This window comes from Podarcis gaigeae (assembly GCF_964106915.1).
Source record: "Podarcis gaigeae genome assembly, chromosome: 7".
Lineage (NCBI taxonomy): Eukaryota > Metazoa > Chordata > Lepidosauria > Squamata > Lacertidae > Podarcis > Podarcis gaigeae.
The window spans coordinates 48839750-48980981 of record NC_139683.1 but is presented as its reverse complement, the minus strand read 5'-3'; the positions used below and the strand labels follow the sequence as shown (position 1 = coordinate 48980981).

Here is a 141232-nt window from a genome sequence, read left to right as displayed (position 1 = left end):
GTGGCCTCACCTTGCTTCATGGGTGGGCCAGCCCTAAAATTAATAATGGCTTGCCTTCAAGTAGTGCCCATTAAAAAGAATATGTACTCTACTATATTGCTGAAAAAGTCATTGTATCTCTGCCCTCTCCAAGATAAGGTTGACTCAGTTCTAGGTCTCACCTAGAGCTGTTGTGAGTTTTGTCACATACTTAGGCTGTGGTAATGAACAGGAGTTCTGTCTTTCTTTTCATCTGGTCATGCAACATGCAGTTTATCTCCTGTCCCTATTCCATAATTTCCACACCATGCTCTGGCACCACCATTATTTAATGGGTGCTACTATGCAGCATCTGGCTGCGGGTGGCTGTTACTTGCAGCGAAGAATCATCTCATCATATGCCATGTATAAAATGTGGTGCTTACCACCATTATCAGTTGTTACTGTTAAAAGCTGCTTGTATACATATCCCGTTTCTGGAATTTAAATCCATTGCAATTCATCCTGTTTTTTCTCTGATTCCTCTGAAAACCACATGAATTCCAAAAAAACTTTACAGCAGTTAGAGGGGCCTTGTCACTCAGCTGGCACCAGCAGGGTGTACTTTGACAGTTACTGGCATGGATATATGCTTCTACTTTTTAATTTAGAAAAAGTGTAGACTATCAAGACCAGAATTTAGCTAATAATAATAATAATAATAATAATAATAATAATAATAATAATTTATTATTTATACCGCGCCCATCTGGCTGGGTTTCCCCAGCCACTCTGGGCAGCTTGCAACAGAATATTAAAATACAATAACCTATTAAACATTAAAAGCTTTCCTAAACAAGGCTGCCTTCAGATGTCTTCTAAAAGTCTGGTAGTTGTTTTTCTTTTTGACATCTGGTGGGAGGGCATTCCACAGGGCAAGTACCACTACCGAAAAGGCCCCTGCCTGCTTCCCTGTAACTTGGCTTCTTGCAGCAAGGGAACCGCCAGAAGGCCCTTGGCACTGGACCTCAGTGTCCGGGCAGAATGATGGGGGTGGAGACGCTCCTTCAGGTATACTGGACCGAGGCCGTTTAGGGCTTTAAAGGTCAGCACCAACACTTTGAATTGTGCTCGGAAACGTACTAGGAGCCAGTGTAGGTCTTTCAAGACCGGTGTTATATGGTTTCGGTGGCCGCTCCCAGTCACCAGTCTAGCTGCCACATTCTGGATTAGTTGTAGTTTCCGGATCACCTTCAAAGGTAGCCTCACATAGAGCGCATTGCAGTAGTCCAAGCGAGAGATAACTAGAGCATGCACCACTCTGGCGAGACAGTCTGCGGGCAGTTAGGGTCTCAGCCTGCATACCAGATGGAGCTGATAAACAGCTGCCCTGGACACAGAATTGACCTGCGCCTCCATGGACAGCTGTGAGTCCAAAATGACTCCCAGGCTGCGTACCTGGTCCTTCAGGGGCACAGTTACCCCATTCAGCACCAGGGAGCCCTCCACACCCGCCCGCCTCCTGTCCCCCCAAAACAGTACAGTGGTACCTCGGGTTAAGAACTTAATTCGTTCCGGAGGTCCGTTCTTAACCTGAAACTGTTCTTAACCTGAAGAACCACTTCAACTAATGGGGCCTCCTGCTGCCGCCGTGCCACCAGAGCACTATTTCTGTTCTCATCCTGAAGCAAAGTTCTTAACCCAAGGTACTATTTCTGGGTTAGCGGAGTTTGTAACCTGAAGCATATGTAACCTGAAGTGTATGTAACCTGAGGTATCATTGTACTTCTTTCTGTCTTGTCAGGATTCAACCTCAATCTGTTAGCTGCCATCTATCCTCCAACCGCCTCCAGACACTCACACAGGACCTTCACTGCCTTCACTGGTTCTGATTTGAAAGAGAGGTAGAGCTGGGTAACATCCCCATACTGATGAACACCCAGCCCAAACCATATAGATCACATGATTTCCCCATTGCCGAAAGAGACAGTGACATTGGAGTGACAGAGGCAAAGGCATTAAGAGGTGTGAAACACAGGTTGTAAATCCACTTACAAGAATAACAAACAAAGCTCCTCTGTGACCCAAGTAACCGATCAAGTACATCAGCTTTTTTGTGGGAATTAACTAAACCTGAGTTTCCCACTGTCCCTTCATGAACAGATAAGAAAAATTCCAGCAGCATCATGTATCCTCTAATAGAAGATTAAAATGGTTTTCTATTTTCTGATGGAGGAGGAGTGCTTTGTTCTAGGTCCGGAAAACATTCAAAATAGTGCTGTTACTTGCTGCCACCTCCTGGATATATAAAAGATTTCTCTTACTCTCTTACAGCATACATGATTAATTCTCCATACAGTCCTGTGCATAGAGTTCTGACAATAAATCCTTGAGCATCAGAGATTCAAATACTCACTCATATATTTGTATAGATTTTGATCACATATTTTAGTATATGAGCTGCTGAAGCGAGCACGATTTTGATCACATATTCAGATATTTGTTTAAATTTGTGTGCACAGACCATGGAGGGTAGTGTCCTAAAAACTAGATGGCAATCACAAATTAGGGAGAGATAAAATGCACAAATCTTTAATAAAAACCGTCCCCTAATAGTGTAACACCTAGCTGCTAAGTGATGTCCCATTACAGAAGAGTCTCAGTGCAAATATTTTGGTACTGTCTAAGGGGAAAGGGATTATATTTTAGGGGCAGGCACAAGGAATGCCTCTCTACATTCAAAAAGACTATAGAGACACCATTATTAAGAACTTAGAGAAGGTGCTCTTTAAGAGGCTTTCGCCTATTTTTAACATGCTAAATGCAAAGCATTCTTTTCTCTACTAATATGCCAATGAACTCATTGACATCCATAGGGAAGATCCAATACCTGGCAAGATAGTGGAGGACATTTTGAGTGGCTTCTTAAATACATGCGAAATATCTTTTCACTATCTTGCCAGGTATGAGCAAAATGGATCCGCAGTTGCTTTTACCTATGCCTGTGACTAACAGTACGTATTAAACACTGCTCAAATTTCTAATAATAGTATCAAATGGGTGCAATTTTCTTTTCCATCTCCCTGCACAAGTCATCACCAGGGCTACAAGCAAAGCCTGTATATCACAAAGGAGTGTCGAGTCCTTTAAGATGTACTGGAAGAAAACACAGGTTGCACTTGTAAAGGCCAACATTGTTCATCTGGAATAGCTATAAGAAGCAGAGTGAAGACATTTCAAATGATTGTATGGATCTTCCCAATGTTCATTGACCTTTAAATGCTTACAAGGCGGACATGACAGCCTAGCAGGAGGGATTTAGCAAGCTTATTTTTGATGTGTGCACCCTTTCATTATCAGTTAAAGTTCATTCTAGCTGTGTATTATTAAGCCCTTTACCTACTGGTATATGTTGTATGTTGCAAAAAATATGTTTTAAAGCATTTTAGAATTTGGCTTAAGTTGGGAAGAAGAACCCTGTTAAGCTGAACATTAACACTCAACTACTGTATGTCTATTTTATATTTGTTATTATTAAGAAGCAATCATATTCCGTTTTTAAACATTTTGTTCCAACATCTCTCCCAAGTTAAAATAGCCATGCAACTAAATATTTTTGCAAGTAGATGACCAGTATGCTTCATCCCAAGTGAACAGGTTTTATCATCAGGTTTAAATCCCATGTGATACTAGGTTATTTCTTTTGAATCTTCCACTAAGGCATAACACTGGCATCTCTGAGTACAAAAAGGAGGTATACACTTTATTTCTGTTAACTTCATATATTGCTTGAAAATAATATGAACCAACCAGGACAAGGTGATCATGATGAGACCCTTCTTTGTGTGCCTTCCCCTGGAGGGGGTAGCACAAGAATGGGCCTTTTTGCAGTGACCTCCCAGTTGTGGAATGCTCTCCCCTGGGAAGTTTGCCTGGTGCCTTCATTACGTATCTTTAAGTGCTAGGCAAAAACGTTTTTCTATAATCAGGCCTTTGATTGATTAACATTCTATGGCTTTCTAAATGTGTTTGTGAAGGGTGGGTATTGTTTTGTGGGGTTTTTTTGTTTTGTTTATTGTGTATTTTGTATTCTCATTTTGTATTTTTGTGTTGTGAACTGCCCTGAGATCTTTATAGGTCAAAACCAGCACTTTGAATTGGGTCCAGAAGCATGCCGACAGCCAATGTAGTTGTAACAGAATTGGTGTCCTAATCTGTTCACCTGAAACTTGCCAGTTTCACCTGAAACTGAAGCTTCTGAACCATTTTCAATATGGGAGTAAGAAAATGGAAAGGAAAATTCTAGACATGACAATTCTAAATTAAATGTTTGAACTGCAAGATGGTTATTGTCTATGATTGAGGAATATGCCACTAAAGGCTCAATAAATACTAAATGATGCTCAATAAACTAATAGAGCCCTGTAAATTTCTCTATGAAAAAAGTGGAGGAAAGCAAAACAGTCAATGAGCCATGATTTCCCCCAGCACTTGTGAACTGGAACCCTTGCCTTCCCATCTGGTTATGTTCTTCCTAGAAAGGCACTTGCTGTTGGGAAAGAAACTGCAATCATCATGGATAATGTTGAAGAAATGAAAACTGAACCTGCAGACTCTGCTGATTCACCGTCTTCTTTTGACTTGAGTTCATCTTGCCCTTCACTGCTTATTGCCTTCACCACAAAATTGACTTCCAAATCCCCCTCCTACTACTTCATCAATTCTTTGTGCTGCACAACCTGGCTTGACTTGTTTTTCATGCTTCTTTGGTTGGTTTGTTTATTATGTAGTGTAATGATGTCAATCATTTTATTATTTCAAGCTAATGCAGTGGAATTTTCCCAGTAGATATGGAAATTGTGTTACAAATACACACACACACACACACACACTCTCACTCACTGTCTTTAACACAACACAACATAAATTTAATATTATTTGTCATCTTTTCTATATATATATTTAACTTCAGGAAATGTTTTTTTCCGGGTAAATATATTGCAAAGTAGCATTAAGATAATGTTTAGGTTTTTTTAAAACAACAACAACAGTTGGGGTGAGCATGTTCTGATTCAGGAATACACCGGAAGTTTCCCCCACAATAATTGTTCAGATTGGCTTACAAACTGTTTTTCAGTAAAGGATTAGGCTCATATAACAGCACCTTGGTGCATAGGATTGTGATATAAATCATCTATACCAGGGGCACACATGGCTGTGTGCAGTGTATACACACAGTGAAAAAGGCAGGCATCTCACACATTACATCACCATTCTTCAGAACTCTGTTCATGTTTCACTGCATTCTAGTCAGTACCAGTAGGTGGCAGTGTTGTAGCCACTTGCTAAATAAACCTAAGAACAGTGGTAAAGGTAAAGGTAAAGGTAAAGGTAAAGGTACCCCTGCCCGCGGGCCAGTCTTGACAGACTCTGGGGTTGTGCGCCCATCTCACTCAAGAGGCCAGGGGCCAGCGCTGTCCGGAGACACTTCCGGGTCACGTGGCCAGCGTGACATCGCTGCTCTGGCGAGCCAGCACAGCACACGGAAACGCCGTTTACCTTCCCGCTGGTAAGCGGTCCCTATTTATCTACTTGCACCTGGGGGTGCTTTCGAACTGCTAGGTTGGCAGGCGCTGGGACCGAGCAGCGGGAGCGCACCCCGCCGCAGGGATTCGAACCGCCGACCTTTCGATCGGCAAGTCCTAGGCACTGAGGCTTTAACCCACAGCGCCACCTGCGTCCCTAAGAACAGTGGTACCTCGGGTTAAGTACTTAATTCGTTCCAGAGGTCCGTACTTAACCTGAAGCTGTTCTTAACCTGAAGCACCACTTTAGCGAATGGGGCCTCCTGCTGCTGCCGCGCCACCGGAGCACGATTTCTGTTCTCATCCTGAAGCAAAGTTCTTAACCTGAAGCACTATTTCTGGGTTAGCGGAGTCTGTAACCTGAAGCGTATGCAACCTGAAGCATATGGAACCTGAGGTACCACTGTATAATCTTTACCCTTCAACCTTCCCTGCAGTCAGAAGAGGGTTTATGAAAGTTGAGTAATATGAAAGCAATATTTTCTTGAAACATGTACTAGGCAAACACATCCCTTGGTGATGGGGAATCACAACTGCTGTTAAGTGCATCAATAAATATGAATGTGCAGGCTTGTGGGCTGTGCCCTAAATTAGTTGGTCTGTGCTTGTAAATTTGTGTTGGTTTACTTCAAAACTTTTTTAAGTGACTGGCGGAGCAGTCCTATATACATGTTCTCAGGAACACATCCTGCTGAGTTCAGTCAGAACTTACTCCTAAGTGTGTATGAGGATCGCAGCCTGGATCTCCTTTTATAGGACAGTAATGCACGCGGGTGGCGCTGTGGGTTAAACCACAGAGCCTAAGACTTGCCGATCAGAACGTCGGCGGTTCGAATCCCCGCAATGGGGTGAGCTCCCGTTGCTCAGTCCCTGCTCCTGCCAACCTAGCAGTTCGAAAGCACGTCAAAGCGCAAGTAGATAAATAGGTACGGCTCTGGCAGGAAGGTACCAGTGCATTGCTCTGGTTCGCCAGAAGCAGCTTAGTAATGCTGGCCACATGACCCAGCCAATAAAGCAACCCCAGAGTCAGTCATGACTGGACCTAATGGGGTCCCTTTACCTTTACCTAATCCACTAAACTACCTACTTCCATTTGCTTAGTGTAGTTATCGGTTCTTTTTTCTACACAGATGCTACATACATATGTGGCATCCATCTAGGGTGTGCATTCCTCAAGTCTTCCAGAGCAACTCCAGATGCACCACACGGATTTGCACAATTTTCATTTTTTCAAGGTAGTTCATAGGTTCATTCATTTGCCTCATTCCAAGGCACCACATGGAAATAACTGTCTCAGCAACTGCAGTGGCTAGCTATGTGCAGACATGCCTCAAGATCCATCTTTTGCCCCCTTCCTCACCCTTTAGCTCTGGGTAAAGACCAGAGCTACCGTCTCTCCATCTTTAGAGCAGTGCCTTCTTTTTGCAACAAAGGAAGAAACAATTCTCTGCTCAGGGTTGAATGTGTGGTATAAATTCGGTGTTAAACTATCATGGAGAGCAGTAGAATGGTGAGCCTTTATTCATAATGTTCCGAATCTGGATTGGTGACCTACAGAAAGCCTGCGTTTCATATCGCTGCTTTTTTATGTGGCACGAGGCAGGGAAACAATAGAAACAGGGATGATTAGCAACGCCAAGAGATTGCACACGGATTCCAGGTGCACATTCTGCTGAAACACCGGTCCACTAGCAAAATTAATTAGATCAGGGGTTAACCATTCAGCTGAGACATGATAATTTTTAATTTAATTGGTAAGTTCACTTGCACACATGGCTAGGGAGATTCATTAGGCACTGGAGCATATGCAAAGCTGAGCAGTACAAATGAAGAGCCTGTCTGTTACATTTGCATAACTACACATCTTATTTTTTCCTGAATGGTTCAAAGGCGTTCATATTCTTTGTAATTGTCAAGAAATCCTCCTCCCATTTGATTTTGTTGAGGTTTCATGTGCGTGACTTACAGATTGTTGGGTACGGATGCTGGCTCAGGGGGAGAGCACATGCCACAGACACCACAGGATGAACCCCCTGGCATTTCCAGTTAAAAGGTTCAAGTAGCAGGTGATGTGGGAAACTTCTGCCTGTGACCCCAGAGAGAGGCTGCCACTGTCAAATTAGAGAGTACTGGTCTAGATGGAGAAATTCAACCTGGTATAAGTCAGCATCCTACGTTCCCTAATTGTTTAGTGTACCCATATCCGGTGCTTTTTTTCCTGGTGGTACTCACTGGATCACAGTACCGGCACCCACTCCCAAATCTTGGCTTCTAAAGTGAGCATGTGGGGGTGGGGTGCTCCTTTTCTCCCACGTCCATGGCGGTGTGTCCCTCGGCACTGCCAGTCCCAGTAGCAGCGCTTTCTCCTTCTCCTTGTCCTGTGGCGACACAGCTGCAGGAAGCTGCCGGGCTGCTGCTGCACATCCCGCCACTCGGTCAGCTCCGAGGCTGGAGGAAGATGCTCGGTGGGCAGCATCAAGAAGACTCTGGGTTCCTCAAAGACCTCATGATTGGCACACAGGTGGAAGGCCACATTTCCTAGCAGCAGTTAGCGCAGCACCAGGCACTCAATGGGCACCCACCCCACACTGAGCCCAGCCCTCAGTGTGCCAGTCAGCCAAGAACTGTACTTCATGGTGAGACAAAAGGCGCTGCCCATATACAATGGTATAAGACAGCTTCCAATGTTCTCTAGTTTTTTTTTACTGTTGATGTTTCTCCCGCTTTTTGCCAAGTCTTTGAGATGGAGGTTAAATTCAAATGCCGGTGTTTGCCACATGCCAACTCAGAATTAAGAAATCCCCAAATCCTAAGAATGCTGCAGTTCTAGAAGAGAAAGTAAGAGGAGAAGGGGAAAGAATGTGAGGTGGACCAAAGTGAAATGAAATGTGACAAGACTGCACCTGAACTTCACCTGCTGACTCCAGTGTAGTAAAGAGAAGTGAAGGAAGAACTGCTAATGAACTTCACATCTAAAAAATCAGGGACAGTGTGATAGAGGGACCTACTTCGCTATTCATGCAGATTCCAAGATACAGTACATGCTTAGATTAGATTGGGGCTTGGTCACACTGCAAAACCAACGTGGAGACTAAAGTCTTGTGCTACCTACACAATTGTTGTTGTTGTTGTTTGTATACCACCCTTCATCTGAGGATCCCAGAGCAGTTCACAACAGAAAAATACAAATGAGAATACAGTACATACATGCTAAACAACAACAACAACAACAACAACTCCTCAATAACCCCCTACCCTACAAACACATGTAAAAATACATAGAAAGTTAATCAGCTGAATGCCTGGTGCAAGAGAAATGTTTTTGCCTAGTATGTAACAAAGTTTGTAAGCATTAAATAGTTCTCCAACTTCGCACCCATCAAAAACTACTTGTAAGGAATAAATTGGCAGGTTGCATGTTAAAAACAATAAGTTTACCAATCTGAACTGTATTAACATAAAGGAAAAAGTCGGTTGCAACAAGGTCAGTTTTCAAATCACGCTGCTGTGAATAGTGCTGTAGCTAGAGAGAGAGCATTCCAAGAAAAATCTCAGCTGCACTCACATTTCAGAAATACTCTGTTTAGGTTCTTAAGTTAGCAATGCAATTGCTTTCTTCCTCAGTAGTGTTTTGTTTTTGTTTTACTGCAGTGGCTTTTCAAATTCAGACTATCCAAATCTTGTTGCTATGGCAGCATTAGAAATCCATAGTTAAAGTCCACTTAAAAGGGGTAAATGTTCTATTTATTTTCCTTCCGTTTCCCAAACTAATATGTGACCAAAGTATATCTTGCAAGGTTATAGGTAATCACTTTTTAAAGAAGGAACACACACAGTCAAAAGGATTAGACTGAGGAAAAGGCCAGTGATTCACAACAATCTAAGTATACAGAGTTGGTCTTCATCTTCAGGATGTCTCAGGCAGGACCCCATCTCCTTGTCCTCTTCCCTCCATTCTCACTAAAAGTGCTTTCCAAACCTGGAGTTTTCACACTGCCTCATGTTACCCAAGTTGTGGCTTCCATTACTTTCCCCAAGCACCAGGACAACAAGGAGGGGAAATGTATGCTTAGAACATGTATCATGTGAGCTGCAATTGCCTCCAAGTTAAATAAACAAAACAAAAAAATTGCACAGAAATGCAATTTCACACATACTTGTAAAAGTGCTTGTGAGCCTTTGAAAGGGTTTCTGCATAAGAGGTTCACTCAGGCTTCAAGTATACTTGCACCAACCAGGTAACACCTTTCTGTAAGAAAAAACAGGCCTTTCAGTTCTGCAAGTTAGGGGAAAGGGTCATGGGGGGAAACAGCTTGTCCAATCCACTCCAGCCACTAGTTTCAGGCAATACAGGCATATGTTGTGCATGAATTTATCATTCCTTCTGTCTGTGTAAGATCAGGACAGATCCTTATGAGCCCATTCTGTTAGCATTTGCTGCCTGAGGCGGCTGCCCGATAGCAGGTCAGCCTGGCATGTAAAATATGTTAATGTTGTCCTCCAATTAGAAGATTTCAAGTTGAAATTTAGATTTTAATTTGAGTTCGGTGTTATTTTGTATTCATTATTAAATTATGTTGTGAGCCACTTTGGGGGCTATGCAAAGCCCTATTAGACGGAACAGAAATTTAATAAATAAACAAATAAATAAAGGAGCAAAACATATTTAAATCAAATACCATGGTATTGCTCATGTTGTATTGGGATGTGCTCTGTGGAAAACTGTTGTGTTTGAAATTATGTCAGGGGATAGGAGGGCTCTGGCAGGGGCTTATTTGTGACTGTGCTTCACACATGCAAGTGACAACTTGATGTTGCACTCATCGGTGGCAAACATTCAAATGAACATCTCAAATGAAGGAAAGCATTCAGTACACCAGCATAATAAGATAAGGGAAAACTTATTCTGCCAAAAAAAAAAAAAAAAAAAAAAAAGGAAAAGGAAAAAGGAAGAATATACCAGCTGCCTTGTTATTCTTTCCTGGCTCACAGAACCTTTTTGCAGTCCAAAAATCAACTCGGTTCCTTTACAGCAGTGGTGACCAAACTCGGCCCTCCAGATGTTTTGGGACTACAACTCCCATCATCCCTAGCTAACAGAACCAGTGGTCAGGGATGATGGGAATTGTAGTTCCAAAACATCTGGAGGGCTGAGTTTGGCCACGACTGCTATACGGTATTGGGTTTCTCACCTGGTATAAAAAGAACTTGTATAGGTACGTATCTAATATATTTATAATATGGCAAACAGATAATTCTTATATTATTGCAAGGATCCCCTGTGTACCATTACGCTATTCTCTATCCATGAAGTACATCTATTTTAAATAAGCCATTTCTGCCTAGAAGGTGCATTAGTGGCACCAACTTCATTGATCTCAAGTGAGGAAATTCTTACTTTCCATTTCCTTTGTTTTGACCATGGGAAGATTGATAGAAACCCTGTTTATAGCCTGAATTAATTCTGAATTCATTCCTTATTAATAAGCACTAGATGAGCTTGGAAATGTTCCAACATCATCTGTGTCTTGCTTGCTGATATGTTGGAATCTGAAAACCCCCCTAAATGAGTGCTTTTGAAGTGGAACAGAGGCACTTTAAACTCACTATTATTCATTATTAACATGTTGCCAACAGTGTTAAGGATGCACAACAGGCAGCTCTGAGAACAATATTCACAGAGAGGCTTGGAAATGCAGTCTCTTAGAGTAATGGTGTTGCTCCGAATAATCTCCACCTCCCTTCTCTCCTCATTTGTCAACAGCACCATCTACCTTACGGTGGCTGTTTAGAGCCATTTGTCTCTAAGCCCTTGGCTCTCCTACTTTCAATGCTCGCTGGGTTCTGGGAGAAGGGGGGTGGGTTCTGGAATGCTTTCTAGTGATAATGTGTCAGCCAGCTGTTCTGGATCTGCTTCCTCTTCCTCCTCTTCCTCCTCTTCCTCCTCCTCTCTCATTATTTTCCCAACTTTGTCTCCACCATTCCTTCTCTGTCCAGTCCCTGACATTATCCTTTCAAGAAACATGATGACATCCACATATTAAAAAACAACAACAGAGACTAGCACTGACCAGACATGCACCTGCACAGTTTCAGCCAAGTAGCTGCATCATTTGCTATCATCTGCCCACAACATCAGTGTATTGCCACTGCAATGCTGGTGCAATTGCATGGTTTGGGATGTTGCACAGGTGAGGTAGGAGATACTTTTTATCTGAAGCAAAGTCATCACATGGTGGCAGTTGAGGAGCAAGTTATTGGTATAGCACCTCTGAAATGACTTAACTGCAACAATAATGCAGAAAGTCTATAAGGCTTGATGAAAAATAATGCTGACCAAACACCCAAATGAAGCCTCCTCTTTCACTTCATAGATCTGATTTCAAGATCAAAGAGAAATCACTTGGAGGAAACATATTTCCCTTTCTTCCCTGTAGACATTTAATGTGATGAGTGGTTTCAATCTACAGTTGCACTTTAATCTGTTTCACTAGGAATATTGAAAAAACAACAACCAAATTATTTCTCTTTGTCAGATCCATCATTCATAGATGATGACATATTTTGTTGCAATAGCCAATGCCTTTGAGCCAGATTCTGTCCGTGTTTACATCTATTGCATTGTGGGAGAATAGCATGTGTATAATTGGAGGAAGACTTTTAAATATTTACATAGAGATGTCTGCACGATGCTAGAAATCTTCCAATAGCAAGTTATACAATCTTTTTAAATCATATCAGAAAATGATACTGCTTAAACATTCTATGAAAGCTAGGCTGAATGCCACAAATTATCACTGAATTAGTTACTAAAGAGCTGATTTATCCTTCACAGAAGGATGATTTTCTATAGTATTATCAGCTACAAGCACACCAGCTGTCTATGGGAAACCCACACGCAATAGCCCTCTCCTGCTGTTGCCCCTCTCTGGAGAGCCACTGCTTGTCAGGCCACTTGCCTGTTTTATTTTCCTCTAAATATTTATGTGTAGTCTTTCTGTTTATAATAATTTATAATAATAATAATAATTTATTATTTATACCGTGCCCATCTGGCTGGGCCTCTCCAGCCACTCTGGGCAGCTTCCAACAAAATATTTGTTTGTTTGTTTGCTCCTTTATTGTCGGAAATGAAAATAATTAAAATGAACTTTAAAAAGAAACATCAATATTCCAAGCAGCTACATTTTTTATCAATGTTCTCATATTTCTCATATTGCGGGATGACCCAAATACTTGGCAGTTCATTTATTTGCTGAAATAGCACAATGTAACCAGACTTACTCTTAGGTAACTTCACTGAGCTGCAACTAAGCCACGCTGAATTCAGTAGGCTTTACTTCTGAGTAGACATGATTAGGCTTGCAAGACTTACCTGGCAGAAGACTCATTTGCATGGTATTCAGCTATGTTTTACTCAGAGTAGATCCATAGAAATGAATGGCCATAGCTAAGTGAGGTCAGTTATTTTCATTGGGTCTGCTCTGGGCAAAACATAACTGAATACTACTCACTGAACATACATCTGAATATATATGCATAAGATTGCCCATTAAATGTTCTAAAACATTTTCAAGAACCCACCTATGAAATACTTGTTTATCTGGTGTATGCATTCTCTTTTCAGGGAGTGTATTAATCTTTTGAATTTTGCCAGCAAATTTGCATTCATATTTACAGTATTTTCTACATGTAGCCCAGGAGATGGGAAACACACCTGCTGCAGTTTGACGCAGGAGTGAAAAAGCATGTTGCCTGCTGAATAGCCAATTAAATCAAGCACTGCCTTAATATGCTGCAGTGAAGAGTTTATGGTACTGCAGTCTGAAACCCGCCCCCGATAATAAGACGTAAGTTAATATTGAGAAAAGCAAATGTGATGGTGAAAAATCTTTTCTCTTCCCTTTCTTTTATGAAACAGCAATAGAAGCATTCCCCTTTGCTCTAGAAGTGTGTGAAAAGTGAATATGCCTGAAATATAAGGACCAACAAACAGTAAAGCTGTCCTATTAACATCCTGCCTTATATACCTTATAAGAATAACTATGAAACTTATGGGGTTCAAAAGACGGTACTGTATATACCGGTAAATGTTTCCATACATAATAAATGAATACATTTCTTCCCAAGTTGCCAAATAGTCCAATTTCCATCCAAGTGTTTGTTAGTTTTTTAGTGGAAATAACCAAACCTGCAAGTTCTTGATTTTATTTAAATGGTTCCACTGTGATGAGACCAGAGGCATACCTAGGGCCCCTTGTGTCCTTGGCAAGGAGATGTATTGGCACTCACCCAGGAAAAAATCACTTTATGCCTTTGTGCCATGGTTCGAGAAGGACAGGAAGTTTCTCACATGTTTGATCTCACTGCGACAGCAGTGGTGCATTGCCACACACATAGACATCATACACTCCATATTCTGATGGGTGATTTTTGTGTCCCTGGCAGGGGCTGGTTTCAACAACCCCAGATACATCTCTGGATGAAGCCATTTCATCCTCTTGAAATGTATGTATGAAATACATTTCTAGAAATAGGGCCCACTACTTAAAATGCAATAGTTCCTACTAGGCATTCATGAGGGGATAATTCCAGCTCCTGAAAATGAATTTAGCTACTTGAGAACACTGGAAATACTGCCTCATCTAAAAATGTCAAATATATAATTGCACACATTTTTAAAATTCCTTTTTTAGTGACCGGTTTTAAAATCAGAAGCTGTGGCATGAGCAAGTTCCAAGTATAAAATACCAAATGGTGTAGCAAAAGTCAAGGGAAAAGGCTTAGAATGAAGGTCTGATATAGAACATCTACAGTTTCCAGTTTACAGATATGGACCTTGACTCTTTTGAGACCTAGTGCTGGTAGCTGCTCCCATATTAGCTCTTTTGTCCATCCTGTGCTGTCATCTCATGTTTTTCATGTGGCCATTTTAACAAAGGTTTAAAGCACATTGTGTCTGGTGGACTGCAGTGTACTGTGGACCAATAGCAGAGATCTGTTGAGGATCTTCAAGAGACCTGCACCTTTAATCAAAGCTTCTGGACTGCAAGTTCAACTCTTTTTTTGGCTGTGTGTTCCACAACTTGTCCTCTCAGCCCCTGCTCATCCTGGCTTGTTCATGCGAGTCATACAGGGAATGGGCTAACTGGGTAACTAATGCATCCTTGCATGAAGGAGTGGTCCACACCAACTTGAAGGAGACAGTGTACCTGCTCCTGGGGAAAAAAGACTCCCTGGGCCCTCAGGAATTGACAGCTATTGCCCTGTTGCTGATACATCTTTTTAAGCAAGGTTCTCAAGAGGGTGGTGATGATTCAGCTACAGGCACTTTTGGAGGAAACAGATTATCTGGACCTATTTCAGTCTGGGGTCAGGCTTGGTTTGGCACAGAATCAGCTCTGGTTGCCCTGATTGGTGACCTTAAGCGGAAAGACAAGAGGAGTGCAACACTCTTGCTCCTGTTGCAGCTCTCATTGTTTTTGGTGCCATTCACCATGGTATCCTCCTGGACTATTTCCATATGTTGGGAATTTGAAGTACTATTTCATGGCGCTTCCGTTCTTACCTGCATGGTCAGTCTCAGAGAACACCATTGTGGGACTATGTGTCTACAATCTGGCAACTTAGTTGAAGTGTGTTACAAGGCACTATTTTGTTGCCAGTGCTGTTTCGCACTCACATGAAGATGTTGGCTCAGTCATCAGGAAGGCTGGGGCACCCATTCTATTTCTCCATTAAATTTGAGTCAGGAAAAGCTGTGCACAAGCTGAATCAGTGTCTGGATAGAGTGGTGGACTGAATCCTGCTAAGACAAAGAGAATATGGGTGAGTGTCTCCGAAATCTTAGAATTGTGAACTTTGCCTGTTGTAGACATAGTTACACTTCCACTGAAAAAAACAGGTACACAGTTTAAGGGTGTTAAAGGAATCATCTTTGTCCAAAATGGCCTCCATGGTGAAGAGCACCTATTACCAGATTTGGCTGGGGCATCAGCTGCCCCCTTTTCTGGGCAGGGATCACTTGGCCACTTTGATTCATGAACTGGTAACCTCATGTCTGGAAAATTGTAATGTGCTCTATGTGAGGCTTCCCTCATGGCTAGTTTGGAGGGGAAGCTACAACAGGTGCAGATTGCTGCAGCCCCAATGGTGAGTGGTGCTTGTCATTGGGCACATATTATGCCAGTGTGAAGGGATCTGTACTGGCTGCCTACTAACCACTGAATCAGTTTTAAGGTCCTGCTACTTACATCCAAACCATAAACTCTGAACCAGCTGATCTGAAAGACTTCCCTCCACTATGCAATAAGGACATGAATGGAATCTGGCTAGTTTTGCCATGGCCTGGTGATTTCCAACATATGGTGTATAGAGGCAGCTTTTTCCACTAGTGGAGCCAGTGTTGTGGAATGCTGTCCTTGCTGAAATAGGACAGGCTCCATCCGCATTGGCATTCCACTGGCTCTTGAAGCACAGCTGTTCAGACAAGCATTCCTCTGATCTCCTGACCTGGACCTCCTGTTATAATCATGTTTTTAAAACTGTCTTAATTGCTGTGCTGTTTTAATGGGCTTATTTTATTGCATATTTCAATTGTGGGTGCTTATTGTAATGGTTGAGGAAACTGTTTTATTGTGTATTTTAATTGTGTTTAAATTTGTTGTAATTGGTTCTATACTTGTAAACCTGAAAGAAGCCATTTTGGCAATGAAGCGGTATATAATTAATTAATTAATAAATACATAATGCATGCGTTTCTAATTATTTCCCAGGTTTTCTTGCACTTGCCTACTGCCTTTGGCTCTCTAGACTCCTAGGAGATAGCCATGTCCAACAGATTCTTTAGGAAGCATCACTTTCTCCCCAGGTTTTAAATGAATAAACTGACACAGTATACCAAGGAGACCTGTGAGTTTAAAAGACACTGTTTAAAACAAGTACTTATGGGTCTTTCCTCTGCTCCGCTGAAAGGTTATCTCCAAGATTAGGATGACTGCCAATTATCTTGTCTAAACTGCTGGCACAGCAGTTCAGATCCCTTCAAAGCTGGCTATTATGGCAGGTAGCGACATTTCCAATTCGATTGTCAGCACTTGGATGGTTTCCTCTGGACCATTAGACATGAAGCCTCTTAATGCTCAAGGACTCGGCAGGCTTGAGCTGTCATCAGTACTGACTTAGAAAAGGAGGGAGCCAAGAAGTAAATATGGTGAATGGTAACAATAACTTCAGATCTGCCTATCATATAGAGAAGGTGAACCCATGGGCTGGAGCAAGCCCCCCCAGCCCCTCATCTTCCTCTTTAATGTAGGCTGGGCTTTGGGGAGGACAAACATTGCTTCTGCTTTCCAGAGACCAGAGTTTGAAGAATAAAGAGAGCTATTATTCTCCCCATATTTTTCTGTCCTACAGAAAGTCTAATCTCCTGTATTCAGATGCACAGTTCGTACTGCTGACCTCATATGTGATTCTATCTTGCTTGTATATATCTTCATCCTTTTAATTCCTTTTCACTCTCTGCACAAGGCTAATCCAGGGCACTAAGGTGCACAAGGATATCATAACAAGAAGACAAGAACATAACATAGTGGTACATATTTTCAGTCAGTCCTCCCGTTTTTCGCAGCTTGTCAGATTTGGGGCACTGCTCTGATATTTTGCTTTGCCGTGAGCCTTTAAATCATAACTACATCTTTTTCGTCAGTTTAAAGTGATAGCCTGTGAAAGAGATATAATTTCTCCCTATGTTCTGTGGCAGCTGTAAAGCTAAAAAGAGGCACATTTAAACAAATGCATATTTTGAATTTTTTTTTCTTTGCCTGCTTGGCATGATGTAGCGCCTGTCACTGACGTTCTTGATATGCCTAACAGCATACACCACAATACGCTGCTCTCTTCAAGAAAACACCTCCTTGTTGATTCTGTGCCTGACTTAAAGGAGTATACTAGCAGGGTGACTCTTCCGCTGATGTGACATGTTTTTGGAAAATGTTGCATGGAAATTCTACCATAAAAGAATCCTTCCTCTTATCCTTCAGAAGATGGAAAAGCTCTATTAAAGATACAGACTGTGTACACACCATACCTTTCAGGCACATCAACCACCCCTGCCCTCTGTTTTACAAGTTACCAAATTCACCATTCCACAATCCAGTTTCAGACTGTGGACCAAGCAATGATCTACAAGAGTCAAGTGCAAGTTCACTTCATCCCAATATATAGCAGTGGTGGAAGAGGGTGAGCTTCAGATGAAATATCTCTCCTGCTTATTTCTAGACCTCTTCTGGCACTATTCCAATCCACCACTCTTCCCATGTAACCAATTGGCAGGCTGTCTTGCTAAAAGTGGGGAGATAGGGGAAGGGTACCCTCTAGAGGAGTGAATTGCAAAAAGAAACAAAAATATTTACAAAATGCTGGGGGATTTCTGCAAAGGATGATAAAGCCTAGGCAGTGCATGTCTGCCTGCCTGTCTGCCTGCCTGCGTGCCTATCATATGTCTATCTGAGAGTATGTGAGCACTTGTGTACTGGAATGTTACAGTATGAAGTGCACAGCCACTAAACCCAAAGATAAAAAATGTGTTTTTTAAAGGAAAAAACAAAAACAAAATGTCACAAATAAGGGGTGACATGGGCACTAGCCAGCATGTTCCAACGACACAACATTCCAATAACAACACACATATTAACTGGGAGAAGGAGGTTAACACAGTAGCTAGTAAAATGTGAATTCCTGCAACATTTGGCTATTCCACAACAACAATGCCACACCTGTACATTCATTGCTAAATAAAATTATCCTATTTTTATTTGTGGGGGGAAAATGAAGGATTTATAATAAGAGAAAATCCCGTTTTTCACTGATTTAAACATTGGGACTACTGCACACAAACAGCTCCTCACATGAAGAGGAGTTGGTCAGGCATTCTGCTCCATGCAGACTTTACCACTGCTGGTAAGAAAAGGTGTGAATCTCCTGACCTTGTAACGGCACTAACCTATAATCAGGGAGATCAAATGTTGACCTTCTGCTGCCAAGGAAGCAGCTATTAACATCCTGTATTAATTCAGACGGATTAACTCCTACAAAGGTGATTTATTGCCAGCTGGCAAAGAGCCATTTGAACTTCTTTGGGCTAAAATAGTTCCTTTGTGTGTCTGTCTGGTGAATAGCTTTCATCGAGGTCACAGTGTCATTGGAAAATACTTACCATTTTCTGTTTTTGCTCAGTGATTGGTCTGTGAAGACAGTTGTCATAGGCGCCTCTGGACCATAATGTTGTTTTGTCTCTGTAGTAGTGAGGTAAAAGGCAGGAAGTAGATAAAAGCAGCTACAACTCTAAGACAGGTGCAAAAATTAGTGCATAGACTTGCAAATATGTTCTCAGTGATGCCATTTACTTTTTAACATAATAACAGTTTGGTTCTGTTGTCACCTTCATACAGTACTTTGGTTCACTCACATATGTCTGTCATACATATAATTTGGATATATATATCAATAACAATGAAGCCTATTTTTTTGGGGTGGGGAACAGTTGCAGGTGCCAGGTAAAGTCTCTTCGGGTACATGTGTGCCTGTGAGCACCATATTGGCAATGCCTGCTCTACAGTATTCCACTTGAGGGAAGGAAAGCCAGAAAACAAAATATCTGACTTATTTAGAATTACAAAAACCCTCATCTACTAGTAGTTATTAGTGATGTTAGTTACCTGCAATGACAAGCAGTTGTGTAAAGGACTCTCGTCTTTAGAATGAAGAAGTTCGGGGTTAGAAAATATGAAGTTGAAGATTTGTGAGACAGAGAAAGAGCTCATCTGTTCACCATTAAGAGCAAATTTTCTTCTGCCAAATGCTCCAATTAATGTCCCATCCCCCAATGGGTAGGACTGGAGCTCTTTCTCCTGACAGACATTTAAACATATAATTAAGTAAGAGAAAACAGATGTTGGAGTACACATCAGTAACTGATTTTTGTGTGTGTGTGTTTTTAAATACTATTTAAATATTGCTTTGATGTGGAGGTTGATGACAAAGAGCTTCAAGACTGTGGCATGGTAAAGGACAATTGATGAATGTATGGCTTGAGCTATAGCAGCCTAGTAAATAGCTGCTCTGGGAACCGAACACAGAAGACCCACCTCCTGTTTTCCTTGCCTGCTATGCCTCTTTCTCCCAGTCATCATGCTTCTTTTTGTTCTCCTGCTGTGGAGCCATTCCTGCCTGGGCCAGGAGCAGGTAGGTACAAATCCACAGGTGCAGCCTTGACTAACCAAAGTTTTCCTTTTCTAGCTTGTTATTTCTGGGTACTTCCAGATGGGAGTTTATTGTGGAATTGTGGACTGCTCATGCAAGCAATTTTTTTGTAGCATCCACGTAACATAGTTTTCATCAAAATGTCAGACCATACTTCTTCTTCTTTTACATTTAATCTGGATTTCCCCTTACAGCAGAACACTAAATAAGTAAAAACAACAGGGTGGGGCCTCTTTAGTGCATTTATGTAATTTTTTGTGGGTGGTTTGTCACTTCTGAGGTGACATTTTGGTGGATGACCTTTATTATCACAACCTATCTCAGTTTGCTCCACATCTGAGGGCAACCTATCCATTTTATTTCTGGCAGTGCCACAATACTAAATTAAAACCACCTATTTCCACAAATTGCTGTATGCTGAAGGCACATCCAGATTTCAACAACCTGGTTCAGAGGACCTGTTCTCTCAAGATCTCCACATGATAATTGTGGGAAATTACCTCACAAATTGTTGCAGTTCAAACAAAAGTCTTTTAAAATAATAATAATAATAATAATAATAATAATAATAATAATAATAATAATAATTTTGTCATGATTTCAGTATTTCATAGCTGCTGTGGTGTTGCTGTTTTGTAGGGGATGCTGTTAACAATGATGCTCACTCCGGTCAAATGAAGCAATAGGTTGATATAGCTAAATGTCTGTGTTGTGCCAGACCTTGATATTAAATGTTTTCTTTAAAACCAAATGCAAGGTGGTGATTGGGTCACCTTCCTGGTAAATCACACACTGAACTATAATTCTTTGAAAAGTCAGAAATGTGGTTCTACAGTTGCCTACACTTGTGGAGATTTTTCCTTTTTTTTAAGTCAGACTTTCTGGAGTCTACAAAAGACACAGAATAAATGTAGGGAAAATATAGTGAGTCAATGATTTGATAACAACACCATATGTTTACTCTTGAAAATAACACTGTTAATTTGCTTTTGCATTCTGTAATATTGCAAGTTTCATTACCACCAGATGGCACTATTTCTTCCTAATGAGAAACTACCATGTTAGTTTGGTTTTACAAAAACCCCATTAAAAGGATTCACATAAGAATGTGGGAACAACAGCAAGAGGTTTGGGCTGATCTTATACCTGAAGACACATCTGGCAACTAAGTCTGCTGAACTACACATCATGGAAATGATATATTTTCCTATTTGAACTTGTTTCTACATTTCTGCTTGCCCGGAAACTTACAGACCGTCTTTCAAAATGCTTGGAAAGTATCTGTGTCATCTCCATAGAGGCAATGATGACAGGAAGCAATCAACTGAATTCTGGATGAACAGAGGCAGACAGCTCAGAATGATCTTTCGAACTCACTGGAGGTATTAATCATGGATATGTAATTCAGGCTGATGAGAGATGCCCCTTGCCTGAAGGAAATGCTTCAATACAAAACCTTTGCCAGAGCAGACCTCTCTTCCTTCACCAGCCTTTAAAGACAGGGTAGTACCAATGCATTTTTGTATGTTATTTTCACTAATATGTGCATTTTGAAGCATTTATATGCAAACTTCACCTCAGCACATACATTTATGCACACATTACTAGACTTTAAAACTGCACTGCAAAATTCAGAGAAGTATGAATTTCCAAGGATAGGTGTGTTTTGCTTAACATACTGTTTAGAAAAGTGGGAATTAGGTAAATTTGTCTTTAAACGCAATCCAAATGGAATTTCTCCCCCATTCTGGCTTAGGCCAGAAAGCCCCTTATGGTTTGGGAAAGGAGGTCATGTGTTTTGTTATGTGTGGGGACATGATGGAACAGAAGCACTGGAGATGAGGATGGAGGTAAGCTTGTGATATTTGACAGAACATAAACGTAGGCCTCATCCACACACTCCACATCTCAGAACTGGTTCCACATTTTTAGGGTAGTCTAAGGGAGGGCACTGTGGCAGAAAAGTTTGTTTTTGCTAGGGCAGGTTGGGTCGCCAAGTATTTTCTTTTTCTTTTCCCCAAAAGGGTTAATGTGCAGCAGCCTCTGATTGGGGTTCCAGGAGGGGGAGCTTAAAAGCAGAGGATTTGGAGAGACGTGAGTTTGGGAGGAGTTTTTGGAGTAGGTTGGGAGGATAGGTAGGAAAAGAGGGAATGAGAGTTGTCTCTGGGTAGAAGCATCCACTCTGAGGAAAATATCACAAGCTAGAGAACGGAGTCTCTGAGCTTAGTGTGAAGGGCAGTGTGTGGTGTCCTGTAAGAGTAATTAGGCCAGAATTAACTGGGAGGCTGAGAAAGGAGAAGTAAAAGCTGTAAAGAGATAGTCTACTTTGGCTCATTCCAGTCAGGAGGGGAGAGATTCTTCTAGTAAGAGAAGACTCCCAAACCAGTGAAATCTTGGGCCTATTACTTGGAGTAGGGTTGTCTAAGGTGTTGTCTATGTAACTGACAGTACCACCTTGTTAAGAACCCAAGTATTAAGTGTGAAATAACTGAGAAAACTTTGAAGTGAAATAACATTGTAAACTGAAGTATCCTAAGTTTTATCCACTCGTGTCATAAACTTCCTTGTTAAATAAAATTGTTATTGTTTATTTGAAGAAATCCTGCCTGAGACTTCTAATTATTAAGTTTTACCTCATGCAAGTCCCCCACAAGATAATCTGAGGTAGTCTGTGGGAATCCGTGGGATTGGTGTTCTGTGAGTTGGGTGCGCTATATTTTAAGTGAGAGGACGGGCCCAAGGGTGCCAGGGGAAAAAGGGCTGTTGCGCCCGTCCCACTACACTGTTAAAGTTAAGCAACCCTCAGCATAAAACCCTCTTTGGAAGCCCCTTGGAAACTACCCTGTGCAGGTATAATAATTATTTAATTGAATAATTGAATAGGCTTGTAGAAAATAATTACAAAAATAAAACAACTTGCGTACAAGGGGAGTGTGTAAATCCTTCTGTAACTGCAGGCATTTATTTATTTCTAAAAAAACTTTTTTAAAAAATGTTTCTAAACAGGAACTGTGGAGATGTCTGTTTGATTTTCTTTTGTTTGCCCTAATTTGCATCTCTTGAACCAATACATGATTTAATATACAGCCATCATTCAAAAGATGTACTTATCTGAATTTTGCAATGAATTTCTCCAATTTAAAAATGCATACAAAAATATGTATATTACAGGAAAATGCACACAAAAATGCATATATTCATGAAAATAATGTGCAAAAATGCCTTATACTAGGGATATTATTTGCAAAAATGCATATCTTTGGGAATGTTGTTTTAAAATGCATTTATTAGGGAACATGTGTGCAAAAATGCACATGACTTTCCTTGTGGACTTTCAGTGTCCCCCCCCCCCCCACAGACTAATGTGGAAAGTGGGCAAAGTGCACTTTAGACTAGAAAAATGAAAAGCGAAGATAAATCAAAATTGACAGATTTATCCATCACTACTTCTGAGTAAGCACTTATGTATATACCAATACCCCAAGTGGGAATAAAAAGGAAGTAGGATTGATTCATTTCAGATTAAACCAGACTTCTATGACATCTGTTGAAAAGAAGTGAGATTGTATTTCACCCCATTTTGAACACAGGTGTACATGCAGGTGTGTGTGTGTGTGTGTGTGTGTGTGCGCACACACACACACACACACACACTCTTACCAGTCACAGCAGTTACATTGCCATAGTCACCACACAGCCAGAATGAGAGATGGCCACAAGAAAACAAGTGCTTCTTTCTTAGAAAGAGCGAGTAAGTAATGTTGTTGCTAGAATATGAATTATTTGGCTCACTCAGTAGCTGTTAGATAATCAGCATGGTTCACTGCCGATCTGGGATGACAGCAACCACAACATATCTTTTCAATAAAAAACATGGATATTTCATGAAATGAGAAAAAAGGAAAGATTTTTAAATCACTGAAGCACATCAAATTAAACAGCATTTTCAGGTTGAAAATGACACAGTTCCCAACTCCCCATCTCCAATCTCTGCTTCACAAAAGAGACCTGCAAAAATATATCAGTGATGAATGAGGCAAGGCACAGACCAGTTATAATAGGATAAAATATGGGCAAACAGTGGTAACTGGCTAATAGGAAGCCAATGACTCAGACAGCTGAATATCTCCCTGGGATCACTAGGTTTGACTCACTGGAAATATTCCAGGGCTGTACTTTGCCAAATGTGTTTACGTGAATGCAGAGATTAATGCGAAGAAAATGCTACAGGAACTAAAGAAAACCCTCCCAGGATACTGGATTAATGATGCTGACTCAGTCTCAAAATAGAATGAAATTAAGCAGCAGGCAGTGAAATATATTGGCTCAGTGCATAAGTCCCCTAGATGCATTCAGAAGCAAAATGCCTCATGTAGTAAGCTCAAACAATAGTTCTAGAAATTTATTTGAGAAAATGATAGATCAGTTGGGAGGGAGTATCTTACTTTCTCAAGACCTTAACTTACCAGCATAAACAGGCATATACCTAATTACTTACTTGAAAGAAGCCGGCCTCTGGCAGGAGAAAACTTTTGAACTGAATATTTCTTCTACCATGCTGCTATTGATACTGAGCTTCCCATCTTTCCTTCTATTTATGACACTTAGACCAACCATAAAAAGGGAATTAAAACTGTTGATTCCCAGAGTCCTACTTCATTGGATCATATTCTGGGGCATATTTAGATTTGATGAGGTCCTAAGCTACTGAAAGTAATGGGGCCCTTTATATGTCCAGTTGTCCTTTGTCGACAACAAATAGTTGCTGTTTTTTGTGTTGAATATATGCTATATGGTAATTTATGGACCTAATAGGTATCTAAAGCCATTTGCACATGCAGAATGTAGGCACACTATATATAGAAATGAGGAAACCAGTGATATTTTAGGGAGCAGGCTAGCAGGCCCATTAGTTACATAATAGGAGCCTACACAACTCAAAACACTGTTGCTGTATGTAGGATTTATTTTATTTGTTTTTTATCTTATATTTTGGAAATGTACATCCAGGTTTTTTTCTTTAATTTTTGGGGGGCTCCCAAGAGAGTGGGACCCTAAGCTATAGCTTGTTTAGCTTATACGTAAATCTGGCACTGGTTGTATCGGTGCTGGAACAGGTTCTAAGGTGGGATCTTTTAATCCTACAGCTCTGTGCATGTTTTCTTGTAAGAAAGTCCCACTGTGTTCAGTGGAGCTTACTCTAAAATAAGTGTACATAGGGTTGTAGCCATAATCAATTAGATCACTAACGCAAGTTTAATGTTTATCCAACTGCTTCTAAAGTACTTGCTTGAGCACAAAGGTCTCCAGGGAGGCTCTAACCATGTTCATCTAAACATAGTTAGAATCCTCCTTAGATCAGGAATCTTAACTATGCAGAGTTACATATTGTGGGAAAGATTCTCCCCATTTCAAGAATCTCCCTGAGGATCTTCATATTCAACACATGAACGTTGGGAAGAAGAGGGATATATATGGTTTGGTATAACCTGTGCTCTATGTAAGCAAACAATGTAAAAATTACAGACTGAAACAAAATACAGCAGAATGATCACAAGTATATATATATATAGTTTTGTCATGTATTTCAATTGTACTAAAATGAAGCAGGAAATGGTGCACCAAATACACAGACATCTAAGCTCTGAACAAGGATAGGTACATTGTTTCTTTTAAAGTACAAAGCAGATAACGTAGAATGAAACAATTCTAAAATGGATTCAATTGTATGAAAGAGAAACTAGCAGGGGTCAGCAAACCTTTTCGGCAGGCAGCCAGTCCACTGTCCCTCAGACCTTGTGGGGACCTTGTGGGGGGCCGGACTATATTTCTTTGGGGGAAATGAACGAATTCCTATGCCCCACAAATAACCCAGAGATGCATTTTAAAGAAAAGCACACCTTCTACTCATGTAAAAGCACACTAATTCCTGGACCATCCGCGGGCCAGATTTATAAGGCGATTGGGCTGAATCCAGCCCCCAGGCCTTAGTTTGCCTACCCATGAACTAGAGCATACAGAAAAATTAAGTTGCAGATTGCAGGCCAGACTGCACCCGCTGATCTGTTAACTGTTAATAAACAAAAACCTCATGCACTAACTGCCGCTCTGTTCATTACATTCAAGAGATGGGAGTTACAAAGCCCTTTCAAAGTGATGGAGTTTAGGTGGAAAGGATGGACTTTCCAACTTAAAAAAAAACCTTTTTTACTTTCAGCAAGACAATAACTGCTGTGGTTTTTGTTGGACATGGGGTAGCAATATCTCCAGGATGGAAACTTTCTCTTTTTTTTTTTAAACATTTTTTTATTGCTTTTTTAAAAGTACAGAAATACAGAAAAAAGAATAAAGAGTGGTTATAAGAAAGAGAGATATAAATAACAAATTTCCATATTCTTTTTCCATCTAACCTATAGGACTTCCCCACATCCTCCGAACCCTGCGTTCTCTGTCTTGTAAAGCATCAGCAATTTGTTAACTTATTTCAAAACTTATTGTAACTTCCATTTTATCATGTTCCCTATTTTCAATTTTACTGTCGCTCAATTCTTATATGTTTTATATTAAACACAATAAAGTTATTTCATTATTTTACCTCTGAATTCTTGTGTCTTAATTTTCATTCCAATAACTTACATTTGCTGAAGCTAGAATTTCCTGAAAGGTGCATTTTTTTTAACATTCATACAACTTATAGTGTTTTTTCAAATAGTCCTTAAACTTTTCCCAATCCTCCTCAGTTGTTTCTTCTCCCGCGTCTCGGATTCTGCCAGTCATTTCAGCCAGTTCCATATAGTCCATCAACTGCGATTGCCATTCCTCCAGCGTGGGTAAATCTTGTGTCTTCCAGTATTTTGCAATCAGGATCCTTGCTGCTGTGGTAGCATACATAAAAAAGGTTCTGTCCTTCTTAAGCACTCTCTGATCCACCATGCCCAGAAGGAAGGCCTCTGGTTTTTTAGGTAAGGTAAATCTCAATACCTTTTTTAGTTCATTATGGATCATTTCCCAGAAGGCCTTCACTTTCGGGCAGGTCCACCAGAGATGAAAGAATGTCCCTTCCGCCTCTCCACATTTCCAACATTTGTTGTCAGACAGATGATATATCTTGGCTAACTTGACTGGGGTCATGTACCACCGGTATACCATTTTCATAATATTTTCCTTCAAGGCAGTACATGCCGTGAATTTCAAACCGGTGTTCCATAACCTTTCCCAGTCTGCAAACATAATGTTATGCCCCACATCCTGAGCCCATTTTATCATAGCGGATTTGACTGTCTCATCCTGTGTATTCCACTTAAGCAGCAAGTTATACATTCTCGAAAGTAGTTTACTTTTTGGCTCTAACAATTCAGTCTCTAGTTTCGATTTTTCCACCTGGAATCCAACTTTTTTATCTATTTTAAATACCTCTTGAATTTGCGCATAGTGCAACCAATCTCGTACCTTAGTTTTCAATTTCTCCAAACTTAGCAACCTCCAATTGTCTCCAGTTTTTTCAATTATTTCCCAATATTTAGGCCAGTGGGCCTCCATGTTGGGTCTCTTACGTGCCTTGGCCTCCACCGGTGAGAGCCACCTCGGAGTTTTACTCTCCAATAAGTCTTTGTATTTTATCCAGACCCTCCAAATTGCTCTTCTGACAATATGGTTTTTAAACAATTTGTGCACTTTGGCCTTGTCATACCACAAATATGCATGCCACCCAAACGCATTGTCAAACCCTTCCAGATCCAGGACATCAGTGTTCTCCAATAAAATCCAATCTTTCAACCAGCAGAAGGCTGCAGATTCATAATATAGCCTCAAGTCTGGCAGGGCAAATCCCCCTCTTTCTTTCGCATCAGTTAATATTTTAAACTTTATTCGGGGCTTTTTGCCCTGCCAAACAAACTTAGAAATATCCTTCTGCCACTTTCCAAAACATTCCACCTTGTCCACGATCTGTAGGGCCTGAAACAAAAATAACATTTTCGGCAATACATTCATCTTTACAGCAGCTATTCGGCCTAACAAGGAAAGTTTCAGTCTTGACCATATATCCAAGTCTCTTTTGATTTCTGACCAGCATTTCTCATAATTATCTTTAAGCAAATTCAAATTTTTGGAGGTCAAGTACACCCCTAGGTATTTTACTTTTTTAACCACATTCAGCTCCGTTTCTTTGGAGAACTCATCTGTTTCTGTAGCTGTCAAATTTTTTGCTAAAACCTTGGTTTTTTGCTTATTTAACTTAAACCCCGCCACCCGACCAAAATCAGAAATTAATTCTAACACTCTTTTAGTGCTGGAGACTGGTTCCTGAAGTGTTAATACCAAGTCATCTGCAAATGCTTTCAATTTATATTGTTTCACTCCGACCTCAATTCCCTGGACCAACCGGTCCTTTCTAATCATATTTAGCAACACCTCCAGGACTGAAATAAACAATAGGGGGGATAGAGGGCACCCCTGGCGTGTCCCTTTTTCAATTTTAAACTCCTCTGTCACCACATTGTTTACTATCAATTTAGCTTTTTGTTCTGTGTAGATTGCTTCTATACCATTTTCGAACCCCCGCCCCACTCCCATCCCTTCCAAATTTTTCTTCATAAACATCCAAGAAATATTATCAAAGGCCTTCTCTGCATCAACAAAAATCAAAACCGCTCTGGTATTCAGATTTGTTTGTAGAAGTTCCAAAATGTCAATAATGTTTCTTGTGTTGTCAAACAAATGCCTACCAGGGAGAAAGCCAGCCTGGTCTTTGTGAATCACTTCATTTAGTACTTTTTTAAGTCTATTTGCCAAAATATCTGCAAAAATTTTATAATCCACATTTAGGAGTGAGATGGGGCGGTAGTTCTTAAGTTGGGTCTTTTCAGTCTCTGATTTAGGTACCAATGTGATGAAAGCTTCTTTCCACGTTTCCGGTGCCCTCCCTCCCTCCATTATCTGGTTGCAAACCTCCATCAAAGATTGTATCAAATAGTCCTTTAAAACTTTATAATATTTGGAGGTTAAGCCGTCCGGGCCTGGGGACTTGCCAAGTTGAAGATTTTGAATGGCACTTTCAATTTCTTGCTGTGTAATATTACAGTTCAGGTTTGTTCTCATTTCCAGGGGTATTTTTTGTAATCCATTAGTTTTTAGAAATTGATCCACCTCTGAGGCTTTTTGCGGCCCTTGTGTATAAAGTTCTTTGAAGTACCTCTGGAAGCACTTTCTGATTTCCTCGGGTTTCTGAACCATTCTCCCTTCGATCTCTAGATTTGTAACCGTATTAAGCTTTTGTCTCTTTTTCAACTGCCAAGCTAGCAGTTTCCCACACTTATTCGCCGATTCGAAGGATCTTTGTTTCATTTGTTTAATTTTCCATTCCACCTCTTGGTTTATCAGTTTTGAATATTGCGCCTGGAAGAATTTCACTTCTCTTAACACGTCCTTCGACTTAGGCCTACATCTTAATTTTTTCTCACCTTCTCTTATTCTCTCCAATATCTTCTCCTTCTTTTCATTCCAGAGCCTTTTCTTAATCGTGTTTTGTTGTATTAGAAACCCTCTCATGACTGCCTTACTTGCGTCCCAGATTGTTCTTTTTTCCACAGTAGTATTCAAATTTATCTCAAAATAGTCCTTTAGAGTTTTTTGGGCCTTCTTAACAATCTCCTGATCTCTTAGAATAGTGTCATTCATTTTCCATCTAAAGGATCCGGTTGTATTTAGTCTCAATTCCACTTTCAAAGCATTATGGTCGGAGCAGGTTTTTGGGCAGATTTCCACTTTTCTAGTCTTAGGTGCCAGTCCTCTAGTTGTCCAGATTTGGTCGATTCGTGTCCATGTCAGATGAGCTTCAGAAAAGAAAGTCCCTTCTTTCCCTAGAGGGTTCTTAACCCTCCAAATGTCTACTAAGTCCATATTGTCTGTCATTTCAAAAAAAGTTTTGGGTAGTCTGCCGTCTTTCGATATGTTGGCACTTTGTGACTTATCCATATTTACAGACACAACCCCATTCATATCACCCAGCATAATGATGTTACTATAGTCCAAATAATCCAGCATAGTCTCATGTAGCTTCCTGAAGAATTCCGACTTTCCCTCATTTGGAGCATATATTCCTAATATCAAATTTTTTTCTCCTTGCGTCTGTATTTCAATCGCCAAAATTCGGCCATATTCATCTTTGAATAAAAATTTCGGTGACAGGCTCTCCTCAGGATGGAAACTTTCTCAAAGAGGACAGAATGAACTTTAGTGAGATTATATTAGTTTTAAAGCACTGAACATCCAGGTCCTGAGAGAGAAAGAGAGCACACGCAGAAACACATACTGTAAATTTATTTTATATAGATCTGTAATAAGATTCTGTTTATGCCATTTCTCCTTATTGTGGTGTCCATGTGAATCTTCTGGATTACACAGAAAATGTCTATGCCAACAACATAGATATTTTTGGAAGATATCTAATACTTGATTAAGAAAAGCTCCATGTGATCAGCTGGAGTGATAAGAGCCACCATAGGGGCCTCTCCCACCAAGGGGACAACATGTAGACTGGCTCTGATTAGTCCCAAGAGATCAGTGGCATGGCTTAACACTGTTTACTGTACCATTCCCTCTGTTTCTAGTGTTCGGGCTGTGGGTGCTGTTGTTTATGTCATCAAAGTGCACACATACCCCACACGCAAGCAGTGGTGGAGCTTCATGCTCCGGCACTGGTGTGTGTGTGTGTGTGGATGGGGAGCAGGTGAGGTGGGGCTGGTGTGTGTCCTGGGGGCGTGACACGCCAGTGCGGGTGGGTGGCAGCTGCGATGGCCCCCTACTGGGATCACGCTGCCTGGGGCAGTGCGCTCCTCCTGCACTCCTCTTCCTCCGCCAGTGCACACAAGAGGGAGGTATTATCATGCTTGGGGAGCCCGCAATGTTTACAGAAGGACCCCTAAAAATTAATTAAATTTCTATGCAGCCATTCATCCGAGGATCACAGGGCAACTTACAATATAAAAACACTAAGATGCATAACATAGTAATAAACTAAAACAATACCTCCCCCAATTAAAAAGTCATAGATTGTTTAAGTAGCCAAAGCCCAGGGAGAAGGCATGGCTGGCTGCAGGGGTGCCAACTTGAATAAAATATGGGGGGGGCAGGTATGCCCTGCCTCCCATAATTGATCACATGATACAGCACACATACACCATTTGAATGGCAAAGCCCATCAACTTCGGGGGGACTCGGTCCCCTCAAATATTTATTGGGGGGGGGGTCGAAGGGACCTCGGCCCCAAGGATTTGGCTCCTATGGCTGGCTGGAACAATAAAAAGCAGCACATCACAATGCAGCATATTGCTTCAGATGCCACTTGTTCTTTCTACTGTTTTGTTAAAAAAGGAGAAGCAGAGTAACTATCCCACTTACTCCTTTTAGTTTATCAACATCATGCAACAAAGCTGGAAGTATACATATGGCTTTAAATGGCTTACTGCCAATCCACTGGTGTTATCATTGACACCAGCAAATATTACTCACTATAGTAAGGCAGCATGGTTTGTAATGTTAATCTTTTGATGGCTGTTTAATTAACAAAGGCCAACTGGATGAGTATGTTGGAGGAAACACCATGCCCCCATCAAATGTTGAAGGAGACAAGACCAAACATTACAAACATACATCCAAATTGTGTATAATTCAGCAGAAGCACTTCTTTTTAATGTAAACAAAATTAGCTCAAGTTGCAGGGCATATTTTAATGGCTTGCGAAAGCATATATAAACATATGCTCTAATCAAGATTTACTCTACAAACAGAAGAGAGCAGTGAGGCCTTTTTGAAACTGGAAACATGAATCAACTGACAAAGGATGGAGCAGCAAAGTAGAAACAGAGTTTGCTGAGCTCGTTTCCACATTAAACAAATCCCTGATTTGTTGTGATCAGTTGTTCTCAGTTACCACTAGGTCTTCAGTGCATATCTAGAGGTGGAACAGAAAACCTCAGTAGTCCCAAAGTAGACAAGCATGTTTTCTAAATAAATCCTAGTTTAATTTAAAATCACCCCTGCATTTTGTTTTCACCAAGCCTTTAACAGGCTTCTTTAGCACAATCTTAATATAACAAAAGTGGGCCACAAACAAACAGAATAAATGATAAAACTAAGATGCAAACAGCATCAATAGGTCCATTTGTTACATTGGTTGATGCTCCTTTTAATATATAATACAAGTTATTAATCCTATCATCTACTGCCCTTTTAGAAAGGAACAATAAGGTGGCATCTGCTAGACTGTCCATTGTCCTGGGTATGCGCATGGAAAAGGCAAAAGGTACCATAATCATTTGTGCCACAATGGAACTAAATTGGAATGGGACTTGCTGTTGTTATGGTGATTCTTCCTGCAAACACTCCCTTCTTTTATACCAAAGATCCTGATTCTTTTGAGGATGTCCATCTGGCTATTATACTCCTATGTCTTTGAAATTAGCTTGACTGCTCATTTGTCACTTTGAGGTGCAGTAGCTCAAAACATGTGTGGGACGGACAGGGCAGTGCAGGCAGATGGTACTTAAGAATAAACATGGACAGATGCATTAAATAGGCATCAGATTGCTGGGATAAAATAGTGTCTGGGAGATGATGAATTAGATTTGCCAATTATATTGTGCAAAAAGGCCTGTATCTTGAAGAGCTGCATAGCTTTTTAATACCCTCTTTGCAAAACTCAAAACAAGTTAATTAGAAAAAGAGCAATCAATTATTTAGAAAAGAATGTATATATTCCTGAAAACTATATATTTTCCCTTCAGGGATAGGCATACTTTACAGAATACACTGCATGTGTATTGCACATTCTTTCTTATCAGCTCTTGCAGTTTATTTGCTTTGAATACAGCTTTAGATTTTGGCATTACATTGAAATGGAAGGAGCCCAACTTTGAGTTGTAAGAGAGAATACAAATACTATTAAAGGGCATTATTTCACTTACAGAGTTGTATATTTGTATTACTATGATATTATTGACACATCCTGCTGTATCTAGATTTTCTAAAGATGCTCAGTGCCAGTTCTACTAAAAGCCAATTGACATTCTGAGAAGCACAGATTTAATGAGATGAGAATGTGATTTCCAGGATCTCCCTAATAAAGAGACACCTTTAAAGAGAATTGAAATTTATGGCATATGATCTGCTTGCTGGAAAACACACAGAATCAATTATAAACAGCAATATAAGCAATAGGCAAGTTGGATGAACTAGTGTGCACATTATGTTCTCAAGATCCTTTCTACAGATTAGTTTAAACCAGACATTCCCTCCCTTTTTTAAAAGAGTAAAGCGTTGTAAAAAAAAGTGTTACAGAACAGATGCAGAGTGGATTTTATTTTCCATGTTTAGCAACTGCATTATTTGCAATTACTTATGTAATATAACATTATCCTGAGACTGATTAATGTTCAGCTGAATGCTAAGGTCACAGCAGCTGATCCCAAAAAGAACATTTCCTTGATGAAAGGTCCAGGATTCTAAGTTTAAAAAACAAGAAGCAAAGTAGATTTTCCAGGATTTCATGGGGGGGGGGGAATCTAATGAGAAAGGATTCAAATATTAAGGACAATTCAAGTAGATTACAGATATGCATAAGACCAGTTTAGCAAGTTGACAATGATCAATCATCATTAAGAGGGAAAGTCCTAGTTGGCTAGCTTCATAAAGATTTTGCTGGGATTGCCTTATGCCTGCCAATTTTTAGATCATTCTTTATGCCATTGGTCTCATGGCTTGGTTTATAAGAAAACCTCATGTTGCTCTTCTGAGTGCTACTGACCAAACTAGGTGACAGCACCCATCACCATACTAAAAAGACTATTCCAGAGAACAGGTAGGATATGTGATTGTTTTACTGGTGGTGACACAACCATCATTCTTTATGATTATCTGAGATGATCAATAAATGAACAGTAAAACTATTTTGCAAGAGACTGTTACGTTTATTTTCTTTTTTTATGTTTCTGCCAGCAGAAAGTGGAGAATATTTCCAAATATCCAGTTTATAGCTAAGATGGATTTATCAAGTAACCAAAATAATAATCATATGTGAGATCCATTGTGCACCCTTTATTCATATTGGGTTATTGGGAGGAGTCTCATATAATTCAGTAGGATTTACATCTGGGCTGGGTGGCTGTACAACAATGCTGCTTGCACCTAGTCTGGAGTAAACCTCATGCAATTGGACTGCAAGGCTGTATTCCAGTGCTGACCTTATCTACCTCAGAGTAAGCCCCATGCAACTTATTGGGAGCTACTTCCAAGCAAAAGTGACAAGGATCAGTTATTAAAGTTACGGTCTGATGCTGCCCTCTTTCCAGGGACCTCATCACAGATTAAATGATCACTGCTGCTTTGCTCACCCACCTCCATTTCTGTGAAAACAACATAAAATGGGCAAATGGGGGGAGCGATTTTTAATTTTATTGTGGATCCAGTTTTTGCAGAACAGCTGTATTAAAAATAAGAATAAAACAAACTGTCTGTTTCCTGGCCAAGACAGCATGAGGCGAGATAGGAAATGCCATCTTTCTCTCCACTCCTACCTTTCCTTCCCAGCATCTGTCACTTCCTGGTTATATCCTGAAGGGCCAAATTCATTATTTATTTTTAATATAGCAGATTTGTGCAAAGGAAACATTGCAAACAACTCTGTTTAAAAGCCTATATGTGCACCACGAATGCTCCTTCTGGGACAACTGGTGGAAAGAGGCATGCTGCATCCTTTGGGCTGATGGGAACAAAATGAGGAGGTTGTGCTCAGGCAAGGGGCAAAGGGAAACAGTGTGCAGTGACATAATGCAACCCTCCCAAAGATCACCACATGCATAAAGAGCTGGCCATAGAAATGTGAAGGCATAATGTGCTTCAGTGCATCCATAGTCAAGCAACATGCAATGTTCTATTGGATTTCCCCACTTTTTTCAGATTATATGTGATCCACATTAAACTGTCATGTGGATGTTGCTGAAGTATCAGTGACTGAACACCTCCCCTCAAAGTGTCCCCCAACAGCAGGGCTGGCCCACCTATGAGGCAAGGTAAGGCGACCGCCTCAGGTGGCAAGATCCACATAGGCAGCAGATCTGGCCTCCAAGAAATGCATTACCCATTGCTGCCTCTACAGTGCATAGGAGCAAATAGGAGACACGGCTTAGGGGCTTAGGAAATGGCAGGGGCTGTCCTCTGGAGTCTCCTGGTCTCTGCACCCACCTGGCGTGATTCCGAGCAGGCCCCTTCCCCACCCCCCATGACGGCCTTTGATTTCCAGTTCAACCATTGGGAAAGGTTGATTTGACACCACCCCCCTTGTTCCCAATGTCAATCCTTTTCTCCCTGTGCTATCAGTGTATATCTTTATTCCCCTCTTGTTCCTGGTGTAGCTCTTCACTCACCCCTGTGAGTGAACTGTGGAGGAGGCACAGTTTTGTGGTTTGCCTCAGGTGCCAAAATGTCTTGGGCTGGCCCTGCGCAACAGACATTGCAAACATTACTTGTATTTAAAAGCATAGCTACTCTCTTCTCTTCCAAGTAGAGATATCCCGCTGAGGGGATATCAGTTCAGTTGTATTGTATCAAGGCACAATTCATGACTGGCCATGCAGAAAACCCTTAAAAAAAAACACCTTTCAACATTTGCCATTGTTAATATAATAATGGGATGAAATATCAGGCTGGAGTTGAATTTGCATGTTTCAAATCCAAGTGCAGCTCCTTTCTCTGGAACACACATGCTTACTTCTGCATTTTAAAACAACGCATTCATATATGAGGGTGTTTCATGCACGACATATACATTTTCATTTCTCAATATGGGTTTTTGATAAAGTGCTGCATACCAAAGGGATTTGAATAAATCAGAATGCCTAAAGTAGGTTTAACTGGATAAGACATGGCAAATAAGATCTGGTAGCACTCATACAATGAAAAGGAGTGCAATGAAACAGCAGTAATGTAATCATGGTAATGTACTTTATCTTTAGCAGGGGAAATATGGTCTGGTAGGTTCAAAGTCATCTTTAGCAATTAAGGAGCTGCCAAGGCCTATGCCTTACAGATCCTCCTACAGCTTAAGTGTCCTTCTCTTCCTGCCGACATATTCCTAGTCCTTACAGCAGCACAGAGTTGCTCAGCTTTACACAAACACTTATTTCTACACAACTTTCTTATCAGCAATGCAACCTACAGTCTCTTGTGGACACACCAGCTTCTATGCTTCCACACCAGGAATTTCATCTTCCATAGTGATGATGATCCCAGTTGGTCCAGGCTGGGGATGATCTCCACTTTGTCCACTTGGCCATGTCAGCTGGGGCTGATGAGAATTATGATCCAAAACATCTGGAGTGTATCAAGCTGGGGAAGGCTAGCTTAAAGTAATTGCTCAGGGCCATCAAAGGGGAGAGATGCAGGGAGTGCAGCTATAATGTGCCTCAGAGTCAGCTGGAGGCTCAGGCTATGAGCTTTTGCTTTTAAAAAAGAGAGATCAGGACTCTTCTATCCCTTGTAAAAGAACCCTCATGCTGCCTCCCAACTCCACAGTTCTATGACTCTGTGATTCTAAGTTATGAAGCAGAATGTACAGGCATCATCTGAAGCAATTGCTTTGTGAACTGTGACCTTTCAGTTTTTTTAGCTGATGAGTGAGGCCAGTGTTGTGATGAATGAACACTGAACAGAAATATGGAGTCATAAGACAAGGGGAAGACCCCCAAATGCCTTCAAAATCAATCAATCAGTGATGCTTATGTTGAAACACATTTACCAACAAGCCATAACGTTAAATAACTCGTGCTTATCTAACCGAATGGTGAAAATGGTAAGTGTCCACAAATTCCATGGATTCCGAGGCAATTCTGAGGTAATTTCTGAGGGGAAAGTGGCAGGATGCAAGTTGCTCTTCTTATCTTGCTCATAAATCCAAGGATGGTGACTGACAGCAGCCACTCTCCTAAAATATTCCTCAGTGTCCCATTTGTTTCCCCCAGATTTTAATCAAAATGTATTAAGGTCTAATATAACATGGACTAAATTTTTGCTCATGGTCTTTGCCATCCCCTTGCAGGCATCGCTGTCTGAACATTTTCTACATTGGCTAGTAAAATAGATTCATCTGACATTATGCAGGCCCAGGCACTGAAAGATACTGAAGTATCACTGTGGCTTAAAACTAAACACTGCACACTGATAATAATGGCTACCAATCAGTTCAGTCTTCTGTGCCAGGTACAGAATGTCACATTGGCTGTGACAGAACAAGCAAACATACCAGTCTGGGCCACTTGTAAAAGTGATATACACTTATACATCATTTCTCTACCACCACTTTGTGCTATAAGCCTTTTCTTTCAATGAGAACCTCATGCCAAGTATAATTTCCTTTGTCTGTCTGAAACCTAAGATGAGGTGATAGCCAAGTGATGTGGTGCACATCTCTGGGGTGGCTTCTTCTTAAACTCTAGCTTAATCATAACTGTCATACCAGAGGTTTGCAGTCAGATCTTTTTTAATCTTACCAAGATGTACTGGCCATCTTTTTCTTAAAATGTAAGAGGATCTTACTGCCTGAGAGCTGGTGGATGTCACCCAAGAACATAGTTCTGCAAATCCATGCCCAGTCATACAAGGCAACCAAGCCTGGGAGACATTTATTTGTTTTTCAAGCTCCATCTTCAACATTTATTTATTTATTTAAATGGCCCTCTGGCCCTTCACCATTGAACCCTATTGCAGGTTTCTGCAATAAAGCACATGAAACAATAAGCATTAAAAGACAACAATAGTTTTAACAGTTAAATTCAATACCTTAGACTAAACATCCACTGTCTGTTAGTATTGCTGCACAAGCTGGTCTCTTAAAATTCAAAAGCCAGAAGGAAAAGGCATGGTTACAGCTGATGCCAGGTGGACCCTGGGTCTGGGTGGGTGTTCCATAACTAAGGTGATCTTGATAAGAAGGCTCTCTGTCAAGTCACAGACCTAAAGTGTAGTAACTGTTCAATGTATTAGTGTTAAAATTGTTTTGGAATATGAAGTCAGAAGCTTTAATGCACTGCACCAAATGCCAGCACTTCCCATATTGCTGAGGGGCATTGCAACCCAACCTCCTACCCTTTGTGCTGGGCTGCAGGGGGTTAAACTGGGAGGAGGTGTCTGTCTCTCTGCTTAGCACTGCCAGCCTCTGCCTGTAGACTGCTGAGAGAGTTACTTCACTGACTTGAGAATCCCTGTTCTGCCTGCTGAATGGTTGGGAAAGCAGGGTTTGGATTTCACTGTAAGCCTTTGAACCTGTGTAGCAGTCACCTAGACAGCCATCACGCAGCTACTGATAAAAGAAGCACTGGGTTGAGAAGCTTTCAATGCTGATTCAAAACATTTAGCACAGGTTCATGTCTTATTCCTTCATTGCCAACAAATTGTCAGTTGACAGACTGGAGGAGACTGAGAATCTAATTCATTCAATGCTTCAGGCATCACACCTCTTCCATGACTTGAACTGCTAGAAATAAGAGAAATGCAGAGAAACGGATTAAACAGGACTGACAATTTGAAATTGATAATTCTTTATCTTCATGCCTGGGTTAGTTGATGTTGTGGTTTTGGCATGAAATTGGCATTCCAATGTAGTGCTTATTGTGATAACCATTTATTGAGATATTATCGTGCACTCCAGTGCTATAGGTTTCTATACATGTCCCAAACATTACCCCACCCAAGGAAAAAGTTATGAGCATGGTGTATGACTGTCTAGAAAATGTACATTAAATAAGCATACAAAAATAGAATGGATTCAGCAAAGGCTATACACTAAATGTGACTGATTTTGACATGGGCTCCAAATTCTACTGTGGAAAGAAGAGTTATCTAAAGTTATGATAAGGGAAATAGAAGGCTTGTCTGAAATTGTAAACTAGTGTTTTGGGCACATTTCAACTGAGAAATAGCACAGATTTTCACAGAAGGATATACATGCTTGTCTCTTTGAAGAAGATTAGTTCAGTTATTATAGTACCTCTATCTGGTCCCTTCTTTGTCAGAAGTAAAGAAATATAAAATATAGCAGTTAGATCATGTGCAAGTTTTAAAGCAGAAGCAGCTGTCATTTCAGGATATACTGTGTAAATCAGTTCAGATTACATTGCCCAAACCATAGTAACCTTGAGCACAGCACAGGAGAAATATTGGCAGGAATATCTTGTGCCAATAAATAATAAATGGAATAGAGGGCTGCTGGGTGATTGAAAAACAGAGCAAAGAAAATCCTTTTATAGCATATTTTTAAAAGTTCTAACAAATGGATTCCTCCCTCACAACTTTGGTGTCTCTGTGTATGTGAACCAAAAGATTTAAACTCACCACCCAGCTTGACTCCGTGCTGGAGGTGGGAAGAGAACAAGGAACTGAAATGGATGGTTTTGATAAATAAATGATACATGAGCAAGTTGGAATTTTAAACAAGGAGGCTTCATTCCTGAATTGGCAGTGTAAATAAGAGAAGAATATACTTTAGTTTTCTTCACTGATAACTATGCCACATACCCTGTGATTGTTCCATTACTTACACTCTCTATAGAGAGCAATGATCACATCAGCAAATTCTCTTTCTCAGTAAGTGAGCAATATGACTCATCGCATCCATGTTACTACCTGAGCAGGGGGAGAAGAATCAATACAGTGCTTTCTGCTGCCACAGAAGTGTGCATATGAGAGCTCAAACTTAATGGATGTGCTTACTCTGCCAGCAAAATGCATTCTGCATTATTTATTACTGATAGATAATTTGCTAGAACACTTCCTAATGTGCCAGAGATGCATTTATAGTGATGCCTTTGGAGTACAGTTTAAAATGGATTATTAATACATACATCATACACACTTGCTAACCTCTTCATGTAAGTTTGAAGAGAGAGAGAGAGAAAGGAAATCTAAATTTAAATTACATCAAACAATATTTGCTACCAGGGAACAACAGTGGGTTTTTTTGTGTGTGATGGTAAATCTTCCATTCTTGCTGGCTATGGGAATGCACAGTGCTGTCTCCTAAGATAATTAAATTACATTATTTGCCGAAAGCAAATCTAGACATCTGAGCATATGAGGTAAGACTCCCTACGGAAGCATGAGCATTTGCTCAGGGACCCAGCCTTTCTTCAAGATTTTGTATCTCTCTTGACTGATCAAAAATCAGAATAGAGACCTTTTCTTCCCCATCACTAGTTATGTACTTCCCTACTTTGACTGAATAGTAGACTTGGGTGATAGCAGAACCATTCCTACTTTTGAAGAGGTATTAACTGGGAAGGGGCCATGAGTCTGAGGGAGATATGGTGTGGACAGGTAGATGAGCCAGACACTAGTTCTAATATTATATGTATTTATTTCTTTATTTTAAAATTTTACATTTCGTCCTTCTTGTTAGATGGTGTTGGTCATGGAATCAGTTTAAATGTTTGCAGATGAAAGGCAGTGGAAGATTGGCTGGTTGGATCCTTAAGGTAGTTCATGAGTCATTGTGTCACCATCTTGAAAGAGATTAATTGGTAGCCCCTCTTTAAAAAGCCTTCTCTGGACCCACTGCTAACGTGATAACTATGGGCCAGCTGCAAAACTTCCCATTTGGGGCAAGGTGCTCAAGGGAGTGATGCCTAGTCAGCTTCAGGCATTCATGGCGGAGGCCCATTTCAGGCTCCAGGTTGGTACCAAAACAGACTTGGTTGCATTGTTTTATGCACTCCTCTGGGAGACAGCAGCTTTTGATACCACCAGCATGGTATTTTACCAGTTTTGTCAGTTGAGAATGGGTGGGTGGGAGGAGGTAGAATATTGCAGTGATTTTGCTCCTACCTACAAGGCTGGTTCAGAAGGATGGCATTAGAAGACTTCTGCTTGACTCCATGATCCGTAGCGTATTTCAGGATTCCATTCCTCTGCCCATGCTAGTCAACATCTGTAGGGATCTACAGAGTGAGGGCCATCAGGCGATTTAGAGTTGACCACTGAATATAAAAATAACAATCTAAGCAGTTTAGAAAGTAAAGAAACACATATTATGAATAAAAATCCAGAATCAAAATACTGAACAGTGCAATCATAATATGTTTTTTTCTTCAAACCACCAAATATTTACTGATGTTTTTAATTATGTTTTTATACATATTTATAGATTGATTATATTGTATTTCATATGTTGTAAGCCACCTTGTTATATTTTATGAAAGAGCAGATTATAAATGTTTAAATAAATAAATACATAAACAAATGATATCTAAAACGCATCATAGTTGACACTTCTAGGATTGAATGGGAGGGTGCTCCAGATGTTAGGTGCCAGTGCAAAAAAGGTCCATGTCTGCTTTGCCCATTATGTAGGTAGAGTTTCTGAAATAGGACCAGTTGTGTTAAAACCTGGTTTAGAAAGTGACAAAAATTCTGCCAGGTTTGTCTCCACACAGTTTACTGACTAGGGTAAATGCACTGAGCAAAAATTCAGTAGTCCTTTTTCACATTATCTTTGAAACACGTCAATCCCTCTAAAAATGTTCTTCCTAAGGCAGCTTCAGAGCACTTATGTGTCTCTTCTCTGCCTGATGGATCTATTTCCTTTACAATACAACAAAGGCAAGGGCCTTAAGCTTTCTTACAATTCTTCGTTCACCAGAAAGAAAAGCATTGGCTTATAGCAACCACACAGTAATATCACTCAAATGGTAAGTGGTGATGGTTATTCTGTTTTGAAGTAATCCTAAAAACCATCTTTTCTTACTTATTTATTATCTCTTTAACCTTGACTATGATATGATAGCAGGAAAAGGAGAATGTTTGGAGTCTGGCCAGTGCAACAGATGCAGGATCCTATTAACCTACCTCCTGTAAAGATGGACAATCTGTCAATTCCATATTGGGTTCCTAAAAGAAAGTCTGGCCAGGAGCTGTTTTTTTACATATTGATAATGGTTCATTCCTCTTCTTCCTCTTTCAGGGGTGTGTGTGTGTGTGTGTGTGTGTGTGTGTGTGTGTGTGTGTGTATCTGATACAAAAATAGCACAATCCTATGCATTCCTATGTATATCCTACTTTGTTCAATGAGGCTTACTCCCAAGTATGTATTCATAGACTTTACATCCAAAATTCACAACAAAGAAAAAAAAATACAATAGTTATTGTCTAAATTATATCTAATATTCATGGGAAAGCCAATAACTAGCAACTATCATTTCTGAAACATTTCTGTTAATTGTGTAGCATCTTTTGAATGCATATTTTCAATCAATTTGGTAATGCCAACCAACTCCCACTAAAGTTCAATTGAACTCCTTCAATGCAGGAGGTTTAAGATCACCACATTTATTTGTTATTAGTATTCTGGTACCTACCAAAAGGTTTCAAATCAATTTGTAATGTTCAAGCTGTACTGCACCTTCCAGGTATTAAAGCAGAATGTTCAATGGGTTGAAAGATAAAGTGTAATTAATTATCAATACAGTTGTGTGTGTGTGTGTGTGTGTGTGTGTGTGTGTAGTTTCAAAAATATGTTTATTTGAGACAATGCTAGTGGTGATGAGAGAGCAACCAATCATTATTTTATTTCTTAGAATATATTTAATTGATAAGGTCTTAAATGTCATTTAAAAATCTTTTTTATTTTATGCTGAATAGGGAAATAGTGCAGTGCTTTTTGTAAGCATCTTTTGCAAACTTCACAGTGTGCTCCTACATAAGTCTACTCAGCATTCAGCCCCACTGAGTTCAATGAGACTTGATTCTTATGGCTTGCATGTTACACATGATATAAGCAAGGTCATGCATTCACATCCTTCAAACTCCCTCTTCTCAAATCAGTGTTATCTTGGACCTGGTCAGGATGCTGTCAGCGGCTCCTGGCTGGTTGCCCAGGAAAGTAGAAAGACAAGGAAAGGTTTCTTACCGTCCTTTTTTATTCAATATTTACAGAGAGAGGCTCTTGGATAATGGAGTAGTCCTGAGTGGAATCTCCACCCTCCGTCTCTCCCACATCCTCATTCGTCACTTCTATGGGTGCTGCTAGGTGCCCTCTGTCTTTGAGCTCTTTGCTCTCCTACTTTCAAGGCACACCAAGTTCTGGGAGATGAAGGGTCTGGAATGCATTCGAATGGCACCATGTCAGTCAGCTGTCACTCCGCTGCCTCCTCCTGTCCCATTATTTCCCAGCTTTCCCCCTCATCTGCCTCTGAGCTGTGACCTCCCACAAACCCCTGTTGTAAATCTATACTGTCTTTCTCTTCCTCCTCCCTGGAAGGGTCAGGATGGGGAGGAGGTCTCCACCATTCCTTCTCTACAACAGACCCTGACAGACCTCTACATATAACAGGAGCAGAGGAGCAAGTTACTCAAGGGGGAAAAGGAAAGTTTATGTCTTTTTTGTCAGTCTTCAATATCTTTTTTTGCTGGTCTCTGGATGAAACTGCCATATAGGCACAATTACTTTGAATGTCAGAATGTCAATTCTCTGCAACAACTGAACAAGACTGCGTATAAAGCCAATGCTTGTACAGTGGTACCCCGGGTTACATATGCTTCAGGTTACAGACTCCACTAACCCAGAAATAGTACCTCAGGTTAAGAACTTTGCTTCAGGATGAGAACAGAAATCATGCTCCAGCGGTGCGGCAGCAGCAGGAGGCTCCATTAGCTAAAGTGGTGCTTCAGGTTAAGAATAGTTTCAGGTTAAGTACGGACCTCCAGAACGAATTAAGTACTTAACCCGAGGTACCACTGTAGTAAGTTTTGCGATGTAAAGAAACGTGTCCTAAGTCCTGGGTATCTGAACTAGTATAGGAGGACTAGAAGAGCATCTGCTTCAAACATAAATAGACGAACCCATTTATTGAACAAGTGGGACAAAGTCCACTTCGCCAGTCACATGACCCCATTGTGATAGATAATTAAAATGAAGTATTCAAAGCCATGACACAGTTTCCATGAACACCTCCATCTTCCACTATTCACCCAATCCCTGCTGGTTTCTGTAACGTTATCAATATATAGTAGTAGACTCTGTCTCACTAATCCATTCTAGCCTGAATGGATTACTAATTTTCCAAATTATATTACTGCATCCCTGTATTATTATTGTTTAAGAATTCTTTGTCAGCAGAAGAAACACTGCATAAAGAGTGACTGCAATCACAGGGCATAGCTTGTTAAAAGGCATCAAAGCTTAGATTCTATCTACGGTTCTGCTGCTATATTAACATATTTTCCTAAGGCATCAGAGATACTGAAGGAACCAATTTCCAGGAATTGCTTTGAAGACCTCCTTGTTGCAACACCAGACATGAAAGAGGAATAGCATCCCCCCCACCCCCGGCTCCACTTTCTTTCACACTGTGATCACCATATGTCAGCATACAAAGGACGGTGTGGAAGACATTCAATTCTGATTTTTACACAAAAAATGGAATAATAATCATGATGAATTATGATTGGCAATGACTCTTTCAAACTAGAGGCATAAGGAAACAGAAATCTATGATGCTTCTCTGGTGAAGTGGGGAGGGGAAAGCTGTTCATGAGTAGTATAGCTCCTGGTAGAATTGTTGAAAGTAACGTATAATATCCTTTGAACTTGTGACTATTTTATCTGTATGCTTTATTACCAGTATCATTGTTGTTGTTCTTGTTATCGTCGTCATCATCATCATCAGATTTCATTGGTCAACCAAATACAGGTTATAGCCAAAACCAAACAGACAGCTCTCAAAAACCTATTATGGGAACATTATAATGCACATCACAGATATATAAAAATGGCAGGAAAGGGTGGAAAACTCAGGGCACAAGACAAGACTCTTGGGCTTTCCTGAGCTGGGATTTGCTTTTATTGCAAATACCTTTTACCAGTTTCATAGGTCTCACTTGTTTATCCTTCAAAAAAGCAAGTAGCAATCTAGAAGGTTTATTTATTGTCATATCCATACCATTTTGTTTCATGCTATTTGTATATTTGGGTTAGTTTATGTTCTTTCCTTATGATATCCAATATACAGTAAGAGCTTTATTTCTCTGTTTAGATTTTCTTTGTTAGATTGTATTCAGTATGAGGACCCCTCTCATATATGCTTTAGCTGCATCCCGTATAGTTGGCCACTCCTCTTCTGAAGTAATGTTATGCTGAAAGTATATTTCCAGATGTTGTTTTCCAGTTTCTCTTATTTCTCCATCTCACAAAATTAGGTTATGCAATCTTTATAATTTATTAGTTTGATTCTCTTGTAATTGTAAACTGATAGCTTTATTTGGTTGTATGGCCTCTTTTACTGTTAAAGTGTTCAAAGGATCTATTACATCTCAAGATTTATTTAATCTTTTAGCTATTTTTTTGCCCCGTTTCAATACCTTCTGTTGTAGGTATTCAAGGGTATACAGTACTGGCACCTTTTTCTAGAAGAAAAGCACAGAGTGTAGTATATGATTATAGTGTTGTACTGGGGCCTGGAAGACCACAGCACAAATCCTCATTCAGTCATGAAACTCACTAGGTCACCTTGATCTACTTACTGCCTTTCTTCTCATTCCAGAACAATTGTTTTGTTTACCTCAGAAACTACACATGGGAATCATAAACAGTAAAGACAGGCCGAACAGTAAAGTTCAAGTCCCAATTTTAAGTGACACACATACCTCTCCCTCTTTTTGCTGCATATATTTCAGCTTCTGCTGTCTTCCAAGGATGGGAAACCTGAGATCTTGCTGTGGTGCCACCATCCCTGACCATTGGACTTGCTGGCAACATTTGGAAGACCACAGGTGTCCCCATCCCTGTTTTAGTACTTAGAATTTATATCGTGTTGGAAAACCTTCTTAAAGATCCATTGTAATATTGGAATGGAAGAATATGAGGCTAGGTTGGCCGCCTCATAGCTGCCTAAGGGGTACTTCTCACTCAGCACTTGCCAAAGAAATTTCTGTGCATAATGCATTACTCTCCATTAAAATACCTGCTTCTAGGTTGAAATCACACCACCAGCATTTCTACATGCACCAAGTCTAATAACCTTCTCTGCCTGAATTCTCTGTCACTTCTATGAGGTAATAAACTCATTGGAAGTCTGAGGTAATGAATATCAATGTTAAAAAAATGTCACAGGACATTGTCAGATGTGTGCGCAGTTGACATTTTGTAAGCTTTTACAAAAGGATCTCACTGTAATGACAGCAGATGTTTAGCAACTTAATTTACTATCACAGCTAGGTCAAAACGAATTTAGGCAACATTTAAAATAGCTCCCATAAGGTTTGGAGTTAAAGGAGTTTCCTTGGCACTACCTACTTTTATATCAGGATCTCCCCTCTTTTGTGGGAAATGTAAAGTGTTAAAAATCAGAGCTACGTTACATGTCTCTTCATACCACACTGCTATAGTGAACAGTCTTTTTAATTCCTTAGGATGCTGCTTAGGGAACCTGCTCATCATTTTCCTTGCTGCCCTTTTCTCAAGACTTTTCTGATTAGAAGAAATGATTCTACTAAATTATTTAGTTCAGTCTATGAAAGAAGCTCTAATTATTTGCTGCTTAAAAGATAAGCTACATAAGTGCCTGGGTGATTAATGCTGACATGCCATAGTGGAAAGCTGCAGTCTATGTGAATAAATAATGTGCGTTTTTGTTTCCTTGGCCTTAAGCTTAATAATTCAGGAATAATGTCACATTATTTTTTTCTATTACAAGCTAATAACTTTGACCTTTGAGATGGCAACAGCTGGTGGGTCAGTTCTTCACACCAAGAATTCAGAAAATCAGGCTGTACATGTGGCAAGTTGGCAACGATATCTGAGGTCACAACTGCATTTTCTTCAGCAGCTGTGATCAAAGAGAGGCCTGCCAGCTCTTGGCACTTTGAATCACACTGCACTATACATTTAAAACAGTATCATACCACTTTTTAAATAATAATAATAAAAATAATAATAATATATTATAACAACATGAAACAAAAGCCATTATATCCAGGCAACCTTGCTTCTCATGCAGAAAAAGTAAACAAATGAAACAAAAGCAAAAAAAGACAATAAACTGACATATGAAGAGGGTGGAGTGAGAACGTAACAGAAACTCTATAGTACCGTGAATAAATTAAAATGAGAAATAACGTTATTTACACACTCGTTACAGAACTGTAAAAACAAGGCCCACCTCTCAATGAATTTGTTTTCTTATTATGTATTGCATTGCTTTCATAGGTAAAGTTTCTCATTAAGATAGTTTGGCAAGTTTTCCTTAACCAGCCAGTTATGGTAGGATCTTTATTTCTCTATTTTTGTGCAATACACTTGTCTCACTGTTGTTAGCAGTGTAGTAACCAGGCATAAATCAGTATTAATGACTTCTGAATGAAGTATCAAAAGGAGAGTTATTTAGGGTTTGTTGGGAGATCATAGCCTGTACAAGAGATTTCCAGTTGGAGCAGCAGCCCAAAATGATTATCATCTGCAAAACTTCAGTTGTATGTGAAAATGCTCAATCTTCATACACATCACACACAGCCACAACAACCCAACAACATCTAACTATTATCTACATCAGGTCTGTAAAGAGAAAATAAAAATAAAAATAAAACTTATCGGAGGTGAGAAATGATATAACAAAAAAGCAAAGGGAAGCATCATACTGAAAACCTACACCAGCCTGTTTATTTATTTCTATCTAAGCTTCTGCTCAGTCCTTCAGTTTGTAATTCGCCAGCACAATTGTACCCAGTGGGCATCAAGCATTCATAAATCTGAGACAGAAGTTACGGTACCTTAAATCTTTTGCAGAACATATCAATGTTGCAGAACATATCAGTCATATTAACAAAGAAAATATATTTGTTAAAACAGAAAAATAACGCTGTCGTAATAAAAATGTGAAAGCCCAAATGCTTTTAAAGATCTTGGGCGACATATTTGATACTGTTGTGCTCAAGGATTTGACGCAGGGAACATAACGTTACATTAATGTGGGTTTCAGATCTTTTGAAGGGCTTTCCTTATGCATTTGGCTCCCTCTCTTCTTTTCTTTTCTGGCTCCTTGGGTTCAGCCGGCCTCTTGTATCAGTCATTCCTGCAGTTATGTAAGCAGTTTACTTGACAAACCATGGCAAGCTGCTTATCCTGACACACCTTACTATTTCAGGATGGCTAAGGACTAATCCGATGGCTTGGCTATGTGCACTGATTTCAGAGAGCAAACATCGCTTCTGGGAGTCATTAACTAGTTATGTGTGCCTAGTTATGTGTGACTCTTTCTCTCGTTTTCTCTCTTTCTCTCTCTTTAGGAAGATTGATTATGAATATTCAAAGAAGCCCTAGGCTGCACTCCTTATAATCTGTTTTCCCATTTGTATATTTCTATATAGGAAAAAGAAAGCTTATGTTTCTGGGGTATCAGCTTCATCTTTTTTTAACCTGAGGAAATAAAGAAATGAAATTACATCTCCTGGCCCAATGCATTAGAGTTAATTGGAGAGGAGTGATTACACCACTGCAACTAGTTCTTTCTCTTTAATCCGATCAACTATTTATTTAACAAAACGTATACACCTCAATTGTATCAAAACCTCCAGCAGATAACAATATCTATCAAAAGGACTGCACTATCCAAGGTGCTTATTTCATAATTCTCCTCTGAGGCAGAATTATCAAATTACTACTGAAATTCATCAGCTAAATCAATCCATTTCTTTTGAGATTTGAGTTTGAAAAGACTGGAAATATCTAATAGAATTTATCCTTTCTCACTTATCAAACCATGTGAGACATCTCTGGCTGTAAGATAAACAAAGTTTTCCAGTACACATTGAGATACTACTGTATTGCTGATTGGGAAGATAATGTACAGCATTATTCCTTGAGCTCAAAAAATTAAAAGAAATGTTGGTATCACAATTAAAGAATTATATGTGTGCCTATTCACACAAAAAACACAGAAACTGTAAGTTAGGGCACCTCTCTTAGCTTCTGCACCAACTTAGCACTAAAGATGACCTACAGTCTTATTATGTTTCCTTGCAACATAGCCTCTATACACATTTTTCCTTTCTCTTTCAGCCCCTATCGTCTTCCTCTTTATGTTGTCCCTAACAATTAAAAAATGTGAAATACTTGACTAGGGTGCCAAGAGGAACTGAAGGGCAAATGCTCAGGAGGCCCCTTTTAAGTGCTCAGAAGTTCTGATGTGGCCTCTAGGAATGCAATAGGAGGCACAGTTGAAAAATGGCTCAAGATCACATAGCACTAGTCATCCTTGCGTTGTCCTAACTGCCCATAAATGCTTTCAGAGCAAAGATACTTGTAAGAAAAGCAAACGTCTGCCAATTCTTACCTGGTATGATACAAGAATGTGTTAAATCTGGCTTTTAAGTCTGGCTTTTAAATTTTATCTGTTTTGATAGATGGTATCAGCATATGCTCATGATCAAACACTAAATATCAAAGGAAACATAAAAAAAAAACTGCCACCCTAGTGAACTAGATTTTTTCTTTCTTTTGCAAACAGCAAAGAACACTCCCAGTATAGTTCTTCATACTCTACAAGTTCAGCTTTTTGGGGGGGGGGGTGCGGTTGTACATGTCCATTTGTTCATATTCAAATTCTTCTATCTTGTTAAAGATGTTTGCTAGCATTCATGTAATAGATGGGAAACAGGTTTAGGAATAACAAGCTTCAAACAAACTCCAGCATTTTGTAAATACTGAGGAATTTATTTCCACACCACATGGTCTCAAACAGACTCTTAAAACAAGGCCAGTTACAATTTAGTATGCCCAGAGTTCTCAGTGCTTTCCCTCAAACAAGGGAAGTTTTCAATAAACACTGTACATAGTCAGTTGAACTGTTTGAACAATTATTTAAAAATCTTTTTTGTACAATCAATGCAAGAATACCAACATTAAAAGTACAGTACAGATAAATTCACAACAATATAACAGGGAAAGAAATTGAGACACAGATGTGAAAGTGAGAGTACAGTAGCAGTGTGTACATGCACTAAAGTGCTAGGAACCTAATGACATGCAAATCTTTTGTGTGTGTATGTATCGTACAGCTCACTTCGTTAAGACTGTCTGAGGCTCCCCCCCCCGCCCTTTTCTAAACATTTCATTCCATATTCCCTGCATTCCCCTCTAGTTTATTTAAGACAACTCTAGTCAACTAGTTCAATGGCTTTTTCACTACTTAAAAGTTACTGCTTCAGACATGCTAAAGCACCTCTATGAATTTTCTTTTTCAAATTGATAACCAACATAATTAACTTAAAATTCTAATTTAAAAAACAAAAAAACAAAACCCAAACCTTAACGGTGCAAATATAACAGAAGGCAGTCAGTAGTCAGAGAGTGGGAAAGAGAGAACACATTCAGTTTCCCTTGAAACATAATTCATGTTTTATTTAAAACCTTATCTTTATCTGCATATCTTTTAGATCCTAATATACTGTGTGTAGAAAAGATGGAGGCAAAAATAGTTTTCTGAGCTATGAAAAAAATAAGTTATTACAGGCACATTAACTGTTTCATTCTAGAAACATCTGATTCTCAGGTACACAAAGCAGCTGCATTCTAGAACATTCTTTAACCTCTGCAAATTGAGCTCTCCTCAGTGACAGAGACTGGCCATGGTAATGGTGCTACTATGCAAAAGACAGTGAATTATTCTGTGATAATTCATGCAGGCTTGCATCACTGGTTTGGGTTCTCCAACGGCAGTTCCATGCTTCCATATTCCTCCCCAGTTAACTGAGATAGTGAGGCAGTAGGGGAATGTGAGGCCCATCGGGAAGGTGGGCGTCGATTCGCTGGTCTCTCTGGTCGGGAGAAGCAGGATTCTAAGGATGGAGCAAGTGCGGAACAAGGTAGTTCCTTTTTTGTGAAAAAATGGAGAGGAACAAAATTACCAATTTATATATCACACAATGAAAGAAAGCTAACTCCAAAATCTAAGCATATGTAATTTGGCAAGGAAACCAAAGCAGCTAAAAACACATTTTTGTAGACAGCTCTTAAATTCTTGACTTTTGCCTGTAACCAATGAAGCAAAATATGAAAGGATGAGGCAAGCTGTTTAAGTGAACTGATGTCTCTGACCAACATTCACTTACTAGGATTTTGGAAGAAAATAACTGAGATGGCAACTAGAGGAGGCCCAAACAGAGTCCTGCCAGTCTCCTATAATACAAGGCTGGAGGGCAAGGAGGGAGGCGAATTTCCAACCCACCCCATTTTTAATACCAGTTTTATCCCAGTGAGGTTTACTTCTGATCTTGGAGTCACCTCAAAGGTTACTTAACAACAACAAAGTGCACCCAGGAAGAAGAATGGTTGAATAGGGGAGATTTCTAACACCTCATCTTGTCTACTCATCCTGCCATTCAAATTGCACCTTCCCAATGAGCTAGAGAAATTTGGATTTGATTCTGCACAAAATTCTCTTGCTGTCAAATGCAGTCTGGCTCAAAATGTTCACATTCAGGAGAAGTATACTGTTTAAATATGTTCATAATTATAAACACTGGCTGTAGGCATAACTAAAATACTTGATGTGAGGCAGTTCCATCATGTGAAGTGCCCCCAAATATCTTTAATATGTTTTTCAATGATGCTGGATGTTGCATTTGCTAGTGAGAGGACAATTGGTCAGGTTTGTTCCAGTAATATTCTCTATAAAATTATGATATAATCATCAACTGAAGAACACTCAGAATAGAAAGTGTGATTTCCTCTCAGTGCACTTGGATTTAAAAATAATTTGGACCAAAGAGCAATGGTGGGCAATTGCTAAACAGTATTACTGACTTAAAACTGACCTAAACTGACCTTTATAAGCGAACTGAAAGTAGTATAACAGACAAGCAGCTCCAGCTAACACCGGTCACTAATATCTATTTACTTGAAGTAAAAAAATGAAAATCATCCCCCAACCTCTGGCTCCACAGTTCTTAATTGGAGCACCCCTCCCCCTTTTGTAATTGCACAAAGAGATTGATCAATCCAAGTAGAAGGAAAGAGTGCCACTTTTCGAAATCAGTCACATGGGGTACTACTTCAGGATGCTTCAAGGCCTTGTCAGCCTTGGCCACAGCCCAAATCAATCTGCAACCCAGGACTACTGAAGGAGAAAAGTTAAAGACCGGAAAAGTAAACTTAATGCAAGGCCTGATTGCATTTGGAGTACACAGCCTTTAACTGTGATGTTTCACACTGACAGTTTATTTATATTTTAGGACTGATGACGGCAGCTAGTAATTACAGTCTTTCCTACAGAATGGAGAATTTTGCGTACAATTTGTACAGAGGTGTAAACTTGCCAAAGCACATAATCAGGTTTCCACTGTGTACCTTTAAGAATCGAAAAGCAAAAAGTGCTAAGGTTATCAACACATAGAAGAAAAAGGTCCACAATGAGGGTGTAAATCACTAAACAGGTGAGAGAGTGATATGTAAGCTATACAAAAATCCAAATCAAAATGTACCCTGGCAGTATACAAAGCTGGAAGTTATATACCACATAGTAAGAGTTATGGAATAAGTTACTGAATAAGAGCCAAAGACACATGTTAAATGGAGTGAGAGATTTACCACACCATGCTATAAAAATGGAACAAAGGCAGTAAAAGACAGGAGGATGCTGAGCCTGGTAACATGATATAAAGCAGACATTGACAGTTAAGTATTTTGCTCCACAATCCCTAACCATGTAACTCAGAAGTAAGTCCCACAGAATTCAGGGGGGACTTATTCTCAGGTAATTGTGCACAGGATGGTTGCTTCAGAAAAGCAAGGGCAGAAGAGACAGAAACAGACTGAAACAGGATGCACAAAACACAATGTCATGGAATGAAGAGAGGTTGCACTCATGTTATTGTCTTCAAGCCCGTGGCGTAGTGTGGGTTGTCAGCACCCGGGGCAAGGCAAGTAATTTGCGCCCCCTAACCCGTGGATTTGCGCCCCCTAACCCTAACCCCCAGATGTTGCGCCCGGTGCGCCCGGCCCCCCCTGCACCCCCCACGCTACGCCACTGCTTCAAGCTACCCTTGAAAAAGCCCTTTCTCTATGGAGAGAAAACGACCACAACACTTTATGGGGGAGAGTCCCTGGAAACTGAATAAAGAGATGGTATACATTGGATACATATTCTGTATGTATCGGGCCTCTAGCAAGTGCCGAATCTCTTTAGCTCGAGCACTAGAGACAAAATGCTACCCTTCAAGATCCCATTAAATTGAGAATTCCTAGCATTTTAAATCAGTAATAGAGCTTTTGTACTGGAAAGCTATCAAGAAACATCCAATAATAAGGTGAAGAATACATTCATGCCCATTGGAAAGAGTCTCCATCTTGTTAAAATATGGTACAATACTAAAACCATGCCCAGCGTCTACCATAAGAAAAGATGGACTGAGACTATGTTTTTCTAGATGTAATTATATGCGCAGCTCAGTTGAATTTTGGTTACTCTGACTTATTCTTGCTAAATACATGACCACATTTATTAATTTATTTCAGTGAAGTTACTCCTATTTCAGACAACTTTCTATCGCAGCTTTAAGAGAAAGGCAGAATTAGGCCCACATTTATTTCTGCACTCCAGTATGTAGTACACACCATTTATAGCTGCTTTCAGTGAATAAAGGACTGGCAGGTTTTGTTTTGGCATACATGGTTATGTTTAAGTCTGCTGCTTAGAGTGTCTATAGTATGAGACAGGATAAATAAGATGCTTCAGTGCAACCACTTTACTAGTAATGGACAGCACTGGCCTGGTTCACACACAATCCTAAATGCAAATATGCCTCGGTGTGAACAAGCAAATGGGCAGACCCTCAGAGTGGAGATCACAACTGCTTGGCTCCTCTCTAGTTGTGTCTCCTTTTTCTTTTTTTAAAAGCAGGACCCATTTTAAAACAGATGAAAAGCTGTGAGGGGGAAAACTCATGCCATCATCCCTTCCAGCCAATCAGTGCTGTGCACAGCCAACTTCTGCTGCAAACACAGAGAATGGTTTTCCATGTGCTTGTGCCTGCAGAAGAGTTTGCATGTCTTGAACATGTAATGAATGTGCACTCCCAGGAGCCCTGCCTCTCAAACTACCTATGTTCAAATACATCTGTAGGACAGACTTGTTCAGTGAGGCAACCATCTCACCTTGCGAAGCTTTCTTCCCATTTCCTTTCCATCTGAGAGAAAAGGAATGACTCACCATGCAATGAAAACTTTTGCAATGACAACGCTATCATGCTGCAATGGCAAATTCTATATTTATGAAAGTCTGAATGCACCATTAGTCTCGAAACTAGGTATGTAGAGATTCTTTCCATTTTACTCCCAGCCTTCTGTGGGGCTTTTACTGACCTTATCCTGTGGATTGGTCTTCAGCTGCCACAGCAAAAGCAATGGAGCATGTTGCTGCATCTAAAGCATGACCCTAACAAGGCAGCTGGCTCTGCCCTATTTATCTGGAAACTGAAGAATTATATTAACAGGTGCAATAAATGATGGAGAACGACAGAACAACAAGTAAAAATACCTTCAAAACTGCACTGTGGCCATTGTGGGAAGGATCCTATAGCTAGCAAAGCTGCGTTAAAACTAATTTGGTTCAACTTAGTTCCATGGAAGGGACCTGGTTTAAGAGGAAACATGCTGGTTTGAGAGTGTTCATGACAGTGACTAATGAATAATATTTGGTGGGAAATGTTTTAGAGGACAGAGCTATATGACTCAAAAGCTTCATTCTCTATTTGGAATCCACTGTCAGCTCATGCCAGTGACAGGGAATGCTGCTGTTTCTTCGGTTTATACTTCTACACCAAGTAAAAATTGTTGTTTTAAGTAAAGAATTTTGGAAACAAAGGTAGAAAGGACTTACAGCAGTGAGGCAGGCAGGGTTAGGGTCCCCAGGGGGCAGTTAGTAAGACAGTTTGGTTCTGGACATAGACAGACAAGAGGGAAAAAAAGAGGAAGTAGGTTGGAAAGAATATTTAAACCAGAGAAATGTAGTCAGCATTGAAGAGCTCTCCATATTTTACTGCTAACATGTATTATGCCGCAGCCATATTTGGAGAGGCTATGTGAAAGATGCAGTAAACTGCTAACATCACACTGAAAAAATGGGAGACACCCCCAATTTTTAGCATTGTCTTTACATGAGGGTATGGCATTAAAGACTATATCTGATTGGTAAGCATGTATTCCACTTGTTCCAAATGTATTCCAAAGTCCGAATAAGTTTTGAAATTAGAAAGTTTCTGTCTATTTTTTTTAAAGGCAAGGAATGGGTTCATATAGCAAGAATCGGAAATACTGGGTGACAAATCACATCTAGTGGATATGAATTTGCTGTTTTGTCTTTGCCTTTAAGGAAGGGGAGAAAAAGCAGAAGCAAAAAAAGAGAAAGCATTCTGATGCCATCTGTTCTAGCACTGGAAACGTTGTCAGCAGAGAGGGCAGTATGCAGCGAGGGCCACGCAATTAGGAACAGAATATGAAGCATGACACAGCACAGCAGCTACAGTAGCTCTCTTGCCAAATAATGTGGTCTGCTGGACTTTCTTCAGGAGCTCTTCTCTTTCCCAGCTTCTTGAATAACAGAACTATGGTGAATGTATGCAAAGTTCTTGGCAGCTCAAGGAAAAACCAGACATTTTGTTTTTATTGTGACCTGAAGAAGTTTCTTGTATATAGATGCCATGACTTCCTAATCAGATAGACGTTTGGCAGATGTAGGGTCAGGGCAGATGTAGAGGGCATTTCGAAAACAGCATTTTGAGGATACAAAACTTATCATATTGCCCTGGGACAGAGCAATATATATATATACATATATGAAAAAACCACAAGTGTGTATTTAACATGTGTATACATAATACACATATGCATGTGAATGCACACAAATATTCTATATTTTAGCAAGTATCACAGAAGGCATCCTAAATGGAAAATTTGAATAAAACAATTGTAAGAAGCACAAATGAAACAGCAACAAGCTTCTAACTGGCATTCCATGCGGGTATTCAAAAATCAGTGATGCATTATTCCTGCAGAGCAGAAATAAATTATTCTTTCAGTATGAGCAGATTGGCTAATTTGGAACAGATACGTAAGGCACTCCCACTGCCAGAATCAAGAAAGGAGCAATACTGACAGGATGCTTTACTTCACATGGCATGCCATTTTAAGTTCAGCCCAGCCACCAAACGAGCAAAAATGCATTTGGTAATCTGAATAGAAGCCATTAGCAAGTAACTTCCTAAACTGACTTGCTCTAAGTGATTATTCCATAAACTTTTCATCGGGCTATCACATTTTAAACGCCCATCCTTTGGACTTGAGCCTTTCAAAGTTCACCATCCCACATATTTGTGGAGCATTACTCAGGGTGCGTCTAGAAAAGCATTTGCTGTGGGAGTGGTTCTCTTCCTGCATACAACATTTTTTGCAGCGTCCCCACAATGTCACCGCCATAAAAATGCCAGCCAGTATCCTCACTCCCCAAATTAATTTGGATTTACTGTTTTTGAGGAAAATCCAGTAAGTTTAAAAAATAATAATTGTCTACTCTACAACACATTTACAATATTAAGACCTGTCTGGAAGCACCCTCAACGAGACTTGTATCTTTTTGTGGAACTATGGAAGTGAGTTCAAACAACATCCAAGCAACGGAATTCAGTTCCTGTGAAGTAACTGCCATTGTGAAAAGATGATATAACAAGAGTAGTAACACACCACACAATGACAATATTTCTTTTCCCCTGTATGTGACATTTGGTTATAAAAGTTGCCCACACATCATGTTTGCCTTTATGTAACACTTCTTAATTATTACTTTATGTTAAGAGATTATAAAATGTGTACATTTAAGGTTAACTTCAGTTACTAGTTTTGGAAATTCTAGTGCAATTCTATACATGTCTACTTAGAGTTCAGTGGAGCTTACTCCCAAGTAGGTAGGTACAGGATTGCAAATGCAAATACTGCACTTAATTAAGAATAACAAGAGTTACCATGACATGCCCCTAAGTGAATTCATTGCTGAACTGGAATTTAAACCTTGACCCAAGACAACTTCTATCCATAAGACCATACTTGATCATCAATAAACCTTTCATAATCATCTTTATACATAATTTTCACATAGGAGAAAAACCATACAACCTTGGGTGAAAATCACGTCTATTGTGCTGCTCTGCTTTCAAATACATGTAATCCAAGGCGCAACCCTCACATAGTTTTCAAACATGATGGCACAGGTGAACTATCCAGAAAAATATTAACATCTGGAGCAGCTCAAGGAGCAATACAACAATGTTGCAGGATACTTATGAAGATTATAGAATACCTAGGGGTTCAAAGATGTAGTAGGAAGATATTTGCTGGGATGCATTATGGACAGTGTATCCTTCCGCAAATCTACTAAGACCAAAGAAAGAGGCCCTGCTGAAAGTTTCCTCCATCCCAAAAGTAAATTTGTGGGCAAATTTGTTGTAGTCAGTAGCTTCCAAAGCTGTGTCTGGAATTCATCACTAGCTGACCTCCAGAGTGCTACCACCTTTCAGACTTTCAGAAAGGCTCTGAAAATCTATTTGTCTCAGGAGGCTTTGGATCACAAAATTGGCTAGTTTCAAAGCAATTGTGCATGGATACTCGAGTGTGGCAAATAGTGCCTTTTGTGTATATGAAATCTCCAGTTCCTAAAACAAACTTTCTATGTTCTACTGCATTCAGCAGAACTTACTTTTGATAAATAAACTTGCTTAAAATTGTACTGACATCCATTAAAAATTGTCATGGTGTTACTATATGAAATACAAGTTAATTAATATTTTAAATTATACCGTATATGAAAACTGCTGTGTTATCTTTCAAATATTTTACAATGAAACACTCCTCAAAATGATCATCTTATGGCTTGATCCATCATCATGGTGCATTCATTTAAAGACCCTTATATCTCTATTATATACAGATGCCACGTCCCCCCCACCAATGTGTGTGAAGCATAGAAAAGTGTTGCATTAAAGTTCTTCCAAAATGCAGTCTCAAAGAAGCATACATTATACAGTCAATTCCCTTTTGCTTAAAAATGTTTGCACATTTATATTTTAATCAACATTCACAAATAGCATTCATCATCTAAAAAGGTTTACTATACAAGGATAAAACTCATTACCTCAATGGACCCTGGTTCAACTTTGTTTATTTCTCCTGTGCTGTTCTCATCGCTAAGACTGGGAGGGCTGTATGAAGCTAGCCTTTTCTCCTCCTTTAAGGCATGCTCCATAAGTTTCTTGTTGAGAATTCTGGCAGCATTTTCTGTAAGAGTATATCCCGGAGGAGCTGATAAGTCCTGCCTGATACTTGTCGTTTCAGCTCCTTCATCCTTTTGTAGCTCTGTGCCAAAACGGAGGGGACTGGGTGACCTACCACGGATACTTGTGCACATGTCTTGCATAGGACCCAGTTCTGACCTGGGTTCTGCTGACCTTGATCGGCTACTGGACCTGGAGCATTTTTGGAGGGCGTCATGAACCACAGGGGTATGGTCAATGATATTGAATAAACTGGAGAGGCCATCATTGATAGTAGTATGAACTGGACTCTCCCTTGTGGTGGTTGATCTGGCCCAAGCAGATTCACTGAACCCTTTCTGAGGTGTGCTTGGTAATGTCCTGTTATTTGGCTGATCTGATTTGGAAAAGGCTTTCTTCTGTAATTTTGGGGAGCCATATTTGGGAGAACAACATGTCCGTTCAAATTTGGCCTGGACCTTTTCAATAGCAGGTGCCACCTGCCTGCTCCTTAAGCTTCTTGATGGTGATGAGACAGGTGTAGTACCCCCCTTTGGTGTCAGACACCTGTGTGGACTGCTTGTGATACTACGCAAAGTTTCTGTCTGTAAGCCCACACTGATAGTTTGAGTGGTCTGTGTGCCCGTAGTTCTCAACCCATTAGTCTGACAAGCTGTATCTTTGAACTGAAGCTCTGTCGAATTTGAACGTATTGCATTTCTGACAGAATAAGCTACCTCTTTCATGTCATCACTCATGTTTTTGGACATCTCCAGGCTGTGCAAGGAGGACGCAAAACCCAAAGTAGTGCAAATAGGACGTTCAATAGGATGAATACCACTTTCCAGGAAATCGTTGTGGTGTTTGGAGAGGTCAGAAGACCATCGCCCAAACACTTCTGAAGAAGCACCTTTTGTCTCGCCCCCATTTCCCTTAACTTTGGTCATGGGGAGCAAAAAGTCTGGTTCTGACTGGCTTTTCCCTTCATTGCTAGCTACCACTGAGGTTTCAAACCTGCGAACAACTGGCGGACTATGAAAGACCTTAACTCCCATTTTTTCTGCAACAACATGACTCCTCAGTGGTTGTTTCTGGCAGTGCTCAGGGCTGGTCATGGTATTAGTTGTCATAGTAACACTGGTGGTAAGGTACCATGAAGGTGGTTGGAATGGATCTGGAACTGAATTATTGATTGCCTTCCCAATCTCTGTCCTCTCTGCCCAAGTATCTCCAGGTCTTTCTACAGCTCCACCATTTTTTCTGGGAGTGTTGTAATCCCAAGTTTTGTTGAATTCCTCAATGTATTTCAGATCATCAGGAGACAGAGGAGGTGTTATCTCCTCCTTGCTGCTGGAAGAAGGCAGAGTCTTTTCAGGAAGAAAAGGAGAAATGTCCATCAAACGCTTGAACTCTGACATAGAGGAGACAGACATTGCCCTGAAGAAGGAAGCACATAGCATCAAATTAACAAAATTGACAGGAAGTCTGTATTGAATTTGTTGTATCATTTAGGGTAGTAGTAACCATATAGTGTAAACATTCTTATTTAAAGCAACTTTAACAAAGTGAAGTTAACAGTCTAGTTTAAGTAACCATACACATAAGCATCACCACCTGCCAATATCACTATTTTAAAGAAAATGCAATCTGCTTTGTTTTCACTTTATATTTGAACCTCTGTGCTGTTTTGTCCTACACTTAACCACAGCTATTGATGGGTAAACTGAGGAAGAAACTAAATGGCATGCAATATATTAACAAAGGGATTCAAAAAGTAAGAAGTCATCACTAAGGGGGGAAATCACATGTGTGACACCTCTCCATAATATTATGTTACAGAATAGTGGGGAGTTTTATTCACAGTAAAATTCTAGAATTGAACCTCTGGTATCTAGTTTTAAGATCTTGAAACCAATTTAGGGTACGTGTGTTAATATAATTCATGTAATTCATTTTGTGCTATGTTTCACCCCACTTTACTCACCTTTGAAGATTTCCCTTGTGCATTTCTTCTTCCTGAAAGTAAAAAAACTGTTAATTCTGAGCTTGCATATATGCCTATATTGGACGCCTGTGGGCTGTATTTGCATTAACTTTATTCAATATATCAAATTCTTGTAAACCCTTTGAAGAGCATATCTGACCTCCCCCATGCTTCTAATATTTGGATAATTAAGGAGGATTTTTTTTCTTTATATGCATCTGTGTAAAGTATTCCCAGTTGAACTGACGAGTATAAACAAATAACCCTCACATTGCTAAGACCAGACACACAGATTAATTATCTCTCAATAGAGCACATTTTTTTTTAGTTCTAATAATTATAAAGACAACTAGTACATATCTCGTATTATATTTGCATGTCTGAAGCTGCTTTTCTGTGCTACTCTCTTTGATATTAGTGACCTTGCAGTGCTGAGATCAGATAAAATCTACTTTTTGACATTATTTCATTATAAATTTACTAGATATCGATAATTAACATCAACTGAAACTCATTATACCATTGCTGTTAAATGTGTGGGCAGACCATTACGTTAATCATATGGGGAATACCATAACGATTCCTCACAACATGCAGTGTAGGAACAACCTCCTCCTAGTCATAATTTTTATGACTAGGGGGAGGTTTTAAAAAGCCCAGCTTTTTAAAACTTCTATTTTATGGAAAGAGCTTGTTCTACAATTTAAAAAGGTAACTGTTTAGAGCCCTATTAAGAAGACACAAATGATAAACAGTGGGGAAAAATGGAAGTGCTCCATAACCAATTCTAATTTTAATAGCCTAGATCAGGGAACACAGTCCCCCACCAAACTTCTCCTTATCCATGGTAGGGATGTGTGATTGTGGCATCTATATCACAATATATGTAGGGCTGGCCTAAGACATTCTGGCACCTGAGGTGGACCCCAAAATGGTGCCAGGGAAGAACTAGTTGAGGGAAGAGATGCATCAGAAACAATGTGGGTGGGTGGGGGGAGAAAGATCAGCACCGGCTGCCCCTGTAGATCCTGCTGCCTGAGTTAGTCGCCTCAACTTGCCTCATGGGTGTGTTGGCCCTGGCTATATGCAGCTATATGTTTGAATAGAGTCACTGCAAGAAAGATCCAACATGCATCTGGCTAAATCATACAGTCAACTCCCAGAATGAACTGATTCACCAGAAGGTGCCATATAAACAGCAGTAGAAAGCACCCTTTGACAAAATTGCAGGGATATGGGATTACAACCGAGCTGACAATACAAAGAGCAATGGACGCACCTCATTTGCACAAGTTAAGAACCTTTCTCGTTCCAATTTCTGAGGCTGTCGTTCATCAGAATCATCCGGAGAATCAAGGGACAGTGTTTCCAGAAAGAGGTTTTCTGTGGCAGTGCACCTGTCACTTTCCTTCAGTTTCGACAGTGATCGATCTTCAAATTGCATGGTGTCTGAATCAGAGTAGGATCTTGACCCCATTGGGTGAGGCACTTGATTTGAAAATGAATGAAGGCTAGTTTCTTTTGAGTCACAAAGAATGTTGTCTCCTCTTTGTGCATTTACTTTCTGAAGCTGAGAAAGAAATTAATCATACATCAACTGAATACAGAGTAGCTTTCACAGTAGTTGTCTGCTTATTTCATCTTACAGTGGTACCTCGGGTTAAGTACTTAATTCATTCTGGAAGTCCGTACTTAACCTGAAACTGTTCTTGACCTGAAGCACCACTTTAGCTAATGGGGCCTCCTGCTGCTGTCGCGCCGCCAGAGCACGATTTCTGTTCTCATCCTGAAGCAAAGTTCTTAACCTGAAGCACTATTTCTGGGTTAGCAGAGTCTGTAACCTGAAGCATATGTAACCCGAGGTACCACTGTATACCACTTTAGATATTGATATATATGAAACTTAAATATCATATTGATGTTTACAAATAAAAAGGTAGAAAGATTGATTATTTCCATAAAATCGTTTCAACTCAGATGTTTCAGGAAAAGGCAGTTCCTAGTTTGTGTTTCTGATGGCAAGAGCACGCTTACATGGAAACTTCTTGTTCAATGCCTTAGGCTTCAATCCTAAATACATTTAATAGGACAAAACGGGATTTATTTTCATGTAAACATGCGCAGGATTGCCCTCTTAGGCTGCATTCAAATGGCAGTATCCTCCAGCTGCTTTAGTGCTATACTTAGGAGGGGAAGGAAATATCAGAAAAGGTTCCAACTTGTCTGTATCATCTGTTCTCACCCTAATATTTTTATTTGGACTAACACAGATCGGTGCAACAACTAGTGCACTGCCTGTGTGGATTATAGGTGTCAGGCATAATTATTTAGCTCATGCTGGGAAGAGTAGAAAGCTGTTGGGGACACAGGCACCACATTAAGTGGGATTTTAGCATCTTTCCACCTGGTAGACCCTGCTATCAGCACTTAAAATTGTGAACTTCCCCTGTCTGCTGTGCATAGGGTGAATCTGTGGTCAACACAGACACAGGGGTGGCATATGCTGAATCACATTTGAAGTCTATCACTAGTCTCCAATATATGCACATGTTCAAGGATATGGCAATGAACTGTCTGTGTGTACATAAATATACTAGAACAGCAAAAGGTTCCTCTTCATAATTAAACAGCCAAAAAAAGAGAGAGAGCTGTGAAATAATTAATCTGAAAACCTAAAAGCGTGCAGTCACCATCAGTACAAAATTAGGCTTGATGTTGTGTCTCAAGAGATAACACTGTAGCAGTGAACTTGAAAGAGAATATTTGGAAGCCTTGAGAAATGTAGGTCAGCATGCTTCTATTTCCACAATTATCCCAAATGATCTATTTCATGCTTCATAAATCTGGGGATGTTTTGCTTTCCTACATTATGGTTAAAGTAAACAGAAAGAAAAATGGTCAGTGATTATGGTGAATACATATTGATTATGCCACAATCCTCTATTTCTGTTTTTAAATGCTTCAGATTATTTGCCTTCTTGTTTTATGTATATATCGCTGTGATGTCTCCAAACACATAGAGTGCCATGCAAAATACCAGAGATAAGTTAATTGCTTCCACAGAAAGTACCGTCTGGCTAACTGCTAAGAAGCTATATTGATCCAAAGATGTACAAATTTCTGAAAGTTTCCTAGGTTAAAGAGGAGTGTTGCCACCTAGGAATTAACATTATGAAAATGAATTTAAACACAAGAACGTTGTTCTGTTTATAAATTATTTGGTTTGTGAATAGTTATTTCCCCTTCCTCAGTGAACTGAAAGTTTGCTTTATTGAAGCCTGGAAGATATAATGTATAGTGGTACCTCAGGTTACATATGCTTCAGGTTATATACGCTTCAGGTTACAGACTCCACTAACCCAGAAATAGTGCTTCAGGTTAAGAACTTTGCTTCAGGATGAGAACAGAAATTGTGTTCCGGCGGCGCGGCAGCAGCAGGAGGCCCCATTAGCTAAAGTGGTGCTTCAGGTTAAGAACAGTTTCAGGTTAAGTATGGACCTCCAGAATGAATTAAGTACGTAACCCGAGGTACCACTGTACAGGGTTTTATCCCTCAGTTGGTAGCCTGTCATGAAACAGCTAGACTGATACAGTTACTAAAGAGGTGACTATCTGTCTTGTGAGGTTTTCTGTTATAGCAGCTGACAGTAGAATTCAGCTTTTCTATGATTCAGAAGTATCCAAAAGATCAACCTGAGGTAGGATATCTCATTTGGACTATAAGTAAGGTTCAATGAAACGTAGAGTTTTCAGAGACAGCCTTGTGATTGATTAAAGGGTTATCAACTACTCACACTAGGAAATCATTCTTGTGAGAGGAAACCACAGGATTAAAAATGAGAAGTAGAATACAATGTGTAGATCTTGATTTTTTAAGAAGGAAAAGGAATATAATTTTGTGGTCTGAGAACAAGAAAGCTGCATTGTAAGGGTCACAATGACTCTGCCTTTGTGGGATAAGTGAAATGACAGGAAATAGCCTTTAACCTTTAACTAATTTCCAAATACTAGTGAGGCTTCTAAAATTAGTTTTGGAAGCATTCTTCCTTAGGTCCCTTGGGCTTCTGTAATTATCTGTTATGAGAAACAATGAAACAGAGTGTTCACCCTGTTTGTGCAGTTTTTTGTTTTTTTATATAAAGAAAGCCGTCTAGTTCCTTTTTAATTTTTGCAATATAGTTGTGCAGACACATTCCATCATGACCTGACCCCTGAATTACCTGCTCTAGCCTTCTCAGCAGTTCCTTCTTTTGCCTCTCCCACTCCTGCCGGTCCTTGCTGAGCTGCTCCAGAAGCTCTACCTTTTCTTTATTCCAGTTCTTCTCACTGTGCTGGATTTGCCACTGCAAGTCCATAACTAATCGGTGACTGTCAGCCAGGAGCTTCTTGTGCTCCTCCCTCTCTCTCTTGAAAGCTGCTTTTGCTTCAAGACCAGTCTCACTCTGTGCTTTCTCGCTCTTCCCTTCCAGCTATAAATGAAACAAAGGTTGTTAGTGTCAACATCTCTTTTGAAGGCAGATGTAAAGGCTGGGCTTTGCTATCCAGTTGACAAGGGGATTCTTACAAACATGCCTTAACATTCTGAAGCACAGCTTTGCTCTAAAAGAGGCAACTATAGTATAATAGTCATACAAGGACTCCATACTTGCCTAATTGCTAGATTAAGGCTGCAAATCCAATTAGACATGTCACTATAATTTGTAATTCTTTGGCTCTGAATACAACCTCAGCAACTCATTATATTTGTCTTCAATCTAAGGCAAGTATTACAATCCACAGCTTTTCTTGCAGTTCAAGCTATTATCTGAGCTGGAGGATAGCTGTATTATGAATCAGAGTAAGCCTGTGAAGGGGGTGGGGGTGTTCTCCTGTTTCTGTATCCAAAGCCCTGTTCCTTACATAGATGTCATATTGAAATCACAGAATGTTATGCAGCTCTTCGCAGCCCTATAAACACATCCTGGGAGCTTCCTTGTTCATTATCAATAATTAGGATTACATTCAGCTAAATTATCTTCCAATTGAACCAATACTATGACTCTGGAGCAGTTTCAAAGAAGTGATCTGTCTGTAGCTATGCAACAAAGCTGTGAAGCAGTCATCTCTGTCTGGTGTTCTAGGCATGTGTCATGAATAGCTTGATGGAGATCTTACACAGTCTCCCTATTCTTGGTGTCTATGGTGAAGAACTTGTTCAGGGAAAGAATGAAGAATCTCCATTCACTGGCAATCACCAGTTGCAGACACAACTGCATTTCTACCTAAGCTGCAAGATTACTATTCATGCCCCCTCCCCTTAATTTATCATTCATTACATCCAGTAGCTTTCTGACTTTTATCCTCACTGAAATTAGGTAATGCTACCAAACGAATTTTTTTTAGGGGTCTTGTCATTTTTGCTCTCACCACCTGTGCTTGATGTAAAATATTAGCATCAAATAATACATTTGTTATGGCTTAGAACATGCCTGCCACAAACCATCTGCTCTAATTTGCAATACTTTACTGAATAAATGCAATAAAGCACAATTAATAAATTACTCAAACATAAAATTTTTACATTAAATTAAAAATCAAAACCACTTACAACAGGGAGACACAAAACCACAATTTCTAGGACTTAATAAGATTCTACGATTTAATAAGATTAAATTAAAGCAAAATGTTAATACTGTCTACTCTCATTAAATAGCTATTCCAAACAGCATCACATCAGGGAAACCATCTAGAGAATGAGGCACTAGTTATTTGAGTAAGTGCACCTGAATCCATCCTACAATTTGATTAAACAATAATAAGAGCTAGTGGTTCACTCAAAGTTGTTGTTTCAGACATATTTGCAGCTACCTTATTTGTGTTAGACAGCTGGTCCATCTAGCTCAGTGGTCTACACCAGTTGGCAGCAGGTCTTCAGGATTTGAAAATATGGCCTTTCCCTGCCCTACCTGAAAATGCCAAATATTGGACCTAAGGCCTTCTGCATGCAGAGCAGATCCTGTGCTGCTGAGCTACTGCCCTTCCCCAATGGGAACTGTACCTGCTCCAGCTGACACTTCAGTTTAGTCCATTCCACTTCCCAAGCAGCTTTGTCAGTGGCATACTGCTGCTGGAGGCCATGACGTTCTCGTTCATCATCCCGGAGCTCAGATCGGAAGTCATCCAACAGTATTTTTAGGGCATGTAGAAGCCTGCGGTTTTCTCGTGCCTGCAGAAGCAAAAGCTATTTGTAATTTTAAAACATTAAACTTGTCTTTTCAAACAACTCGGGATAAATAAGGGGTGGTTGTTTTGTTGTTGTTCTTGTTTTCTATGTTCTTGTCAAGGTGATCAGCTGCATGATCAGCCCCGAATGCTAGCATCCTACCAAAGAAATGGGGGGGGGGGGAGCCTCAGAAGGCTGGCTTGTCTATAGTGCGATTTCCTGGTTTATAAAATAAAACAAAATGATTTAGCCCACAACTTTAAGATACCAAGTCAAAGATGCCCATAATATTAAATTTGGCTGCATCAAAAGTGTATTGGTGCCTGGCACATCCAGAGTGGGAAACCACACCCCTATTACTATGTTTTCAAAACATTTTCATCTCATCTTCTCTGGAATGCCTAACTCAGTGATCGCAAATCCAGCACCTAAAATGAGAAATTACCCTGCTGTACTGTTTAAGTGTTTTCATTTGCCTCTCACTGACCCCCCCCCCAAAAAAAATCCTGTAGACGCCCATGTCAGTGTGAGAAGGAGAGACATACTTGGATAGAGAGAGTGTGTGCATGGGGAGAAATGTTTATATGAAGTGTGTGTGTGTGTGTGTGAAATCAATACTATGATCTCCACTATCAGGACCTGCAAAATGTAGCTGACTTGAGGTTGTCTGGGGCCGGGGGGAGCAGCAATGACTCTACCGCCTTTAATTTTGTATTATGTCGCCACCACTGCCCACCACGACAGTCATGTTGTGTTATGGCAAGTCTCCACGACAGTCATTTTGTGACTGAGGCCGACGGCACTCTCTCAAAATTCAAAATATGCCTGCTGGTTCAAACAGGTTGCTGACCCCTGGATTAAAGGAAGCCTGTGCCATAGCTCAGAAGAGAGATGAAAAGAAAGCATAAAAGGATGCTGCTTAACTTCTATGCCTGTGAAAAAATGTTATGGAAGAAAGTACATTTCTATGAAAAGCCACGAAATAGAGTCTATCATTGTGTGTAACGGTACTATGATAACTGAGAGGCAATTCTCAGTGTGCTCAAAAATCCAGGTTCCTTGTTCAAAAGTCAAACAGGACCTTTGTTTCACTTTTCTCATGATGTAGGGCTATTGCTAGATCTTGCCTCTACAGAGTCACAGAATGATAGAATTGTAGAGTTAGAAGGGATCCTGAGGATCATTTGGCCCAACCCCCTGCAATGCAGGAATATGCTGCTGTCCCATGTGGGGATTGAAGCTGGTATTTATCAGCACCATGCTCTAAACAACTGAGCTATCCAGTGATCACTACAAGAATACTTTCCTCTGAAGGCAAGGGCAAATCTGAGGAAAAACAAGGATATGTGCCCTGGTGCTTTGCATTGCGGTGACACCCTACAAGATAGGCAGAGTGAAAATACACCAAGGCTAGCCTCCATGGACACAGGTGGCGCTGTGGGTTAAACCACAGAGCCTAGGACTTGCCGATCAGAAAGTCAGTGGTTCGAATCCCCATGATGGTGTGAGCTCCCGTTGCTCAGTCCCTGCTCCTGCCAACCTAGCAGTTCGAAAGCACGTCAAAGTGCAAGTAGATAAATAGGTAAAGGGACCTCTGACCATTAGGTCCAGTCGTGACCGACTCTGGGGTTGCGGCGCTCATCTCGCTTTACTGGCAGAGGCAGCTGGCATGCAGCTTCCGTGTCATGTGGTCAGCATGACTAAGCCGCTTCTGGCAAACCAGAGCAGCTCACGGAAATGCTGTTTACCTTCCCGCCGGAGTGGTACCTATTTATCTACTTGCACTTTGACGTGCTTTTGCTAGGTTGGCAGGAAAAAAAATGCATTAGTAGGTGCTTAATGCAGTGCATTCTGAGTAAATAAAGCAACAGCTGCCAATTTTACTAAAAATGATGTTACACCTAAAGCACTCCAAGAATGGGGAATGGTGACTACTCATTAGGATGCCTGAGAAGGACTTTTTCATTACAGCCAGAAAATTGCAGACCACCTCCCATAAGAAATCCACCAGTTCTGGAAGTATGATCTTTTTATTTTTTTCCAAATTAGCTTTTGGTTGCTAAATATATCAGTGCTGTAATTGCTGCTTGTCACTGCTGTCTAAAATAGTTATTTGATTGTCATTATTGTTTGTTTTTATTTGAGCGTTTTATTGAATTTTATTAGTGTCATTGTATTGATAGTATTGTTTTTTACAGCCTTTGGAATATCTTATTAAACAGTGAGTTACTTCCCCTCTAAATACATAATTCTGACTTGTATATTCATCCTGAAATAGAGCCTTTTCAAAGACTTTATATCAAAGAGCATTGGATAAACTGCCAATGATTTTTAAAGGCTCTGCATTGCACCCCAAGTCACTGCTGCTATTTTGGAAACCACACTGCTGATTTAATGTATCTATTGGTATTTCCTGAGGCCCAAATGCTGCATATGAATCTAGGTCAGGCTCAAAATAGGTAAACCTCTCAATCCACTTGGGGTGGGGGGAGAAGATATTAACATTATGTAGCTTGTTTTAAAAGCACCCATTGCAGTAAAAGGGTTTTCTTGCATCATATCTATCTTTCATTAAATAAATTAAAGCACATGTCTTCTTCTTTAATTATTTATATGAAATAAAAAGCCCCCCACACAAATGGTTAGATGGTACATTGCTATGATGCTTAGGTGGTGAGCCTGTAGTTATTGCAAACCATCAGACAAATATATATGTTTCTGAGCAATAAGCCATGATAGGAAATGGAATATTTCATTTAAAGTATCAGTCAGAAAGGCACCAGCAATCATATCATTCCTTTTTCTCCTGATTAATATAAACATAATAAGTGAAACACATTAACATCACTATGTAATTAGGATAACTGGCATGCTGTGAATAAATGAGGTTTACATATTCCAGAACATGAGGGATTATAACCAACCAAGTTCTACTCAGAGTAAACCCATTGAAATTAATGAACCTAAGTGAGCAGTGTCCATTAACCTGAGTGGGTCTACACGGAGTATGATTAATGTTGAATACAATCCAAGGAAAGTAAGTATCAGACACAGTAAGCACCTGCCTTGGTACCTGTTTTTGATGCTGCAACAATTCTGCAGTCTGCAGTGGTGGTCCATGGTCCATTATCTCCACGGTGGAATGTTGGGAGTAGTCTGCCAGTCCAAACACTTCCTCCTCTTCCTCTTCGTCCCGTTCATCATGCTTTTGTTCAGACTGAAAGCTGAATTCTGGCAGGGACTCAAGGTGTTCCAACTAAAATAGCAAGTGAATAAAATCAAAGATAACATTGCTGTCTGAATGTTTGGAACCAGAAGTTCTGAACAAACATGTGTTACACTGCATGCACAGGGTTTCCTCATTCCCTTCCATGACTTTATTCCATAAGGAATTCTTCATTTCTTAGAAGATGAAGTTGGAATGGGAAGAAGGCTTTGAGCGCACATAGCTTTGGTTCAAGCTGTAAATGTGCAATGGCAAATGTATATTTCAGATTCAAGGAAGAAGATCAATACCTATTTTAAACATGCCATTTGTTTAATTTTAATAATATTAAACAGTGTCTAAAATCTTGAAGAGATTTTGCTTTGGCATGGTAATATTAAGTGCAGACTAATTCCATTATGGCCAATATGCATACAATAGGCATTATAAATCATCATTATTAGTGATATGGCCACTACAATAGTGATGGAAATTTTATAGCATATATGGAAGCTTAAAAAATGTAAAATTCCACAGCTCAAATCCTTGTCTCATTCAAAAGGTAACATATTCTTCTCACTTTTGATAATGTAAATATCTAGTTTAGTACAAAGCCAACAAATGTGAACGAACATAGCAGACATGATAAACATGTTAGCTACATGCGAGACTAAATGATTTGGATTCAAACAGTAATTTCCCCCTCCTGAGGTGGTTTAGTAGAGTAGTCTCAAAGAGCAATATGCTTTTCTCTTCCTTCCTATTTTCTATAATACATTATTTAGGAGCTGCATAAGAAAACAGTTCACTCATGATAGAGCCAAATATTTTGAGGGTGGAAAACAAAATGAATGACAACCACTTCTACTTCCTCACAAAATGCTGCTTTAGGGCTCTTCTGTTAGTTTACAATCAAAACATATTTTCCTTATTCAGAGCAGATTTTACCGAAAATGCACAATATTGCTATTACCCCCAAACTGATCTGAAACTATTAATAGACTGATTATTGTAAATCTTTTCAGTTCAGTGCCAGCTTCTTGGGACCCTGGGTGTCAGGTGAGGGAGAACGGCCTATAAGGCTATTGATTTGCTTCACAGATTTCTGTCAGACAGGACTGATGTAGAGATAAGTAACAGGTAATTGAGAATAGCTGTACAGCTAGGCCCACACTGCAAATCTCTTTCAAAAAATAAATAAATACCAGAGACAGGTAGCTTCGGATTCCACTTCAGCATTTTTCTGCTCTATAATCAATGTGACACTGATTCCAATACGACAGTTCAGGATGCTCTGACACCTTGCTCTGAACTTGAAACAAGGTTATCTCTTAAAATCTATTTTGTTCCTAGCAGAACTATCCACATCACTTTTCCTTGTAGTTTCACTCCATTAAATGACACGGGACACTTACCTTAAGAACATCCTCTCCTTGCTCCTCCAATTTCTTGCCTTGTCGCCACTGTTTCAGCAACCCTTTCAGTTTGGCATAGAGGAGAAAGGTGTTCTGCTTGAAATGCCTGAGTTCTTGATGCATCAGGTTTTTCTCCTGGCTCCAGGTCTTCTCTTCCAATTTGTTCTGCAAAGTTAAGCTCTGCACCTCCAAGTCTTTCCTCCGTAGGCTTTGCAGATGGTCTTCTTCCAGCTTTGAACAGAACAACCATGCACAACATCAACAGGATATCGCCCTTGAGGGTTCATTCTTGTGTGTGTTTTTAAAATCTGGGCAAGATAAACCAAGGTTGCTCATTCTAATTATCATCAGCTAACTGTGTTTGGCAGCAGATCTGATTTTTGAGGAACCTGAAGAACACAGGCTGTAGCCTTAATTTAATTAAGCGTGTGTGAATAATCTACTGAGGAAATACACAGCTCATTTACTTTAACAAGCTGCATCAGACTTGTGCAGCATAAACATTTTTATGCTCTATGTTCTCTTCACTGCATCCTTTCAATAAATAGGCTCACCATAAGACCCTGACCCTGCTACTGCTGTATGTGAATTGCCTTTGCTAAATTTATTTTTGACTAGTCATTATAAGACACCCAGGGCTTTAGTAATTATAGCTCGTTCCTCTCCCTTTCTCCTTTCTGAAATATTACTTTCTCTGCCTTAAGGAGAGAGAGCTACTTGCCTTCCAGGACCAATGCTGCTAAAACAATAAGGGAATCATCATTGGAAGCAGAAGAAATCCTATTGATGGAGAACATGGCTACTATTGTATGCTATCTGCATATATCCAAATAAATAGCCTGGGGTTACCCAGGCTATTTAACCAGCAAATAAAGAAATAAAACAGTCCACAATCTCAGAGTTGCCATGTTTTAGAATATTTATGCTTCAGTAGGAAAGCATATTTGCCACGCAGTCACGTCTACTACTTTCACATCTGTTTTATCTCTGCCAAATATTACCAATGAAACAATGAAAAGAAAAAAAGAAAACTACTTTGTGGTAAGTTTCTGTTTGGGAAAAAAGGTGATTTAAGTCCTATCCTGACTTTTGATCCTGAAGGATTTACTTTTAACAAATATTGATTGACATAATCATGTGCATTTTAGTTGGCTGTAAGAAAGGAGTAAAAATGTAACAGAGGCCAAATCTCCATGTCAATTGATTTCGACCCAATAACAAACTAGATAATTTTAATGCACAAAAATAGTTCTAGAACATACCCTACAAAAAATAATAATACTGTTTTCAGAGGCCATTCCTTTCATTAGATTCCTGGGCTATGTGAGTTTTACAACATTTTCAAGAGGTAGAATTGGGCTACAGAGAGTAGGAAAACTGCAGAGCCTTACAGCATACAATATCTCTGGATCTATAAAGATCCTTGTAACTTTGAGATTTATCATCTTGGCAATATGACTGAAAGCCAGAATTATAGTTCCGGTTAACACCAATTAATTTTCTCTTAATTGTATTTCCACAAGTCTGCCAATCCACAACAAAACTATCTATGAAACAGTACTGAAACATATTTAAGCAACTTCTAAATTCTTACCACAAACTAAGGAGTTTCTGATAGTCAGAAAAACAGACAAAGGTCTCTTCCAACAACCACATTATGCATTTACCTGAATTATCTTTTCTGTAAATGTTTCTTGCTCCTCTTGGCGAAGTTTCACCTCTTGCTCAAGTTGAGCCTGAAGCTCCTGAATCGATATATTCTGTACAGGTAAAACATGGCAGTTCCTGAGCTGATCAGCAGGACAAAGGAGTAAGGTTCTAACAGGTGTGACAGAACTACAGGACAGACATCACTGAGACACACAACTACACAGTGAAAAGACACTTCAAATATGCATTGTGTTCATATTCAGTGAGATCTAATTCCAAATGAATGAAAAATCTGCACACAGATTCCATTGCTGGATCAGGAACTGCACATGTAGACCTGTGCCCTGTGTCCATATTAGGATACACATATTAGGATACACACAGAGGGCTTTCAGGCCTTTTCTCATTTGCACTGTTGATAATAACATGCACATCTCAGACTGTGTACATGTTGTGAAAAAACTGTATATGGATCAGAGACTAGGTATCTACTAGTCTGTGTGTCACTTGAAGGTTATGGAGGTCATCAAAAAGTTACTTATGTTCTTAGGGGCTCTATTTTATTTGATAGTAAAATGTCCAATTGATAAAAAAACAAGATTATTCATGCATCTAGATTTTAATTTGCAGAATTTCAAATAGCCAAATTTGAATTTGCAGAACTTCAAATAGCCAAATTTCTACGTGTCATCAATCACAGCCCAACATCACGTTCGAGCAACAAATGTAAAAGTATAATTAAATTTAAAATGTTAAATCAAGTATATATTTAAAGTAAGAATCCTGGCAGCCTTGGGCAAAATCTGTTCTCAGCCTGGATCCTTGGCTGCTTCAGATGTGTCAATAATTGGGTAGGAGGAGATACAGAAAATGTAACCCCCTCCATATTTCTTGTTTTCCAGCATTTCTGTGTTGCTTGGGCAGACTGGTGGTTGTATTCTGATTTTGGAAAATGCCAAAGGGGAAAAAGCTACATACAGCCAACTTGTAAAAATAATAATAATCAGATGATACTACTGGGCCATATCCATTGCAGCTCTACTGGTGCCAAGGACTTCTGCGCATGTAACAGAACTTCTGCCTCCTCTCCTGTCCTCTCTAGCCATTGCGTGCCCTCAAAATTGGCTTTGGAGGGCGGGAGACCCTCTGTAGCAGATTTGGGGGGGGGGGGAGGAAAAAGAAGTTTCACTGTGCCAGTGGAATCCTGTGGGGCACAAGGACTTAAGATTGGATAAATATTCCAAAAAAAACCTCCAAATATCAGAGTTCTCTTAAACTCATGTTAAAACTAGATTATTGTATTTTTGAGATAGCTGAATATGGTTTGAAAGTAGGATGTCTGCTAGTGGTGTGTACACTCATTCTACATTGGCTTTTGTCTACAGGTTTTATATCCCCCCCCCCCAAAAAAAACCCCTGTTTGACTGTACAGGTGATGAGGACAAACACGTATGCACAACTGTGAGAAGTGGAACTACTTTTAAATCTCTTTAAAAGTATTGCCTATCTCCAGCTGAAGATCTGACTTAAGCGTGCTAACATGGAGGCAAGCTCCACTGAAAACAATGTCTTGCTTCCACAGGATGTATCAAAAATCTAGAAAGCACAAGTTAATCTACATGAATAAAGGAGCATGCTATACTCACAACACATGAACATTGCTCACCAAAAGTAACTGAAGTACATAAAGCTATGCTAGGGCAACATGTTATGACTATGATGGAGATAACATAAGGTGTACTATGCTTCCCTATGCAAATGACTCCTATCATGAGAGTTCCATGTCAGCAAAATGTAAAAGTTTCAAGTAATGAGGCTAATCTGTGAACTGCTTATGCATAGGTTTATTGCATTTTAAATGAAGTGTTGTTAACTTTCTTGAATACAGCTTTAATAGACACAAAGTACAAGACTAAAATCTTTTAATTAGCAATTCCCATCTCTAAAGATTTCTAGAGAGCCTGATCCTCAAGCGCCCTTTAAGGAGAAGGGGAAACATGCATACCAGTCTCCCAGTCTAATAAATAAACAATGAAGAGCTAGTTAATTAATTAAATAATTAATTAATTAATTAAAGTATTTTGCTGAATTTATATTGTTCTGCTCATTTGGAATGGGTTTTGCGTATTTTATAATTGTAATGATTTTATTTGTTTTATAATTGCATTTTCTATTGTAGTAATCTGTCCTATAACTTTGTAGTGAAAGGCAGTTTCACTATAAAAAATTTAGAAAATTTTTAAATCTTCTAAATAAATATATAACACATTATTAGATATTAGCAACGATAATTGGAGGAAACAATACTTCTACTGGCAAGTCTCAGCATCAATGAGTCTAATATTTGTGGTGTTTACAGTGTTATTGTATACACAACATGAATAGAATCTATACTACCATGGGTGGAGTTTCATTTAGAGAATGTTGGACTGGAAGAGAGTGTGAGTCACAGTAGGTGTGAGGTGGGAAATGATGTCTGAGAATGGCAGGTGAAGAGTTAGGATAGTTCTGTAGGGACAGAGAGGAGAGGGAATGAGATGGCAATAAAAATGAAAGTATAGAGACCTAGGATAACTGTAACGGTATGTTAGTTTAGGCTATTAGCACTATTAATATTACTTGTTCCAGATTATTATGTTTCCCAGTTAAATATATGTTTACATTTAATTATCTGTGTTCTGGCCTGGGTGGATACTAAGGTTAGTATATCTCACCCCATATTGTATTGTGTGGATGTATTCACGTAAATGGGAGAGGGCTTTCTGAGTGGCTGCTCTCAGACTTTGGAGCTCCCTTCCTGGATAATTTAGACTTGCTTCCTCCTTGTTGTCCTTTCACTGGCAGGTGAAGACTTTCTAAGCCACTTGACTCCAGACTTAACATAACTGCTGAGTGATTGACCCCCTAACCATCAGAGGACAGAGTCTTCTAAGGGATCCTGGGAATTTCACACCAATATGTTTCCTGATTTGTCATGAGAGCTGAATTGTTGAAGCAACGATACATTCTTATAACTCTATTCACCCCTATTATTCCCTTTCTCTCTTTTGACTAATGATATATTTGATGCAGGTGAGGCGACATTCACCATTATGACCTGGTTACATCATAGGGAAAAGGGTTGGTGGGGTGGGGAGAGTCACAGACCCAGAAAAATAAACTCATACAATGCAGACTATTGAACAGTAGAGTCTACCACAGCACTGTTGAACATAATGCAAATGCAGAACAACACAACTCACAGGCATCCCAATCCAGGGAAATTGCTGTTACTTCTGCTGGAATCAATATTTTTACATCTCCCACCACATCCACAGCACCAATCCATTATTGGGAAGATATGGGCGGGGAGTAGGGGGGTAAGAAAATAGGAAAAACCTGACCTGAGTCTGGCCACACTACACTACTGCCTGCTCTCAATCCACCTAACAACATACCAGCATAGCAAAAGGTTTCTACTCTCTAGTCCCAATCAGCCAAATGGGAATGCTGTTACACTTATAGTTTCTAGATTAGGTTCTAATGCATTGATCTCTGCATTAGGTTATAATGCATAGATTCATTTTAGAAAACTCAACATTAATTTACAGATATTCATTTTTACATTTGTTGTTCAATTTCAAAGCTTGCTTACTTAAAAAAAAGTCCTCCCACCTCCTAAATTCATAACAAACTTAAGACAGTCCTTTAACTAGGACAGTTAACTAGGAAGAGGGATTGGTTTCCATGTTATCACTGCTGAAAAGTCTTTTCCTAACGCTTTCTGATTTTAGAATAACAAGAAAACCTAGGTATGTTTCTTACTCTCCAAAAGCTATAGAATTTTGTAAGCTTGCTGCACAGTGAAAATCAAAAGAGATATACATAAAATCAAGAGAGAGACAAACAAGAAACCGGTGGAAGGTCACTTGGACTCACAAATTAATGTACATTCAAATAATGATGAAGAGTGTTGCCATTTTGGGTTTGGGGGGGGGGATGGCATTCATTTTTAGCCCATGTGCAACTATTTTGAGAATTGTCTTTCATTCAATCAATTTCAAACATGCATCAAATAATAAAAAAGAAAAGCTAAGAAAGTATTGGGGGAAAGAAAAAGAGATGAGCAGTTCCAATCCCTGTTTGCAAATATAAATGAGTAAACATATTATGCTTTCACTGACATTGTACTGCATACCATGCTCTTATTTTATATTAATGTTATAGTTTTATCCTTAAAAAAGTATCAAAATGAATTAAAATGTGCATTTTAAGATAAAGTATGTTCAGAAATGCACAAAATATATATCTGAGTTTAAATTTTCACACATACTTTTAAAAATAAAAAACACAATATGAAAACAGGGCAGAACATACTTAAGAGTAATCACATCTAAAATTGATACAACTTTATCTTACCATTCAATATTACTTCATAAGTCCAAGTATTATACATAAACTATATTTCATTTAGTTAAAAATAAAGTCCAGATTCTAACTCTAATTTAGAACATTCCACTTTATGAAATATAATAATATGATAAAAGGTAATTTGGGGCCAAGCAAGTCTAAACCTGACACATTTGCTAAAATGATGACTGGGGATGTTGAGCAATATTATGCACCATTTCCTGAATGTGTTTAGAGTTTGAGTATCAAAAATGGTTTTATAATGGGTATTCCAAGACTATTATTTTGTCAGCTTCATGCACACTCTGGCACATATGTAAAGTATTTGTTCTTGCTGTTAGGGTTTTTACTAATGATTGCATAAATGTTTCAAGCTTATCTTGAAAGTGAATTTACAAGATCCACATGCAACCATTTAATTGGTGAAAACATACAAATACATACATACACAATCTAACACAAGAAGGGAATGTCTACACAGATTAGCTGATGGTTGTGCAACAATGAAAAGGCTATGGAATGTCTAATGAAATATGCCATTGGAAATAAAACATATATTCATATAATACATTCTATGAAAGTTGAAACCATAAAAGAGGGAAATTCAAAAATTTTAGGTTTCAACTCAGTGCAATGTCATCTTTTATACAGAGAATTCCCCGCAGATACAAAATGAAAGTTAACAAAACAACAACTCTGATTTATAGATACTTGTGTTCTAAACTGTTACTTACAATACAAGCATATTAAATAACAAAACAATATATTCATCCATTTTGACTAAATGTCTTTACTGTTTCTTATTTAGATAAAAGGCATTTGTGCTTTTCTTTGCTACCACTAAGGTAGGGCAAGGGAAAGGAGTTTCTCATTTCACTACACTTTTCTCATGCTTGGTTCACAACATGCTACATGCCGTTTCAGCCCACTGGGCTGAATTGAATCTAATGTGTGAAGGCCAACCATTAAGTTTCAACAAAATTCATCCTTGCCCTGTCTAAGCTGCACTTGAGAGACAAAAATTGAAAGCACTGTATAATGATGAAAGGTGGAACCATGAAGATATTCCCCTTGGTCACAATTCTATCAGATATTTATTGGCAAGACCATAAGAAGAAGCAGGATACTAAGTTAAAGTATTATAGTTTTGAACAGGAGGATTTCTGTTCAAAATCTGTAGGTACTCACCCAACAGTAGAGCAAAACTTTTACTCCATTTTTTATTTTAAAAAACTAAGGCTCAAACTGGATGCCATGAGGAGATTTGTGATATTCTTCTCTGCAGTTTTATTTTTTATTTTTAGAAACCCAAAGCCACCTGGGACAGGCTCTATCTTAGCAAAAGATGGACATGAGTAAAAAGGCTGCTTAACTCTGACTTTCTGGTCCCTTTTTCTAAAGCTAAAAACCACAACCTGCCCAATTTGCTTCCTGTGCAGTGTGAGAAAATTTCTGTTTGAGAAAATACCATCCCAAGGCACACTAACAGAACCAAGTAGCCCTGTTTTTTGGTTCTGTGCTATTTTTCTTCTTGTTGCCATTTCACAAAACTGTTTATGTGACACTCCCTTCAGTTTCAAAAGTAATTTGTCATGCAGAATGGCAGAGGGCTTGTTTAGGAATTCCAAACATCTTAGGGCTTGTGGAACAAGCAACATGCTTGCTCCACATTAATGAACAATGTTATAATAATACTTAGTTCTGTCCAACAAATTAAAGTATTTTCTGAGACAGCAGGTTCACAATTCAAAAGACACAAAGAAAGAGAAAAAAGCAAGTCAGTGAAAGGACAATTTATGAAGTGGGATGACTGGCTATGGATCCAAAGGTGGTTCCTGTGTTCATATTTGGTATCTGGAACCTTAAAGTACACTCCCAATTGTTGTTTGGGAGCAAGGATTGCTGTTAGTGCCAATCAGCTGGCATAAAGCCCTGCTGGAGTTGACAGGACTATGGAGTTCCCTGCCCAAAGTGGAGATTGCTGTGATTGGCAACTAGCTTATCACCACTTGCTGGAAATGCCTCCTTTGCCCGTGTAGTTTGAAATCCTGCCACATGGGCAAGAAACATGTTTCCTAGGGAAACACGTGACCTTTGATGTCAGGTAACTGACAGGTGGGTAGACCCACTGACCTGTCAAAGTGGCCTGTGAGCCACTCTGGTGTGGGGAGTTGGGACCTGGCCTGCCAGCTGAGCCCAGTTGCCCTACTCCTGCATTGGAGTGTTGTAAATGAAACCCAAATGTAATCTTCTGCAAGAAAAAAGATGAGAACTATTACAGAATCCATATCATACAGCACAGTGTATATAAATGCAATAAAGAAGAAGTCGTACTCTAGCACTTGCCCAAGGTTTTTTAAATCAGTGCTACTAGTTATTTCCCTTCTGCTTACAGTTCCTCGGAGCCAATAGTTTGTTCATATTAAAGATTTAAAAATATAGTTCTCTCTCGCACAATAGCAGGGCTCTATTCTATCTGTGAATAATGAGTTGAAATGTTTCAGTAGGCGTCTGTCTCCTCCCCTGTGCTGAACTAGTTGAATGACTAGCTTTAATGAAGAAAACAAGAAGTCTGCTCTTAAGACTTTTTTTTTAAAGACAAGTTTCTTTCAAAGCATATACTTAACCCAAGAGTTTACCTACTAATAATACTGTATGCTAATAACTACTGGTGCAGTACAAATAATGGCAGCAATTTAAAGTAACTTAAGACTAGAGGGTGGTTCCAAATTAAAGACAATAGACTTACATTGTCTGTCATCTAACAATTAATCTACCACAACACTATGTATAAAATAATCTGCAGTGGGAAAACAGACCTAGAAATTTTTTATCTTCCATCTATTTTTATTTTATTTGCAAAAAGAAATATATATCATCAATAGCAAGAAAAAATAGCATCAAATCAATAATTTAATTATACTCAAAAAGCAAGTTTAAACCAAACTGAGGTTCACGTCCCCCTATCCGTTATTTATATGCCCTATCCAACAAGATGAAAAATCTACAGATTTCCTAAGTGGCCAATGCAAAGACATTTATTCCCAGAGCAAAGCAGCTAAAAAGTTCCCTTTTGCCATTTTGATCTGGGAGAGCATCAATGGCACATCTACTTGGGGAAGATAACAAAATAGTGCTATCTTCAACATCATTCTTTAACAGTTTACTTCCCATTTTCTATCTTCAATGTATATAATTTTGCTCAGTTAAAATATATTTTGTATCAACAGATTGGCGAATTACTATGAACGGGGATATCTTCTATATCCCTGCCAATGAAGGAGAAGAGGTAGGATTAATGAATCTAGAATAAATAAATTCATGGGTCTGTTCTCATAGTCACAAATGCAGATTGGAGTAACTGATCCACCGTTCAGGGAAAGTTCTGAAGAAGCACTTAATGCAGATTAGTTAAACTTTAACATCTTGAAGCCACTCTTTTTCAGAGTCTTCTGTTAATCCACGTCTTTTAAATGCAAGTGGACTATTTTTCCCACAGTCACAAAGGATAATCACCATTCCATGCTTTAAAAACACTTTATATGGCTAGTAAAACTCCAGTGCTTTCCCTTCTGACTGAATAAACAATGGGCTTCGTCAAGTGTTAATGCCCTCATAGCTTATTGCCCATAGTTATGAACAAAACTATGTTAACACAAAGTCTAAAATCAACACTCAAAAATAATTTCACCACATGCAAATAACCGTGGTTTCCCTGTTTTATAATGGCAAAAAAGTGGCAAATTAATGCTCTTCCTGGGATCTCTAAACTTTGTGCCATTGTATATAAATTTAATGTCAGCTTATTATAGTACAGTATAAATTTTGATCAGTTGTTGACGTGGCTTTAGTTTGATAAAACATAGAACTGATTGCAAAACCCCCCAAACTCTTATCTCAGGCAAACGGGTGTGTTTTGTACACTTTTGATCCATGGATTAAAGTACAGGTTTTATTACCTGTAAAGGACTACCCTGTAACAAAAAATCTTATGTCATCTTGCAATATTGTGTCATATACATGTCTGAAATAAATGGCTAACATTTACTTCATATTCGTATTCTCTTGGATATATTTTTTTTAATACACTGACCAAATTTATTCATAATGTCTAATGTCTCTATGCCCATCTGCATGTTTGCTCATCCATTAAAGAAGGAATCTGGTACAGAGCTGGCAAGTCTGGGCCCTAAACAGACTGCAAAATAATATGTCTGTAAAATAATATGTCAACACAGGCCATTAGAGCAAACTATTTAGCATAATACCAACATGCTTCCAAACTCTGCTTATTTCTCATTGCCCTCTTTCATTTCCCTAATTCTGATTATGCCTATTCATTCTGTGCCTGGCTGAACCACAACAAAAGTTAATACATGTTGTGCACAAACATACATGCAAATTGAAGCTTGCTGCATTGTTCCCTCCTCTACATTTCAAATCTTCCTCCCCACCTGCCAATCTAGGCAATGCATCTGACAGACTTGCTGGACTGTGAATCAAACACTGATTTAATTGTCTTATCTTGCTACTTCCTCCATGCAATTAGCCTTTTGTAATTTTAAAATGTTGCATGTAAATTTAAGGAATCAAATATACATTCATAACCTCTTTAAAAGGTTTAAAACACTTTAAAACTGCTTTTGGAAGAAGGTGAAGAGAATTGGGTTAGTGGCATCACTGCTTTTCAGCCAGTAAGGACTGGGAACAGTTTCCTGTCAACTCAATCCAGGATGAAAGTCATACATCTAAACAAAATGTAGTGACTGCTATTCTATAGAGACCACCACTCAACATCTGTACATACCCACAATTAAGAATTCAAATTTGGCTGGTTCCAGAACACAGCCAGATGGACTATGATGGAAACTAATGCTTTTGCAACCATTAGCAGTGACAGCTCACAATGTATCATCTATGGATAAATATACAAGTCATCATACTTATGATGCTTATGTATGCAAGCTGATTGTTGTTCTAGGGAATGAAAGTGGTTGATGTATACAACAAGAAATAGTTCTATACGTTTAGGGAGATGTTCTTCACAGAAGGGAAAAAAAAGGAAGCCCTTCTGTGTGGGGGATTTTGGAGCATGTCCATAAAATCACAACTATTAATATGCTATCAAGTATGGGAAAAATTACATGGGCTTTCTGAAAGTTTTGTTGGTGAGAAATACAAGGAACATACTACACTGCAACCATGTAGTGACTATTGCTTGATATAGTGTTGAGGTATATAATTTAACTTCCAATGATTTTTCAAAGCCATCAAGGTGAGCAACACAACAACCACCCACATTTCACACATGGCATTCTGGCTATCTGTTTCTTTCCAGGTCAGTTACAGGTATATCAGGGGTGGCCATTAGGATCACAGAAGTCTAAGGGTGAAGGTTTTAAGCGAACATTGTGGGTTGTTGTGGTTGGTCATAATAGCCCATATGAATTATTTCCCACCACTTTGCCTTAGCTTCTGTGACAAACACTTATTGGTCCCTTTGAGGGCAGCAAGAGCTTTTTAATAGGCTGTGCTAACCTCTAGACTGAAACAACCCTTGTTTCCTGGCCTGTAGAGTTTAAATTCTCCATCAGCTCTGCAGTGTGGCTCGGTGGTGCCTCGTTGATGATGACTCTCTCTCTCGTCTCCATGGTCTTGGCTGCGCTGCCACTCCATCTGATCCCTCAGTTTGGACTGTTAGGTGCATGGGTGGGGTTGATAACACAAAAAAACAAAGGACAGGAGGAAATAAAAGAAACAAAAATGGGTAAGGTAGACGACTGAAAAAACTACAAGGCAAAGAAAAGCATGAACAGAAAAACCAACTTAAATGCAGTGGCATAAGAAAGTGAAGAGAACAGAACTAAAATGAGGATGAGCAAAATAATGGGCTGAAATATCTGAAAAGCAAAAAAGAGAAAGAGAGGGGAAAGAATGCACACTGGTTATGAGGCGCATGCAATGAGGATGCATGAGTCAAACCAACAGCAAGCATACAAGTTATGGAGGATATGGGGATACAAGGCTCTTCCATCCTTACTTGTGCTGTGCAGAAAAGCCATATCCAGTGTGGCAGCTGTGGCAGTATAGACATGAGCCCAGGGGAAACGGGTTACGAAAGGCAGTCCTTCGCTGGCTACAGTGCTTCTTTGCTCACCCCTCGGTTATGTGAGAGAGCTGCAAGCAGGCTTTGCAAGAATATCTTATTTTATTTTGGATTTTTATGTCTAGCAAGACCTTTTGAGAACACATTTCATTTAAGGAATCAGAATAACAGGAGGGGAAAAGGTAATTTACACATTCATTAGCAAAGCTGCTAATGGCGTATGAAAAGAAAATGTTTTGTGATGGTGCCTCTCAGTAACTTTTTTAAAAAGTTTGACATCAGAACAAAACGGCCATGAATATAGCAGATCAAGGACAGAGAAAATGAAAAGATTCAGATGCCTTTAGCTTCTGTTAGCTTTTTTTGCCATGAGGAACAGCCTCTGTAGCAAAGTAGAAGATAAAAACCTAAAAAAAAGTTTTATCATTTATATTTCAAAATCATAACAAAGCAGCCATGTGTAAAAATAGCACCAGTGCAGCAGGAAAGAATTAAAAAAAAAAGTGAGGTGACAAACAAGAAGTCCACCTACCTGAAAATCTGAAATTAGCTCCTTTCCCTGGTTACCAATGGGTGAGTCTCGGGATAAAGATGTCATTGTGGAGAGAAAACTAGAGGATTCTGTAAGGTGAGGGAGAGGGGAAAGGTCTTCCATTTGGTCTTTGAGGCCTTCCCCAATACTGTCAACCTTCTCTAGGAAAGTTTGCAGTTCTTTCTGGAAATTTTTCATTCTTGAATTAATATTATCCAAAAGTTCCGGCTCATTCTTACTCTCTGGTTTTCCTTCATCTTTTTCCAGACCTTGCTCAGAGGAAGTACTGCTGGTTATGTGCACTTTTGATTCATATATTAAACTATCCGTGTCAATGATGAGACGGTCAACAGCTCTTTCAAGCCTTTCAGCCTCACGCCTGATGCTGATCAAAGACTCTGTATCCTCTTTGGCCCTTGTTAGTTCAGCAGAACAAAGATCACTAACTTCTGATGGCTTCCCACTCCCAAAACCCGATGTCTTTTCATATACATCTTCTGAGTCACTTTCACCCCCAATGGGTCCCTCTCTCTTTGGTTGAGGTAGATGGCCCTCTTCGTTGTCACACTCTTTCTTCCCTGCATCACTCTCAGCATCACTGTCCCTAGGGCTTGAAGTCCTCAGGCCTAGATGTGAGGCAAGATCATAGCGCTGTACATTGGATATCAATACACGATTCTCATACTGGAGTTTCATCACTTTCCCACTCAGTTCATTGATTTGAATTCGAGCAGATTTTAACTCTTCTTGTAAGGATCCACTGCACTTGGAAGCATTTTCATCAAGCCAGACAGACTCTTGTCCAGGCTCGATTTTGAATTTATTTAATTCATTTGTTAACTGCTTATTATGATCTTCAATTTCAGAGATCGATCTCCTCAGCAGTTCTGCCTCTTCTTCTACAAACTGCAAATGACGGCGAAGCTCTGCTGCTGACTCCAGAGAGTCACCATAAGGTGAGGTAGGAATGCTTGAAACATGGTCCTGGCTTAAACATGCTCTCTCATACTGGCATCTCATATCCTCCATCTCAGCCTTAATACCTCTGTTTTCTACCTCCAGCTCCACTAATTTTCTCCCCAGAATGTTAGCTTCCTCTTCTACTAGTTTCAGACGAAGCTTCAGTTCAGCTTCTCTTGTGCTGGGTGGTCCTCCAGCTTCCCCTATAGGGAGTGGGCTTTCCACATCTCCATAGATAGACTTGTACTTTTGAAGTTCTTGTTCCAGTTCATCTTTCTCCCTGCCTAGTTTGGCCATCTTCTTACGCATCAATGCTGTTTCTTCTTTGGCAAACTGAAGCTGGCACTTTAAATCAGCGCTGTCTTCCTGCCAAGAAAAATATCCCAAAAATGAAGAGAGAAAAAGGAAATTGTTTAAAATACAAACACAATGGCTGTAACTCCATAAAGCAGGTATAGGGAAGATGTGAGTTGTAGCTCAACATCCTTCTCTCTCTCTCTCTCTCTCTCTCTCTCTCTCTCTCTCTCTCACACACACACACACACACATTCAATGAATGCACAGCTGGTTAAGTGTGGAAAAATTGACACCTTATAGATTCTCAGAAAAATAACAGCTACAAATACAAATGTTTCAGAGATTGCACATGTTTTCAGCTACTACAAAATGAACAAATTATTAGTTTCTAAGTTTAGAAGTCCTTCCACAAAAAATTATGCATGCCACCCCAAAGAAGGCCCAAAGTTTGCAAGCAACAGTGTAATTCTGTACACACTTTTTCTGTGAGCTGCATAACCCTCACTATGTGAGGCTTTAATCCGTCATGCACACTGAAGTGTACATGGCTATCTTCCAGTGTAGGAAATGGTTCAATAAATCATCGCAGCACTGTGTGATACTTAATAAGTATAGAAGTTTTGTTGATTTTATAGGTAAAAGGTAAAGGTACCCCTGGCCATTAGGTCCAGTCACGGACGACTTTGGGGTTGTGGCGCTCATCTCGTTTTATTGGCTGAGGGAGCTGGCGTACAGCTTCCAGGTCATGTGGCTAGCATGACTAAGCCACTTCTGGTGAACCAGAGCAGTGCATGGAAACGCTGTTTACCTTCCTGCCAGAACGGTACCTATTTATCTACTTGCACTTTGACATGCTTTCGAACTGCTAGGTTGGCAGGAGCAGAAACCAAGCAACAGGAGCTCACCCTGTTGCGGGGATTCAAACCGCCGACCTTCTGATCAGCAAGCCCTAGGCTCTGTGGTTTAACCCACAGTGTCACCCGCGTCCCTTGATTTTATAGGAGTCCAGTATTATTGCCACTTATAACTGAAAATCAGCTGCTACAAAATCCAGTATAAAGTATCTTATAGCAAATCCCAGTATGTCCCACATGTCAGAGGTTCCCCACACCTGCTTTAGAAGGTCTGCAGTGACATGTAAGATTGCAGCTTCTGTTTGATCAAAACTAATAAAATAAAATGAGAGATGTCACACACATGTGGAAAAAATGGTGTCCATGGGCAGAGCTGACATTTACTTCCACCTTCAGTAATAAAGTCCCTGTTTGTACATTACATTTATGGGAGCAATGTAGCTCCCATGCATCTCCTAGTGATGTCTGCTCCATTAAAGAGTGTATTGGCAGAGGGAGTTCAAGATTTCTATAAGCATATAGTAATTTAAGGCAGACATATGAAAGGCACTTAGACTCATAGTGATCAACTCCTGCCCAGAAACCTATGTTCCAACTGTGGAAGGACATGTGGATCCAGAATTGGCCTCCATAGTCACTTACGGACACACTGTTAAGACCATATTCATGGAAGACAATCTTACTCAGCCATGAGTGATCTCCAAAGAACTTAGACTTAGATTCCCTATGCATGTTAAAAATTATTGTACCTTAATAGTATAAACCTACACATACATGTCTATTAAAAAATAAGCCTCGTTAAGTTCAGTGAGACTGACTTCTAGGTAAGTGTGTACAGAATTGCAGTCTGAGGTTAACTTCCTTAAGTAAAACTTCTCAAATGGTATATCCCAATTAGTGCAAAAGTAACAAATTATGATAGATGTAAATAAGTGTGTGTGTGTTATGTATGCATGTTTGCAGAGAGAAAAACATATGGCAACATCAGTTAACAAAATCAAAATGGTTGACAACATATATCTTATTTCAATTAGAACGATTAGGATTGTTTGTTGACATCTTATGTTAAATCTGGGTAAGGTTAATTTAGCATTTTCCATTTTCCTTTTTTTCATGCACAGAGCCTTAAATATTGTGAGAAATACATAAAGAAATATTAAGTAAGCATATGCTCATTACCAAACGGCATGCTAATTAAGGACCATCTCTGGTAGCAAGGCAGAGCTATTAAATGCTAAGCAGCAGGAAAATAACAGGATTATAGCACAGAATATGCAAATAAAAGTTCCATGCATTGGCTACATTAGAAATTAAAGTTAGCTCATTTGTTACCAGATAAATCTGTAATGTGAACCAATCTTAAAGTGACAGATTAGCTGCTCTGATCTATTAGACAGTCTTGTTTATCAGATATGAACTTCCACTGGTTGTGTGATCCAGTTTCTCTTAGAAATCATCTACAGCAGCCTTCTCCAACTTGATGACTTACAGATATTTTGAACTACAACTCCCATCACCCCCATCTAGTTATAAGTGCCATAAACCAGGAAAAGCTGTTCTATTGTCTTATCTGTGATCAACACCATCCCTTCCTTGCCATCAGAATGCCCTGCTTTGGAGTTTCATTGGTCCCTGCTGGTGGGAATACCACCAGAAGGAATACTGCTCACCCAGCTCCATTTGGTCTGCAGGATGAACAGTGGCAGGCTGGTTGAGCTGCTGCTGGTGGGGACATCTACCTAATCCAACCCCACCCCCCAGGCATAAAGTGTGTTTGCATTGTTTTGCCCCTTATATTGGCCCCAACTCTAGAACTGTTCATGCAAAATTCAGTCAGTGCATCCACGAGAAGGTCATAACATGCCCATTACCACCTCCTCATCCAACCTCTGTATGTTGATGAGGTCTTCTTCACAGAATCTGGGCACATACAGGGTATAGGCATGTCAGCTAATTTTACTCAATGTGTACTCTGCATTTTGAAGAGAGTTCTACATACAGATACATTAGCTGCCAAAGAGCTTGCAATGTACACCAGATGCAAAAATGAAGGGGGGGGGCAGAAAGAGGAACATGAACAAATTAGGATTGCAGCGCAGAAGCTGTGATGAAATTGAGGGCTTGCTCATACTGCAAAATGTATATAAATATAAATATATATATCTGTATCTTTGACCAGTAGGTAAACCTGAAGAGAAAGGGATGAAAATCAAATCTTCCAACTCCTATCACCTCCTCAATGGTCTTTGCCAGGCAGAATATGGCTATGCACTTACTGGGCTGTAAGCTGGATGAGATGGCAGCATAGCTGGTGCCCAGGAAATTGGGCAGGTGCCAATAATCCTACCTTGCGCTGAAGAAACAGTTTTCTTTGTGTCCTGACTGCTGCCTGGCACTTTCCAAGAAGCTCCATTCTGCAGCTCTGCTGAACAGAAACTTTTTTTTTCAATAAAACTAAATGCAGAGAAGTATAGCTAACACTCTCTTTGTTTTCACATCATTGGATTTTTTAAACCTAATATTTGATCCAAAAAATTTGAGTACCTTAATGTAAGTGACAAAAAACACTTAGGAACTAAGATCCAGACAAGTATATGTGTTTATAGAAGGAACAGAAATGCCACTTTCCATCAGCTAATCATATAATGGGGAACATGTTGTCAATCTTTCAAGGAGGAAAGAAAACTTCATTGACACCACAAGCTTTGAGGCTCCAAGTTAAGACATCTTTATTCATCTAGGAATATTAAATTGGTTTTCTGGCCTCTGTTTGCTTAACAGCTCTGTTGTATGGCTGGCTCTCAGTTGTTTGAAAGTAACTTTACTGTATTTGGAAAAGGGCAAATGTAGGTGGAAAATATAGTCCAGATACAGTCTGCAGTGAGCGGTAACATGGAGACTCACAGCATCTTTATCTGCCTGTCATTGTCTTCAGCTTCCATTGGCAACAGTCAGATTAATCATACAGGTGCATGAAACTTGTGCATACAGAGGCTTATTAATTTGAGATTTGATAGTTGAAACACAACCACTGATTGGAAATCTAATGCATGTGCCCAATCTATATAACAACTAATTGTATAAAAACTGGGGGGTGGGGTTTCTTTACAGGATAGGAGTAGAATTCTAAACCAAGAGTACTGAGGAAATCCACACTTTAGGAATTTAATAAAAATTGAATGCAAGCGAGGCAAGTGGATGGCTTTAACTTTTCTATTTTAATCCGGTGGAAAGAAACGGATATCTTGCTATCACATGCTGTTCAGCTCTCATGAAAAAACAATGCCTCAAACTCTGAGAGAATAACACACTATGTGTTGTTTCAATGTGTGAAGTGCCAAGATGCTCATTAGCACAAAAACCTTGGCACCAAGGATAAATTTAGTGAATGTCCCTGAGCTCTCTTTGCTCCAAATACTTTGAGACAAGGTGCTTTATTTTCCATAAGAAAAGTTTCAGCTTTTGTCTATAGACATGATAGAAGCGGGGGTGTGGGTGGGAATCAAAGGTGCGTATTATATAAAAACTACAAGCAATTCTGAATTGTAAGTTGATTTTAAGGAGATTCTGACAACTTTAGCGTTTCAAAAAATTGTAAATCCTGCTTACCTTTCCCCTGTGAGGTGTCAGTTGTAGCATGGCATGACACCTCTTCTCTGGCTCCTTAACAACTGGCAGGAGAACTCCCATCCTTTCCCACTAATCGTGGGATTTAAATTTAGCCTGCCTGTGAATCTGGCCATGTCCTTGGCTGCATGTCCTTGGGAGGGGGGGGCAGACCCAACTGGGGTCTCCCTGGTTGGGGGGGGTCTTCACTCAGGTCCACTCCTTGGACATAAAATAGGTTTTTCTCTTTTTCTGCGCGCAGCTCAATTGAATAATGATCTCCCACCCTCTCTCCCTTTTTCGGCAGAGTTTCTGGTGGGTCTGCGGGAACACTTTGCTATGCAAGGTGAGGGATTTTTCCTCCAGGCAAACTGGATCCGTCTGGGTTTTTTGATTACCTCATAGCAACCGTCACACCTTTTGGCGGATAAAGCATTGGGTGGGATCCTTAATCAAGCGGGGTGCAAAGGGTGGAGTCAGAAGTCTTAGCCTCTCCCTACTCTAAGCTAACAGGGTGTCACACTGAATGGATCCTAGGGAGGTCCTTCTGTCCAAATGCCCAGATGGGGGCTGAGGGCCATAGAACTCCCTAGGGTGGTGATCCTGAGGGGCTGTTCCTATTTGATGTATGACATAAGTCAATCCTAACTCAGTATCAACCCCAAATTGTAACCAGCCAGCAAATGGATTGGATGATTCAGTGTACTCAGTGCCAAAGCCTGAGCCCATGTAAACCTGTAATCAAGAAATGTTGTGGCTTGTTTGATGCCAGATCGTTGTACTGTGGCTATTTTGCTTCTCATCCTCCACACTTTAGGGGTAGCAGGCTCACTGCGCCTGGGCACACAGAGGAACAGCATCAATTTGCCCGGCCAATCTTCATGTGGACTTTGTAAAACATATACTTGGTTGGAAACAGGTACCTGAGCAAATGCCTTCTTTTCTTTGTGAATATCCCTGCTGCCTCTTCTCTTCAGGGAGCTCTAAGAAACACACAATTGAGACCTAATTAATAACACAAAGTTTTAGGGAGAGGTCATCAAAGTGAATCAATGCAGTGGATCAGCATAAAGTTCTCTAGTACAGTCATGACATTTTAACCCCTGAAGCCTGAAAAGCTTTTTCTCTCTCTCCCTCACAAGCCTTTGACATTAACAAGGAGTTTAAACATTGTACCAGGGATTGCCAACCCAACACATGCGGGCACCATGGCACCTGTGAAGCCTTCTGTGCTGCCCCTGGAGTAAACCCCAACCCCCAGATTCCCAGCTTTCATTAAAAAAAAAAAGTTGGTGTCAGATTCAGCTAAACGGTTGCAGTAGCAGGAGCTTTCCCTGCTAGTCTGCTCCAACCTTTCAACATTTCTCACACACACACACACACACACACACACACACACAATTTTTTATTTACTGCAGACACCCATATATATGAGAGGGAGAGATGGACATGTGTTGTGTTTAAGGGAGGAATGTATGAATGTGTGGCCTATGAAAAAGAGGGAGAGATGCATGTGTGTCTGTGCTCTGTATCTTGTATGCAAAAAAGTGAGTGTGGTGTAGCCATTTTGTATATTTTCCCTGGTGCTGGATAATGCTCCCTGTTGTTATAGGTGTGCGTGTAGGAGAAATCAGTTGTTTGAACTCCCCAGTCAGGACCAGCATGAGGTAGCTAATGTCGCATGGCAAGTATTGTCCCACAGGATAGGGAAACAGCAATGACTATGACTTTAATTTTGTGTTATGCTTTCAATTCAAACTCATAATGAGCCGAATACAACAGCTCTGCCTCCAATGGTAGCTATTTTGTTCACTTGTGCCCACAGCACTTTCTCAAAATTCAAAATTTTGCCCTCTGGTCCAAAACGATTGGTGACCTCTGTTGTAATTTAAGGCCTGTATCCAATGCTTCTCAGAGTAGCATCAAATTAAATTAATAAATATTGCTAAATAAGTTCCATTAATTCCAATTGATCATCTATGTGTAGGAATTAATTGGATATAATGCTGTGTTTTTGCTTAAATAAGTACATTGTGAATATGGTAACAGTGGTGTAGCGTGGGGGGTGCAGGGGGGGCCGGCCGCACCAGGCGCAACATCTGGGGGTTAGGGTTAGGGGGCGCAAATCCACGGGTTAGGGGGCGCAAATTACTTGCCTTGCCCCGGCTGCTGACAACCCACGCTACGCCACTGTATGGTAATAATAAGCATGATTTGAGTTGAGAGGGGAGGTGACGGACAGAAGCCCACATGCTTCTGAATGAGCCTAACTGATAGTGGCAATGTTGCATGGATTTTGCAATTACCCTAAACATAGTGTGTGTTTGTTTGTGTATGTAAATAAAAGCATGATGCAGGTCCACTAAAGAATTCAGGAGTTGTGACATTTGCCTGGTTCACACAACACGAGAAGCCAAACTCATGGTTAGTGAGAAGACAGGAGTCCACATTTGGATGGCAAGCTAAACTAAACCTTTGCTCAGTGGAGCATGGCAACAAAAAGGACCAGGGAGGAACGAAGTGTTTGTGAGATCATCTCCAGGAGCCTGCACATTTTTGCAGTGCCAGAAAGCCATAAATTGGCTTACCATGTTGTTCACACCAGGTCAATATATTGAACTATGGCTGCATTCCCAATTACCTGGGAATAAATTTCATTGAATTTAATGGGAATTACTTTTGAGTAGGTGGGCATAGGATTGCACTGCAAATAGGCTTGCTTTTGTAAATATATTCTTAGACTCAAATATGCGAAGATTAGTAGAAACATCTGTAATGTCTGGCCATTAGCTGTAAATAAGATTGTTGCAGTTTTCTTCCTGTCTGTCTGCTTTTTCTAAAGCAAAAATATATTCGAATGAGTTTCAAAATGATCAATTGACATCTGCCTCTGCCCCCCCCGGCTATTAGATGATTTTAGCTGCTCAAATGCTGTGGGATTACAATTAATCCCATTTCCCCTGTGTTCTGACCATCATAGCTATTTACAGTTCACTCATATACAGCAGCATATGCTCAAAATACTCTACAATTTATTTTTATTCTTTGCATGTTCAAAATGTTAATCTGCTTTTAAGATTACTGTGATTTGTTATTGCTGTATGTTGCAAACCCTGTCCAAGAGAAGAAGTGTTTTTTGAACACCATACTATTTAGAAACATAATATGTTTTGCAATATTGTGCTAGAAAATTCAGAGTAGGTCACAAATGGGATTTATACTAGGATGACCATTACTTATTTCTCAGCTTCCATACATAAAAGACTCACAAATATATTTTACCCAGAAAATAAACTGCTTAATGCAATATGAAGCACAATCCAGAATCACATCCAAGCACACTGGTAAGGGAAGAATAACTGCTATAGGCCTTATTTTAACAGCAATTTTTTTGGTAGTCCTTCATCTATTTTATATACTACTCTGCAGCTAGGCTCTTAAATGATTACATTGCTCTACACATTGTTAGACTTTAATACAGTACACCGTAATTAATAGCTTTGCTAAATATATAATCAATACCTTAGGCTACATTTATAGTCAACAGTTTTGGCTAATGCTAAATACAATCTTCATACATGCTAGTGTTCTCATTTAGGCCTTAGGAATATATTTTTAGCAGCCAATTTAGTAACATGACTTCTCTGAAATCTAGTTCCCAATATCCAGTAATAACAGGAAGTATGGGGCCACATCTGCATTATATATTTAAAACACTATTACACCACTTTAACAGTGGTGTAATCCCCCAAAGAATCCTGGGAACTGTAGTTTGTTAGACAAATCCTATTGCCCTTGGAGAGCTATAATTTCCAAGAATCCCTGGGAAGACGGATTGATTGTTAAGCCACACTGAAAAAGTAGTCTCATAACCTCATTTGTTCTAGTTGCATCGTAAGTCCAGAGGGTAGCCAAAATCTCCATGGGCTAAGTAAAAGTGGTGGGAATTTCGTGGGAGTTTCCAGATCAAGCTTCTGGTACCTAATTTAAAAACCTCCTACAGTTAAATCCTTAAATACAAGAATCTTTTCCCTTATCTAACAATAAAATGTTAAACTTCAACCGTATGCATATCAAAAAGATGGACTGCCACATCGTATTTTTCATTTATCACAAAGCCTATTGTCATGATGTGCTAACAGCAAGGCCAGCACAATGTGATGGTAACAAAGGGACCAAGTGCATCCCAATTTAGGGATTGTAAACGCTTGGTAGAGTAGTGCAGCCATAAGCACATTCACAGCTGCACCACTGGTACCAGCTAAGGAAAAGTGTGTGTGTGGGAGGGTGCTCCTTCCCTATGTCAGCTCCCAGGCTGGTGAAGCAGAGAGACCTGGGCCATTTAGGTAACAAAGAAGTGGCTCTATGCCAGCCAGCAAATGGGCGGGCCTCCTTCCCTCAACTCGCTGGTAGTTAAAAAGACAAAGGAGTCTTCCTCTGATGGAAAACAACCACCAACTGAAGACTCAGTCTTCAATGTAGACTCAGTCCACTGTGCACAGTCAGTCTGTGAACATATCCAGTCTGGGTACATCTCCATTTCATTTAGTGAAATTTCTGTAACATCTGACTCTCTTCAAATCATCACTGAAAACGTTAATTTGGCAAATGGTATGAGGTATATTCCATTTTCTTACATATTCTGTCTTACATTGCAAACCACATTTTATACCCCTTTAATGTGTGACGGAAACAAAATTATTGACGTGGTATTTTCCTTCCTCCTCCATCCAGTTTGGTTAAAATCATGATCTCATATTGATGTGCAATGGGAAGTGTGTCATACTGAGTGCTGCTCCCCTCTTCAATGAAGCAGATGCAAAAATGTGAATTCTCTATAGAGCGTCTGTTCTTTCAGTTCCAACTTTACAGGCATCCTTGCTGCAGTTCTTCCTGTTCCGTGGCTTTGCTTCAAGTTCACACATCAAAAGAGGAAATCAAAACCCATGGGCTATTATGGAACTTTAAGTGGCTTTCAAAGAATTGCCTGATTCCAAGATGAGGTGTATGTTGCACTATCAAGTTAATGCAAATGCCATTGCTGTTGCCTATTTCCTTTCCTCCCCCACCACTCTAATATCTCCCTCAGCAGAGCTACCATTACATAAAGGACAATCATTGGAGCCGGTGACCTTCAACAGATCCTTTATAGTCTGCCCACAGAAAGCTAATTGCGGGGGGGGGGGGGGGGGGACAAAGCAGCCTGAAATCCAGATCCTGTATACTCATGCTTGCAATAGACAAGTGCCAGGCAAAAACTGATAATGGTTAAGGCTTTCTACATGTAGAATCCTTACATATGAAAAGTAAGTTCACATCAACCAGTCTGACTGCAGGATGTATTAATGCGAAGGGAGCAACGGCTAGCATTGTGATTTACATAGTGCACAGGACCTTGCAAATCCAACTTTTCACCCCTCTTCCTAATCATCTTGTAAAATAGGGTGTAATTATTAGTGTTCCCAATTGCTCTGATCTATTTAATTGCACTTACCCACTGTTTATTTTGATCTCCTCATTCTGTAATGTGGACTACAATCAATTATGCAAATTTGTTATAAAAATAAAATTCAGAGAAAACCAGGCAGTATTGTTTATTTAATATTTCTCCAAGAAATTCAGAGCAGCAGCTGTTTTTATTTCAGAACTGAACATATTGTACCAGCACTTTCATAAATCCTTTTAGGTGTAGTACCCTCTATCCTATTCTTGTAATAGGATATTCTAGATGCTAATGTGCTATGCCAAAAATCTTTGCCTATTCCTCTAATGATGTAATTTGCAGTCTCTTCCAAGTTTAGAATTAGTAGATTCGAAAAACATTTCTTTAAAAAAATGATACCTTTGATGTAATTTTCAAATTGTTCATACGATATTCAATATTACTTTCTGAGTTCAAGCTCCAGGATCAAAAGGACCTCTACTTTCTATGAAGTATTAGGTAAAATTCTAAGGAGTTGAGAGATTAAACAGGCAGCAACACAATCCCCTCTGCACTGGACATGCCCCAGATAACCTTTATAATCTACTCTTGACCATCTATCTGCTTACAGTTGTAAAGCACTGTTTACTGCAATAGTGCTTCTGCTGTCTTTCCCATTCTCTCTCTCTCTCTCTCTCTCTCTCTCTCTCTCTCTCTCTCTCTCTCTCTCCTATTCCTCATTCTGCCCAAATTGCATAATACAAATGATCAGAAACAGTCACAACTTTCTTAGAATGGCATTATTAATAAATCTCAGAAAAGTGGTTTTGAATACTGGTGAGTGGTCTTCAATTATGTTTTACTCAGAGTAGGCTTATTGAAATTAATGAACTTAACTTAGTAATGTTCATTCATTTCAGTGGGTTTACTCTGAGTAAATCTTACCGAAACAAAAAAAGACTATTGATCAACCTAATAATATAAGATCTATTGGGTGTTATCTGAGGTGCGTCCCATAGTCCATCTTCTTTTACAAAAATGGAACAAAAATGTAAAGAAATGTGTTGAATTATAGAAATATTCTGTAAAGCAGATATAAAACTGTTCCTGTGTATTAATTTAATTGAAAACTTAATATAAAATAAAACAATAATATGTACCAGCAATTTGATACTTTTGACCATAAGTAAACAGCACTGAAATGTGTGATCACTTCTTTAATTGTCAATAAGAGAAGCTATAACGATACTCAGTTGCAGTCAGAAGTGGCAAAATAACAAGCAGTTAAAGAATTCAGCAGTGCAAGCTTTGTCCCCTAAGGAGAGCTGCTGGATAGGATTATGATTAGCCAGGGGCGTCTCTCCACCAGGCTCTGATGCGTTCTCCCATGGGGAGAGAGGAGCTCTGCTACTGGAGGGCCCTGCTGCACCCTCTGAAGGCATGGGAATTTGAGAAGTTACCACCTGCAGTGTTCTCACCAACAGTAAACAGAATAGTGTTCCAAAAGGGGCCATTACTGGAGCAGGCCATTTGATCCATTCTTGCTATGCTCCCCTTAGAGGGAGATAGTACTGGACAAAAGAAGGCAAAGAAAACCTGCCCACAGGTTTCAGCTCTATGAATGCAAGCAGCCTGGTTTGAGATGTTTCCCAGCTCCATATAGGAATGCTCAGTAAATTTCCTACAATGGTGAAAAAGAAAAGTCTAGGCATCAGAACCAAGTCTCAATGTGCCACAATGGCTTAGATAAGTGCACCTAAGATTGCAGGCTTTATTTATTTATGTGACTTATTACCTGTTTTACATTAAAATCAATTCCAGAGTGGGGTACAAGATAAAAATATGTAAGACAATAAAGTAAAACAATATGCAAAACAAAAAAATAACAACAGTCTAGTCATCTTAAAAATAATGACGCAAATTTTCAGTCTTCCAGAGGCAAAGCATGAACTGGAATCTTTTTACCTAGGAATGCCCGGTCAGGCCAAAAAAAAAAAAAAACACCAGACGTAGAGTGCACTTTAAGTAAGTCTACATATGAATTAGATTAGAGGTGGAAAAGACATGTAGTCATCTTTCCTTGGCACCATTATATTTTAATATTTTATTATATTCTTGAGTGCTTTGCCAGCCCATCTTTTAACTGCTTCAGGCAATCCAGCTTTCATTACTTCCTTCCAAACTTGCTTCTAAAAACGAGTCCAGGGTTTTAAGTGTACAAATCTGTGCAGGTCTAACAATTCAGGATTGTTGCATTTTCCCATCTCTCTTTTCCCAGCATACTCCAACACAGATAGATTACAGCCAAGTTTATAAATCCATATGTTAACATGATCACTGCTATGAAAGCAACAGAGAGAGTCAAAGGTCCGATAGCAGAACATACCACTGGAGTTGGCCAGCCCATACTTTAAGAAATACTGTATTTTTCGCTCCATAAGACACATTTTTCTTCCTAAAAAGTAAGGGGAAATGTCTGTGCGTCTTATGGAACGAATATGTGGTTAATCGCTGGCTTCCTTTCTGGCCCTGCCCCCTTGCCCAGGCCTCCATTGTTGAATGTTCTGCAGACGGAGGCTGCTTGTTTCCCCAGTGACATGTGACTGGCTGATCTGTCTGGAAACTGTAGAAACGGCTCCTTTCCTTTCCTAAAGAAGCTGCAGAACTGCGAGTTGAACCCCAAAGTAAAGCTCAACAACTTTAAGCTGATCCTCAAAAAAGGGGCTTTTCCCCTGTGCAAAAGGAGCTGCACAAGTGTGAGCTGATCCCCCCCAAAATGGGGCTTTCCCCCTTTCCTCCTCTAAAAACTAGGTGCGTCTTATGGTCAGGTGTGTCTTATGGAGCGAAAAAATACGGTAACCCCAATAAGTCAACCCCAGAGGACAGTGTACATTTGTCAATAGCATAATGCTGTTATACAAATATGTGGTGCAACCACATTTGGAATATTGTGCACAGTGCTGGTTACCTCACCTGAAAAAAAATATTGTTGAGTTAGGAACAGTTCAGAAAAGGGCAACGAAAATGAACAAGGGGGTGGAGTGAAGAAAGGTTGCAGCATTTGGGACTTTTCGGTTTAGAGAAGAGGTGACTACGAGGCGACATGATAAAATAGTACAAACTTATGCATGGGGATATACACAAAAGGTTTTCTCCCTCTCTCAAAGCACTAGAACACATGGACATCCAAATAAGCTGAAAGTTGGAATGTTCAGGACAGATAAAAGAAAACACTTCTTCACACAGTGTAGAGTTAAACTACAGAACTCACTAGCACATGAGGCAGTGATGACATCCAATGTGGATGGCTTGAAAATAGGGTTAACAGCTACTAGCCATAATGCCAATGCTTTACTTCCACTTGTCACAGAAATTGACAGAAGGTGGACGGTGATCCACTGACAGACGTTTGATCAATTTCCAGCAGATGAAGTGTGCGCTGGTTTTGGAGATACTTGCAAAGAACCCTAGACTTGGTGGTCCTTGGTTTTGACTCTTACGTTCTTAAACAAGAACACTCTTGTGTAAATTTAAAACACATAGATTGTCCATGGAAATTCTAGCAAAAAAAACACAACAAACCAGGCTCAGGGGGTGGGAAAAGCTTAGTGTCAGAGAGTGCATTCTTTGCATGCAAAAAGGCCCTGGTTCATTCCCCAGCACCTCCAGGCAAGGCTGGAAAATACTGTCTGAAACTCAAGATGAAAAAACATTTAGTGTATATGTGTACACACACACACACACACACACACACACACACACCTTCCACTTAAACTCACAGCCTCCCCAAGCTGCTTTTGGTTAAAAAAGAACAACAACCAGAAGTGATCACATGCTATGTCTAGTCTGCACTAAGTGATGAGGGAGGAAACCCCAGTTACAGATCTGGCTGCTGCTTCCTCCACTCTGGAGCTTGTGTCCGCAGAAAGTGCAGAGAGACAAGCGGCTCTTGCTTCAGTTTGCTTTGTGATGCAAATGCAAAACTTGTGTTGACAAGAATGGTCATTTGCATCACAAATGCCTCTGCTCCACATTCTCTTATGCTTTAACCTTCCATGAGCCATTAACATAAATAGTGGAAGAGATGCACAAAAACTATTCTACCCTCAAGTATGAAAGCACTCTAGGAGTTGCCCTGAGAACCAAATTAGGCGAGACATGAGATATTTGTGACAGGATCTCCTGACATTTTTTTCTAAAAACAGTGGGTCAAAGGAAAGTAGAGGAGCACATAAATAGCCCCCCCCCCCAATATGCTAGCCATCCTAAGAAAAAGATATGAAGCAAAACATGCAGGTATCCAAGCAATTTCTGTGAAATGAGTCAGCCTGGCTGCCAATGGGTGAACTAAATGGGTGATTGAGACATGAGTTGTTGGACCCTGGCTACAAGAATCCCTGGGATCCTAAAGAGCTGTTTCTACCTTCCTTTTAGTATACCTTTCCTGCTTCTACCTTATTTTCTAGTTCTTGGATACACCTATTTGTTGCTCTGTTTGTTTTGTTTTGCCGCCTGCCAGCTACATGGAGCAGTCAGCAGGCAACTACTTGAGAAGCTTTTTAAAAATATGTGTCTTGCGGAAGGAGAATATTTTTGCTTGGTGCCTAAAGGTATGTCCCTTAGCATTCCACAAGCAGGAAGCCACCACAGAAAAGGTCTGTTCTCATGTTGCCACCCTCTGTGCCTCTGGTGGAGGAGGCTACATAACAAACATCTTAAAAGGGCTCTAAGCAACCCCAGAACATAAATAATGCCACTAAAATTTCTGTACTTTTCTTTTGTAAGCAATGGGGAGGAGTTAATTCTGAATATAAATCACTGTTCATGACACACTACTTATCAGGAAAAAATACACTGCCCAGCAAGGCAACAAATCACCATGCAGCATTTTCTTTAAACTGTACTGAAACAATAAACTGGAATGCATTTGTCATTATATTTCTTTTGTGCTGTGCTAGGTAATTCTTTCTATTGAAAGCCAATTGTTTTGTGAACTGTTGATTATTTCTAGATTTCAAAAGGGGGTTGCAGGGATCAGTCAACCTCTTTTCTGGAAATATATTTTGCCTGCACATGTGCAGTTTTGTGTACTCAGTTTTACTGCAGTACGTTTATCTGCAGTAAATTTATTTATAATTTTGTATTGTTATGAAATTAATGAAAAGTTGCTGCAGGTTAAAAATATGAGTACATTCTGCTAGCTGGGTTCTTATTCTTATAGCACATGCTGATATTGCTAGTATTTCTGGCAACTTTCAGGCCTGAAGCATTATTTCTTTATGGTCTGTACTTGGGGTATATGGGGTGTTAGGGGATGGGTAGTATCACTGGTGGGGGACATGTCATGCTCCTTCTGGTTTAGTTTGTCCACTTTTGGTCCCTGCCCTGCCCTTGGCTCTCCCCTGTGGTTCCTAGAAGTTGTCAGTATACAACTGCGGCCACACCCAGGAACAGCTTCAACTGGCCGGCTAAACCAGTTGAGGGTAGCCAATGGGTCTCAAGCTCTCAGTGAGTTAGGGACATCCCCTGCATGCAAAGACAGACTCTGGTGGATTGAGCCCAATGAGGCTAATAGTGGGTCCTACAGACAAGAAGGTGGTTTCTGCACGTGCTGTAGAGGGAAGTGAGGGGCAGATGGGGCTTGTCAGGCTGGGAAGGTAGTCTATCTAGGAGAAGGAAAACTCTGATCCTAAATCACTGCTGCCTTGAGAGATACCTTCAGGAGAAGAAAAGGCTAAGGAGTAAACTCTACAGAAATCCAGAGTGGAGTTCCTGAGACAGTTGGATGGTGCCTTGTATGCCTCCTTCCAGCAACTCCTGCAGCCAAATGTATTGCTCTGCTTTCCTTTGGACCACATCAGCAAGACTGAGAGGGCGGTATTGCCATCTGGGCAGCCCAGGACCTCCATACATACTGCTCAGGCTTGTTTCCCAAAGAGGTCACTCTGGTGCTGCTAATGAAGGGGTTTGACTTCACCCCCATAGGTGCACCCCATTGTTTCTCAAGACAGATGGGTTCCCCCCTCCAAAAAAGTGTAATTGGTTCTCTTTGTCATTTTTTTTTATAAAAAAACCCAAACAACTGACATTTCCTAGTCCCATTGATATGATACAAAGAGCCTACACATTGCATCTATCCCAGTTAGGACAACCTCTGTTTCCCAAAAAATTCATGGCACCAGAAAATTGATGGAAGCCCAATATGATGTAATGCAGCAGCCACTAACTCATAAAGAAAAGAGATATGCCATGCTGGGTTTGCTCTACAGTTCCTTACTCCTGTATATTTATGATGAAAAGAGTTCTAAAACTGCTGAGCAGCCTCAAACACATTGCATGTTCAGCAAAGTTACTGTACACAAGCCAGAAAATGCAGTTCCAGGTGCCTTGCAGCCAAATCCCTAATAAAGAAAATAAAAACTGCAAACCAAAGTATTCATACATTAGGACAGGGGTCGCCAGTGTGGCACTAATAGCCACATAGGAGGTTTACCCTCAGGCTTGGAAGCATTTACATACTGAATTAGGTCAATAGGGACAAGGTCTCCAGACAAACTGGAATAAGGTCATTATGTTTCGTACCCTGAACCCTGTTGTTGTTTAGTCGTTTAGTTGTGTCCTGCTCTTCATGACCCCATGGACCAGAGCACACCAGCCACTTCTGTCTTCCACTGCCTCCCACAGTTTGGTCAAACTCATGCTGGTAGCTTCAAGAACACTGTCCAGCCATCTCGTCCTCTGTCGTCCCCTTCTCCTTGTGCCCTCAATCTTTCCCAACATCAGGGTCTTTTCCAGGGAATTTTCTCTTCTCATGAGGTGGCCAAAGTATTGGAGCCTCAGCTTCTGGACCTGTCCTTCCAGGGAGCACTCAGGGCTGATTTCCTTAAGAATGGATACGTTTGATCTTCTTGCAGTCCATGGGACTCTCAAGAGTCTACTCCAGCACCATAATTCAAAAGCATCAATTCTTTGGCGACCAGCCTTCTTTATGGTCCAGCTCTCACTTCTATACATCACTACTGGGAAAACCATAGCTTTAACTATACGGACATTTGTCAGCAAGGTGATGTCTCTGCTTTTTAAGATGCTATTTAGGTTTGTCATTGCTTTTCTCCCAAGAAGCAGGCATCTTTTAATTTCTTGACTTCTGTCACCATCTGCAGTGATCATGGAGCCCAAGAAAAGTAAAGTCTCTCACTGCCTCCATTTCTTCACCTTCTATTTGCCAGGAGGTGATGGGACCAGTGGCCATGATCTTAGTTTTTTTGATGTTGAGCTTCAGGCCATATTTTGCGCTCTCCTCTTTCACCCTTATTAAAAGGTTCTTTAATTCCTCCTCACTTTCTGCCATCAAGGTTGTGTCATCTGCATATCTGAGGTTGTTGATATTTCTTCTGGTAATCTTAATTCTGGTTTGTGATTCATCCAGTCCAGCCTTTCTCATGATGAATTCTACATATAAGTTAAATAAGCAGGGAGACAATATACAGCCTTATCGTACTCCTTTCCCAATTTTGAACCAATCAGTTATTCCAAATCCAGTTCTAACTGTAGCTTCTTGTCCCACATAGAGATTTCTCAGGAGACAGATGAGGTAATCAGGCACTCCCTTTTTTTTAAGAACTTGCCATAGTTTGCTGTGGTTGACACAGTCAAATGCTTTTGCATAGTCAATGAAGCAGAAGTAGATGTTTTTCTGGAACTCTCTAGCTTTCTCCATAATCCAGCGCATGTTTGCAATTTGGTCTCTGGTTCCTCTGCCCCTTCTAAATCCAGCTTGCACTTCTGGGAGTTCTTGGTCCACTTACCGCTTAAGCCTGCCTTGTAAAATTTAAAGCATAACCTTGATAGCATGTGAAATGAGCATAATTGTACGGTAGATGGAGCATTCTTTGGCACTGCCCTTCTTTGGGATTGGGATGTAGACTGATCTTCTCCAATCCTCTGGCCACTGCTGAGTTTTCCAAACTTGCTGGCATATTGAGTATAGCACCTTAACAGCATCATCTTTTAAAATTTTTCAATAGTTCAGCTGGAATATCATCACTTCCACTGGCCTTGTTATTAGCAGTGCTTTCTAAGGCCCATTTGACTTCACTCTCCAGGATGTCTGGCTCAAGGTCAGCAACCACACTACCTGGGGTGTACGAGCCATCCATATATTTCTGGTATAATTCCTCTGTGTATTCTTGCCACCTCTTCTTGATGTCTTCTGCTTCTGTTAGGTCCTTACCACTTTTGTCCTTTATTATGGTAATCTTTGTACGAAATGTTCCTTTCATATCTCCAATTTTATTGAACAGATCTCTGGTTTTTCCCATTCTGTTGTTTTCCTCTATTTCTTTGCATTACTCCAGGTAAAATGGTGAATAATATACAAACTAAAATATGCAGTTTTTGAGCATCCGTTTTGTGAAGAGCTTTCATTAACCCCTAGTGTACCATAACAGTAAACAGAAACGATATATTTTTCAGGGAGAATAACATTTTTTCCCACATAGAGCAAATACCAATCACTACAATTATAATTAGTTGTTATAATCAGATGGGAGTCTCAGTACCCAAACTTCAAATTAGGAAAGGCAGATAATCTCATCCCCAGATAATATGGGGAAAGCGTTCTCTTATTCCCCTGTTTTTCCCAAGGCACCTCCATTTTTCTTGTTCTTTGTCTTATTTTCCTAACCTTCCTGGCCTCTTGTTTCCCTCTTTATCTATTATTTTTTCCCTCCCCTCCTTTCCTTTCCTTTCTCTTTCTTTGGCTTACTAAAAGTTTGGGGGCTTGAGCAGTTGGGGGGAAAAGCTTAGAATAAACCCTGCACCTGCTACTGCTGATGTTTGGTCCCAGTCAATTATCCTGCATCCCCAGCTGTCATGTTAACATTATTCAGCCTCTGGACACATTCATAGTAACAAATTTATCAGCCAGAGAGCTGGCAACTAACACATTAAGACTCCAGCACCTACAAATGATCAGTATAATAGTGGTAAGAGAGAGCTCAAATCTTCTTCCTTGGTTGCTGTTAAGTTGTGGGTTGACATAGCCGACGACACAGCGATTTCTCCAAATAGCTCTTTATTTCGTAAGCTGGAATAGAACTGACTGCAAACAGCTCAGCCGGCCTGCTTTTATAGGCAGCCGGCTGTCAACATTGTAGCAACAACAGCCCAGAGTTCCCGCCTGAAATAACTGACGTGGACCTGAGTGAAAACTATATACAGTATCCCCCTGCTGGCCCAGGGTGAAACTTCACTACATAACAGTTGCCATTTTTGTTATACTGTACACACATGTGTATTCACTCCCCTTATTGAGCCTCCGATATTATTCACAAACGCCCTACCTGAAAACAACTACAGTATCTGAAATAAGCTAATGATCTCCTGTACGGCACTGATGAAAGCACATTATCTTGGCCTGACCTATAAAATGGACATCACAAAAGACTTTCTATCTAATACTTAAAGGACATGGGTGAATAGCAAATGAATGCAAAGTGACCTGAAGATTAAATGTTCTATGTAATATATTGTAGATAGCACAGCTATAATTGCAGCTGCCTGAAAATTATTCAGTTAGCATTGAGGCTGCTACTTCATTTCCTGTAATTACATAAATCCCTATTTGACAACATAAGATGTGGTTTTTAACATTGAATCTAATTGTTAATAGCTCATAATGACTTTGGTCCCTCCCCCTTTTGACTATATAGAACTACTATGTAAAAAGCCACAATATATTAATATATTATCTCAAGATGTTGGAAAGAAGTAAATGGAACAAGTTCCTTAAGGAACAACCTTGGATCCTATTTAATGCCATATTTTCATTAGTGATACTGGAGAGAGAAATAAAAATGTACTGATGGGATTGTAAAAACAGAAATGGATTAAGATATGATGAAGGTATAGCAGATGACCTCACCAACTGGAATTCAATGTTTATATTCTTAAAAGCTGGGGGGGGGTATTAAATGGAACCTTAGTCAACCACAATTACTACGAACCATTAAGTACTGTGACTGCAAATAATGCCTGTGCATTTCTTGGACTATTAAGAATGACATTTCTATGAAAGATAGGAAATAAAAAACCACTATGAAATACACCAGTAAGATTTCAGTTAGTACACTCAGTTCAGTTAAGTCACTCAGGTTCAAAAGGATGCTTGTGGATACAAGGATGCTTGTACACTCATATATTGGCTGCTAAGCAAACTAGACAATTCTTGCACCCAAGAGAATGCCACTCTGAAGGTTCACCATAACATCATGAGCAGAGGGTGGAAGAAAGTGGACTTCTTGTTTTCAAAAAGGATCTATTGCTAGAACATCTGGAAACCTTACTAATCTTATTTACTACTACATTTAATACCTGCAATTTACACCTAAAATGAGGTGAGTGTGTAGGACAGGCGACAGATAATAATCAATATAGCATTTCAAAATTTTCTGAGGACACCATCAGGCCCTTAAAAGTAGAATCACAGAATTCTAGTCCAACCCCCTGCAATGCAGGGCACTCAACTAGATAATACATGACAGATGGCCATCCATCGTCTGATTAAAAACCTCCAAGGAAGGAGACTCTACAACCTCTCATGGGAGTCTGTTCCACTGTTGAACAGCTCTGTTAGAAAGTTCTTTCTGAGGTTTGTCAGAATCCTCTTTCTTGTAACTTGAATCCATTGGTTGAGATCTAACCTCCAGAACAGGAGAAAACAAGTTTCCTCCATCTTCCATGTCACAGCCCTTTAGAGATTTGAAAATGGCTATCATATCTCCTCTCAGTCTCCTCTTACCCAGGATAAACATACCCAATTCCCCCAACCATTCATCATACTTGGTTTCCCAACCCTTTATCAACTTGGTCACCCTAATCTGCACACATTCCAACTTGTCAATATCTCTCCTAAATTGTGGTACCCAGAACTGGACACAGTACTCCAGGTGTGGTCTGACTATGGCAGAATAGAGCAGGACTTTGACTTCCCTTGATTGGGACACTATACTTCTGTTGCTGCAGTCTAGAATAGCATTGAGGGTTTTTGCTGCTGCATCACACTGTTGACTCATATTAAGCTTGCGGTCTACTAATACCCCTGGATCCTTTTCACATGCACTTCTGGCAAATCAGTGTCCTCCACCTTATATGATGCTGGACTGTCCAGTAACAGAGAGAATATTTCACCATGGCCAAAACTGTAACTCTAATTGTTTGATCAGAGAAATCAACATTTGTTTATATCTGTGAAAGTAACAATTTGAGGGCTGAGCCTTCCCCATTCCTAGAATGTGTTGCCAGCGTCGAATATTAGAAGAGGTTTGGCTCCGACTCAACAAGTACCCTTGTGAGCTGTTCTTTGTGTTTTTCCACTTGATTGAATGACTGATATTTTCTTGAAAGGAAGGTCCATCTAGTTCAGCATTCTGTGAATGTGAGATTCCCCATGCATGCCCATAATGCATTGCTGCAGGTGTTACTTTCTGCAGGAGTGATTGGGTTGTATCCAATTAGTGTGCCTTCACTGACAGAAGACTCTGATTCACCAGAGCCTTCTATCAATCCAATAGAACAGGACTCCAGGGTGATTTTTCCTTCCAGTATAACCCATGCATTCCCTCCTTAGTGTGTGTGTGGGGGGGGGGGGTGCGTTAAGAACAAAATAGGAAGAGTGGAGCTGCAGGGGGAACACTAAAGAGCATCTCAGTGCCTGTTCTGCTTATGGATGGCTGCAGCAGTAGAAGAATATCAGATGGATTCAACTCAATACAGAACTAGAGGTAGTAGTTATTTCAGATGAAAAAATGTGGGGCAGATTAGACTCTGTGCTAAATGGGCATTTCATGAAGATGATCTGAGGAAAGTGACTACTTCTAAAAATCAGAAATTAAAAGCAACACTAACCGCCTAAGGAAGCACAGGCTTGAGTTAAGGAACATAAAATAATCTATATGCAAATTATCTAATGTTAAAGACTTTGTTGGAGGATTATATTGATTTATTGATAATTATAATGAAACAAAAATTGGACAAATGGTGCAAATTAGAGATATCCTGGATGGGTAAAAGTTGCTGCAGTAAAAGTAAGCCACTTGCCTAAATGTATATTTCTTTTTTTTAATAACTAGCAATGAAACTACTGAAGAAGCTTAATGCAATTCACTTTCTGATAAATAGTTTCAAATGGAATAAACCTCCAAGCTAAAAATAAGTATAACACAACAAAATGATAAGAAAGGGGAACTATCTTTTCCAAACATGACAAAATATTACCATGCAGCAACTCTAACTGCACTAGGTCATTGCTCTAGAGATAATAAACTCTGTTGGGACTTGGCAGTTCAATCCTATTAAGAGAATGGATTCTAGAAGATAAGGAAGATAGAATCTAGTGATAAAGCCTATTTTTGTTTGTGGCACTGTAGTGCAGGTCTAGGATTTTTCTAGACATTGCACCATCACAGTTATATAGCCTCTGTTCCTTGGTCCATTTCACACAATAATGCCAAATAAAATGAGATTGTCGATGGAATGAGCAGGATTGTGTTTTCTGGTTCTACCTAAAAGCTTCTGATTGCTGAGCTCCAGAGCTGTAACCAGGCCCCCAAACTCTTATCTACATTCTAAGATTAGGGTTGATGCTGACACTAGGGCTACAGGCACACAGCAGTGTATTCCATTTTCATGTTTCCCTGTTAATTTTAGTATTGCATTGATGTGAAAGCCATTCCCTGAATGACAGTGCGATACCATGCAGTGAAACTATAGTGGAACAGAGTACAATGGTACCTCGGGTTACAAACTTAATTCGTTCTGGAGGTCTGTTCTTAACCTGAAACCGTTCTTAACCTGAGGCGTGCTTTCGCTAATGGGGCCTCCCGCTGCTGCTGGCTCACGATTTCCGTTCTCATCCTGGGGCAAAGTTTGTAACCCGAGGTATTACTTCCGGGTTAGTGTTGTATGTAACCCGAAGCATTTGTAATCCGAGGTGTTTGTAACCTGAGGTATCACTGTACAGGTTTAGCACTCATTTCCACATTTGCAAATGGATTGGGGGGGGGGATTTGCTCCTGGAAATGTGCAGTAAAGTTGCACGACATTCCACTCTAGTTCCATAAGTGGCTTTTAAGCCATGTGAAAGCACAAATATAATGTGGAACTTAGTTGTGGATAAGTTGTGACTTTAAAAAGTAGTATAGGGGAAATTCTAGGCCCTGGTGCTTTTATTCCTGATGCTTTTGTTTAATTTATGCCATGTGTTCACAGATTACGTCATACCATGCCTCAACAGGACATTTTCTTGACACTTTTGTTTTCAGTGAAATAGGATTCTTTTTCAAAGTTCCCTAGCATACTTGTATTCAGTTTGGCAGGACTTAATTTCTGCAGGCTTGTTCTAACCACCATCTCTCTGTCTTCTATTCAGTAACATTTTCTACTTCAAGCCTACATCCTGTTGTTTAACTGGCTGCATTCTCACACATCAAAATACAAGTGGTGGCAGTGTGTGGATTTATAAAAGCAATGTCTAAAAATTGTCACAGTTTTTCTAAACAAGATATCTTGTTTAGAAGAGCAAAAATGGGGAAATTAAAAAATGAAACTATTACAAGAAAAATATGTGCCAATTAATAAACAGGGTGCCATGCTGGTTCTAAGACTAAAAAAACCCTGAATATTTGAGCGTAGAGTCAGTGCAGATAATATGTTGGCTCCATCCTTACTGTCCACACAGCTGGATGTATGATTGGAGGGTTGTTGGTTTTTTATGAGGACTTGTGGGGAGTGTTGCTCACCTCATCAGTAGTCATTTTAAAGCGTTTTTCTTTTTATGAAGCCGAAAAGCAAATATAGAATTTGAAGCAAACATGCCATAAAGCATACCTCCCTCCCCACCTTATAACAGGTTAATAAATACTAATATAGTTCTACCTGCCTTTAATGTATTGCCATCTAAACAAGACCAGAATGTCCATATAGCAATACAGTAATTAATATAATACAATACAATATATAATGAAAACAACAACTAGTAAAAAAAAAGGTCTTCTGTGTGTGTCAGGGAGAATTTGGAGGAGCAAGTGATAGAAGAGGTGGAGCAGGGATGCTGTGGAGCCCTTCAACCACCCAGAGACAGAGGAAGCGGAAGAGAGATTAGCCAGGAGGAGGAAGGGCTCAGGGATGCGCGGGAATCGAAGGAAGCCACTCCCCAAATCTGACTCAACGGGTTCGGACGCGTAATCCTGAACGGTACCTGTTTCTTGTACATGTGTAATAAAGACTGTAAATACCGAGCTGACTGTGCTGGGGTGTTAATGCGAAGGGGAGACACCACCTTTACAGTGTGGCATCATGATACCCATATTTGCTGATTCACCAGTGAACGCTTGTCTTTCAGTCTTGTTTCATTTGTGTATATGATAAAAGGCCGCCAAATGGCACAGAAAGTGTTTGGTTTCACAGATGCTTTTCAATACTTTAGCATCATGAGTTTTGAGCCAAGGATTTGTGAAGCTTGGCGACACTTATAGAAAAGAGAGAACCAATTTTCTCAACTATCATTGCATCTGCAATATATTGTTGTGATGTCTTCATATTGTAAAGTTCTAGGATTTTGTGTCTGATTGTGCAACACAAGTCAACATTTTTACACAGAGGCACTTGACAGAATAACCCAAAATAAGATAAGCTCACATTTTGAGAAACTCATCTGTAATCTTAATAGAATTTTATGTATATATATTAAAAAAAGAATACTGCAGTTCTGTAAATGTCTTATTCTGTGAAGCTCATGCTGAGGTAACTGAGTACCGGATTGTAGCCTAAATCATTGAAAGAATGTGTCAGTTTCCTCTTTTTATAATTACAGTATGCTAAAAAAAGGAAATTGTGTGTGACAGGGAGCTGCAATATTGTGTGTTAATTGAATTCATGGATTTTGTATCTCAAACTCAATTTCATTTGCCTAAAGCAGAAAACAGTGTCTTAAGAATATGCTTCCTCAGGAGAAAGCAATTATTGAGGAATAGGTTCCCTTATCACATTCTTAATGTGCGTGCTAAAAGCAGAGAGAAAAATAACAGTTTCGACATACAATTTCATGTATGTACTGTCATACATAGAAAACAGGGATCACACTATATTTATTATGTGTATACATAATGACCACTGAAATAGTGCTTCTATTGACCCATCAGTTTTATCATGTCTGCAACAAGACGTCTCCTGTATGAGATCAGTAACAGAAAATGGATCCTGCTCATTTTTTAAAAATGTCAAAAGGATGGCACATTGCCCACATACACAAATCTGCAAATGTAGGCCTGCTTGTAGGCTGACAATAAGCTACAGTTGTTCTCTGTAGGAGAGACCATTTCCTTTCCACCCCACATAGAATGCCATGGTAGTTTGGAGTAAGGAACAAGTGGTTCAAGCAGTGCTTCCTTTCTGCAAGAACCAAAAGTACAGCATCCCAATCCCCACAGTAGTCAACCGGATGCCTCCATGACGCCCACAAACAGGACACAGAAACAGGCCTTTCCTGCTGTTGTTCCCCCAGCATTTGGCACTTGGAGGTATACAGTCTCTGAATCTGGAGGCTACACACAGCCGTCATAGCTAGCGGCCACTGAATTTTAATTCAATTTTTAATTCAAAAAATTTAGACATGTCGGCAGTAAGATTGAACGCATTATCAACAAGAAAAGGAAGGCCTTTCAGATCTGGCAAAGAGATAGAAACTGTGCCACTAAGAAAAAAAACCCTATGTCAATGCTAAGGCTGAGGTTCAAAGAAGAATCAGAGAACTAAAGAACACCTTATGGATAAAAAAAAGTTCAAGAGGTCCAGCACTTAGCAATACTCATTATGCACAGGGCTTCTTTAAAGCCACAAAGACCTTCTATGGGCCAGTAAACTATGGTATAGTTTCTTCTAAAAAATAAAGAAACTACTGTATTGCATTGCGCTGGAAAGAACATTACCAGCATCTCCTTAACCGCAGCTTCCTCATAGCTGCTGTCACAAATCCCACAAAAACAAATTAGAGATAAGCTTGCAGTATCTCCAAATCTAGGAGAGTTGTGTACAGCTATTAACCAAACCAAAGACAACAAAGCCAGCACACCTGATGGGTTACCTGCCAAAGTCTTCAAAGAGGGCGGAATTGAACTTACAAGCTCATTAAAAAAAAATGAGAGAGAGAGGAGATCCCAGCAGACTTCAAGGATGCCAAAATCATCAATATTTTTTTTAAAAAAAGGTGACAGAACAGACTGCGGAAATTATCAAGAGATCTCTTTATTAGCTGCGGCTGGCAAAATTCTTGCAAGGATCTTAGCAAACCATCTCCTAACTATATCCAAGGATATCCTTCCTGAATCCCAAAATGGTTTTTGACCTTCTAGGGTGATAGTGCATATGATTTTCACTGCTTGACAGCTCCCTAGCCAGACACTTCAGCTCACCAGTGATTGGCTGGTGAGCCCTGCAAGTGAGTCTTCTGGCTGTTGGTGAGGTAAGAGGAGACAGGTGTGCACCCTTCCACTGCACCAAAGGCTGAAGAAGGGAGACCAGTCCAGCCATGGCCATGCTGGAGCCACAACTGCAGCTCCCAACAAATCTGATGAGAATGAGCATTAACACAAGGACATTTTAATGACAGTTCTGAGCAGGCCCCACTCAAAGGAATGGAGTCTGTAGATGTCTTTTTTAGGTTATTTCTCATAGTTTTGTAAAGTGAAAAATAAGCCATAAGGTTACAAACTTTCCCATGATGACACTTTTCAAGTCATTAACTTTGGAATGCTACCAAGGAAGCCATGGAACTTTTATTTTAGTGAGCCTATTGCAGGTTAAGTGCTTTAAGGGGTGACATGGGACAGGCAGGCTGAGCCTATAAACAATGATGAATGTGTGAGGCTCTGCTTGAGTACAGCTTTATGTACACTAATTTGTAAATAGAAATCACATTTCTCCTACGCAACACTAAGATTAGAAAAAAAAAATTCCTCTTGAAGCCACAAATGGTTGGTAACCCAGCTGCCTTATTATACTTCCTCCTTTTTGTATTATGTCTTTCTTCATAATTTTTTAATACTTCAAATACATTTACCTATTTACCTGGGCTGGTTTTTTGCTAGATACTTTTACTTTATCCAGAAAAGCTAACCACAATATTTTTAAATTAATATTTTTTTCAGTATTTTCATATTTTAATTTGACTTCCTCAGAAAAGCACTTCAAAGCCACTCTTGTCAACCAATGTCATTATGATGTCAGGTAACTGTCAGGTGGGTGACCCTATCCACCTGTCAAACGTGGCTCATTGAAGCTTGTGAAGATGAAGATATTTGTTTGCCAGTCTGAAAAGGGTCCTCAGCCCTGATGGTAAAGTTGTGAAAGCGTTATAACTGGCAGTGTTCAAAGCATTATCTCTGGGAAAGCTACATGAAATCAATGCTGGAATTGCTTTTTGACATGTGCATATAACATACAGTGGTACCTCGGGTTACATACGCTTCAGGTTACATATGCTTCCGGTTACAGACTCCACTAACACAGAAATAGTGCTTCAGGTTAAGAACTTTGCTTAAGGATAAGAACGGAAATCGTGCTCCAGCGGCGTGGCAGCAGCAGGAGGCCCCATTAGCTAAAGTGGTGCTTCAGATTAAGAACAGTTTCAGGTTAAGAACAGACCTCCGGAACGAAATAAGTACTTAACCCGAGGTACCACTGTATAGAAAAATTACCATGTGACCTGCATGGAATTACCCTCAAAGGGAGTGAACAACTCCATGAATCCTTCGTATACCACAAAAAAACGGGTTCTAACTTCATTAGAAGACACTTTCCCCACCTGGTCCACCTCCAGATGTTTTGGACCACAACTGCCATCATCCCTGACCACTGGCAATGCTGACTGAGGCTGATGGAATTTTTAGTTCAAAGCATCTCCAAGGTTCTTGTTGAGGAAGGCTGAATTAAAGTGATATCGAGGAGTCTATATTTAAAACATATCCCTACTTTTTCAGGAGGAGGAAGACAACTTTTTAAGATGATTTTTGTTTTTGGCTGAGCAAAACAAACCACGGTATATCTGAATATAAGAAGCTGCCTTATAATGTCAGACCATTGTTCTATCAAGCTCAGTATCAAGCACAGACTGGCAGTATCTCGCTAGTGTTTCATACAGGAATCTTCTCCAGCCCTACCTGGAGATTCCAGGGATTGGACAGGGCCTTTTACACACAAAGTGAAGCATGTGCTCTACCTCAGATCTAAAGCCTTAACCTGCTCTCCCTTCCAATGGCCTCAAAGCTGTAGTTTAGCAACAAAACACCCCTGAAATGCAGCTGATGAAGTTCATAACTGAGTGGAGATTTAAACCTGGATCATGTCCAAATCTAACATGCTAGCCCAGGCTCCCTCAAACTCAGCCCTCCAGATGTTTTTAGACTACAATTACCATCATCCCTGATAACTGGACCTGCTAGCTAGGAATCATGGCAGTTGTAGGCCAAAAACATCTGGAGGGCCGAGTTTGAGGGAGCCTGCGCTAGCCAATAGAAGGCATGCAGATCCACAATATAATCCAGGGAAACACTGGTTGTCACATTTTGTTTGGAACTGGTATGCCAGCCCCTCCCTCCAATTTATAAATGCCCACATGTCTCAGCTGTTCTACTGAGGCTTTCCTGACCTCCGCTTCGTCTGTGTTGCAAGTTATTATCTACCTCTCTTCACCTTTGTCTAAAGCAAAGGCTTTTCAACAGCAGCAACTGCCTCACTTCTGTGCTATGTAAAACGCCCAACACTAAACAGTAAGTAGCAGGGAGAACTTCATGAAGTTTAGGAATATAAAAAAACACCATACTGGATAACCAGTCCACACCTCATATTTTTCAGATGAGGATGTCAGTATATTACAATATGCACAATGAGATAATGTTTGTCTGTAGGCAAACTCCCTCCTAAACTTGAGCGCTTAGATACTGACTTTAAAGTCTGAGTCATAAGGGCTTAGATCACTTCCAAAACATTTGCAATGTGGAAATTACAACCCAATGGAAGCAGGGAGGAAAAGTAGAGCTGCTATTATTTTGAGAAATTGCCTTACTTTTTCAATTCTGGGTTGCTTTTTGAACACCATGTGCTTAGTTTAGGGTTGCCATATGTGGAATTTCCAGGACATACCCAGAATACTGTGATCGAAAGCATTGTCTGGGTGGAAATAAGCAGAATCTGGACGTATGGCAAGCCATGTCGGCAGTGCCAATTTTGCTGATTTTTGTAAATTTGCAGTTTCCAGGGATACTTCCTGGAACCTGCAGTAAGTCCACATATTGCTAAGAGGTCTTTGCTCTTATCAGCCATGACATACAGACCCAAGTGTATTTCCTATGTAAGGGTTTACAGATAAGTTATGGCAGTCATGCACAAGCGACTATTTTCTCAGAAGATTGGAAGTAAACAAAAATCATCCTTCTTCATTTCCTGAATAAGGACAAGATAATGTTATTAGAACTGTTATTAGCAGTGTGATAAAGAGTCACAAGAAAACTCTTCACATCTTCAAGACATAAGACATTGGACAGGAAATGGAGAACACGGTCAAGCCACATTCAGAACTACAGGCTTCTCATTGCAGAAGTACTCCTGAGACTGCAGACATGGAGTTACTGTACAGCTAAAATAGAAAAATGTTTGAGGAAAGGAGGAGAGAGAAAATAACAGCCTTGCTAGATTTTTCTGCTTTCAGGCAGTTGCCTGCAATGTTCTCATCCCCCTCTGCAGATTAGAACTTTTGTGGGTTCCTTTATGCTTGGCTGACATCTGTTAATGTCCTCTCAGCCACCCCTCTCAATCGTGTCCCTTGCTTGCTCATCTACCATGCAAATCCTTTGTACTAAAGGCTACCTTACAGACATGCACCAAAGTTACAACCAGTAGAAAAAGCATCTGGTTCCTTCATTTAAAAGGGAAATGAAAATGAATGGAAGTGACAATAACAAATGGTACAAATGCAGTTCTAACAAGTGAACAATGAAGCAATTAATGAAAATGAATGGAGTAACAAAATGACTTTTTTATGCACACATCTAATTGAATTAAGCTTCGTGTTTATCATTCATTATGTAATATTGACACATAATTTACATTTCATTAAAATAAAAGGAAATCTATCGGGCTTACACTGTTTAGAACCACAGACGTTATGCCTTTAAACTCTTAGCATTTCTAGCAAGATACATGAATGGTTTTCCAAGACTGACTTACATGTTTCACATGTGATACAAAAAGGAGAATGCCATTCCTTTAAGTGACAACTGAATCAAATTTCTCCACCATCCCTACTCTTTCCATTGGTGGAAAGGGTGGATATTCAGGGCAGGCTCTTACTGGAAAAGTTGGGGGGGGGGACAGCCAATGTCCACTGATTTACTGTGGCCCTGCTCCTAATATCACCTCCCACAACGTTCTAGAGAGTCCCATAATGGACAACTTTTCAAGATGCTGCAGGATGACAGAGGGTTTAGTGAAGATTGGCTCCAACCTTTCCTCATGTGGAAGCATTCTATGAGTGGAGCTCCACTCATGGGAACTCTAGATTTGTACCAGAACAAATATCAATATAGGTGCTAAAATAATGACTTTGCATTTGCTTTCAACCATCTGGTATGGAAAACCCCCTAAGAAGTTTGATATGAGCACCTTTATCCATTCCATTATAAAGTATTAATTTCTTTATAAATCTGGCATCCACTCCATGTGGGAGTAGAAAATGCTTAAGAGACTCCGGCAGCTAAGAATGCCAAGTATTTGTTGCCAACTGTGTCTACCCTCCCTCCAAATAAAGGGCTCCAGCACACACTTTTATGTTTATAAAAACATATACTCTCCCCCTCAAGTTATTCTTTCAGTAAAAGAAAAGAAGGTAATAGCTGGTACATACTTTTAAGGCTTTGTGCTGACCTACTGCTTTTCATTCAAGTAACAAGAAGAGGGAAACAATATTCTGGTGCATTTGAGAAATGGCCAAGAAAGCAGAATCAGGCTTATACAGTTGATAAAAACATTTTTAAAATTATTGGAGAGGTAGCATTTCTCACCACCTTTGACTCAAATCAAAATCATTTTCCCATGAAAAATCATTTCCAGATGCTTCAGGGATGCAACTGTATAGAAATGTGATATAAAAGCAATCGCCCCCTCACTTGCTAAAGTTCACTAACTGTGAGAACAAGCCTTTAACAAAAAATGCTCTGCTAAAAACATTGTAAAGCAGATTCCTGAACTGTTGCCTCTGGGTCCTCTGCCCCCCCCTACACAACCCTTTGGATCTTCAATTTGAAATGTCCGCGTGGTCTTCAGGTTCCTGGGGCTGGTTTCAGCTAATTAGTCCTAATAACAGAAGCCCATGTAAGGGCGTCTGCAGCTAGAGCAATGAGACTTCCTCATTCTCCCCCCACTGCCCCTCAAATTGGCTTAGGGGAGGTTCAGAAGAACCCTAGAACAACATGCATGGAGGGGAAGGGGGATCGTTTAATCTGGCAAGCTGTAGCAAAGCAACATAAAAATGTGATATATACTTCAACACTCAGAAATAATTTTCAAAGACATATTATGAAAAATATTAAAACTAAGTTTGTGTTGCAAGATAAGAGTCATGTCATCTAGAAGACAGGGCTGCTGTATTTGTTTAGAATGACAGCTTACAAAAGCAACAAGTGGCGGTACCATGTTGCACACAGGCAACATCCATCTTCATTAAACTGATTAGTAAAGAGGTTTGTTCTATGGGAACAACACTCCTTCTGTCTGCAGCACTGCTGTTCTAAAAGGAAAAACCTCACGCAGGACTTTGGGCTGCAGCTGGAAAGAGGTGCAGACAAGAGTTTCTACTGTAGCCTCTGCTTCCTTAAGACTGATCACACCTCTTTCTTTTGGTTAATATGACCAGGAAAAGAGTCAACAAAGTTCCATGTTGGAAAGTTATTTAACGTGTGTGTGCATTAATGGTGAGATGAAGTGCAGAGTGGTGAGCTGCTCAATTGAGATTAAACTTCACTGCTTGTGTTCATCATATTTCACTTCTAAATTGATAATACATAAAAGCATTTACAACAGTTTCTAACCACATAGATTTTTATGCCGCTCTCCTGCTGACCCTTACACTTTCATATCCCCTCCCCCATAAAAGTGGGATCATCAGCTGCTCAATACGGCTGTTGCACATAAAATAAATCCTCCTTTCTTACTAGTTACACAATCTCATTCATTTCTTGCTAAACTGTTTTATAACATTCATGTCAAATCATTCTGCAGCTGCTACCCAATTCCTAATCCTCCGCATGCTTTGTCTCTTTCAACAGGGCTACCCTTTCTAAAGCAGCTTGAACTCTGCCATTGCACTGTTTGCCTTTTTCTCTTTGCTTGGCTCAAAGTTTCCTGGCCAGACAAAGAATACACCAACACACACCCTAGGCAGCTGCAAAAAAATACAGCAGCTTTACTGAGGAAACAGAAACAAGCTCCAGATATTTTCAGTGCTTTTGTGGAATGCTGAGTAGGAATAGCCCACTTCCACTTTTCACTGGCCAGCAGTATTTGAAGAATGGATTATTGCCAACAATATTCTGTCTCCAACATTATCAGGTTTAACTTGCAACTGCTAGATCCAAATCCAGAATCCCTGAGCATAGATGAGGAGCTAAACTATACAATGGATATATCATTCTGCCCCGACACTGAGGTCCAGCGCCGAGGGCCTTCTTGCGGTTCCCTCACTGTGAGAAGCCAAGTTACAGGGAACCAGGCAGAGGGCCTTCTTGGTAGTGGCACCTGCCCTGTGAAACGCCCTCCCACCAGATGTCAAAAAGAAAAACAACTACCAGACTTTTAGAAGACATCTGAAGGCAGCCCTGTTTAGGGAAGCTTTTAATGTTTGATGGACTATTGTATTTTAATATTTTGTTGGAAGCTACCCAGAGTGACTGGGGAAACCCAGCCAGATGGGCGGGGTATAATTAATTAATTCTATTATTTTTTTATTATTATCCCATTCCTGACCACTGGCCATGCAGGTTGATGGACCCTCTGGAGCAGGTTTTGGGAGCACACAGGGAGGGGAGAGGAGAGGAGAGGAGAGGAAAGTCCTGTTATAAGAGCACAATGCGGCTCATGTAGTATATATTGCACAATATAGAAAAACGAACAAACTGCAAAATGTCGAGTAATTCTGATCACCAAATTCTCATCAGCAACCAGTTACTTGACTTCCTGCTTGCCAATTTGTGATCTCATAAACCTTCTGGTCACAGAATAGAATGCGTTCATCTGTTGGTGAGCTCCTGATGTGCCAACAATATTCAACCATGCATGCAGCAACTGAGAAATAGCCAGAAGCAGTATTGCAAAACTGAGATTATCTGCATGTGTAAAAATGCACCAAGAGGAGAGCTGTTTGAAACAAAGTTCAGAGATGGAATTCAGAGAAGCTTGTGTGCAGAGCACACTCAAAAAGGGGCCCCAAGAAGAGCTAGAGAGCCTGGAAATAGAGAAGACTTCAGATCACCTTGTAGTGTTAGAAGAAGAAGAGTTTGGATTTGATATCCCGCTTTATCACTACCCGAAGGAGTCTCAAAGCGGCTAACATTCTCCTTTCCCTTCCTCCCCCACAACAAACACTCTGTGGGGTGAGTGGGGCTGAGAGACTTCAGAGAAGTGTGACTAGCCCAAGGTCACCCAGCAGCTGCATGTGGAGGAGCGGGGACACGAACCCGGTTACCCAGATTACGAGTCCACTGCTCTTAACCACTACACCACACTGGCTCCCGTTAGTGGAATAAACCTTGGAAGGGCCCTTCTTCCTTCCCTTACTACACAGTCAACTAATTCCACTGCATACTGAAAAGGAATTGTTGAATCCTGTGCAAGGTTTCTTGATATCTTTTAGCAGGATGCACATTGAAGGGTCCAAATCTACACTGGCACAAATGAAAGAAGGGGTAGTTCAGAACAAAACAAATAAAACAAAAACCAACAAGTGTAAATATCTCCAAATCACTTGGCAAAACTGCAGGAGAGGAAGGGGGGATAACTGTGGTGTGCTATTTGTTGTTACACTGTATTTTCTTTTCCTTCCATAAAATTATGAAAATCAAATCAAAAAAAAATTTTGGGGGGGAGGAAACAACTCACCTCCCTTTTCAGAAGGCAAAAGGACAACCCTTCTTGTTGACACAACCCTACCTATCACAGAATTGCTGTAGGTATGCATTTTTTCTTTATTTAATAAACTTTGTATACTGTTTAATCATAAAAACTTCTAAACTGTTTTCATCAAAAATGTACATTATTGATTTTCATTACAATACTGATGTGTATCAGTGACTAAAAACATAGTAACTTTGAGAGGAATGAATCACCTGTTTATTATAAAAGAAGTATTTGGGCAAATCTATCAAGAGCACCTCTGCATATACTATATACAGCAAAAGTTGAAGGGTTTCTTAATTATTATTATAAAAACATTACTGAATAGTCCTTGAAAGGAATCTTTCTCTGATCCCTCTAAGGCTACGAAATATTAGTTTTTATCCCTGCATGCCTAACATGGTTATTTCACAGCTCTGCATCTCTGAAATAATCCTGGAGGGAAATAGCATCTTTCAATTACAGTGAGTTCCTGATTATCTGGAAACAGTTTATCTGATTTTCAGATTATCTGTGCCCGAAGGTCAGGAACTGGCTGCAAAAATGAGGGTGAAAAGCCCAGCCTCTCTAAAACCTGAGAGAAGTAGGTTGGCTAATGCCAAGTGATGGTTCAGGACTACCTTCATTTGCTGCTCTCCCCTTACAACTGTGGATGTGTTGGGCACTGGGTTAACTAGGCCATTCTTGTATGCAGTCACACATTCTACATTATATGTTCTGCAGAACATGTGACTTTGAAAGAAAGAACAAATTTAGTCAAAGTTTTATAATCTCTCTCTCACTAATTCCAACAACAACCCAATGGTGGGAAGAAGTACAGTGGTACTTTGGGTTACATACGCTTCAGGTTACATACGCTTCAGGTTACAGACTCCGCTAACCCAGAAATAGTACCTTGGGTTAAGAAATTTGCTTAACGATAAGAACAGAAATAGTGCTCTGGCGGCGCGGGAGGCCCCATTAGCTAAAGTGGTGTTTCAGGTTAAGAACAGTTTCAGGTTAAGAACGGACCTCTGGAATGAATTAAGTACTTAACCTGAGGTACCACTGTACAGTCATTTTTCTTATCCACAAGTTTACAGTACCGTGCACAGGAACAGATTCATGTGGCCACTTTCTGCTCCAGCACGTGACAATGAATTGCTAATTACTATAGAACAAGAATGAGGGCTGGAAATGCCACTTAAATAGACTCTGCAGAATAGGTTCACAATGTTAATTCTGTTCCTGATACCATATGTCAGGCACGTCCAACTCCCAAGAGACTGCGATCTACTCCCAGTATAAAATATCCTGGCAGTGGTCTACCCATTGTCATTGGAGGGAGGAGGAGCGTGCATGGGGTGGGTGGGTGGATTGGCCAGAGTTGTTGAGCTTTTGGGGGGGCAGGATGGCCCAGAGTTCTTCGGCTTTTATTTGTTTAACTTTATTTAATCCCACAAATTGACAAGGGTCCTGCAATCTACTAGGATCAGCCAGGGATCTACTAGTAGATCACAATCTACTGGTTGGACATGCCTGCCGTATGTAATTAAAAGTGATTTTTATTATGAAAATATTCTGTAAGCCATTAGAGAACCTCTCAGGACCATACAGTGGTATATAAGAATTCTCAAGAAACATATGATACAAATTCCTTGTTTACTGTATCTAAACCTAGCGGCTCTACAGCTCACTGCACATCACTCCCCACAGAGACCTCTCCATGTCAATAAGTCATTGTGCTGTCGGAAACTGACAGATTGTGCTTGAACAGTTTTCTGGATCCAACTCCAAGACTACCATCTGGAAACTAAGTAGAAGTACAGCCAGTCATGTCACAATGAACATATTGCATTAAGAAAGCTTCACTGTTTTCCAGTTTAACCATAGACATAATTCAACTTACTATTTTTTTTAACATTTAAAGCCCCAAACAGTCCAGAGTAAATGTATTTGGAATACTGATTTCTTCCCATACAAACCAGCCCAGCAGCTGAGCTAATTATGGGAAGCCTGTCCCTACTTTTCACCGCCTTCAGAGGATAAGTAGTGATCTATCAGGGCTACCTCAGCAGTTGGACTCCAACTGTGAAACTCCCTCCCTTGGTAGATGTGCCCAACACGTACTTTATTATTTTATTAGATGCCAGATGAAGGCTCTCCTCTTCACCTGAGCTTTCTCTTGATTGTATTAGTTACTAGGTAATCATGTAAATGTGATTGCTTATCTGTTATTGTTCTGCACAGTCAAGCTTTTATAGTTTCATCCATCTATATGCCTAGTTTTCATTTGCTCCTTATTGTTTTTATTGTTGCATTTTTGTGCTAGATATTTTTACCTTTTGTGAACAACCTTCAGTGTCACAGCAGGCACAAATGTGCCTTGGCAATATAACAACTAAAATAAAGTATGAATAACACTGGTTTCTGTACTGTGTCACTCACCTTCTTTGACAAATGCCTTTGGAAATCAAACATGTAAGTTCTATATTTCAGTTCCTCCATTCCCTGGTTTTATATAAGTGCTTCATTTTACAGACTCACATATGTTGCTTTTTACATAAAAAAAATATTTTACATTTTATTACTAAGTGAATACAACAATTCTTCTTGTTTTGGTCATATTTTCTTTCCTGCCATATAAGCTGCCCAAAGTGTGGTTAATAATAAATATATTGCTATGGAACAGTAGGCAAACAGTTGACAAAGACATAGAATCATAGAACTGTAGAGTTAGAAGAGACCACAAGGGTCATCTAGTCCAGCCCCCTGCAATGCAGGAATCTTTTGCCCAATGTGGGGCTTGAACCCATGAGCCTGAGATTAAGAGTCTCATGCTCTGCCAACTGAGCTATCAATATGGATTTCATCTGAACCTGTCCTTTATTAAGATCTTCATCAGATGCCTTGTTAAGAATATCCCCACCTTTGAATGTGACATAGGAGGTGACAGGATACAGGGCCTTTTCAGTTGTGGTGCCTGAATTATTAAGGACCTCCCTCTGTCCATAATCATTTTTAATGAATATCAGCTGAGTTCAGGGCTGTTTATGGAAAATTTTAAGTGTATTTTTACTGGTGTTATAAATATTTGTTCTGCTGTTCTTATGTCTTTTAAAAAGCTTTATTGTGTTGACTGTAACTGCTGACTCTCCTGTTGTTGGTTTGTTTATTCGGCTTATTATATAGATTTTAATTATGTTGTACACTCCCTGGAAGTTAAAGTTTAGAGGCAGGAATTTTTTTCAAATAAACTAACTAAGCATATTCAGGTCTATTGATCAAGAGCTTCAGCAAAACCCACCTTTTCTTATAAGCATAATGCACAAAGAAATTAAGTATGTTTTGCCCAATTTATAAAATAGAAAACAGCAACATGCTACTTCTCATAAGTATTGTTTGAAAGATTAAAATAAATAACTCACGGCTAGTTTTTGAGTGTGTCTAAATGTCCCATGCCAATCTGGTTTTAAAATAACCCAAGACTGTATTTGCCAAAACAATCTGTGCTGGCACAAGAAGAAGGATGCTATACCATACAAGACTATGTAATGACAAGAAACTGTGCTTGGATTTCATTTTCTTTCATCCAGTCATGCAATCATCCCTTTGTAGAATTTAATGTAATTATAATAGCTATTTAGATACCAAATAAAAGAACAAGTACTCTATGGGTGGATGTACAATGTAAATAATTCTCTAATACAAACTCTTACTTGTACATAAAGCCAGTTCTCTATTGCTTGGCAGCATCCCCCACCCCAGATTTCAATGAGGTATTAAACAGAAGCTTAGTCGCACATGTCTCAATTAACATCTCTGATTTAAATCCTCCAGATGTATTCAGTCCTCCCACAGGAACATTAAATATGACGAATAACTTTCAAATGTGAGAAAAGCATTATAGAAACAAATTCCTATATAGTAAGGACAACCCATTCACACAACGCACTAACGGCACCAATAATATGCTTGGTGGTTGGGAGAAATAAGATCTCAGATGAAGCCAAGAAGCATGTAGCCCTCTGATACACAAGAGGCTCTCTGAGTCAGAAACAATGGATTTCTAGAACATAGATGCTATTGGACAAAGCAAAAAACCAAGTTGGGAGATGCTGTCACTGACAGGTATAAAGTGACAGGTGTTTTGTTGACTGGAATTCTATTATTAGTGAGTTTTGTTTAAATGTATTTCAGATTTCTTTTACTAGCAAGCCTCTCATTAGTTATCTGTCATCAGTTGCTACTTACCTCTTTCAATCTATCCAGCTCATTTTGCAGTGCCTGTTTCGATATTTCCATCTCAATGATTTGTTGACGAAGGATTTCATTTTCATCCTCTGCTTTAACTCGTTTCTCTTCCACATTCTCCAGTTCATGGTGCAGCCTAACGGATACATCTTTGGCTACCTATTCAAAAAAGAGTATACAAACATATCTTGAAGTAGCAACAGCAGTAGCAGTTTTAAAAACATTTTCCATTAACAAAATTGAAAATATAAATGCATAATAACGTAAGGTGTAAAAGCTTTCCTGATAGCAGAAATGGATGGATATATATATATATAAAATCAATGGAGTGGCATTTAAACCTCCCAGGACATTCTGCAGCTTACTTTAAATTGCCCATACAGATAGCACATCATCAAGAACTTCAGTGCTATCACTTGTAAAGTGAATTGGCACAATAGATTTTTAACACGCTTGATGTGTTAATTGGTTTACCAATACCAGGATGTCTGTGTTATTAACATAAACTGGCTTTTTGTGAAAGGCCACTTGCTAATAATGTAATTATCACTACCTGCACTTTTCTGCATTTCATTACCTTCTGACTCTCACCATTAACAATCCCCCTCAATGCCTCCTGAAGTTGTAAATTATACTCCACAAAATCAGATGCCATAAAAAAGTTAGTCTTTAAGGTACCACAAAAATCTTTATTATTTTTGCTGCAAGGGAATAACCGCTCTGGAAATAATCAACCAGTATCATTAACTAGGGGACGCGGGTGGCGCTGTGGTCTAAACCACTGAGCCTAGGGTTTGCCGATCGGAAGGTTGGTGGTTCAAATCCCTGTGACGGGGGTCAGCTCCCATTGTTTGGTCCCAGCTCCTGCCAACCTAGCAGTTCGAAAGCACGTCAAAGTGCAAGTAGATAAATAGGTACCGCTCCAGCGGGAAGGTAAACGGCATTTCCGTGCACTGCTCTGAATCACCAGAAGCGGCTTAGTCATGCTGTCAACATGACCCAGAAAAACAGTCTGCGGACAAACGCCGGCTCCCTTGGCCAGTAAAGCGAGATAAGCACCACAACCCCAGAGTCGTTCGTGACTGGACTTAACTGTCAGGGGTCCTTTACCTTTTTTATCATTAACTAAGTCCATGATAAGGGATGCGGGTGGCGCTGTGGGTTAAACCACAGAGCCTAGGACCTGCCGATCGTAAGGTTGGCAGTTTGAATCCCCGCGGCGGGGTGAGCTCCCGTCGTTCGGTCCCAGCTCCTATCAACCTAGCAGTTCGAAAGCACCCCAAAGTGCGAGTAGATAAATAGGGACCACTCTCCAGCGGGAAGGTAAACGGCGTTTCCGTGTGCTGCGCTGGTGCTGGCTCGCCAGCTGCGGCTTAGTCACGCTGGCCACGTGACCCGGAAGCTGTCTTCGGACAAGCGCGGCCACCCAGCCTTCTGAGCGAGATGAGCATGCAACCCTAGAGTCGGTCACGACTGGCCCTGATGGGCAGGGGTACCTTTACCTTTTTAAGTCCATGATATAATACTAGCATACAATTTTAGGGTATTATAGTATTAAATAACAAATCATTTTATTAATTAGATTAAGCATACCTAAAACTCTATCTCTCCCCCCCCTTTTTAAACAAGCACAGCACAGATATGTATATAAATATCTTTTTTACAGATCAAGTGCACATACTGAAGAGAGAAAGTCTTCTGAAAGCCAAGTTGCACACATAATTAGCACAATTCAGAGCATTAGGGAATTTTCAGTTTAGGCAGTGGGAAACATGGCTCAGTTTGGATGCATCTATTGTGTATACATTTTAAATCCGTCCCCTACTTCAGAATGAGGTGAGTGAAGCCTGTTTGATTTCTCCTTAACAGCCAAGGCTCCTTTCAGGTGAAAAGTTAGTATTTCATTGGGAGGGTTTTTTAGCCTACACCTCCTCATAAAATGCTAGGTTTCCAAATGCAGGGAATATTCAAAGCATATAATTTAGAGTTGGGAGGAATATAGAGTTGAAAGTCATCTAGTCCAATTTCCTGCTTAACATAGAAATTTTGTAACTGACAGGTGGCCTCTACTTAAATATCTCTTGTGAAGGAGAACCCAACACCTCCCAAGGCAGTCTCTGTTCCACTGTCATACAACTATTACCATCAGGAAGTTTATCCTGACATTTTATCCAAAATCTGCTTTCTAACAATTTTCACCTGTTAGTTATAGTCCTGCCCTTTGGATCAGAGGACATGTCTCTTCCATCTTCTGAGAGGCTTCCCTTCAGATATTTTACAGCTCTTTCTCCCCCTTAAACTTCTCTTCTCCAGCTGAACATACCCAGTACTTTCAACCATTCAATATGGGGCTTGATTTCCAAAATCCCTCACCATCCTGGTCACCCTCCTATGGATGCACCCTAGCTGATTCCTGTATGTCTTCTTATAGCAAGTGTGATTCTCCTATGTGCACTCTGAAATGCCTTAGTCCTTACTGCCTGACAGTGGGGTTCCTGAAAAGTGAGACAGACAGTTCTTCAGGACAAGGTCTGCTATGCTTCACATAGGAACAGTGATGATTTCTATGAGCAGCAAGAACTTCCATTAGTCTCTAGATCTGCCTGTGCCAGATTGCTTTCACAGAAACCATCCCCCCCCCCGCCGCCAAATACTCAGACATAGCTGTGAAATGTGATAGGCTTTTACCAATTACTTATCAAGGATTTTATTGAAGGCACTGTAGCAGCCAATTGCACATGGGACTCTGACTTGCCTATAGCAGATAGCATGTGCAGAGCTCCATGACTAACTTAGATGTCTTTATGCATAAAGCCTTCACTCACCTTTAGATCTTGCTCTAAGCTTCTAATTAACTCCCCATCCACTTGACCCGTCTGTGCAACTTTCAAGCTTTTCTGTTCTGCTTTCCTGAGACGATACTGCAAAATGCGACAGTTCTTGTTTGCACGGTCCAGCTCTCGTCGAAGTTCCTGAAGTTGGTAAACATCTTCTTCAAGGTAGCTGTCACGCATCTCTTCCATTTCAGCCCGCAGTTCATCGAGCTCATCCTGCCATGACCCAAAACACTATCAGATATCAAAAAGGCGATTCTGCTCCCTCCACATCAAGAGACACATCAAGATATGATAGGAATAATCCAGCACTCACAGACAAGGAGAATCCCGTTGAAATGATCTTGCAAGCAACATCAAGCTCATGTTGATCTTGCAAACTACAGTGGTACCTTGGGTTACATACGCTTCAGGTTACATACGCTTCAGGTTACAGACTCCACTAACCCAGAAATAGTACCTCGGGTTAAGGACAGGATGAGAACAGAAATCGTGCTCCAGCGGCGGGCGGCAGCGGGAGGCCCCATTAGCTAAAGTGGTGCTTCAGGTTAAGAACGGTTTCAGGTTAAGAACGGACCTCTGGAACGAATTAAGTACTTAACCTGAGGTACCACTGTAATACCAGTTGTAACTTACCTCTTCAGAAATAATAGGAACAGCAAAAAAAAGTTATATATCAAAGCTGTCAAATCAATTCATATGGAGTTGAAACTCCTTGTCTATTGTGCTGCTATGTTTCCTTACACCAGTGATGGCCAAACTTGGCCCTCCAGCTGTTTGGGACTACAACTCCCACCATCCCTGACCACTGGTCCTGTTAGCTAGGGATGATGGGAGCTGTAGTCCCAAAACAGCTGGAGGGCCAAGTTCGGCCATCACTGCCTTACACAAACACACATACAAGCTTCCAAATTTGAAACTTAAATATTATGCTTTCTAAGAATATATTTTTTTTGCTAAAGTTTGCAATACAGTACATTCTTCTAGAAAATAATATCCTTTTAAAAAAAAACCTCATTCCTATTAATCTAATCTGTATATACCTAAATCTCTCAAGCTAAAACCTTTATAAGCAGGTCTTCAGGCTCAGTGGATAGGCCATTAACTTGCTGGAGGATGACTCCTGGGACACCAACTATTCTATTATTAACCTAGCTCTGTGTTTAAAAAGAAAACGGATGATGGAAAGCAGCAATAAGATTAGTTCTCACATAAAGGCTTCCAACAAAGATTTAGATACCTTCAATTTGCAGTTTATTGGCCTCTTTAAGGAGGAGCAAAACCAAGCAGTTCTGCCTACTGGATATTTTTCAAGTACACGTCTATGCCTATAATTCTTTAAGGATAGCATAGGTGCCAACTATAGGGGGCCCTGGAGGCCTGGGCACCCACAGCACAGGCTCTTACATGACTTCCGGTTTGTACCGGAAGTTGCATCAGAAGCCAGACGTGACCCCCAAGGAAACGTCAGGATGCAACTTCTGGGACGCAACCACATGAGACCTCATACGTGATCTCCAAGGTGCCGCAAGACCTCAGAAATGCTGCTGCAGTGCGTTGATGTAATGTTATGTCATGATGTCATGACGCTGTTACATCATGGGTGCAATTAGGCACCCATAACCTGGGGCCTAAGTTGGCGCCCCTGAAGGATAGCATTGTGTGTGTGTGTGTGTGTGTGGACGCGCTATACACACACATAGGTTTTCACAGTGCTTTTTCCTGGGGGTGCTCAGGGGTACACATACTGCTAAACATTTTGTGAATCTTTGTACTTTTGTCCATTTACTGTATTTATTTTTCTCAATTTGAACTATAAAACAGTAAAAACAAAAAAAATTCCTTCCAGTAGCACCTTAAAGACCAACTAAGTCAGTTCTTGGTATGAGCTTTCGTGTGCATGCACACTTCTTCAGATATTGAGCCGCATGAAATGGAAGTCCATCGGTATCTGAAGAAGTGTGCATGCACACGAAAGCTCATACCAAGAACTGACTTAGTTGGTCTTTAAGGTGCTACTGGAAGGAATTTTTTTTGTTTTGACTACGGCAGACCAACACGGCTACCTATCTGTAACTGTATATAAAACAGTAATTTTCTTGAATCAAAATGAGAGTACCTCTAAACATTTTTTGGGGGGGGGGGAAGCAGTGGGTTTGCACAAGTGGACTAAAGAACAAATCCAATTTTAAAAAAAACAACCACTGAGACAGAAGGGGGCAGGGAACTGTCCTTTCCATTAGCACAGTACTTTTTATGCAAAAATCAAGAACGTTACGCTTGGTGAATGCTGAAACACTCTCAGTAATATTTAAACACTTATCCTTCGAGTGGCTGCAAATTTATAGACTCCCATAGTAACTCAAATAAGGTCTGGTGTAAACCCTTAAATACAGGAGGAATAATTAGCTTTGGCAGTGGGTGCATATGGTTGCTCAGCATCAGTGCAAATAAACAGAAAGTGAAATTAGGTCACTTTTATTTATGTTATTACAGTAGGTGTCAAACTTTGGGATCTATGTTTGGAAATGTCGTTAACAGTCATTTTCCACTCACAAGCATTCTTCACAGAGCTTGGTGTCTATGACATCAAGATCATCAAAAGATCCCCCTTCAGGATAGTGAATAAGATCCACATTATGTCTGAGATCCTGAATCCACTTGGCAAACACAGAGTGCAACACAAACCTATGGCTGTTACTCAGTAATAAAGCCCAACAAGCTTGGTGAGGCTTAGTCCCTGGTGCTTAGGGATGGCAGCCCCAGTTCCTCTGAAGCCTAACTGAGCATAGGACTGCCATCTAAATGCTTAGTACTTTGTGACAATCAACCTGACCATAATGTGAGTGCACAATTGCCATTCTATTTAATCAGGCTGTGGCTGGGCTGCCCTTCAAGCCCTACTGAACTGAATGGAAACTGCTGAGCAGCAATGCTTGGCAAATTCTTTGCTGTGTTTCCTTGATAAACCCACTGAACCAAGGTCTGCTTAAAGATATTGTGGGAAGGGCAGAAAGAGTGAGGCAAAGTATCCTTACTATTTAATAACAGTCAAACCAGATGGAAGCTTAGAATCGAAAAAACTAGAAGATCTGTCATGCCTAACACACACACACTACTGATGCAGTACCGCACACACAGTTATTTATGCTCTTTTGTTTTGCAGTGACCTTATTCTTAACAAGATTCACCACACTTATGTCAACGTAAACAGAAAAACCAACATGTAAATCTACACTATAGTGAAAATAAACATGCGGTGAGGAAAGTGTGTTGAGATTGTGTCTGCTTTTGAAAAATGCAAAGCTTATAAAAATTCATGAGAGTGACTGTTGTAAAAAAAGAAAGAAGGGCACTGTTGTGATGCAGAAGATGCTATTCATTTCTGCTACTTAAGTGGTTTCAAAGGGTTTGAACCAGTGGCAGCTTCAGCCAGAGCTTATATATTCCTTTTCTTCTCTTTTTAAAGGACTCAGTACTATACATTTGCCCTAGGAAACTTTTGAATTCTAATCTCTCCATTCTTTAAATTGCTTTAATGTTTTTAATCTCAGGGGGGGGGGAGGGAATCCAAAATAACTATACACATCAATATTCTCATGCTCATGTCACCATTTGTACCAGTTACAATGTATATGGTTAGAAGCGTATTTATTATGGATCTTCAGGCTTTTGGGTAACATTGTTTTTGTACAATGAAACCCTCTGAAAGGTCATGCATGTAAAGCCAATACAAAAAATTACCAGAGCTCTTAAGAGTGTCAATGTGTTTTCAAATTGCTCCCAGTTTTAAACAGTTGGAGATATATATATATTCACTCTGCTTCCCCTGGACAATGCCATGTTTCAGCAGAGCCACAGCTGTGGCTAAGAAGATAGACCCACAGCCATTGTTTACCAGGCTGAATTCTCACTCTAGCAGCTGACTGCCCCAACATTTGCAGATTGTCGATGTTATTCTGATGCCTAAGGTTAGATTTATCTCCTTTTCCCCGTGACAAATACATTTAAGATGCAAGAGAATGGCAAACCCTTCCCAAAGAAGCAAGGCATAGCCTTTGATATATATGTTTTTAAATAATCACCATCAATTCTAGATATTCTTACTGTGCAAAAGAAAAAAAAAGATTCTACAATACAGTATACACCAGGTAATATCCACGGTTAGCCACATTCATCGGTAAACCCATTGAAATGAATGCATCTACTCTAACTTAGTTGGCTATCACTCAGGATATTATTTACACCTTGGTAAAAAGGTATATAAATTCAACAAATAAATTTAATAAAATGTATTTGACAATTTATATGATATTTGGTGGTTTCATGGGAAATTTCATATTCTTTATAGCAGAGGTGAGAAACCTCCCCTACTCAATCTGTCAGGGACCATGTGCAAGCAGTGTTATGGGGCCAAAACCAAAAGTGGGTGGGGTCAGAGCCACCCCACTCTCTCCCCCCCTTCTCACCCACACATACCCATCCATTCAAATACATGTCCATTCATGCAATTCTTCCTCCCCAGCTGCCTCTCTTCCTTGCCAACATGCAGAGCAGCTAGTCATAGTGGGTGGAAGAGGGAGTGGCACAAGAGGGAGCACAGTCTAAACAGTGAGGCCCCAGAGACTGCGTCACATCCATGGGCCAGAGGTTTCCCACCCTGCTTTACAGGATGTTAGGAAGCCTTGGATACCATTCAGATGATATGCCTAAAACTTCTGCTGCATAAATAAAGTCTTGCGGAAAGTATCTTAAGAGTTGAAGGAGGCAGCTACCGTATCGTTTTGGACCAGATGAATAATGGTCCAACTATGGTCAGGTGCAGCCAATGCTGTTCTTCACAAGCATGAACTGGACTTTTTCATGTCTTAACTGTTCTTGATTGGAGGGGCAGTGTCTAATTTCAATGCAGAATATGAGGCTGAGGGGAGCTGAACTCTTTGCCCTCCCACACCTTATTTCACTTGGCAGAAAAGTTTTTCAAAGTGATGGAATGCACTGATGCAAAATGAAGGACCACAGCTTAGGAAAAGGGCTGTAGCTCAGTGTTATAGCATTTGCCTTGCATGCAGCAGGTCCTTGCCATGCCCAGGTAGGTCTGGGAATGTTCCTTGGCTGAAACCCTGGAAAGCCATTGCCAGCCAGAGTAGAGAATATTGAGCCACATGAACCAATGGTCTTCATAGCAGCTTCCTATTCTCCTATGAAGAAACGTTCATCTCTCACCCATTTTTATGTGTTACATTACAAATCAAACCCCTTACTTTAAATGCAAATGGGGCTGACAAGGCTACCCTACCCTGTCTAGGCCTGCAGTAAACTAATCCAACCTTATAAAACAACCGCCAGACTGATGCCCAGCACTACTATACCACGTTGCTTCTATAAATAACAACTCCCTTTTTCAGCTTAAGCTTTACTTACATTTAATCTACTCTTTTAGGTCCAGTTCTAACATATTCCCTCTCCAGGCAAAATTCACATAGTCTCTGTAAATAAAAGGCTACAGACTGAAGCATTTGTTAATCTAAACCCAAAATACTATATTCACAAGAAGGAAAGTCAAATGGTACAGTATTTGTGGTTACTCAATCATCTCAGTTTCTTTTATTTATAGATCTTTCTGAATGTAGCTTCAGTAGTGTGCCAAAAGATCATATTGTAAATACAAACCCTTGTAGAAGTTCCAGCACATAAAAATTCATGCAGCAGCATTTTGAACAGTGACTTCTATTTATGGATGGGAAGACTTAACATAAGAAAAATAATTTTAAGCAGCATCTTTATAATAACATTTTTAGCATGGCTGTTCTTTATCCTAGGGGCCTGCTTAATGTATTAAGGGAACAATCCTAAATATGGGAAGCTGGCATAAAGTACACCAGATCCAAACTCTGTTCAGGAGTGTGGCTGCTGTCAGTCTAAGTCTGGAAAATAAGCCTTTAAAATTGAGTTTGACTTATTCCACCCTTTTTGCCATCATGTTTTCTGCTGGGTTGCCAGGTCATGTGACCAAGCTAAATGGAGTTAGGATCCCCCTGCCCAATCCTGCCCCTCTTCCCTATTTGTTAAGGTTCATGCCAGGGTAAGCTCCACTGTTCTCATTTTAGTCCTTGCTGAGCCAGGATGAGGAAGTTATGCCCATGGATCTCTGGCTGAGTGAGGGTTCTGCACCTGGGAATCCTGGCTGAGCAGGGAACTTGGTGGCTGACCTGGAGCTCTGCCACATCTTCACTCATTCTGGCAGATCTCAGCTTAGTTACCGTACTTACTAACAGGCTTTGTTACAGAACAAATACATGAATAAGATAACAAATTATTTGAACCCCAAATTAGGGAAGGGAGAGATCTCATTTTAACTGATAAAAGCAAGTGAGGTGCTTTGTTTTTTTCGTTCAAACTTGGTGATGAAAAGAACCTTGCTCTCCCCTGCTATATTTTCACCCTTACAAAGGCTAAATTAAACAAAAGCCTACATACCATAGCACAGACCATACAGTTGGCTAAAATAGATGGGTCTGGCTATACTTTTTCCTTTTTCCCAAAAGAAAAGTGAGGATGGGTGAAATGCCACCCACTTCTTTTTAGACAAATAGAGCCTGGCCTAACCATCCTACTTCCCTTTCTCACCTACTTTGATACTATCCAACCCCCTACAAAACCATTCCATTTTGTGCACTGCAGCCAGTCACTAAGTGGTACTCAAACTCAGAATACTGGGAGGGGGCATGACTGCTTACTGTGATATGGTACCACTTTAAATGCATAGTGTGGATGGGGTCTGTATTATAGTCCACAGCAGGCATAGACAACATGGTGCCCTGCAGATGTTAATGGACTACAATTCCCAACAACTTCTGCAGGCAGCCATGCTGGCTACCCCTGGTCTCTTGAACATTCCAGGTTTCTTTGAAAAAGACAAGCTGTAGTCAGGTAACGATGGGAGCAAAAGTGCTTGATCTCTTCTTTAAGGCCATGCTAAAGAACAGAGCAAGGGGGGAGGAAGTGTGGTCAAGGCTCACACAAGCCTTTTGATTTAAAATCCCACATTTTATGTTCTCTCATCCCCTCCCCTGACAAAGTTATTCCCACATGTCTCCAAGGGACTCTCCCACAATCAGTTTTGTGCATTAAATAAACTTTTGTTTCCTATACAGTGCACACAGCAAGTCTGACTATTGAACTTCCCTTACAGGAATATCACATTTCCCCTAACAAAGAAACCATTATATTTTGGAGCTGGGGAAATGCTATATCCCCCCACCCCTTGCCAGGTGGTATATTTGTTTCTTGTGCAATTCTGGCACCTGTGGGATGATCTTTGTGTTCTGGTGGATACAGTGGCGTAGCGTGGGTTGTCAGCACCCGGGGCAAGGCAAGTAATTTGCGCCCCCTAACCCGTGGATTTGCGCCCCCTAACCCCCAGATGTTGCGCCCAGTGCAGCCGGCCCCCCTTGCACCCCCCACGCTACGCCACTGGGTGGATATGCTTCTGATACAAACTGCCATACCATGTACCCACACTATTTTGTGATCTGTTTTAATACATACAGTACTTCTGGTTGTTTTTTTTTAAAAGATCTCTGTAAGCTCCTCCACAATCCAATTTAACTCATCTAGCTTCTTCTTTTAGCTGGCAAATCTGCTATGAAGTTGCATATATACATATGCCTGTATAAGTACACATATACCTGTACAAGTTTTTCAAAATTCTTGGGAACATTTGCCTTTCCTTGCTCCTGTTCTAGAGCACACATTTAATATTTTTTTAAAAAAACGTAAATGTGAGAGAATGTCAATAAACTGCTGCGTTTTCCCCACCCTGTTTTGTGTGCATGTGATATCATACTGCTGGCATTGAGAAGACTTGCAGCTAAGTTGTAGTGTTGAAGCAATGATTCTTCAACATCAACTTCGTTGGACTGGTCATGTTGTGCAGATGCCTGGTGATTATCTTCCAAAGCAACTACCGTACTCTATTCCAAACTTAAAAATGGAAAGCGTAATGCTGGTGGTCAACAAAAGAGGTTTAAAGACTGTCTCAAGGCAAATCTAAAAAAATGTAGTATAAACACTGGCAACTGGGAAACATTGGCCTGTGAGCACTCCAGTTAGAGAACAGCCTTTAGCAAAGGTGTCATGGGCTTTGAAGACACTCGAACTCAGGACGCAAGGGAGAAAAGTGCTAAGAGGAAGGCATGCTTGGCAAATCCACACCATGATCAACTCCCGCCCGGAAACCAATGTCCCCACTGTGCAAGGACGTGTAGATCCATAATCGGCCTCCACAGTCACTTACGGACTCATGTTAAAACTGTGTTTATGGAAGACAATCTTACTCGGCTACGAGTGAGTGATCGCCAAAGAAGAAGAAGAAGAGTGAGTGATCGCCAAAGAAGAAGAAGAAGACCGTTGAGGCACACTGCAACTGATTATGCAGACTAAAACCCCCTGTGACTTTATCAGCTGCCCAGCAGACTGAAATCTAGCACAGAAAGACTGCCTATCAATTTCCATGGCAGGAAAAGCTTCTGCTAATTTCGCCCCCTGCCACAGCTGTTAAACACCTACCATAAAAAATGTTGACAACCCTGCATTCAGAGAGCTCTCCATGTGTGATCTCTCACCTGTCATTTCTCTCACAAACAAACTATACTTATATATACTGAATATCAAAACAACTATTTAACTTCTATCTTCATTCTATTTTTTACCATTTCATTTTGTTATGGGGGGAGGGGGAAATGTTATTGAAAGCAGGTATGTTATATATCAGTTATCAGAGAGATTAGAATACTGTAAGCCAGGGGTCAGCAAACTTTTTCAGACCTTGTGGGGGGCCGGACTATATTTTGGGGAAAAAATATGAACGAATTCCTACGCCCCACAAATAACCCAGAAATGCATTTTAAATAAAAGGACACATTCTACTCATGTAAAAACTGGATTTAGAAAGCGATTGGGCCAGATCTGGCCCCCGGGCCTTTGTTTGCCTACGCCTGCTCTAAGCCATAACCAGCTTTTAGAACACTAGCATTTTAACCAACCAGCTTGCCAGTCAGACTTCCACAGAGAAAAAATTACATATGTTACTGTGTTAGATCATCAAACTGCTAGTGGAAGGTCAAATATCTACATGCTTCTACTATGTTGTCTTATGTCTTTAAGAATATTTTAATAATAAAAACAACAATGAAGTTCAAAGGCAACTCAGTCCTCATTTTAAATTGGAAGCAAGTTCCACTGATGTCAACTTTCCAAGTTGCATTACAGTTTTTGGAAAACCACCATGCCAAATGTAAGTTAACAAAACAGTTGTATGATTTGCAACCTATTTACATAACTGAAATCTGATAGAATGCAACATATAGTGGCTTGTAAACAAAGTAAAATATAAAAGTGGGAAACAATTGTTCACAGATTCCAAGAATAAAACATCTATTCTTCCTTATGGATCGTGATTGTGCTTCAGCAGGCTGAATGAGGCTACAGTCATAGACAAACTTCCTTGGAAGTAAATGCCACTGAACTTATTTGGATTTCCTTCCAGACAAACATGCATAGGAACAAACTGCATAAGATTCTACTCAGAAACTTTCCTACTAAAATGATTTTTTCTTTACGGAATATTACATACTACACACAAACCTGCTTCATGACTACCATACTTTCCCAAAGATTTAAATCCAAAGTCCTACACTACTTTGAAGTGGGCAGCATCCAACTACTATAAAGAGGAGCTGAAAGGAATTTGGAAAGGAAATTGATGTAAGTACTGTGGTACCTCGGGTTACATACGCTTCAGGTTACAGACTCTGCTAACCCAGAAATAGCACTTCAGATTAGGAATTTTGCTTCAGGACAAGAACAGAAATCGTGCTCCGGCGGCACGGCAGCAGCAGGAGGCCCTATTAGCTAAAGTGGTGCTTCAGGTTAAGAACAGTTTCAGGTTAAGAACGGACCTCCGGAACGAATTAAGTACTTAACCCAAGGTACCACTGTAGTATCTAATTCACAAACATCTCACACAACATCCAAGCATAAATAACTAACTGCTTCTCTCATGCACATCCTGGAGGTGAAAAAACTGGCATCCTCCTTCTCCAAGAGCCACACTCCCTTCCATCCACACAAACATTTTTGGAAACGTCTCTACAGAACTGGTGTCTCTCTTGTGGAATTAAAGTGCCCTGATAGAAGAAGGAATGTCCAGCCCCCTTCGATGGAGCTGCAAGGTCCTAATCTGGAACCCAGCACAGCAGCACCATTCTGAAGAGCCCACATGTCTCAATGGCAAGAAGAACCAACGCAGAGTCTGGCTTAAAAGGCTAACTTAAAGGGGCCACAAGACTCTCCTGGTTGTTTTTGCTGCAGGGGACTTATACACCGCCACCCCTCTGAACGTAAAGAAGTTTGACATTACTGTGCTTGAACTGCAGGACACAAAACGAGCGCATATTTCTGCAACCATGAGACATGGCGTTTGTATGTCTTTTATAAGAACATCCGTTAGCAGAAAAACTTCAGGAACCACCAAGTTGAACCCCGTGTGCTCTGGAGAAGATGGGGCGAAAGAGGGTACAAAATTGGCATCCCTCTCTCTCCTCCTCGCCAGAAACTACTACCTCTGGGGCGGCACACCACTATTATTATATCCTATAATAGCTCGAACTGGGAAGGAAACTTCCCAGCCGTCCAGTTCGGCTTGTCAATGCTCCTTGCCCCAAGGAATCCCCTCCCTCATTGCCCTTATTCCAGATGGACGACCCCACCCCACCCCACAGTCGGTGTCTGGCGTGTCTGTTACTTTTGCGAAGTTGCCCCCAGGTCAGCCAAGCAGACCTGCCTTTCCTCGGCGCCTCCCCGCCTCCCTGACCCGCTGGCTGCCCCCTCGGGCCCTCCTCCTCCCTCTTCCCGCCCTTTACCTTGAGGTAATCGTTCTCGGAGCGCAGCTCTTCGATCTCCCTCAGCAGCTCCTCCTCGTCGACCACCAGCTGCCTCTCGCAGGAGGGAAGCACCACCAGCGGGGCTTTGCCGCCCAGCCTCAGGCTCCCCGCAGGCGGCGCGCTTTTGGCGGGCGCCGCTTTCTCCGGGGCTCTCCCCCAGATCGCCTCGTCGCCCGGCGACTGCTCCACGTTGGCGGCTCCCGAGGGAGCCGGGGAGGCAGGTGGCGCTGCTGGCGGCCCTTTGCTGGCGGCGCCCGAAGAAGGCGAGGCAGGCTGAGGGACGACGCCTGGCCCCGGGGGCAGAGCGGGCGCTGGCTGCGGCTGCTCGCGTTCCCGGTCGCTGGAGCCGGTGCCGGACTCCGCGTCGCTGCTGGCGGCCTGAGCCAGCCTCTGCTCGTCGGAGAGCGGCTCGGACGGGCAGTCGGACAGGTCGGAGCTGCTGTCCGTGTGGCTGATCCTGGCGCCGGGTCCGCTGCCCAGCCCAGCGGCCGGGGCCAGGGAGCCCGGCGGGGCCAGGGAGGCGCATCGCTTGCCCTTCCTGCCTTTGCTGGGCTCGCCCCCGGGCTGCCTCCCGCCGGCCTTGGCGCCCGCCTGCTCCTGGGCCCGGGCTGCCTTCTTGCTCGAGAGGGCGGATTTGGCGCTGCCCGCCTTGCCGGCAGCGAGGCAAGCCGCCGCCGCCGCCGCCTTCGCGCCCTGGGCGCAGCTCCGCCGGGAGAGACGGCTCTGCGTGGCCAGCAGCCCCGGCGAGTGCGGGCGGGCTCCCGCCTGCGGGGACTGCGGCTTGCCGGAGAGGCTGGGGGATTTGGGGGGCACCGGCGGGGGCTTGGCGGAAGCTGCCCGTGCGTGGAGGTCCTTGAGGAAAGGTCTGGCCGGGGAGGGAGCTCGGTGGAGCCTCTTCTTCTCCGCGAAGGAGTGGTGCGGGCTCTGCGGCGACGGCGGCGGCTTCAGAGCCTCGCCGAGGCTGGTGCCGTTCAAAGTCTCCATGGTCCCGGCTGCCCGAGAAGACGCCGGGGAGGGGCGGACACTTGCGGCTCCTCGAGCCCTTCCCGAGCGCAGGAGTGTGAGTGGCGGAGGCGACGGTCCTCCCGGCAGAGCCCCGCAGCAGCAGCGCCTTCCTCTAGTTTTCGCCTTTGCTCTCTCATCACTCCTGCTTCCACCTCGCCCACCACAAAGCTCGCACTTTTTCCTCGTTCTGGTTCAGCGAGACGGGCTCCTCTCCTCCACCCCTCGGTCGGAAAACACAAAGCACAATCGGTGGCACTCTCCCCCCCCCCCACCCCCACAGCTCTTTCCAATCCGCTCGATGCAGCTCACGGTAACGTTGCAGCCTGCAACATCGACTCCTTTTTCCTTATGCCCGACGCAGACAAGTGTTTTCCGGATTCCTTCTCCGCTTCGCCAGCTTCGCAGACCGAGACCGTCATTCATTCATCATTCCCGAGCCACCCTCTCCTCGCCGTCCCTCGCTTTCGTCGCCACTGCACCTCCCGATCTCCCGAAGCGAGCTCTTTGCTCCTCGCCTTAGCTCCTGAAATAGAGAAAACTGCAAACGCTGCTGTCTCCCGTACTGACGCTGCCCCTCTGTGCGCATGATCCTCCCCTTCTGTCACCCAGCCAAGCTGCTCTCAGCGCGAGCCACTTTTTCCTAGAGCTCTCTCTTTCTGCATGCGTATTTATTGAGGCTCCTCGGCCAGTTTCAGCCTATAATAAACCTGGATTGCGCGGAGGAGGGGGGGCAAGAGATGATGGAAACTTAATTCTGTAGCCATTGGGGTGTATTGTTGGAACCTATACACTTTCCTAATGTTTATTCCTTGGCAAAAGCAAGCCCTTTGGTGCTGGGGCTGCAGCCGCAGCAGCAATAGCAATAAATCTATTCTGCTACCTATTCTGCTTGCCTGTAGCACAGGCTGGCATCAGAACAGGTTTTATTGCCCAGAAGATAAGCAACTCTTGTCCAGAGGATGAGCACTAAGAAAATCTCCAGCAGACTGATGTTGACTGCAATCCCCAAACTGATATCCTTTGCACTTAAACTTGATAAAGCTGTTTCGGTGAGCTGGAATGCCTAGAACTCCAAGTCAAATAGGTTTGGGCCTATCCATCATCAATTTTAGAATCATTAAAATATGAGAAACAGAATGATTAAAAGCAGAACACAATACAAGATAATCAACTTTTTTTTTTTTTAATCCACCCTGCTCCAAAAATATGTCTAACCCCAAAAGGAAGGGGAAAAGAACATTTTGGAATCCTATCGCTGTGATCTGAGCTAGGTAAGTAGACAACTTCCTCATTCATTTCTGTGGGACCTTCTCAACATACAGAGTTCCATGATGCACCAGAGTGTGCATAAACTGTGGTTCAGGGTAACTATATGAAAATGAAAGAAACAAAGGATTACAACTAAGCTTTACTCAAAGTAGACCCATTTATATTAATGGGCCAATGTTAGATATGTTGGTTAATTTCAATGGGTCTACTCTGAATAGGACTTGCATTGGATACAAACCATGGGGTGGTATTCAACTACATTTTACCCAGTATAAACCCATTGAAATGAATGAGCATATCTATGGTCCATTAATTTCAATAGACCTATTATCAGTGAAACTTAACTGAATACCACCCATCATTTTAAAATTTTAAAAAAGGTTACATTAAGTGAGCATTGAAAATATTCTGTTAGTCATTGAGAGTATTCTACCATTCTTAACAGAAATTCAGAAGGGTGTGGAAAAAAGTAGTTCATGCGAAGGGCTTCAAGCAAGAGATCTTTTAATTAAAACTAGGCCAGCTAATGAAAAATTCAAAAAGGGGAGGAGGGCAGAATCATGCTGAATTATGGTAGAAAAGCTTCTTGCAAGTAAATAAAGAGTGAAAGCATAGGAAATAAGGTAAAAATGAAGGACAATACACTTCAAGCAATATAGTTCAGTTGTGGGCCTTTAGACAAGTGCCATGGTGGTCACAGTTCTTAAGTAACAATGATTCTCATCTCTAATCCTTCACCCCCAGAGGCACACTCCATTGTCCCTTGAGGCAGGCGGATGCCAACAGCAACAACAACTATTCAATGGCACTTAATCATGATCAATATTTCTAGAACTGCCGCAGTAATTTATGCAAAGTGTATAAATAGGACAAACAGAAGATGAGAGTCTTAATAGCACCTGATTAAGCTGGGAGATAAAAAAACCTCTATTATTACAAAGTCAAGGTAGTCTCATGAAAGATGATCCCCATCACCATTGTTGAAATGTGGGAGAATCTGATAATCTCACACAATACAGAGTGGGCTTATCATTGGGTAACACCTTACTCAGGTCAATAGCTAAAATGCTAGTGTCACTCAAATGTCATAAGACATGTTTGCACTGGGTCTTATATTGATACACAAATAATTTCACCATCCTTGTTCCTACCTTGGAAGGAGTCTTGTGGCTTGGCAGTTTGCAAATACAGTGGTACCTCGGGTTAAGAACTTGATTCATTCTGGATGTCCGTTCTTAACCCGAGGTACCACTTTAGCTAATGGGGCCTCCGGCTGCCGCCGCTGTGCTATTTCTGTTCTCATCCTGAAGTAAAGTTCTTAACCCGAGGTACTAGCTCTAGGACAGCTAATAATCACAATAAAGTGAATCACAATAGCACTGGGACTCTGTTCCAGTATAGCTGTGGTCAGCGGCTACATATCAGGCTTTGGAAGAGACTTTAAAGACTCATTTGTTTCATTCCCCTTTCCTGTGTAATTTTTTTCTTTTTTGGACCCGCTTTTTTGAACCCATAGGAGCCTGTTGTGTCAGGATTGAACTATTGTTATGTACTGTATATGGGAAGATTGTTATGTGCTGAAGATGGTTCAGAAGCTGCAATGGTGCAGAATGCAGCAACCAGAGAGCTGGTGGACACTACTGTCTGGGCCACGTATTACATTAGTTCTTAAAGACCTACACAGGGATACCTGTTTGCTTCTGAGTCCAACTGAAGGTGCCCAGATTGACATAAAGTGCCCTAAACAACTTGGGCCCCGAACTTCCTCCCATATAGACCTGCCAGGCTGGCATATCCAGGGCAGGCCTATTGGCAGGTCCAGTTCCCTGCAAAGTTTGTGGGGTGGCAGTGCATGAGAGGGCATTCACAGATGATGATACCCTCTCCCGCCCTCATTGCACCTGGCTTCCTCATTGTATACATTTTGATGCCAGGTCAGACGTTTTTACACAAGACTTTGGTGGT

The 141232-nt window shown here is 40.5% G+C and overlaps 1 protein-coding gene and 4 long non-coding RNA genes across 15 annotated transcripts; 2 read left to right on the top strand and 3 right to left on the bottom strand.

The window, feature by feature from the left end:
• Positions 1–49533: 49533 nt before the first annotated feature.
• MTCL1 (microtubule crosslinking factor 1) lies at positions 49534–138815 on the bottom strand. 11 transcript variants are annotated; one of them, XM_083746734.1, is made up of 17 exons: positions 136973–138815; positions 126039–126263; positions 123214–123372; positions 90263–90322; positions 88081–88158; positions 83623–84948; positions 82523–82678; positions 72613–72735; positions 70946–71176; positions 69399–69581; positions 66161–66328; positions 64344–64592; positions 61403–61693; positions 60124–60155; positions 58022–59576; positions 54719–54776; positions 50606–50712 (listed from the first exon to the last, which is right to left on the bottom strand). In XM_083746734.1, exons 1-16 carry the CDS (start codon positions 137975–137977, stop codon positions 54738–54740), a joined length of 5880 nt encoding a protein of 1959 aa, XP_083602860.1. In that variant the 5' UTR covers positions 137978–138815; the 3' UTR covers positions 50606–50712; positions 54719–54737. The 11 variants fall into 11 exon arrangements, with proteins under 11 accessions (XP_083602851.1, XP_083602854.1, XP_083602853.1 ...); XM_083746725.1 differs by lacking the exon at positions 54719–54776 and having other exon boundaries at positions 49534–50712; positions 136973–138814; XM_083746728.1 differs by lacking the exon at positions 54719–54776 and having other exon boundaries at positions 49534–50712; positions 88081–88155; positions 136973–138814.
• On the top strand, positions 53710–57622 carry LOC310848153. Its single transcript, XR_014566184.1, has 2 exons — positions 53710–54146; positions 55211–57622. It is a non-coding gene; the product is annotated as an uncharacterized lncRNA (long non-coding RNA).
• On the top strand, positions 106422–109058 carry LOC310848151. The gene is made up of 2 exons (XR_014566181.1): positions 106422–106544; positions 108827–109058. It is a non-coding gene; the product is annotated as an uncharacterized lncRNA (long non-coding RNA).
• Positions 117968–118852, bottom strand: LOC310848165. Its single transcript, XR_014566197.1, has 2 exons — positions 118593–118852; positions 117968–118339 (listed from the first exon to the last, which is right to left on the bottom strand). It is a non-coding gene; the product is annotated as an uncharacterized lncRNA (long non-coding RNA).
• Positions 130168–134420, bottom strand: LOC310848158. Its single transcript, XR_014566191.1, has 2 exons — positions 133525–134420; positions 130168–133375 (listed from the first exon to the last, which is right to left on the bottom strand). It is a non-coding gene; the product is annotated as an uncharacterized lncRNA (long non-coding RNA).
• Positions 138816–141232: the final 2417 nt, after the last annotated feature.

Excerpts from the sequence above, each read along its gene's own strand:
- MTCL1 (XM_083746725.1), bottom strand. The coding sequence starts at position 137,977 with ATGGAGACTTTGAACGGCACCAGCCTCGGCGAGGCTCTGAAGCCGCCG. Across the intron at positions 71,177-72,612 it reads TTACAGAAAAGATAATTCAG|CTGGAAGAAGACCATCTGCA; the intron begins GTAAATGCATAA and ends TTCTGTTCAAAG. Across the intron at positions 64,593-66,160 it reads TGAAGTGTCAGCTGGAGCAG|CTGGAAGGGAAGAGCGAGAA; the intron begins GTACAGTTCCCA and ends TTTCATTTATAG.